Here is a 133,507-nt window from a genome sequence, read left to right as displayed (position 1 = left end):
GCTCCTAAATACATTCCCAAACAAACCCATGTTTTAAAGCTGTCAGGGATTTTTTTGCACAGTCTCAAAATAACAATACAATAAGTCTTGTCAGAGTGTCCCAAACTGGCAGCACTAGACTGCAATCACACTGATCTCATCAGTCATTACACCCTAAACAGCCCTAGAAGATCCAGGTGATCTGGTTTCTGTCCATCCTTCCCAGGAAGTCAACAGCACATTTCTTTGTGTAGGGATCAATGCAGCACAGAGTCATCAGCATGCACCAAGCGTTGCTTTGGGGCAAAGCCACTTAAAATAAGATTTTACGCTGTTACTGACTGCAATCAAGTATAGCTGAGCTTTACTGCATCAGCTTATCTCAGGGGAGGGTTTTTTGGGATATTTAGTTCTGGAAAAATACAGTATTCAGCACAAAAGTAACATCTGGGGTATTTTTACTCTTCTTGTTTCTCTGCATCTTTGTGCCATAAGAACACCTTCACCTTTATTACACCAGGAGGTGACATCCTAATGCACAAGAATATCCTCAAAACACAGAGCTATGAAAAAGGTCTTCAATCCCCACATCTTCTCCAAACATCAAATTACCTCAAAGACAGTTGTCATAAAAGGAGGGCATCAAGATTGCACCAGGAAAAACTCTTTCCCATTTTTTAAAACATGACCTTCAAGGCTGAATATTTGCAGAAAAAATGACATCTACATTTACAGATTTCTAAAGATAGCATATAAGTATCTATCTTCTCTTTAAAAAGAAGAGTGATTGGTACATAAATACTACATTAAAAAAAAAAACAAACTCTGTGAAATAAACAGTCAGAGCACTTCTTTACAATAATTCTTAATCACAAATAACATTATTTATAGACATGTTAATCTTCCCAATGTAATTTTCAAGACTAAAGTTTCTGCAAAGATCCACAAAACAAATTATTTTGAACATTTTCAGTCAATCCTATGATAATTCTTTAAAAAGGGTTTGCTTGGGTCTGTGTAAGCTGCAGTAGCAATGCAGTAATCAGTCATACAAGGCTGAGTGTACACGGAATTCAGTCAGACTTTTAAGGGAGAAAATTTTATTTCTTACAGACTAGTAGATTTTTTTTAAAAATCTTATTTTATTTTATTTATATTTATTATTACACATACATTAGAGCAAGAAACACATCAGCTGTCAAACACTGAAGAGAAAAGCTCTTAGCTTTATTAACAAAAAAATTAGGTAAAGTATCTGACATAAACCTATGTGTTATCTTTGGATACAAATGGATGAGGTTTGTGCTTAAAATATAACTGAAGTAAATGGAATTACAATGCAGTATTTTCCCCAGTCTAAATTTTTTCAAAGCCTGATGGCCAATGGAGACTAAATTTTAAAAAACCTTGTCTGGGAGAGATCCATCAAGCCCTTTAGCCCAGCCAAAATCTCCAGCATCTGATTTGTGCTTAGGTAACTTAAGTTTTCTGATTTTTGGTTTTTTTTTCCCCTAAAAATACTCTGACAGGAAAAAGGGAGCAAATATTCAGAGGGACAGTCACTCTGCTCTAGCGGGACAAGGGTAGAGATGGATGGATACAGTCATGCTGCACATATTGCTGGTGCCACTGGACATGGGCAAAAGGCCTTGTTAAAAACATTTACAAGGTCTTGTCTTAACTCAGGGCTCTGAGAGACGAGAAGACATCAGGAAAATTGCATTTTCCTTATGTTCACCAATAAAATACACCAGCAGCTGAGCACACAAGACCAAGTCCCTCACTGTCCCCACCAGTGACCACATTGGACAGCAGCAAAAGAGCCCTTCCTGGGCAAGGGCCACTGTCGAGAGAGGAAGGCTGTCAAATGGGACAGCAGAGCACAGTCTCCATGGCACTGGGATGGCACAGCACCTCAGCTGTGGCTACCCCAGCCCTGAAAGTGCTCAAGGCCAGGTTGGACAGGGCTTGGAGCAGCCTGGGCTGGTGGGAGGTGTCCCTGCCCATGGCAGGGCATGGACCAGATAAATTTTAAAGGTCCCTCCCAAGCCAAACTATTCTGTGATTTCATGAAAAATATGAAGGAGACTTGGGGGTCATAGCTGGACTTGTCAAGCTTGATCCACTTGGACAGGAGCCATACAGGACATTTCTTACTGGCAGCTGCTGGTGGGGCAACCCCTTTTTCATCTGTGCAGGCACATACCACTCAGCCTCCTGCATGCAGATGGACTGAAAAGGCCTCAACTCAGACGGTTATTTCAGTAGAAATTGTTAGAACTGGTTCCCCAAGAACCAATGATTTGTGTGTATGTAACAGTCTCTTGTGACTGCACAGGGGAAAAAATTTATGCATGTCAGTGGGAAGGCATGACCATGACAAATCAGCAACTCATATCTACTACTGCATAGCTTTTTAAAGGTTTTCATTTCAAATTAGGCAATAATTTCAGCCCAACTTTGACACAGAAGTCCATCTAAGCCATATCCTGAAACGTAAACACTTTCACAAAAGTCTTTGCCCAAATCATATTTAGCAGTCTAAATATTATATCCAGGAAAATTGACTTAGATTTATGAATGAGAACTCTGAGATCAAGTATCTGAATAGCACTGCAGAATATTTCCATCATGGTAGGGACTAAAAGTCCACATTTGTAAATCCACCACATTTCCCAAATGCAAAGTAATGGTTTATTAATTGGAACTCTTTAGTAAAAACCTGCTGCAATGATTTGTCTTAAAGTTGTAACATTTCTTCTGGTATTTAAAGATTCCCTAACCATTTGGTAAATGCTTATTTATAAGCATTAAAAAAGCAAAGCAGTGTGTATATTTAATTGTTTCTTTCTCTGAAGTTTACCTGACTTACTGAGGGAAAGAAAACAAACTCAAGGACAAGGACTCTGAGGTATCCTTGCCGTGACAAACTGTATTCCTGCACAAATCACCCACACTTTCAGCACTGGTGCAATCAAGGAATTGGCCACCCTGACTGGAAAAAGTCAGCAAATGGACCTGAGAGAGACAGTGAGAGCCACATTTCACAGTCCAGTTGCTCAGCAATAGCCCCACAGTCACACTTTTCTCCCCAGTCCCTCCTACCAGAAGCTCCTTCTGGATGGATCATTGAATTCCTCAGCCAGAAGATGAAGTCTTGAAGGTGTAAGTACTCAAAAAGCAATTTTAATGAGCTAAACTGACCCAAATGTTGCCTCCTTGTAGCCTTCCAAGGCTGGCACTGCACTCCAGTGTGTTTCCAGGAGCCATCCATGGTGAGGGATGTTGTTCCAGTGGCAGAGCATCCCCACAGCCTGTGCAGGCAGCTGAGTAGAAACCTCCAGCTAAAAAAAAGGTGCTGCCTCCTTTCTGGATAACATTATGAACGTCACAGTATTGTAGCTTACTGAGAGCACAGACAGGGAGAGATGCTTTAGGGCTCACTGACAGCCACTAATTTGCTAATTACACAGAGCAATTAGGGGCTGACTGGTGGTAGATAACGCTGAAATGCGGTTTCCAAATAGGAAAAGCAAACAAGGTGACTGCAAAGTGGTGCTTCCCTACAGATTAAGACAAACAGGGAATTTGGAGAGGGACTAGTGCTGCCCAGTTCTCCCCACTCATCTAAAACCAATGGGATAGAGAAGAATTAGGAGAAATGTCCCAGACTGCTGGAAACCAACACCTCTCATCTCATAAAGCTGTGGGCTTTGTTAGACCTTTACTTACATTTTTTCTTTTATTGTATAAAACATTAAAATTCTTGGCATTGTATTAAATCTATAAAATTATATTTATATCCAATTTACCTCTGGCTGGGACTTAAAAAATTTTTGGCCAAATTGTTCAGTGATGTGTGTCCATCTTACAGAACGACCATCACAACAGCGCCCTCAGTTGCAATGGTGATGACAGGGTAAGAAGAGATGCCTTTAGTCCTTAATTTCTCACTTTCTCAGGAGCTTAACCAGGACCAGAGGCCCACTGGTAAGACAGTGTAAGGACAACACAGGTGTTACAAGTTAAATACAAGTTTCCTTGCACAACAAAGACAAATTTCACTGTTTTTAAAGGATGACTCTTTTCACTTTCAGGTTAAAATGCATTAGCTTTGTGTTCTCTGTTTCAAGCTCAGGCAAAATCAATCCAAGTAGTTAGCCAAGCAATCATCTGCCATGGTTTATAAATGAAACTGGAAAGGTCATACAGGACACCTCCACTTTCTTGCAAAAATTGGTCTTTTCTTGACTTTCTGTATTTGTTACAAGGTGAGTGGGGGACCTCAGAAAGGAGAATGAAGGACAGTCTCAAAGGTTTTCTGCAGCAGGAGGGGAGGAAAAACCTGGGTCTGTGATGCTGAGCAGGTACCTGACTCGTGCAAGGAGGGGAATCACCTGTGCTGCTCCCTAAGTGTAAGTAGGATAAATCCAGGGCAGAGAGACCAGCAGAGAGTGTTTCACAGCCTCAGCTCTGTCTTTGCAAAGCTGTGAAGCCTCTAGCTGAGCTACTTGGGGATGGGTCACATGATAATTAGCCTAAACCAGCACAGGGCAAGCCAGGTACAGGTCAAAATCCAGTGCTTAGCTCAGCACTGCTCCCCAAGCACCCAATTTAGACCTGCTCCTGGTTTTTGCCTTCACTGGGTTAGGAGGGCACAGCACTGCCAAGGGCTGGTCCACCCATAGCAAACACAAACCTTTAATCCTCTTACAAAAGACCTCTTTATTTTTGAAACAAGCGCTTGTCCTATGATCCCTTATACATCCCCTTTGTGTCTGTGATGCTACACATTTCCCCCCTGCCTTTCAGAGGGCATCCTTTCACTATTCTTCTGCTTTTCAGTGAGGAGGTAGAAAAGGACAGCAGGCTTATTTAATATGCTCTCCTGAGGCAGGAAAGCATTTCCTCCTCATTTTCCAGTGGTTGGTGAGTAACAGAGACAGTTTGTGAAGATGTAGTCAAAAAACTTCAGGGTTTTCTGTAGGACCGTTTGTTTGACTCAAAACCCACCATGTATGCCAAGCCCACGACATCATTCTCAGAGCCAGCAGTTTAATGGAAATTGTTTAAAGTTTTTATTTCCTGCCACAGACTTTCTGAAGCACTCTCAGAATTTTCCCTTCAGGTTAAGCTAAAGCTGCTTTGTATAAATATTTTTGTAAGGGTGTGAAGGGGGAATCACCTTCCCCACTCCACCCAACAAAAATGTTGGAAAAAATGATGCATTTTTGGTAGTCCATTTCAAACATGTGGACAAGGGCAGTCTTTGACTGTATTTTACTTACTTTCTGGCTGGCATCCACTGCAGTCTTTGCCAAAATGAAAAAATACAGAAAATACTATATTTTTTAGAAGCTAAGGGAGAAAATATTTTCCATGACCCCTTAATTTTTTTCCCTAAGTTTAAATGTACAGCTGTCTGTAAAAGTATGTCTTCTGCTGAGGAAATCAGACATGAGAAGAACACTACCCCAATCAATTGAAAGAAAAATACCTTTCACTGATGTTTCCACACCAGGAAAATAAAATAGGCTGATTCTCTAGCGTGCTACAGGGAATCCTTTTTGCCTGTTTCTCTCAGATTTCTCAGAAGAATATAGGGAGTGAGAACTCATCATTAACGGCCACAGGACCAAGTGGGATCTTTTCTGGTAGGGGAGGAGAAGCCAGAGGCCAGTTTTGCAGTTTTTTAACTTGAGGTCTGAGGAGTTTGGGATCCTAACATTTCTGTCTCCATATTTAACTCTCAACCTGTTTCACCTTTTACTTGCTTTAATTTTAAAGCACCACATTGGGTTGACTTCAGCTGGCACTCGTTCACAGCCCAACCAGAGGAGCAGCAGAGTCCCAGTAGCTGCTCTGGTCTCTCGTACCAGACTTGTCCAACATTTTTCATGCGCAGGGAGAGGGAGAGACAAGTGCACTGAGGCTGATGAACAAAGAATGAATGAAAACTGAGTCAGGATGTGCCATTTAATTCCCACACTTCAGTTATTGGCTTAATTTGTTTTTGAGCTCACACAGCTAAGACTCAATGCCAGTTCATACTCATAATGAGTTTAGATCAGTATTTAAGAACTCTGGAGATATTTGAAACTCTTGTTAGGTTAAGTTTATACTGAATTAGTGACCGACTTCCAATGTAAAAAGTAATTATAATGAAAACCTGGATGTACAAACCCACAGGTTCAAAGCAAGTTGTCACAAAGGAGGCTGTTCATTCTTCCCTAACTTATCCATAGAAACAAATATTATGTCAAAAAAATCTTAAAGTATTGTTTCAATGAAGTTGAGACATCAGTTTGATAGAATTTGTCATTTGTGGAAGTTCTCCATCAGTCTGAATTAATTTCCTAGCCTTTAAATCAAGACCAGATGACTTAGCAAACACCACGTAACAAATAATTGGGACAGAACTGTAAGTCACTGGGTGAAATTTACTGTTTTGAGGAGTCCAAATTCTTCAAGGTAGGTAAAGGAAATTGTCCCTTCTGGATTGAAAAGGGTCCCCTGGCCCTAATGGCCTTTAAGAGACCATTAGGCATTTCTCAGCTGACATTTTTCTGACCAGCTCTGGGACTTCCCAGCCCTGTCAGATATGCACAGGGACAAAGGGAAAAAAGTAGTGGAAATCTGTCAGGATTGGGCAAGAAGAAAGGGTGTTGATGACAAGCAAGGTCTGCAGGGAAAATATGCCCCATTGGAACAGACAATGTAACTTTCTCATAGTCCTAAAAGGTCCAAAATAAAAGCCCAATTCATCCCAGCTGGATCCAGATTGCCATATCTAGCATGGACAATTTGGGAATAGATGTTTCTTTGCAATGACATTATTTTTCCTACCTGCCTCTGGTGTCCTGCTGTACAGAGGAAACATGAGCTGACACAGTCAGAAAGGGGTCATAAAGAGACCAGTTTGGAATGGGGGTGAAGGTTAATGAGTCAGCTTGTTTTACTAAAAAGAAGAAGAAGAAAAAAAAAGAAAGTACAAAAAAAGAAAAAAAAGGAAAAGCTATTCCTGTTTTCAGGAACAATTGAGCTTTTTCAAACTCCAAATTTCTCACTCCCCTCCTTCCCATTTTGGGAATTTGTCATAAGGGGGAGAAAAGACTCCTGTAACTTCTTCAGTCCACTAAGAAGGTATTTATTTACTACAAACTCATCTGTTTGATGGCATCTCCAGATCTCTTATGCTGATTCTTGCATGGTCTTGGCTCGACTGAGAAGTGAGTGCACACGTTTTTATCTCCCCTGGCTGCAGATGATGCTCCTCATCACCCTGCTGGAGTGTGCTCCTGCAGAGGTTTGTGCTCCAGACTGCACAGTGTTGAGCAATGTCCAGGCTTGTTCCAAGGAAAAAAAGGGAGGAGGAAAGGGAAACAAAAGGGTGCATTTCACAGCTTGCATAGCTCACAGTTGCTTTTACAATGGCCATTTGTCACTGACTTGTTCTTATGCCTGATTTAACCATTTTACCTGGAATTAGAAACAAACACAGTCAAAAAATATTTCCATGTGAATATTCAAGGGCATTTTTTTTTCCTGCACAATGGTCATAATTTTTTGTGCAGAAATATGCTCATGGAGCAGCACAACCTTGTGCTAGGTGGGCTGGCCCTGGGGAAAGGCTCATTGGCTGTGGTGGAGCATCCTGCTAATTAAGTAAATCCCAAATGATCTATGCCCTCACGAAGTGCTGTGTCTTTGGCTCTGAGGGTCCACCAGCCCACTCACGCAGAGATCTTGCACAACCTCTTGCTGTACTGCACAGCCAGGCTCTGGCATTGCTGTTGACATGCAATTGCCTGGCTGGACACTCCTTTTTCCAGGGAGAGTGCTGAAAACAAACACAAAAAAACGAACAGAAAATTTAAATTAAACAATCCAGGATAAAGCGTTAGCAGTTTGCACAACAACAATGTCCTTAAAGACAAATTCAACATGGTAAAGCAAAGTTTCCTTGGCCTGAAGCATCCAGCCCACAGGCTTTGGCTCCCTGGTGAATGAATAGAGGTGCTTTGCAGTTTCTGGTCTTGGTTGGCGTTGGGTTTTCTGCCATAGTTTGGGGATGCACCTCCTGCCTCCTACCTCCCCTTCGGAGTGCCTGGACCCGCAAGCCCAGTTGCCTCAGGAGCTCCAGGTCCAGTGCCTGTGCTGCTGGTTGCACCATCCCCATTCTGGTCCCCCAAAACCTCACAGGCAGCACATGCTACTTTTTAGCCTGTCTGTATTTCCAGGGTGGTCTTGTGAAGGCTCCAAGTACACACAGCAGACTTGGGTAAAGAAAACAGCACCAAAACCTGTGTTAGTCTGGATTTACCTTATACAGAGCACTGCAAGTCCTCAAAATACTTTTATTTAGGGTGTGACACACATCACTGTCAGACATGAAGCATGAGGACCCCTGGGTATACATGACATAAAACATGTCATTGTGGGGGACAGTCACATAGGTACCAAGACCTCAGCTGAGCCACAAATGACTCATTGTGTGTGTGACTCAGTTTTCATTGGCATCTGCATTTGGCTGAATAATGTTTTGGCTCAGTGGACTATTTAATGCAAAAAGGACAGTGGCAAATCATCTCAGAGACTGATCATAACAAAGACAATGAGGGGGAAGGCTGAGGAATCTCTCACTTTCCACATCTTTTTATTAAAAAACACAGAGATCTTTATTCTGAAGTAACAGCTCCTGAGGTGGCATCTGCAAAAATGCAGCATCATTTAGGAATTGGGCACCTATCCAAGGAAGGTAACAAAGACCACCCATTTGTGGCAGAGAACTTGCAGCCTCGGAAATTCAGCAGATTTCTTTTACTCATACCATCAAATCAAGTGCCTGCAGGTGTCGCATCTTCCATCAAGTGACTGCAGAACTAAACAAGGTAAAAAAATCAATGTTCTCCTTCTGATCAGCACAGCATCAAGAGTTTGGGAGATAAAGCCAAACCACTGTTCTGTGAAGAACGGAATCTTTTTTTAATTGTTTAAATGCTTCATGCTGTGTTAGCAGCACTGCTGACAGGACCTACAAAGACTCTGTATAAATTTACTTGAGAAACTAAATTCAAGACCTTCAAAGTAGATTGTGGTATTTGTTTTCAACAAATGTCATTTCAGTCACACTTCCAGGTTTCATCTGCTCTTTTTTCATAGTCACAGCACCAAGATGGGTGTGTCTGACTGGTCCAGTCAGTGAGTGATGTGCAGTACAGAGGAAAAGGGACACCAGCTGTCAAGTTCCTGCCACATCTCCTAAGTTTGCCGTAATGGTCAAAAACAAGATGGGTTTTTTTATCTATGTCCTTTAAACTCTTTGGAAGTCACAGCTCACAGTCAGAGTCTCCAACAACACTGCTCCCTTAATTACAAATATCCTCAAGACTTCTGTGTATGGCAAAGACATCCTGAAAGCCACACGGTCCCAGGTTTTCTTGGTGGTTTATGGTCATGGATTTGAAAAGGCTCAGTCCTGTCCTGGTCTCTCACCTCATTTTGTTCCTGGGGCAGACACAGAGATCCAGGAAGGCTTTTCACACATGCCTCGTCATCACATAGATTTCACTGAAAGGATATTTTCCCTGTCCTGACCTGAAACACTGCATTCAAAACACAGGGAAAAGACCTCTTTAGGAAGTTGAGAGATGCCTCCAACATGGCACATACTCAAGTACTGCCACAGCATCCATTTTTCCCCCTGCCAAAAACCATCAGGCTTCATTGCTTAGCTGCTAGATATTTCCAGGTTAGGTCACAGAGTCATGTTTCAATCTGCACAAACATAATGGAAGAAATAACAGGGATCAGTCTATTAAAAAACACAGAGCAAACCCCCCAACACACATCACACAAAATTAAGACTTCCTGCTGCAAAATTCCAAACACCATCAATTCCTCTCAAGCTTTGAACACTCTGAAGAAAGCTGTCAGGAAGATGACAAGCAATAAATTTCATTGGGAGTCACCCAATGAACACTTCACTTTGGATTGATTTTTTTTTTGTGACTGCCTGCCACTCGATCAGCAAATCTTCCCTCTTGGAATGAGATCTCTCCTGGGATGCAGAAGAGTGGTTAGTGCAGGGTGTTTGGATGTTTTTTCCTGGACCCAAGCATTTTATGCAGCACAAAATGCTGACTCTTCCTACACAGCTCATTCCTGTACCTTATATGTGTACCACAGGTAAAATTTATGTAATTTTGCCCTGCTTCATCTGGACTGTTATCAGATGTGTAATAATCCATAGCCTCTCTTCTCTGCTAACATATGTGGGGATAGGAGGGAAGGGTGACAGGCACAAAATATCCACCAGGCAACTTGGAAAGTGATATTTTACACTTGAGTGTGAAAGAGAAGTTTCAGGAGGGCCCTTTGGATCTCAGATTTCAGAAGGAGTATCAAGGGCCTTTTGGAAACCAGAAGGAACTCATAAATCAGACAGAAGAGGACTTTGGGCCCACAGAGGGGAGAAAAGAGAGATCACTAAGCCCTTTATCTTAAATGTTGGCTTAGCCCCATTGTCTGGACACCTCAAGATAAACTGCCTGGCATCTTTTGAAGAGACAGTCCTGCTGCTCACGGTTTCCTGCCAAGAAATCAGTAAGTTTTGTCTGAACCTCAACTGGAGTTCACAGCAGTCACAGGAGTCATGGAGGTGTCTCATCCAAATTCTTGTCTGGTACTTTAGCACCTTGTACAACTTGTGATGGTCCCCTTTGCTTCTGAGCCTCCAGCTCCATTGCCACACAGTATTGCCACACAGTGACAAGGACTGTCTCCCATGGAATTCTCTGATTGTTTAATCCTTTGACCCTCCAGTGCATTTCAAATTGTACTTTCTTTACTGCCAGATGGGACTGGAAGTAGCTTTGGGCCCCCATCACTTTTGCTGTGGTCACAGAATGGTGCTGAGATCTGCTCACTGGGGTCTGGGGAAACACCACTGACCTGCCAGGGCAGCTGGATTTTTCAGGCTGAATCCTAAGAGGTCTTTGGGATGGTCTGGCAGCCTGTGTAGATCTCTCCTAATTGGTGGTAGAGGCTGCTGTTTCCAATAGAGAACAGACACCAGGCCTGTGATGCTCAGGACTTCGCTCAGGGAGAGAAGCCCACAGGAGTAACCCCACATCTTCTTCATTTTTCCATGAGAAACAGCCCATATCCGTCATTAGTTGGGCTTCCTTTCACAAGTACTCGACAATAATGTCCAGTTTTGAACAGTTATAAATTCACTTCTTTACTATTTCAACCCTACTGAATTTTGCCCTTTTTGCCCACCAGCTCCATGACTGGAAAAGAAACTGAGCTTGTATTGATCAAATTAAAAAAAAACAACCCCAAAACCCAACAACACACACACACACACAAAGAATCTAATGAAAATAGCTTCCAGCCATTTCACAATAAATAAAGTTTGGATAAATAAATTTCACACTGGAAGAGATTTTAGCCAACAAAAGTAACCTTTGTCTCTTGAACACTAGGCACACCCAGAAATTTTGATCCTTACTGCTACTCCAGCCCTTCAATCAATGACAAGTGGATGGAAAGCTGTCTTGGATGACATTAAAGACATTCCCCTTGCAGAAGGCAAGCAAATAACTACACATGTCCAACACTTTGTTATTTGGCAAGTTTTGAGTGAAGATTATGAGGATGCTGCATTGTGGAAATGCAGCACAGACTCAGGATTTTATTGCTCTTGCAAATTAATGCATTAAAAAAGGCATTTCTCACAGCAGATCCACTGTTAGGGGAAGTACACTGATTCACTTTTCACAGAAACACTTTGTTCCACACAAGCACTGCCTTTGGTAATGTTTTGGAGACATGTTTTTAGAAGAAATAAGAACCCATGCAAAAGTTGCAAGGTCTATGTCACTGACAGAAGAAACTGCACAGATGCCATTGTTGACAATTTTTGTTCTAAGCTGCCTGCATGCCACTTTGCTTGGGTAAAATGTTGCACTATTTCTAAAATTAGGGTTTGTTTCTGACTTGGCCAGTTTGCTGCCATACAAATAAGAGAGTCAATATTGAAGTTTAAACAAAGGATAGGGGGTGACTGTGCTAAAAAGAAGACATGCAGAGAACAGGGAAGTGAAGATGTGTCTTTCAAGCAAAAAAATATACCATAGAAAAAATATTAATAATTTTAAGTAAAAAAATAATTGCAGCATAATTCTGGAGAAGAAGATAAAATAATGACTTTGTTCCTAATATTGGACAGTTTTTTTCCTACTGATTAATAGTGGGTTGCATCCAAGCTCAAATGGGGTTTCAATCATGTGAACAAACAGCTCACCAAATCAATAAGTGATTTTAGGGTTTTTTTTTTAATTTTTAATATAAGGAATTTTTTTAAATGAATAAATAAATAAGCAGGTTCCTTTCAGTTCTTCAGTGTAAGATGGAAAAAACAAAGCACAACCAAGTCATTAATCACACTGAGAGCCAGATTTGCTGAGTGATAGGTTTCCAAGCTGATCCTCAAGTGATACCATCCCACCTGGGCACAAACATAAACATGCAAAACAGGTCAGAGCTCTGGCCAGCTCTCAACAACTAATGAAAAGGCTGTTTCTCTCCTAACTCAGCAGTGGTCCATCACTCTGTGGCTGTGCTCTTTCCAAGGCTGCATTCTGCCTGGGATCACAGGAGAAAACAACCCTCCCCTGACTGCCCTTTGCCATCGGTACCCACATCTGTGGCTGCCACATCACGGTTCTGCTGTCCACAGAGCTGCAGGAATTTCTGCTCCACAGGACAAGAAACTCATCCCCAGCTCCCCTAGAAGGGGCAACAGTGCAGGTTTAAAGATAAACCAGCAGGAGAAATTAACCCAACATAAAAGATTATAAATCAGAGTTACAATTTAATAACAATATTACCATCAATGCAATGGCACTAAGAGAAATTAGGTTTAACCCCCAAACCCCAGCAGTATAACCCAGCCCCCTGGGGCACAAACACAGTGGGGTTTGGTGGCCCCTGTGCTGAGCCCCACGTGGTTCCTTCGAGTCCAAAGGAAAAGGAAGAGAAAAACCTGTTGGTGCAGATGATGGCACAGTCTGGTGGAGAGTGGTGGGCTCGTCCTGTCCAGGTTCTGCTCCTCCTCTGGATTCAATGAAAAGGTCCCAGCAGTCTCAAAATCCCAAGATTCTGTCCCCTCAGGTTCAGGTGGGAGCCCCCAGTGCCTCCCCCAGGGCAGGGAGTTCCACACTGGGGGATGTGACTCTGGGAGTCAGGGGGGATTTTGGAATGGTTGCTGGCCCATGAGCAGAGCTGAGCCCTCAGGTGGGTGTGGAGGTGCCAAGGAGTCCCTGGAGGGGAGTTCTCCCAGCTCCTCTGCCAGGCTTCTTTCCCAGCCAGCTCCCAGCCTGAGGGCTCAGGTGTGCCCTGGGCAGCTCCTGCCAATGGGCCATTGGGAACAGTTCATGGGAAATGAATAAAGGGTGTAGATTACAAAGCTTTGGTCACACCCACATAGTGATAACCTAGTCCCACCTGCTGAACTAGGACAGCACCACCGGCACCCAACCCTTCTAGGCTGAGTACTAAAACCAGAATTTGGGTGAGGAACTACTAGTAAATTCTGCAGAAAGCCATGAACAGACAGATGGAGTGTTAACTCTGAGGTGATGTTAGAACAACTGGTGAACACTGGTTGTGTATGGGTTGTTTGTCTCATTGTTTTATGACTGTTTGAATCAGTCCTATTTAAAGTGTCACTCAATTAACTAAAATTGGTGAATTAGTTAAAATTAAAAGGATAATTTCCATGTTACTCAAAACACTCCAAATCTTGGCTAACCATGGAAGAAGGCAATCACCAGATGATAGCTCTACAAAATTAGACCTTACAGTAAAGATCTCTTAGTTATAAACCCAATAGAAATGTTCTTCTGCTTCCATTGATCCACCCTGGACTCCAGCACTGCCCTTGCCCACTGACAGCTTTATTCCACTCCATATAGTGCACAATTCCCAGGCGCTTGTATCATCACACACTGGCCATGAATTATTTATTTAATTAAAAGGCTGACATTACTTTGCAGATAAATGCTTCTGCAGGGCACTGATACAAAAAGATATTACTGCCTGGACCTTCCACATGACATCATAACTTAAGGATAACCTTTGTAATGCCTGGTCACAGAGTCCTGTGGTGAAGAAAACAGTGCCCAGCTTCCCACCCAGTGATGCCCACTAACAGGACGAGAGGCAATGGGCACAAACCTATCTGAGCACAAAGAAACACTTTTATTGTAAGGGTGGTCAAACACCAGATGTCCAGAGAGGCTATAAAGTCTCATACATGGACATACTCAAAACCCCATGTCAGTTTACTCTCCCTTTGAGCAGTGAGGTTTGCACTGGGTGGTCTCCAGAGGTGCATTCCCTCCTCAGCTGTTCTGTGAATTCCAAGGAAATGCAAGTGTACCAGTGCCACACTTCCAACCACACATTGCACTTATGTCACATAAATGCAAACCCCTCTGTTTTGCTTTCTTTCATTGCATATTCGTCTTTGATTAATTCAGCCACACTATCTACAAGGCAACACTTCTTCCTTCTCCCAGGAACCAGCTGTAAAAAGTCATGATAGTTTAAGGCTTTAACTATTCTACCCACCATTTTCTACATAATTCACAACCACATGACATTATCTGGGAGATGGCTGTGAAGGCAGCCCTAGTGGAAACTGACATCCTGCTGCCATGGGACATTCAAGCTTCACCAGGTACCTGCTTCTGATAAATACTTCATTTCCAGAGGTGTGTCCAGCCTTGTCTTGATAATAACAAGCCACAGAAAGACCACAGGTTCCCAGTGGTAGTTGAATAGAGAATGAAAAACATGTTTTCCTTATTCTTCTTCTGACTTCAGCATTAGTTGTTGGCCTTTCCTTCTCGCAGTGACCAATCCAGAATACCTGTTTGTTTGGGGTTGTTTTCTCCTTTCTGGGAATTACTGTAAATTTGCATTTTTCATGTGTTCATTCACAGACCTGGGCTGAGACGAGTGTCCGAGAACGATGTACATGGGCTACTGCAGAGGTTTGAGAAAAAAAATGAAGAGGTTTTAACTCACTGGAGGAAACCATAAAGATTTTAAAAGCCTTAAATGGTATTTTTCCTTATACTTTCAAGTTAGCACACTTTTACCAGCTTTGTTTGGGTCAGATTCTTCCATACCACAGAGATACCTCTCTGTTGACGATTTGTGTAGCAAAGTATATGAATTTAAAGTTATGGTTTCTGTGTTCAAGGCATAAATTAATAATCTAAAATGATTACGCCTCAGTAATAAAAGCAACCAAACTGGAAATGAAACTGTAGCAAGCACTGGGCAACTGTAGAGTTCTTAATAGAAATTAGAGACACTGTTGAAAGACATAATAAGGCACACTTTTTCCCCTGCCCCCAAAAACCTTCACAAATTAAGTAATAAAAGAATTGAAAATATGATTTATAGAATTCCACATAATTTGGGGAAAACTTAAGGGTCATTTAAGACCTTAACTAATAAAACTACTGAACTTTACAGCCAGGAAAAAGGAAACTCATCAAAAATAATGTGCAAATGCAAAGTTTCAGTATTCTATCACTACATAATGTGGCATGAGAATTGATGACGTTGATAAAAAGAGAAGGTGGAAGCCAAAACTGAGTCAGGAAGTTGTCTGTGTACAGAGAAAGTGTGATTTATCTGGAGCATCAGGTGCAGTTTGGGTTCACTGGAATTTCCCACATTGCCATTGTAATTGCAGTAAAAACTGGAATTTCTGCAGCAACTTCCATCAGAACTCCCCAATATCTAAAAACACAATTTTAAGTAGTGTTCACCTGCAAATGGCAGTCTGACCTCTTCAAAGGGCACTAAGCGTGACTTAATTAAAGCAGAGTCACTTTGAAGCCTAGAGTTCTGGAAAGAAGGAAATCAGACCTCAGCTGATGGTCCTGTGACAGGAATATAAGATTGTATTCCCCTTTGGATAATGTATGAAGTACACTGGATTTATTTGCTGTAACAGCTGTTTGCAGTACGGTTGGTCTATCATGAGTTAACCCATAAGTGCCACTCAAAGAAGAGAAAATAAAGTAAAACAGGAAAAAAAATCTCTTTTTTCAGGCTGTTTCGCCTTGCAATAACCCTCCTCTGTGTGACATCTAGCGTTGGCTTGCTCAAAGGACAAACCTGTGCGATGGAAAGGAAAGACACTGAAGAACCAGTTTACAGAGGTCATCCATGTCATCCCGGGCACTCACTCATGCCATGGGGAGGGAAGGAAGGGCATTGTTATGATACAATTATTTGATAACAGGTATGAAATTGCTTTGGTTGTTCTAGCAAGACTATTACCAGTAATGGACCTGAAAAAACTTAACCAAGTTTATTTCATTTAAAGGGTGAGTAAAACAGTGTTTTGCAGGTGTTCTCTTGGCAGTGCATGAGGTGAGTTCACAACCAGAAATCAGTTAGGGAAATAAACTTCACTGGGTGAGCTTTAGTGCTCTAATTTCCATACAAATTGCAAGGAATGGCTGGTTTGTATTTTAGATCCTTAATTAGATACGAATGTAATGACCATTGCTATGCAGAGTTATTGACATTTGCAATTCAGTCCTTGTCAGTGGACAGGTCAAATAAATAAAGTTCCAAGAGTCTTTTCAGAGGATCCTAAAAGAATTATAAGGGGAAAAGTCAGACAGTACTTGTGTCCCCCAGTCCTCTTGGTACTATTGTAAATCTACCCACAGCTCTGCAACTTCTTTGGATTTTCACCTTTATCAATTATTGTCAGGGGAAAACAAAATCCTCAGGAGCTTTTCCTGTTGCCTGGCTGAAAGGAAAAAGAAATATGCTTTTTGGTTTGTAGTTTCCATTTGAAACCATATTTCTGGCTTAAGATTAAATTTGCTGTTTTAACCATGTCTGTCTTGGGATGCAATGAAAGGCAAAGGTCATAGGAAGGTGGAGGATTTTTCATTCCTATAACTCGTCTAGTTTAGAAAACAACATTTTTACAGAGAAGATGAAACCCTTTCTGTTACAGAGGAAAACTGAGAAAGAGCTGCTAGGAGTGCAGTGCTTTCTTTTTTTCCCCTCAGACTGCTGAGATCTGACTTGAATCTGTGTATCAACAAATTTTTGCAGCCCATCCATGCACAAAAAGGAAGTTGCACTTCACCACTGCCACAGATCTCTCAAGAAAGCTGTTGTAAAATCCAAGGGTATTCCTATTCCATGCAGCAGAAAACATATGGCACATTTTCCCTATAAAAAAACATAAAACCTCATCAATTCACAGGCCACATGAGGTCACTTTTTCTTATGGATTAGAAACATAAACAGATGGACTGCTTGAGGCTTGGGTTTGGGCTGGTGCTGCCAGAAACTAAAGCAGGTTATGAGACCCCTCATATTGCAGGACTGCAAATAATCACAAAGCTAACAAAAATAACTCTGCCCATACTCAGCTACTAACGAGGAATAAAACTCCAGAGGAGTAGGAGGCAATCAGACTCTTGTGAAACTTATTTAGAAAGTTTTGTCCAGATATTTCAACTCAACCCCCCCCTTCACAGTCTGTAGTTGATTGCATATAATTAAAAAAAGACAACATAATAACCCCAGCATCATTGACACTAATCCTTAGGTAGGATCTGTTAAATTGCAAATCCCTATAAATCTCTCTCAGTTGACACCTTGAAGGAACTAATTTCTCCTCCTTTTGCCTTAAGTCACCTGCAGAAATCCTTAATCATATCTACCATTTTACACCTGGTGGGGAAAGGTTTTGTGTGTGCTTTCTGCCTAGTTAGCTTTGACGAAATAGCCCTTAAATAGACCTTGTGCTACTTCAGTAAAACACATGGGCAGAAGGAAATATAACCTGATATTCAGGACTGTTGTCGAACAAGGACAACTAAGACCTTTATGTGTTGCACAGAAGTTTGTGTGGCTGCTGAACAGGAGGCAAACATTGCACCCTCCCACACAAGGTTAAAACTGAAAATTGGTCCTAATGTGGTCAGAACAGATTTCTCAGGAAATAACCAATTCAAAAAGGAGGATGAAATCCAGAGGTATTTTCTCTGAAAACACATATTTAGGGTTTGCTGCTTTAATAAAAGACACACACCACCACAATGAAGACTCAAATGTTGTAGGACAATGACACTTTTCCTTTCAGTTCAAGAAACACTAACAGGGGTGACAATGAAAAATATATTAAAAAGCACTATATGTTCCAAAGGCAGGTCATCATAAGATCATTAATAAAATGCACATAGCAGTTGTTGGTGCAAACCTTTATGCTTCTGTGTTGATTTTTGAGTATGTCTGTGCCTATTTATCACCTGAGAATCTCTTTTCTTTCCAGTGTCCCATGGAGGCATCAGATTCAACTCTTACACCATAGGCCCTGAAATATTTGGGGGGATTACTGATTTTCCCAGCCATGCAACTATGCAGAATTCATCAAAAAGCAAAAATGTTCAGCCTAGTTCAGCAAAGCCTGGGAAAAAAGTCAATAACATTCCAGCATTTCCAAAGCTAGAAATTAGTTTTTAAAATACAACAAGTAAAAAGCACAAGGCTGAGACAACCATCAGGTCCTGTGAGACAGGTATGGAGCAATGCTGAGGCCTGGGAGAAGGATATTGTCATAATAGGCAAAAAAATATGACTAAAAATTTGGGTTTGAGGGTGTTGGGAAACCCAAGCACTGGAGATTCACGAAGCACTTGTAGAGCTACAAGGGATGCAGGATTTTTCTCCCAAACTCCTCTCCAAGGTGGGTCCAGCAGCTGGGGAGGTTCTTTGTTCTGCAATTAAAGCAGATTTTGCTAACATGGGAGGGGAATTGGGAAAAGGCTGACCCAGAGCAATGGTGTGAGGAAGGATTTGGGGATACACCTGGGGCTGGTAGTGGCTGAAGGACAAGGATGGGTACCAGGTACCCCCAAGGCCTTTTCTACAAACTTGTAAGTCTTAAAAAATAAAAACTGGCCTGTGCTTGTGGCAGAGTTTCTTCATTTTACACTTTCTGTCTGAAAATTTGATGTTGCACATAGTCATGTTTTGCAGCTTCAGCTCTGCCATTCTGAGCTTGCTCCTGAACACACAAAGAAGTAAATTATGAACATTTCATCATTTGTTTTTTTAAGTTGTCTTTACATTGGCAAAATTGTCCCTGGGCCTAATCTGAATCATGCTGCAAAATCAGATACTGTGTGACAGTATCTGTGCTCCAATAATAAATATTGGAGCAAAGTCTCAAATCCCAGGTACTAAACCATTTTGTTTTGAAAATTGGTTTGCATAACCCCAAATATAAATAAAGAGTGAGTGTGTGAAGGGTTAAACTCTTTTAAGACCAAGTTCTTTATGCTTATGCCTTTCCTTGTGGTCCTTGGATACAGGTATTTCCATGCTGTGGAAAATATGGCTGGTTGCCATTGCTCAAACAGTGATGATACACTTACTTTTTAACCTATACCATTTTTTTATTCCTGACTCTGACCCGCGTGTGATCAGATCATGTAAAAGCTGTAATGATATAAAACTGACATTGTAGTTACCCAAAGCAATCCTTTCAAAAGCTGAAGAGCAACATAAATTATCACTGACCAAAAATATACATTGTAGATTTGCAAGGCAGCTTAAAATTTTACCCCTCATTGATTAGCCCCCAGGAATGAAAAGTCTCTGAGTCACAAGGGAAATGCATCATCACAACAATTTTTAAGGTGATGAATTCTCCCTAATGGTATAAAACATTTCCTCTGTTCAGGTAATTTTCCTCCTTTTGAGGTTTTCAGGGAAAAAAATCCTGATTAGTTTTCCCTTTTTTCACGACATTCCAAGGCTTTTTTTCTCCCACTTTTGAACTTAAGGAAAGCAATTTCATTTTTAAATAAGTAGTACAAAGAAAATAAGGATTTTCACCTCCAACTCCCCAAGTGACAATATCTCAGATGTTCAGCAGCTGCAGGAAAAGTATGAAACAGAGTGATACAACCTATTAAAATGCAAAAGTTTTCATTTTGTTACTGTCACCCGTTGCTGGCTGCTTCATCCAGAGATGTTTTGCCCTGGGGCATAACTATATAGGTTTAATTTTTCTGCGTGTGTGAAGCTGAAGAAACCCATAATTGTTAATAAAATTCTTCCTGGAGTTTATCTCATTCCTGAGTGTGGAGAGGCTGATCTTGGAAGGAGACATTCACCAAAACTTAATCCTAGACAATTATTTTTTTTTAATATTTCTCTAGTGTCTTGCTCTTCCTCCCTACCCACTCTTGCAAGAGATGGGTATATTTTTGTAATGTTTGTACTAAAATTGATGCATGTCCACATTGTTAAGGAAGGGTAAAAGAACCAGCTCCTTGTTCTTGAATTATGTGATTTCATACAACAGATAATTTCACAGAATCCCAATATCCCTGGGGTTGGAAAAGCCCTCCCAGTCCATGGAGCCCACCCTGTGCCCGATGCCCATCTTGGCAAAGCCCTTCCAGCCCATGGAGCCCACCCTGTGCCTGATGCCCACCTTGGCAAAGCTCTCCCAGCCCATGGAGCCCACCTGTGCCTGATGCCCACCTTGGCAAAGCCCTCCCAGGCCCTGGAGCCCACCCTGTGCCCGATGCCCACCTTGTCCCCCAGCCCAGAGCTCTGAGTGCCACAGCCAGTCCTGCCTTGGGCACCTCCAGGGCTGGGCACTCCAACCCTCCCTGGGCAGCCCCTGCCAGTGCCTGCCCACCCTTTCCAGGCAGAAATTCCTCCTGATGTCCTACCTGACCCCAGAGCTGCCCCCAGGACTTGAGGGGTGGCCTCAGCCGTGCCCAGCACAGGGTCAATACCTGCCCTGGGGTTGTGACACCCCATGGCTGTGACACCCCATGGCTGCACAGCCCAGGGTCCATTGACCTCCTGCCCACCGAGGCACACCTGGGCACTCCTGGGCACACCTGGGCTCATGTTCAGCCACTGTCACCAGCACCCCCAGGGCTTTCTAGCATTCCAGCCCCTCTTTCCTAAGCTTGGAGTGTTCCCTGGGCGGGTGTGACCCAAGAGCAGGACCTGGCATGTGCCACTGCTGACCCTCATCCCATGGATCCAGACTGTCCAGATCCCTGTGCAGAGCCCTCCTGCCCTCCAGCACAACACCCAGACTGGTGTCATCCATGAAATCAGTGGGGCTGCCCTCAATGTCCTCACCCCGGTCACCCCCAAAGACACTGGAGGGGTCTGGCCCTGGCACTGGCCCCAGGGAACACCAGGAGTGACCACCCAGCCCCTGGATGTGCCACCACTGCCCAACTCTCTCTGGGCTCAGCATCAGCATGTCCCTAACCCAGCAAAGAGGGCTCCTCTCCAAGCCGTTCCAGAGAATCACAGAATCATTTGGGGTGGAAATGATCTCTAAGGCAGCTGGCTCCAAACTTTCTCCCAGCACTGCCAAGCCCAGCACTTACCCATGTCCCCAGTTCCCACACTACACATTTTTTGAACACTTCCAAGGATGGTGGCTTCACCACTGCCCTGGGCAACCTGTGTCAGTGCCCGATAACCCCTTCACTGAAGGAATTTTTCCAAATATCCAAATTAATCCTCCCTAAGCAGCAGAGGGGAGCAGAGAGAAGTGGGTTTCCCTCACCACAGTAGGTCAGCAATGGACTGAGGGAAAAGGGTGCAGAGGGTTGCATTAGACCTTGATGATGCTCTGCTCCAACATTAAAAAACATGGGAATAGCTCCCAAAAGTGACCTCAAAACCTTTGCCAAATACAAGTGCTCACCCAACAAATTGTGCAGGTAGTCCAGGCTCTGACTGTACGTGCCATAAAAGAGCTCAGAGTTGTGAAACTGGGGATTTCCCATCCAAATTCAAGTGAGTATCAGTCCCTCGATTTAGGAAGATCCCTCTTGCTCCTCAGCTGTACAATTAAATCCTTGTTTATTGTTTGCATGTTCTGTCCCAAGTTTCAAAGGTGTTTATTTACCTCTGCAAAACCAGGGTAAAATAAATCTCAGAAAAGGATTCCACCTCTACCTGGGATAGTGGAAGGTGTCTCTGCCCATGGCAGGGTTTGTAACAAGATGGGTTTTAAGGTCCCTTCCAATCCAAGCCCATCTGTGATTCTATCATTGTATGAATATAATTGAGGAAAGGTGAACCTGATTTCTCCATTTTTAAGAATGGAGTATGACTTTTACTCTGGATTGAATCTGTTATTTATCATGTGACATATTTATTTCACACAAAGTTTCACGCTGTAATAAAGTGAGATTAAGGCTACTAAATTTTTGCACTTTGTTCTTACTCCAGGAGAGATTGTTCTTACTATGATGCTGCTGCTCAATTATATTAAAAAAATTCTGTTAACTTGTTAATTTATGAAAGCTGGAGATTACTAATTTGTGAAACACACTTCTTGCTGGGATGGAAGAGTATATGTTGATCTATGTTGAATCCTGGGGTAGTGGGTTTAACTCTTGGCTATGAATAGTCATATCTGGAGACACTTATTTTTCGAAACCATCTATTCTAAAGAAATATATCATAAAAAGCAAAGATGTAGCATTTCACTTCTCCTGAGACTGTTGGTTATGTAAACAGTAGCACAGCAGAGGTGAGAAAGAAAGTAAGTTTTTTCTACATAAAACTCACTTGTTTCCCTTTTGTGATCTGTGTTCAACATCCAGGGAGCACAAGCTGAATATTTACAGCTAGAAAGGATTATTGGTTCTGTGCTGTGAGATCAGCTGGAGACCTGTACACACTGGCAATCACACAAAATATGTGTGGGCCAAGATCCAAAGAGGTGTCTCTGACATGAAAAAGTCACAGAAGACATTGTGCAGTCCTGGATTTGCAGGTACAGACAGCACTGTGCTGCTGTAAGAAGGTAAGAGAAATGAAGAAAAATAAACAGTGTATTAACTGTGGCATCCTTTCGGCCACTTCACAATTGGTTTAGCCCAAAGGGAATGTCCTGACTCCTTCTAGGACCTGAAGGGACCCAATAAGAAAGATGCAAAGGGACTTTGTACAAGAGGATGTAGTGGCAGAACAGGAGTGAATGGTTTCACTTGGACAGAGAGTAGGGTTAGGTTGTATGTTAGGAGGAATTTCTTCCCTGTGAGGGTGGGCAATCCCTGGCACTGGTTGCCCAGAGAAGCTGTGGCTGCACCATCCCTGGAAGCGTCCAAGGCCAGGTTGGATGGTGTTTGGAGCAACGTGGGGTGGTGGAAGGTGTCCCTGCCCATGGCAGGGGTGGCACTGGATGGGTTTTAAGTTCCCTCCAACCCAAACCATTCTGTGGTTCTGTGATACCTACAGCCCAATTCACATTACATCAGGGAAGGTTCAGGGTGTGATAGCTGCTAGCAGAAGGTGAGGGCTCTTATGGGCTCCCCAGCCATTTCTCCATGGAATTGGGCTCATCCAGGCAGGAGTTTGCTCCTGCACTGACTCAGTGGCAGCAACCTTAGCTATCCTGCTTCCTCTGTCCTATGGCATTCCTTGCTATCCCAGTCCGACACTGCCCTCCTGTCCCAGGGGCTTGGAGCACAGAGAGCAGTCCCAGAGCCATCCTCAGCAGCCTGGAGCAACTCACAAAGCTTTATTGGGATCACAGTTGTGCTTGGAGTAAGCTGGGGCAGGGCAAGAGAAAAAGGATTGGATTTCTGTGATTTTATTAATCTCTCCTTTGGCAAATACTTCCTCTCCTCAAGGTCAGTTCTGATGTTGTTACTTGTGCCTTGGACTCACTATATTGAGCCAATCAAAACCCACATCTCTGATGCTTTTTGTTGAAAATGTAGGTTTACTATTTACAACTGTAAAACTATATCTTAAAAAGGAAAAGTAAAGTCATTCTTTGCATTATCTCATGTTAGATAAGATCTAGAATAGGGCCAAGCACAAAAGACTTTTGTAGACTAAAATCCAAGTTTTTTCTTAAATTTCAAATCTGGAATCTCTTTTTCAGGAAGAATCTCCCCCTGTTCTCCCAAGAGCAACATTAAGTGATGCTGGATGTCGAAAGCTCCTATCTCTAGAAATCATTTCACTCAGCAGTATGTTAATGTCACTTCAACCCAAAAAATCCCTGTGTCTACACTGCCTGCCACTTTATACTCAAATTTTTGGCTTTACAAGTGCAAACAGCTGTTCCTAACAATTATCAAGGACCACAGAGCAATGGGAAGTGCAACCCAGTTGTGTAAACACAGGCTAAAAGGCCTGTCTTAAATAAGGTCCTGAAAGATTGAAGTAGCTTTTAAAAAAAAGAAAAAAAACCACACACATTAAAAAAAAAAAAAAAAAAAAAAAAAGAACAAAACAACAAGCACCTGTCACCATAGAGTGCAAACAAAAACTGACACCAAAGTGCACACACCTTTAGACCGGGTTATCAAAAATTAGAATAGCAAATGTTTTATATCATACGTAGCTGCTGTACTGGTGTGCATATGCTGGGGACATCACTGTCTGGTTGGTCAGAATTCAATGGTATAAATTCAAATCCCTCCCTAATTAATACAAATCTAACTTAGACTGATTTTCCATTTTCAAATCAATACGCATTTACTTTTCCTCTCATCATTCTCCCTGCATTTTTATCTCTGACATCATAATTCCCTTTCTTAACAATATTGTTTTCTGATTATTCTCATCCTTTTTACTCTCCCTTTGAAAATGTCTGTGGGGAAATCATGTCCACAGGGAGGGGGCCAGGCTGTGGGTACAGGAAGGATGTTGGGCGAGAAGGTTTAGAACATCACTTTTCCCAGTCAAGTCTTTTCCCTTAAAGCATCATCATCCACTGATCTGTCAGTGATGTTACAGTGCAAGGAGAGACTTCTGCACCGTCAGATCCTCTTACAGGGATAACAGAGATGGGTCCTGCAAGGCTCAGTGTGATGTAACAGCTTTGACATCATCATCATCATCATCATCATCATCATCATCATCATCATCATCATCATCAATCACCTCTGTTCTGAGTTTAGATTCTCTTCTCTGAAAACCTGAGAAAATCAGCACAACCTGTTCAGAGAGGAGAACATCTTTATTTCCCCTAAAAGCCTAGGGGAGGAGCTGACAGTTCAGTCTTGTGCCATCATCTGTTTTCAACCTGCCAAAACCAGCCTGGCTGCACCATGGTTTTGAAATTCACCAAAATCCATAGGTTTTGCTAACAGCATGTGTTCCCATGGAAATGCACTTTTGGGAGACATGGGACCTGGTACCCTGCCATGTACTAAAGAAATCCATGTGTTGTAGATTTCTGGATCCTTGAAAAGGATTTTTTTTATCCATGGTAATCTGGGAATCCTTTTGGTTCCTGAATTTTAGATCCTTGGTAAAGACTTGAGCAAATCTGGAAGCTGCCATGGTCTGAGTAGCAGTGGAAGAGGAACTGTGGCTTCAGGGAATCAAAGGGATCCCTAATTCAGCAAGCAAACAGCACTGTCAGCAACATCTGGAGCCTTTTCTTCCCTTACTAAGCTTATTAAGAGTAGATATTTTGGCAAAGATGAGGTACATGGCTGAGCCCAAGCTTTGCTCTAACGCTGAAGAGAGTAAACTGGGATCCTGCTGCCTTTGGAATTGTTTTCCATCACTTGCTTTAAAAAGTCACTTTTATTATTTCTTTTTTCCCCCCAACATGTGAAGGAACAGGGCCTTTAGGGAGCAGGGACTCCTTGCTCTGGTCTGCTGCAGATCTTTATGTGACCTCTGCCAACCTTCTGCATTATTCTTTTCCCCACAATGTAGGAACATATTGTGTGATTGTCACTTTAAAAACTGTAAGAAACACAGAACCAAAACTCCTGCCATTCTCCTGCTACCAAAGACAACCGCATCATTTATTCCCTTTCCCAAACTGGTTACCCTCCTGTTTTAATAAGGACTTTTACTGCCATGGGAGTGCTCACCACTGCATGATGTCACTTTCAGAGCTTAAACCTTGAAGCCTTGTAGTTGCTCCCCATTCTGCTGCATCCAAGCAAGACCACCAACAGTGTTTGCCTTTCTTTTTGCTTCTCCACTCTTCCAACCACCACAGGGTCAGCTGCAGGACCATCTTCAGCTTGAATTCATCTCTCCCGGCTACTGGCAGATGGAAATCTGGAGGCATTTTGGTAGAGTCATGAGTCCATTTCTGCCTTTGCAATAAAGTCCTGACTAACACACCTCAAGGTTCCATTTCTCTGTTTTATCTGCATGGACACAACAACTGAACCTCTGTAGCAGGTACAGCCAATGGCTTCCCCACTTGAAAATATTCATTTGCTCTGAAAAACAATATGCCATCAAATTTCACTCCACAGGCTCTTAAGTTTCCTTCCAGATCTACAGATGAAATGTTCAAACAATACATCTTTTTCTGGGTGATGTTTCTGTCTTTACTTCTGGGTTCTACTGTGCTTTACATGGCCTTCAAGCTTTTCTCCATGCTTTGTCCAAACAATATTTTCAGGAAAAACAGCATGCTCATGGAGTCCTACACCTGCCCCTGCTTACAATCAGTAATACAAGCTGTATATTTTCTCTGAAAAATAATTCATTTGCCTTTTTTCACCAGTTCTTGCAGTTTCACTTCCCTTTGCCCAGGGACTGTCTCTGCTTGTGCTCAGAGCAGAGATGTTATTTTACAGAAATTAAGACTTTCCTCTTAAAAAAAAGTGTCACAGACATAGACCTTGACCACAGCCATAGGTTGAATAACAGTTTTCCTCCAGCCACTGCCCTGGCAAAGAAATTTCTCACTGCAAACTCTTCTTGTCAGCATATCCTTCCCACAGGCAGCCTTGTGCCCATTCACCTGTGCCCTGATGGCACACCTGCTGCAGTTCCTGGGCCCTGTATCTTCTCCTACATTGTTCTTCCATCCCCAATCTCTGACAAGTTGTGATGTCTCACAAACCAAAATCCACCAAGGAGTTCTGCTATGACACTGTCTCTTTCTATCTAGTCTGAAGAAGTTTGTGCATATTTAGGGCATAGCTGGAATTTAGGTATGTTTCTACTAACCAGCACCTTGCTTGCTATTTTAGAAGTTCTCCCAAAGGAATAAGCCTGTCTTACCTCTGCCCTGGGTGGTGTTAACCTGTGCAGGGTAAACTCATGCCCTGGTTTGCACATCAAGAAGTCAAATACTGTCAATATCCGTAGAGGCAGGAACACACTCAGAACAGAAATAGTTACTCTGCAGAGATTTTCACGAGCTCACAAAATGCAAAATCTGTTTACAAATCATAGAATCATGGCATCGTTGAATGGTTTGGGTTGGAAGGGACATTAAAGCCCAACCAGCTTGATCCCCTGCCATGGGCAGCCACAGTTTCTCTGCCCAACCTGTACCAGGGCCTGCCCACCCTCACAGCCAAGAATTCCTTCCCAATATCCCCTCTCACCTCTGTCAATGTGAAGCCATTCCCCGTTGTCCCGTCCCTCCAGGCCCTTGTGAAATCTCCACTTTTCTGTCTCTGTACTCCAATCCCAACACACAAAATTCTCCAAAGCTGAATAAATTACCATTCTCTGTCTAAATAAACAAGCATGGGTAACAGGGTTTTTTTAGGTTTTTTTTGTTGATTTTTTTCTTTTTAATAAGGAATGTTGTCAGTCCTATTTTATTATGCGTAATAGAAGGAGGTGAAAAAAAAATCAATATAAGCACTGCATCTAACCTAATTTAAGCTACAATCACAATGTTATTTGAATGTCTTACAACATTGTTTAAATCCAACAAGTAGACAAGAAAACAACAAATCTATGCAGGGGTTTTTATACATATGGTGAAGAAAGTTTGCAAAGTGTTAAAATATTTTTTCTGTTCTGTATGTTTCTGGTACAAGGAAGTGAAGTGTAGATACTGTATATTTATGAACAGAGCCTTGACTTTTACAAGCAATAATTGACTTCAAAACATACAATGTATATCTTAAAATATCCCCTAAAGCTGCTCATATAAAGTCAAATCCAGCACCTACTGAAGTTCAGCCAGCTGACACTTTGACTGGGCACTTGACCAGGCCCAGGGCAATTGTGAAGTACCTGACAGTCTAATTGTATTCATATGAAAAAAATCACATTGCATAGATTTAAACAGGAAGACATGCAATAACAAGACAAGTCACAGTATAGCAAAAAACCTTGTTTCTTTGGTGAAACAGAAGCAGATATAAAAGTTACAAAGATTTTAGACTTTCATTCACAAAAAACCCAGACATTCACATTATACACTATACAAGATAATAATATAAATAGAAAAAAGTATTATGTGCATTGTTTGGGGGCGAGGGCTGGGGGATGAACCGGCCAACTGTGTTGAACACTTGAAGGTTGGGTGCGCTCAGTGGAGCAGCCAATGCCTTTTCTTAAGGGATGTTGTCTGGAACTGTGACTCCAGTTCCCAGCAAGCTGTGGGCCCATCACTCCATGGGCAGCTCTGCCACGCTGGCCGGGTTTCAAATCTTTTCCTTTCCCTTCCAACTTTTTCCATCATAACCCCACATTAACACAAAGGTGTCAACTTCACGTTTGCGTGTATTTGTCATGTTGCTTTAAAAGGTACATCATAAGGAACTTACTGCTCTTTATTTTCATTCTTTTTTTCCTTTTTTTTCCCCTTTTCTTTTCCCTTTTTTTTTGTTTTGTTTTGCTTTGTTCTGTTTTTAATCCTGTGCCCAAAGGTGTGCAAGGCACTTGGCAGGAATAACAATCCTTTCTGTGGAGAGGTCGTTTCAAACGTCACTTACTTACTGTACACATCAAGGCCATTGTCACTGTGGACAGGGCAAGAAATCATAACAGAAAACTCCTATGTACACACTGCACCAACTACAACCTATAATCTCTCCGTGCACACACTTCTTTCTAGAAAGCCAAGATCCTGATTCTTCTGTAAGTCACACAGATCTCACCCATTTAAACTGCAAACAAGTGATCCTGTTTAGCAGGAATTTTGCTCTCTGGGGAAACAGCAAGCTGAGCTGAAAGATGGTTCCAAAAGTGGAGCTCAGGGGCTAATACTGCACTGGCGAGCTCTTTCAATCTTCTTTGCATGGGTAAAATAACATCCAATAAATTAAATCAGTATGGCTTACTTCATTTATTTATGTACGCTTCACAGCTGCAGCATTCATACACAAACATTCATTACTTTATAAAAAGATTAAAAAATGGTTATATATACAAAATTATTTACTTTTTTGATTTTTGCTTGTTTTTTACAAAAAAAAAAAAATCCCCCAAACACCAGGTCTACTTCCATTTTAGAATGCAGAGACCTGTAATATAGACCTTGTGGTTAATGTCGTGAAAGTAATTTTTTTTCCTTTTATTTCCCTATTTTTTTCTCTTCTTCTAAGGAAAAAGAAAAAAAAGTGGCCCTGGTTGATAAAGTTAATGTATTAGCACTTGGAATTTTACAGGCTCTCCTTGTCATACACAGCTCCTCCACGCAGTTTTTTCTCATGAGTGGTGAAGCTGGAGTGGAGAGCAGAAAAAATGTTCCATTTTGCAGTCCCTAGTTCATGCTTCATGCCACTTTTATGTGCTCTGTCTAAACTTTGCATCTCATGGACACAAACTGTACCTTGGATGGGAATTGGCACAGTCCCCCTTTAAAAAAAAAAAAAAAAGTCATGTAACTTGTGTGTTTATCTTCACCTGATAATAGCAAATTTCAGTCAGTGAAGTCATTATTTCAACCATTTCCAGCCTAGGTAAACAACAGAAAAGCAATGTCATAAATGACTGAAGACCTCTGAGGCCGTTCTAACCATAAATATGCCTGCAATTAGTGTGATTTTCATTTTATATACAGGATTTCAAAAACAACACACAATCAAACAACATTAAAATCATCTTATTTACATTTTCATTGGTGCTAAAATCGAGCTGTTTAAATATTGCAGAAGGCTGGTACGTATCATAAAATGGTCCACACCGATGGCATATAGAAAACTAATAGTCTTTATAGGCTGGAAATGGTTTCCTTTTATCCCCATAAGCATTTCTCCTCTTTTTTTTTTTTAATTATTTTTATTTATTTATTTCTATTTCTCTGATAAACACCATATTTTCTTTCTTTTCTTTCTTTCTTTTTTTTTCTTTTTTGCAAAAACACATTGTGAATACTGCAGTCCATAGTTTCAAAAACAACTTGGTAATACTCCTACAAGTGATAGAAAAGGCACAGGAAGTTATGACTTTGGCTGAAATGGTGGAGATCCCCGTTCACCATTTAGCTCTCAGCGCCTTGAGTCCTGCCACGTCCTGATCCAGCGATGGTAGTGCTTTGAAGGGTTTAGTGACGTTCCCTTCCCCGACGAGGAGTGTTTGTAGTAGTATTTCTTAGAGTAAGTCCTTTGGTATGTGGATGCTGCAGTGAGAAGGAGGAAGGGGAAAGACAAAAAATAAAAGGGAAATTAATTTAAAATTGTTTAACTGCAAATGCGCTGACTACACTTCACTTACTCTTAGTTAATTAGAAGGTTAGCAGGTGATTAACTGGTGCTATGACTGTGTTACAGGCAGGAGAACCATCTCCTACACACAGCTGCAGAAAAAATCAGTGGTGTAGTTAGGAACCTGTTGATTCCAGCACTTTCTAACAGTGAATTGTTTCCTTTGAAGGAATCTCAGTGCCTTCTGTAAAACCAGAAGGAGAATATTTTCATTAGTTTTGGAGGGTTGGTGTTTTTTCCTATGGATAGAGGGAGCAGTACAGCTGTCATAATCTTTCATACCATATTTGCTCTTCTCTTAAAATATACAGCTACTACTTATAACCCTTAAATTAGCCTGCTGTTTCTGGCCTGGGACTATTTTGCTTTCAAAGAACTCACGATTCATGCAAGTAATTTTGGGCATATCCCATCTTCCGTTCCCTTGACACCGGATGGTTGGAATGTGACGCTGGATGAAACCATCTTTGCAGTGGTATCTGATGAGGGAGTTGATCTCGTAGCGAGGCTTCATCTTCCCAAAGGTCTTTGCATTTTCCACAACAGGAGGCTGACCACAGGCAACTGAAAGGAAGGGAGAGCATCACCTAAAATGTCAGTCTGCACACCCACCTTGAGCTGGGACTGACCTCCAAGCCCTGGCTAAGGGAAGGGGCCAGAGGACTTCAGTGAGACTCCCAAGAGACACGTCCTGGCAAGGGCAGGAGGATCAGCCCTTCCTGTAGTTCTCCAGTCTCACTGACCAAATATAATAGTGATGAAAATTGGGAAATGGCAGATATTGTGGTTGGTATTGCCTTGTTGGTTTAAATTCTGATGTAAATTAGAGCCAAAAGGGTCGGCATATTCACAAAAAGAAGTGATTTTTCAAAAACCCAAAAACTGATGAAGTTTCTGCAGACATTTAAGAAATTTTCAATATTTAGTATTATTTTAAATACTTCTTATGTCTTCCTCAATGACAGACTGTTTCAAAGGACTAAAAACTGAGGGATCCATCAAGAGCTTAACAGAGTTTTAAATGCCAATTTAGAGAATGGTGCCTTTGGCACTGGGAAGTTTGTACCTGTTCCTTTCTTGCAGGTGTAGGTAAGGTGATAATTGCATGGTACATCATTCCACTGCCCATTCTCATGCCAGATTATAACAACACAGTCTTCTCCAGCAGAAAAGAAGCTGTCTGGCTGGTTTGGTCTCCAGTTCTCATATTGCTGCAGAGAAGGGAAGAAAACCATTATCCCCAGTGCTGGAGAATATTTACATTCCATTTAACAGCAGCGCAGCTTTGGTGAAGAGCAATCTCAATTGCTTAATTCAAGCTGTTAAGCATGGACTAAACAAAGCTGGATTTATAAAATGCTCCCACTCTCTTAATAGATTATCTAAAATGGGAAAAAATATTCTGGTCTAACTCCTCATTTACAGTAAACTGATGTCAGATGAACAAAATAAAGTAGCACAATCCAGTGCAAGCAAAACCCAGTCCTTAGTGGGCCCAAATCACTTTTTCCTGCATAGACAGACATGAAGTAGAATGTCAGAAAATGCAGTAAATACCCCATAACCCTTTTTAGTCCATGCCTACCAAGTGGCAAATTACATACTGACTTCTCAGACTGAGATTATTTATTCTGTGTCCTCATTTAATGAAGTCACTCAATGAGATGACATGCAGAATTAGGTGTAACATAAGTGCAAGTGCCAGAATATGCCCCCAGAACACTGCAGATTGGTGTTTCCATTTAAAATGCTAGGTGGCAGGCTGAGCACAGACAGCAGCTTTTCAGCTTTAGAAATGGTATGCAAATTCTGCCCTCTGCAGAAAAAGTAACTCCAGGCATATATGCATAAAAGCAGAAAGTGGCACATTAGTTTTAGAAGTAGAAATCTGATTGTTGGTATGTGTAAAACAAACAAACAAACAAACAAACAAACAAATCCCACAGAAGAACATTGAAACTGCTGTAAAATATCTGCCCACTGTCATTTTTGGATGAAAATTTGGGAGGATTCAGTCTCTTTCTTCAACCAGTCTGTTTCTTCAAACAGCAACAGAGGGAATGTCACAGCAAATGAAACCTGTGCATCAGTCCTTGTCGGGGACATACAGCCCCCTGTCCTGGCAGTTAGCAGAGCTGGGATAATCTTTATCCCATTTCTTCCCTCATCTTGTTCCCAAACAAAGCACAGAAATTTGAGAATTGCACAAGGAAAAGTGAGGGGAGATTTGGAAACTATTCCTAGAGATTTTTGTTGAGATTTCTGTTGTGTCATTCTGAGAAGAATTTAATGAAGGATAAAAATAGGTATCTGTAAGAGCTGGAATTCACATAAATGCCAGACATTAACCAGGCAGTAGCCCCTTGTATGGTCAAAATGACACAGTTTCTACAGTGCTTATATTTTCCTCAGTGCTTACATCTTCCTGTCTAGAGCTGGCCTGTATAAATGTCACAAAAGTTTAGCTTTCTTTTTTCTTAACTTTATTAAATAACCCATATTCACGAACTGGATGAACACGATTCAAAAATAAAGTTAACATACCCCACACAAGCAGTATTTACCTTGCAATTAATCAAAATATGAAAAAATAATACGTTAAGTACTTAACCTTTTCCTGCCACATGTCATCTTACCTATTATGAGTTTTAATTACCCAGGCAGTTTAACCACCACAGTCTAAATAACTATTCTGCACTGAGTTTATTACCTCTAACAAACCCCCCCTTCTTATATGGAACTAATTTAATTCCACCTCAACTTTCCAGTGTTTAGTAGTTCTAAACTACAATACACATTAACTTGTTCACCCAAGTCCAGAACATATTTTGCTTTCAAGAACATGCACAGACACACAAAAATTGAAGAAAGCAGTAAGGACAATGGTAAAAAATTTGGTCAACAGTGTCCTGACAGCAAAGGAAAGGCTGCAACAAGACTTGCAGCTGTCCCTTGTGGAAATGATACCAGAGAGCTGTTTGCTGCCATAGGGATCCGAGTGTGGGAATGGAGGATATTCGATGGCTGTTGGGGGCGTGTGAGCTGGAGGTGCTCCCACCCTCTGCACACAGGCTCCATATGCTCTGACTTGCCTCGCTAAAACAACTCCAGAGTTTGTGTTTGCTTTGCTGGCAGGGCTGCAGCGTAATGGCAAAGGATTATATCTGGGCCCTGAGGCTTGTTGAAGAATGTCTGATATCCTTCAACATGACTTGCTGTTACCTCACATCTGATATCGTCATTGCATGGATTTATTTTGGCTGAGGAACTCTGGTTTCTGCCTGGGTTTAGTGCCAGAATTGCTTAGCAGAGGAAGTTCCAGACTGCTGAATTGCTTTCTTAGGTCTCCACCCAGCTCTTCTGTAGTTTTTCAATTCCTTATTTAGCCACTGATAATGGGACAATGATACAAAGAGATTCTCATAGTTTGAGTGGAATAAGCTGCTAGAAAAATAAATTAGTATTTTGCTCTATTCTTATGAATTTGATCTTTGCATGATCATAGTCATGACTCTGGTTTTCACTTACACTAGTGTGAATCAGGGCTTACTGCACCACCTCCAGCAAACCTGTATCAGCAGAAAATTAATGGGAAGGAACCTGTGACAACACTCTTAGTTGTATCATTTAGAAGACAAAACTAAATAGATTCAAATATTTAGTTAATTTGTGGAAGAAAACCTGATACCACCCTTTTAATCCTCAGCAGAAATACTTACACTGGGTGATTACATAGAGTGACCTGAAAACTATCACTGCACTGGTTCTCAACCAGCTTTACTATAACATACGTAAATTTTTTTCTCTGGATTAAAACACGGAGCACTTCCAGATCATTTATTTTTGGACATGTACTCTTAATTATGTACATGACTCAAAACACACTTCAGAGGAGGTTTGGCCCATGGCACTTTTCTCCTCCAGATGACATGAGGTGGCTGCAGAGAGGCAAAGAAATCAGGGAATCACAGAGTGTTTTGGGTGGAAGGGACCTCAAAGCCCATCCAGTCCCACCCCTTACCACAGGCAACGACACCTTCCACTATTCCAGGTTTCTCCAAGCCCCACCCAAGCCATCCTGATCCTCAGGCTCAGACACTGCTGTACCAACTGCTCTGCAAAGCTCTCAACACCCACAATGGCAGGAAACTTGAGGTTTTTATTAAAAGCCTGAGATTTCTGTGTAATCAGGTAACTGCTGGACCTAGCCCTTGGGACAGGATTTTGGTCCCTGTACCTTCATTTGGTCCTTGGGGAACCACTAGTCTGTTTTGCCATCATTTCAGGCTGAAAACTGAAGCTCCTGTTATGCACTTTATGTATTTAATGATACTGTAATAATTAATTAATCTTCCTTGTAAATTTTTTTTGTAGTTGCTGAAATTAAATCCTGCACTGCCACATTGGATTTATTTGTTCCAGCTCTACAGGGCCCTGAAACTTTCCTGCAAACAGAAGGTGAATGATCCATGACTTAGAACTGGAGTTAGGATACAGCTTTTCAGGCTTCCTACAAGGCACTAGACAATGCACTTGGCTGGCCATTCCCAGTCCAAGAAAACAGGGACAATGTGTGCCCTTCCCTCACAGGGGGAGTTTGGGTAGGATGGTTACAGAAGCCCCTGAGGGCATTTTATTAAGTTCCACATATTGGGGGAGGATTTCCATACATGGCAATCCATTAACTCGCAGCTCTGTTGAGTGACAGGCTGACTTGTCACATAAATCGGGGTAAGGAAGCCAAGATTACAGCAACAGCTGCAGAGCAGAAGACTTTATTAGCCAGTGAACTCCTCAGTCTCACTGAGATGGATGCCAGTTAAACAGAAGGAGCATAATCTTCCCATCATAAACAAGATCCCACCTTGTGGGAGATTTGTTATTTAATTTTCAGATAAGCATCCTTTCTTGATGGACTCATAACAGATAATCCACTCAGCTCTTTCAGGTGTTTGCACTGCCAAAGTGAATCCAGAGTAATCAGTATCTCAGCTTCATGACACTCCTTTGGAAATTTCAGCCACTCCTTTATCTCCAAAGGCACATCAAGTGGCTGAGATCAATCACTTGGATTTTGCACTCCAAAACATTTAACAAGCACTGTGTTTAATGAAGGACAATAAAATACACTACTAATGCACACAAAGCTTTCCTGCTTGACCTCCTTATTGTGTAAAGGCCAATAATCTTCTGTACACAACTAAAACTAGGAAATAATTTACTTAAAATACACCTATTTAGATTTAAGGCATAAGGCTTTTCCTTCTGGGAAAAGGAAGCACTTCGTCAACATGTTTAAATAAGCTTAAAGTACAAATAAAACTATCTTGGTACTTCTTGGCACTTGTTACTGTGATTTTTATTTTCTTTCCTTCTGGCTGCTTCCCTATCTTATTCCTTTTTAATGCAAGACTAATGAGGCAAATTAAATAAAAACAAAAAACAACCAACAATGAGAGATGTAGGGACTGTCTGACTGGATACTTTCTGTGCCATTTCATTTGAAAGTGAAGCAACATTTCCTGCCTGGTATTTATCACTAAGCTGAGACCACCACTGCAAACTCTACTGTCCATCATCCTCTTTTTATTGCCATAACTCCCATAAGAATAGGAATACACTTGTGTTGTTTGGTTTTTTTCACAATAGGAGACAAAGTCTTAGAAATCTTTATCAGGAAAGCTCCTGAACAAGTCCCTCACTGTGGAGGTTCTGCTGTAATTGAACAACTTAACTAAAATTTATATCTCACTTTCAGTAAGTCTTGGCTTACTCAGTGGCTGAACAAGATCAGCACAAGGTTACAATGAGAATGTGGATCAGCCCAGAAAACCCTCATTTGTGGTTCATGCTGTTATACAGCACTGATGCTGTTACATGAGACACTTGGAAGTTTGAACAGGATTGCATTTCCTTTCAGAAAAAAAAAAAGGAAAAAATCAAACAGATTTCTGTGAAGATTTGGCAATGTCTGAAATACTGCCATTAATGTCACCGAGTATTTAAATGCATTTATACATCTGGAAAGGCAGGAAACTACCGTATAGTGTAGGTACTGTTTCACTAAAGTTCACCCCAGTTCTGCAAAGGATTTTTCAGTTTAATTTTATGAATGGGAGCAGTCTAGCAGAACTCACCAAAAGCATTTTTGAGATTAAAAACTCCATTCAGTGAGCGCTTAAGCATACACCTTGATTTAGAGGCATAGGTGGTGCCTTAAACTCTACAGGGAAGATCACAAGCACGATTCAGAGGGATGCTGAAATAACTGCCTGAGGGAGGGACCAAGTTAAATGTGTGTGTAAACTTTTGCTGGGAGAAATTCAAATCAATTTGAAGACAACAGCTATATTTAAACTTATCTACAAGTACATATCATGTCATGATCCCAATTTTTTTTTTTAGGTCATAGTTGAATGGCTTCCCTCTGTCTCTTAATCTGAGTTTTATTTACATGGGATTTTGGAAACTGGCAGGATTTGGACCAGGCAGGAGCCCAACACTCTCCATGACTGAGTCACACTGCAAGACAAACTCCCAGAAGAAGCTTTACTAGGGATTTTTGCAAAAGATTTCACATGAAAGGCTTGGAGTTTTCTGGTTACAGAGCAATGGAATGTATTGAAAAACTCTTTGAGTTCTATTCGGCAGCTTGGCCAAAAAAAAAGGAACTCTGAAAAACATACACTCGTGTATGTCTATGGCTATCCACAAGCAATGATTACAGATTGAACAAGCAGGAAGATATATGCAAAAATAAATTATTTGGGAAAGAAACATAATGAATAATAATGAAGTGAATGAAAAAGGCCAGCTGAGGAAGATGAAATATAAAAACATTGCCAATATTATATTTTGGGAAAAGCTGATTGTGGGGTGGACCAGATAAGTAGCTCTGACTTTTTGTAAAACAGCACTATTGTATGACATTTTTTCCATGAAAAGCAGAAAACAGTAAGCATGGCAATAAATCCCCACTAGGTGACACTGTCTACTCACTGCTGAGTCCAGGTACTCATTGGGGTAGCTCCAAGGTTATAGTTATTCAAGAAAGGCACCTCGTTTATTAACTCTTTCAAAGCTAAGTGAAGCCATGGACTTTTATCTGCTCTGCACCATGGGGTTTCTTTGCAGTAATAACTTTCATTATGGTTCACACACTGTACAGTTCAAATTTTAGGGTATGTTGTGTGTGCTGAGCTTTCAGAAATCTCTTCAGCAAATGAGAATTCACCTTAAAAACGAGTGCTAAAGAGCTGGTGAAGTTCTCTTGCCACTGGCAGGCATTTTATGGTGGGAGAAAAGTCTGGTACGGTGGTAAGCGTTGGCATTGGTGTAACACATGTTCTTTGGGAGCCACATTGTCTTAATTACCAAATTGTGTGTGGGATGACTTACTCTTTTTGTGCACAGCTACCAGGAGAGCTACTGGAGGGGAATAAAAGAAAGAAATAAAATAAAAGGAAAATCCTGCACTTTGTCATTTATGTCAACAATTACTGCAAGTTCGAGGCTGTTCAGGATTTTTAGCCCGTAACTGCTGAGCCCCCTGGCAGAAAGAAGACAAAACCCCACTTTGTCCAAGAGGCCCTTCTTTAGTGGCTACGACATCCTGGACCCAAAATATACCTGTCATTAATAACATTATATAGTTCTCCTCCATTTAATCGCAGGTCAAATGAGCATCTTAAAAAGAGGCTGTAATGACTGACTGCAGCACAGAATCAAAACATTTGGTAGGTTTAAAATCTCCTTCTCCAAGGACCCTGTGGGACATGGGCACAATGAGCTTTTTGTTTGCAGCTGACTACAGCACCTTTTTAGTTTGTTTGCTTTATTCAACCCTCAGAGGCAGGCTCCTTCCCCACAATACTCCATGCCTTTTTGAAAGGTTTTTTGTGTGTGTATGTGTTCAAAGAAGTTACTCTTTCTGAGAGGGGTGCAGTTACAGATTTTTTTTCCCTTCAAGTTAAAACTTTCTGACTCACTGACCAATGAAGGAAGCAAAAGAGATGGCTTTGTTGTTGCCAGAATTAATCTTTTGGTTGCTTTCCTTTCTTTTTTCTTTTTTTTTTTTTAATGTAGCTACCTAACCCTGACAACCTGAGGACCAACTTTACAGAACACAAAGCATAATCCCCTCTGTGCTGAAGGCAGGGAAAGCCAAGGCAGGGTCTCTGGGCAGCTTTGGGAGTGGCAATATGCCCTGGCTGGCAGCATTCTCTGGGTGATAGACAGACTGGCCACAGACACTGGCCAGCCCCATATTGCAGCACTAATCTTATGTAATGGAAGTGAGCTCACTGCCCTGCAAAGCACTAATTATCAGCAGCATTTTCCAGGGGATATGAATAACCCCCCTCGTGAGGCAGAGGGGCCACAGCACCACCCCAAGTAGCTGTGTGTGCTTAATCCATGGAATGAATAACTCCTTCACTGTTGTTCCTGCTCACAAGGGTCCTGAGCACGGCAAACCCTGCCATCTAAAGACAAAGGGGAAGCTGCCAAAACCAACACCAGATTTTTAATTTTTTTTCTCTGTTTGGATGGGTGTGCTGTACATCTGTAAAAGTTGCTATTCACAGAGATAAGTGAATTATTTAAATTCTACTTCGCCCCGGATCTTTTCAAGTGTTATTTTGTGTTCTCTCTCCCTGTGATCAGTTATTAAATTTCTCCACTGATAACATAAGTTTTGGTGTTCTGTAGTTTGTGTTGCGCCACATTTAAAGCACAAAAAGATCCAAGTAGCCATGGACAAATTCCTCTGTTCACACAGCTGTGTGACTGTTTAGGCCTTGCTTCCTTCTCCTGCATCACTGTGTTTTTCCTGAATTTGTTTTTATTGCTTAGTCCTTCTCATAACTGTAGGATGAAAATTGTCCTTGATACATCCTTAAAGAGTTGCTCGCTATTCAAGAAATGCTGGAAGAAAAGTCTGTGGGAAAGTGCAAGAATAATTTTGATTCTGTAATTTTCTAAATGCAAATGAAGACTATATTTAGCCATTTTCATTCCAGTGCAGAATGCAAATCAGAGGAAAGCTAGTGTTTCTCCCACACCAAGTGCCAACAGAACAGCTCTGCAACTGTCCTTCCACAAAAGAAAAGCAGATCTAACAAAACATGCCCTTAAAAATTACTATATTATTTTCTTCTGCCTCTTGAATTTATCAATATAATTGTCTTGACCAGAAATTGCCTTGATTTTCAGGAAGTCATGAGTAACAAAGCTCTAAAAATGCTGTGGTGCTGCGAGTCCTCTGAACATGCTCCAGTACTGCCCTCACTGCCATCACCTCTGAGACAAGTATGTCAAAGTTTTCAGTGTACAAATTCCCTTCCTGTTGCTCCACACAGCCTTGGATGCTGCTCCCAGTTCAAACCCCTGATCTCTAGTTCTCTCTGAACTTGGTCCACATGTGAAGATCTGTGAGATTTCCTGAGAGAACATTCACTTTTCTGTGTTGTACTAACACAGCTGCCATCAACTCCTTTCCCTTCATGTAAAAAGGGAGTGATTGATGCTGCCAATATGCTTTTCATATGGCTCATCAGATCCAGGACATGAATCCACCTCTCCCAAACACCAGAAACACTGAAAAATTCCCTTTCTTAAACAGAACAAAAAAAATTAAGGTAGCAGAGACATGTTGTAGTAGAAAAAAAGATTGTTTCTTGCCATAAGGATACAGTACAGGGAATCAGAATAAATCAGATACATGGGAGTGGTCAGTGGATCCCACATCTTGGTATAATTATAGTTTATTTTATTGTGCTTATTGGATGAGGCAGCCTAAGCTCAGCCAAGGACTTCTTTGAAGATATACTCTGACCTTAGCCAAGAAACTCTTTTTTTTGGTTAAAAAAAAGAAACTGCAAAAAAACAAATATAAACAAATTGGTCTGGCCAATACAATCCAGTATGATGTACCAGTTACTGGAAAGCAATTTCTCTATGGAAAAGTACCACCTGGACTGTCAATTAAATATGAGGGCATGAGAGGTATGACACAACTACATCACTCATGTAATTTTTCCCTTCTCAAGCCCCGTCTGTAGGTACAGGATGTTGAAAAAGTGTGTTTTACCAGCAGATGGTGAGACTTTATCTACACAACTCAGTCCCTTGCACAAGTTTGAAACTGCCAAGCAGTATTAAATTAAAAAAACACTTTACAATTAAGAAATAAACTTGCCAAACCCCCTAGAAGTACATACATAATGATGAATCAGACACTTCAGTGAGATAGATCAAAGAGCCTCTTCAAGTTCTCTGCAGGAGCAGAGCTGCATTGCCATGATTTAGAAGTGGATCCATTTCTACTTTGTTAGGATAATTTTCCTTGTTTTAAACCTTTTTTTTAATGAATAACAGATAGACTCAATACAGATATGGACTAAAGTCATGTGGGCCAAGAAGTTTTAAATACTATTTCTTGCTTTCTGACTGAATCTGATTGGACTTCTTTCATTATTAAAGACCCCATCATTTCCCTTGAAGAATTCTGAGAATCAGAGCATGTATTTCCATAATCGCTCTTCATTTATTCCAAGGCTTGCTTACTGACATTATTTTGGCTCAATATAATTCCAGATGATGCACAAAAACCATGCACAGGAATGGAGGGGATTTTTTGACTGCTACTGGTTTTGGTGAAGTGCTAACAGCCAGGATTTTCTATAGGGGTTAAAAAGAAGGAATTCCAAGATATCAAGTGTCTGATTATATTTCTTCCATTACTAGGTACTAAAGAATAATTTTCAATAGGTCTGTGAACCTGTCAATGGTACTCTAGATGCAGTGTAGGTATCCCAGTAAGAACCTTAATGCTATATTCTCATGGTCATGCTTTGTCCAACTGTCATATTAAATGATGGCTGGCACTTGGTCTCTATTAAAAAAAAAAAGTGGAAAAAATCACAACTTAGTATGAGCTGAAAATGACAAAAAAATGACTGATTTCCTTCCATTGAACTCGTTCATTGAAATAACATTTAGGGGCAAAGCAAAAAAAAAAAAAGAAAAGAAAAGAAAAAAGAAAAGAAAAGAAAAGAAAAGAAAAGAAAAGAAAAGAAAAGAAAAGAAAAGAAAAGAAAAGAAAAGAAAAGAAAAGAAAAGAAAAGAAAAGAAAAGAAAAGAAAAGAAAAGAAAAGAAAAGAGAAAAAAAAAAGAAAAAAAGAAAAGAAAAGCTCCAAAGTTATGTGATCCTTTTTCCAGAAATTGCTAAAAAAATACATGCCACCACCTGGCAAAAGAGTTCCTGTCAATGTGCTGTATATTTCAGTTGGTTTCCTTGTGTCTGTGGGAAGTGAGATCCAGAGTGATGCAAACCTTGTCCCATAATCTCCAGCAGTGGAGACTGTGGTTCAAGGATTCCCAGTTCTACGGGCTTTTTTTGAATAAGAAAGAAAAGCTTATGTGAAAAGAGAAATGACTGAAATTTGTCACAGGTAATTCATCTGGAAAGTACTGGGACAACAATTCCATTCACAAAATGTCTTGCTGCTGCTGTTGTTAACTTGTTTTTTCTTTGAAGTCCACCAACCACCAGAACAGCTTGGGTTTGTTTCTTTTTAAATCTGAAGTCCCATAAAATAATGTGAGCATGATTTCCAGATTAGACCAAGCTGTTATTGGAGAAATTCAAAGTAGCATTAAGATAAAGATGAATGTACATCACTTGGAGATGCCCAACCACATTTCTGATAGTATCTCCAAGAAAACTCATATGATGGGGATCCTCAGTAGGCCTGACAAATTCTCCTCTATGCTAGAAGTGGTAAATAGAATTGTAGGTAGCAAATATTATTTTGGAGAGCACATGGAGCTGGGAAACAAAGTTAGAAACAGCTGAATTAAAGATGCACCTTGATATGTTAAACACATGAAGGCTATTTAGACTTTGGCTATAGGCAAAAGGCACTTCTAAGTTCAGAAATTCAACTTAGAACCTGAGTGTTGCTGTAACAAGTCTAATTTTTATGATCACAAATCATACTAAATACTAAAGTATCATGAATATGGCTGATCTGCTAATGCAAAAAAAGACATGAATTTTTTAACCTGCATAGTATTCAAATTCATTGCAATTTTAAATTATCATCAGGGAAATATATTTGATGCATATATTTAATTAGGTTATCATTCCTATTAATCACTAGAGAAGTAATAAATCACTATGATGAGAAGAGTGGTTAGAAAGTATGAAAAATGAGTTAAAAGCCAGGTAACAGGAACATATGAGGCAGCTGCTCAGAACCGTTGGATCCAGAAACCATATGGAATAAATTATGAGGGAAATCTATTGAAGCAGTGAACATAAATGATTTCAAGAGACACCTAAATTGTTTCCGAAGGAAGAGACAGAGGGAAGTTGTTAAAAATGAAAGAAAAATAAAGTGTAAAAAAAGATCAATCAAAACAGAAATCTGTTGGACAGATGGTCTCATTCTGTTCCTTGAATATCTAAATTCCTTAAAATTGGAAATTACAGTAAAAATATAGCACCACATTTGGTCAGTAGCCTTAATTAAAAAGCAGGACCTCAGTTCTAATTTTGACTTTCTTGAATTCATAGAATCCCAGAATGGTTTGGATTAGAAGGGACTTTAAAGGTCATCTCATTCCAACCCCCTGACAAGAATAGGAAAACCTTGCACTAGACCAGACTGAATCATCACTCAGTGACAGACCCAATTTGTCTTTGGGAAAATATAAGCATACAACTTATTTTACACTGCAAGTTGTGCCTGCAATCCCAAATGGGGGTGTTGGTACCACCCCAGCTGCTCTGAGCAACCACTCAGGCAACAGGAACTCTCACCATCATTTTCCTCCCCTCTGTGCTGTCACCTGCCACGCCTTGGAACTTCCCCATGAAATGCCTTATTTTCATCATTTCTTGGGACTTAAAAGCTCTGGTTATTCACATGAAATGACAAAAATGAAGCCAGCCTTGTTCCAGGTGTCTTTCTACATAAATGGCAGCCACATGGTCTGCAGCAGTAAGACATGTATGTGTGTCTCCAGATGCTTCCTGATTTAAGGGTTCACAACTGGAAAGGAAAATAATAAGCTTAACTAGTTTGGGGGGTTTTCCTTATTGTAATGTTCCCCAATTGGTGCTAAACAGCAATAAATCACTTGTCCTTTCTACAAAAGAGATAGTTTTGAACTGGAATGAGCTTGATCACTTTCTGTGTCCATCAGCTCTTTTATTTCTCCTGATAATTTTCCTCCTTGTTTTAAGGTATCCTAAAATTTTATGGGTGAATTATTGGCTGCAGGCCTCCTGAACCTCTTAAGGATGGCTGTTTCTCCATCCTACCTGCAGAGCTGTCATACAGAACAGGGTCCAACAACACTTGGGAGGCTTCTTTGTGCACTCCACAGACCCACCAAATGCAAGAGCTTGAACACCAGATCCTCATCCAAAAAATGCATTCTGCTCCTTGTACATACATATGGGCAAGGAGAATCGTCACACATATCCTCATATGAGGCAAGAACAGCCCAAACCAGATCCAACAGAGACCCTCAAATTACCACTGTCTCAGATTTTCTCTGAAATCTTCAAGATTTCCCACACATACTAAAATAGGAAATAAGAACAAGACTTTAGAATTAAACCACAAAGTATTAGTTATCCCAAAGTGAATTTACTGGTTGTTTGCTTGGGTCCATATTTGGTGACAGCTTTTTTTTTTCTATTTTCTGCATGCAACTTCTCATTGCTGGTGGGAATTTGATAAGCCACCACAAAAAGAAATGGATGAGTGATTTCATTTCAAAGGCATCTTACCAGTGGGCTACCATCAGTCCAGCGGAAATCACGCTCAAACATCTTGTCATTGAGGCCAATCCACTGGTAGTCATGCCCAATACCTAAGGAACCAGAAGAATATTTTCATTAACCTTCCCATAAATGGAAGAGACTTCACCAAAGAAAATAATTTGCACAGAATGAATCAGACATCCTGTTCTTCAGTTTCATCTACTTATTATGCAAACAACCATTTTACAGGCCCTTTGTCAGTTTTGTGGGGTTTATTTTAATTTGGGATGTCTATAAATATGCAGCTTTAAACAACTCTGTCTCTTCACTCGTAATGGTGTCTACCAAAGAAAAGAGAATTAGTTTTCCACCTGAGCACATAAGAGGTGGAGGGGAAAAAAAAAAGGTAAATGAAGTATTAAAATAATAAAATAATTTATGTTAATCTACATTTTCATATTTTGATTTGGCTGTGACCAGTGTTGTCTATACTGTACAACACAACACAGAGGAACTATTTCTTCATGTCTGACTAATACAATATATGGTGACATGGACATCGATATCACACACACAAAGAATCTTAAGCTCCCAGAAAGAAATGTTTCAGAAATTTCCAGTGCCAAAACAAAAGTTCCTGTCTTCTTCTCACCAAAAAAAGTATTTTCTATGTAACAAATAATAACAGTGACAGAGAACTTGTATCTCACTGCAGAAGTAAATTAAAATGACAGAGTATGCCTTTAAAATATTCTAAAAGTGTATTTTAAGATGGATTTGTAAAAGCTGAGTGCTCAGGAGGGTATTTCACCAGCTCTGAACCCTCAGTGGCTAAAGACATGGAATCTCCTGAGTTGCAAGGGACCCACAAGGATCATTCCAGTGCAACTCCTGGCCCTGCAAACAGACACCCCCAAAATTCCACCATGTTCCTGAGAGGATCATCTAGACACTCCTGGAGCTCTGGCAGCCTTGGGGCCATGCCCACTGCCCTGGGGAGCCTGGTCAGTGCCCACCACCCTCTGGGGGAAGAGCCTTTTCCCGACATCCAACCTAACCTGCCATGACACAACTCCAGGCCATTCACTGGGTGCTGTCCCTGGTCCCCACAGAGCAGAGATGGAGTTGCCCCTTGGGAGGACCTGCAGCCTGTCACAAGGTGTTTGTACTCTTCTTAAGCTGCAGAAGAGGAGCCCTGGGGTACGTACGGTTAACAAAGATCTGCTCCTCGTGGGACAGGATGCTGGTGAGATGAGCCCCCTGCAGTCGACACTCCCTCTCAGCCGTGTCCCACGTGCGCCGGTGGGCAAAGTACTTGTAGCACTGTCCCTGGAACTTGTGCCAGCCGTAGTCACAGGTCTCTGTGTCTGGGACAAACAGACCAACCACATCTCTGTCAGTCAGTGATAAACATGGGCAAGTTTTGTGCAAGCTGGTGGAATTTTAGTAGGGCAAAGCTTGGAGAGAAAAGCCACCCTTTAAGCAGCACGAAAGCAAACAGTCACCCATGAGACCTCATTTTCAGGTAGTTCTGTTTACCCAGACTCAGTGCAAGCTGTAAGAATACCACTTATCTAAGGAGGATAAATAAAAGTGGAGAGTTTGTGAGTTTTCACTGATGGAATTGGGCTCTATATCTGGGCAATCTCAGGAGAACATCTTCATCCATAACTCTGGATGAATGAAATGTCTGGATGTTGGACTGCAGTTATTCTACATTTCATCTGAGTTTTCTGAGCCTGTGTATGCAGATTGGAAATCTTACTTGCAAGTGCAAAGAGTTCTTTGAGTGAATGTACAGAATTACCTTTGGAAGAAACTGATGACAGAAAATAACACGAAGGAAAATCATTGTGATTGTTCAGTCCACAGAAGCAAAGCTGCAGTATTATCTTTCTGAACATACATCCCCAAATCCTCCCCCAAAACCCATCTTCCTTGACAAAGTCTAACTTTGTAAAGTTGAGGTTATCAGCTTCCTAGGAAGGTTGTAAAGCTGAAATACAAAGCAATGAAATTGTACATTATCTGTGCTTCTATGAGGCATGGTGCTGATAAGAATGCACCACAGACAGAAATTCACATTAGCCAGTATGTCCTTTCATCTAAAGAAAATAAACTTGAGCCTTGGAACAGGAGCAACCTGTGGATTTGATGTTAATTATTTTCTCAAGGTTACACAGATGTAAACAGAATAGACAGCAAGAAGCAACATGGTTTTGGTTCCAGGTTTGCTTCAGCTGGAATGAATCACAGAAAAAATTAAATCAGCATTAATAAGATTGAAAAAAATGTGATATCTGAATGTGTTTAAGCTGTGCCTGATGATGAGAACAACTTGACAGTGATATGAGAGAGTTGCAGGGAGGAGTGGGAGAAACAATAAGGAAAACACAGTTTTGAGCTTTGACAAGTGACATGCCATCATAAAGGACAGTTCAGCACAAGATTACAGCCTGTTCCAGCCACAGCCTGTTGCAGCTCTCTCACCCTGAGGGGCCTCAGTAGCAGGATGTTGAAGAACAGAAACACAAAGCCTGACCACCCCCTCACCCACCTCCGCAACAGGAATTTGCCACTTCCCACCAAGTTTTATCATTCCCTGAACAAAACTGTGTCTGAAACCAACTGTCTGGCTTTTCCAGAGGTATAGAGTTGTCCTGAGTATGAAAGTGGGTTTCTTATTTTCAGAAAGTCAATGTAGTCAATGGTCAAAAACAAGTTTTAGCCAAAGGGGCTCTTTCTGGATTAGTACAGAAATAGCCAAATATTGCAGAACATACAGGGACAGATGACTAAAATGCCTCAACTAAGGTATTGTTTGTCTTTGAGCTGCTACCACAATGGTAGAACAGTTTTTCACAACCTAAGGCAGACCTTTAATTCATAGCAGGAAGAGGCCATTCACATAATGAAGCACAAAAGCTTCTGCTTTTTTAAAAAAATTAAATCCCCTATAACAGAAACTAGTCTTTACATGTACATAAGTGGATTTAAAAGTGCAAATGTATCACATCAGAGACTTACCAGAATTTCTCTGATATTTATAACACACCAATATTGTCTTACAAGTTTGGTACCAAAATAATTTCCCAAAAATCATCAGTACTGACATAAATGTACCAAATGCTAAGGCATAATAAAGCTTACACTGATTATCTCCCTTCTATTTTCAGAAAGCTGAACTGTAGAAAACTGTTTGTGCCTTGAATAATCCCAGTTATGAAAAAAAAGGAATGCAATATGTAATACCAGCTTGTTAAGTTGTTTTGTCTTCTCCCTCTTTGTATGCTGTGTGAGGTGTAGGATGCAGACACAGCTTAATCTCTGATATCTAGCTCATTTTAAAGTGTAGTCTACTTTGGCCTTCTAGAACATTTCTTTAGCAGTCCTGTGTCCTATGTGAAAGCACTTAAGATTTTAGTATTTATCTTGTTCAGGGACTCCTTTGTCCCACAGGAAACAAGGCAGATAATAACAAGGACCTTTGCATGTCAAGGAAAATGTGGCCAGACAGGACTTCCAGGCTGTCCTAATCAAGCTCTCCCTGGCCTCTGCTAGGGAAGGAATGAAGATTTGAGAGAAGATCTGCTGAAAGGCAGGTAGAGGAGGCAAAGAGGCTTGAAAACACGAACCTCAGAGGATTGCGTTCACAAAATGAGATATAAATAAATAACATAGTTTCTCTTCTTAAGATAGAAGGTGCCAAACAGTGTCTAAGGTGCTCTTGGTTGAAATACATGCACTGCAGTGCACACCCTACCCCTCTCTTCTATCCAAAATGGCACATTGCCTTCCAAAAGCGAAAAGTTGAGTAACTTCTGCACCTGTTTGTAGCCCAAATCTAGAAAAGCAGAAAAAGGGTAGGCGTGATGGATATGGAATACATAATGTTTTCAGATGAGGGAAAAGAGGATTACTGTGGTTTGGGTTGGGGGTTGTGGTTGGGCATTTGGGGGGGATTTTTGCTTTTTTGATTGGTTGGTTGGCTCTTTTGCTTTGTGGTTTTGGGTGGTTTTGAGGGGTTTTCAAGTTGGTTGTTGTTGTTGTTGTTGCTTGTTTCAGTGTTTTGTTTTTTGAGAGGTGAGGTTGAAGAGAAAGGGGGGAAAAGGAATAGGAAAAGGAAGATTCAGGATGGTAGAGGGTGAAAAATGCAAGACATCCAAGTGAAAATGTGGGGACAGTTTCATCCCTGCAGCTTTTTGTCCTCCATATGGGTAACTTACTAGATGGAGAAAGCTGGAAGGGTGACGCAGAGGTAAGGGTTCCATGTGGGTATAAATTTTTCATGCCTTTATTGAACCAGTGAAGCCTAATTGCAGGTGGCTGTAAATTTTCTGACCCAATCACCTGTGAGCAGAGAAGGTGCAAGCACTTACAAGAGTGCAGCACTCCACATTCATTGTGCACTCGCCAGGGGGGCAATCACAGATTTCTGTAACCTTATCCCAGAACATGATGGAAAGACTGAAACGCTCATATTTATGGTGTTTTGAAACCCCAGCAATAAGATTAATCACAATTCAGTGGGGTTTGGGGTGATGTGGACAAGGAGTTGCTTACACAGGTTCTGCCCTCTGTAACTGCAGTTGTGCATGTGTTACAACATCTCCAAACACTGAATTAAACAAAAGAGCTGTCTGTAGGTCTAATACACAGATAAGTACTGCTTTTTCAATAGCTGCAATAAGCTGCTGACAATAGGTCCCTTGTCTTTAAAGAAATACCATGAGGGGCTTAAAGAAAATAAAGATTGACGCAGGTACTAGAACATAATGAGAGTCTTACTCAGCTGTGAATTTTATCTGTTACTCTGCCTTCAGCTAATGAGCAAATGCCAGAGGCCCATTAGCCCACACATCTTGAGGAGAAACCCATTTTTTCCCTTTTCAGCTGAAAGATATCATTAAGAGACCATCTGTTTTCTGGAAGTATCCTTGCACTGGGCCCTTCTCAACTACTTCAATCCCAAGCTACCAAACCCTGGAGGAAACTGAATTAAACGAGACTGAAGTAATCACAGACACTGGAACAATGAACTTGGGTTATAAAAAAACATTGTTCCTGATTTGATAATTAAAAAAAACCAGTTGTTTTGTCTTTGGAACCTAGAAGAGAGCAGCTGGTTGTACTATTGTGAGGAGCCACGTCCTGTACAAACACACATGTACCATTTTTGCAGACAGGTCCATCCATGCAGCTGTGAGGAAGCCAAACCTTAAGTTTAAAGCACAAACACCCTTCCTTGAGAGCAGGTAGACACCACTTAGAACAGCCAAAGGAGAAAAAGAAAAGGAAACTGTAGCCAGCCAAGGAGAGAAGAGGAAAATCCATAGAGATGCTCATCCAGTTCTCATAAAGAATATTCATTCCAAAAACTGAGGTTCAGATTGCAGGCCTCGACCATTTCCCTGGACATTGAGAGCTGCCATAAGGGCTTTTCACAGGGTTATGACATTGGAAAGACAGATGGCTCTCCCAGAATAAAACTCACACCAAAATCTACTGTAGCCTGCAGTCACCCTTTGAAACAAGTGTTTGAGGGATATTTGTGTTTTAACAAGTGATGTTCAAATGTCAGCAAGTGTCATGCAGAAGGCACTTTGAAAAGACACAGGTGGTGGGCAAAATACAGTATAATCTAAGAGAGGCACTTCCCTCACTCTTAATCTCACCTGAACCAGAAGTGATGCTGCCTTGCTGAGCTAACAATCTAGTTTAAAGTGAACAACCTCAGCTGCTCTATTTCTAACATCGGGCAGCTTTAATTCGCTCCAGGGAGATGTTCCTGGGCTTGGATTGCTGAACTGTCTCCACCTGGCAAGAAAGTGGGCTGTCAGGGAGCCGGTTCCATCTCCCTGAGTCTCGGGGCTGATTTCCCTCACTCAAATTGGATCACCTAGAAGGATTCTCTAACTCTACCACCCAGAGCTGCCTGATGTGCAGCTGTGCTGTCCTCTGGTCACATCCTCCCGAAATGCTGACACAGGCACCACTCCTGAGCTGAACATGCCTCAGCCTTGAGCAGTCTCGTGGGGGTATCTGGGTGAAATTCTGAATTCTGCATTTCTTTCTGCACCAGTGGGAGTGAATGTGATGGAGTTGTCTCCTACTTCTCGAGCCTCACTTTCAGAGGCAATTCATGCTCGCTGCTTCCTTTCCATTCCATGGCATTTTGAAATTGAATGTGCCTAAGAAAACCCTTCAGCTTTGACTTCTTTATTCAAAGCTTTCTAAAATGAATAGCGTATTTGGAGGGGGGGCCGGGGGGGGAAGAAAGGTAATGAAATGCAATCTCGGTGTGCTGAGCTCCACCTTTCCTGTGGCACCGAGGTAACGTGCTCTCTCGTCCTGGCTGGTCTTTAAATCTAGTGAGGTCAGGACTGGTGCCTTGAAATAAAGCCTGCTTGCCAGACAACCATGTCTGAATTGCCAACACAGTTTTATTTTGTCTGGTGGAGTGGAAATTTGGCACTGAAACCTTTTCCCAAGTCTCAAACCACTGCAGGACTCTTAAGTAGAGGAAATTTAAATTCCAAAGCTGAGAGAGCACAGCTCTGGTTCTGATTGACAAACTAGGAAATGTTCCCATAACCACCTAAAATGTACTCTCAGGTTGGTCATAAAAAAGAGCTTAAAGCTACCATGGCACTCAGAGCCACTCACTGCTATGGATTTGCTGGAATGAAGGGGAGAAGGAAGGGGGTGAGAACATTTATTTCTTTTGGTGGGAAAACACTGTTAATTTATAATTTGGGACAGAAGATACAGAAAGCCCTCTTAAGTCACAAGGTTAGCCAGAATACTGAAAGGTTAAACCTTGACAAGTGCTGGTCAGCTTTGAGGCTTTTCAGCTCTGACAAACAAATCTCTCTAAGTTGAGCTGAAAGGGTTTGCAAACCACCCTTTGCTGAAGCTGAGAAACAAACTTGAAAACACACAATATTAATTAAACAAATCCAAAGGTTTGGTTCATTTACCTCTGACCAAAACCATTCAGATGAAGAAAAAGAAAAAAATATTTTCATAAGCTTTAGCAGGTACACTTTCATACACCATTTCATTTTCCCATGGAAATGCCTTCAGTAATTTTATTGACAGAGCAGATTTTGCTACCCTATCCTTCCTCTGCATATTGAATAAGCAGCTTGCACTGTAAATGTTTCTTGTAAATACAGTGGGATTTTTTTAATACAGGCAATTTTCTAATAATTACAGAGAACTTGGGTATTTAACCTTATTTCAGTTGTCCAGGTTAAAAAGCCTTTTACAACTCATTTGTAATTATAATCCTGCACCTACTTTTGCTAAAATAATCACAGAAAAAGTAATTTTAAAAATTCCAGGATAAAGTTGTCAAAACTATGGCTCCCAGTGGATGAACATATATTCTACCTTATTCAGTAGACTATTCCTATGTGACTGGTGCTTGTTGGAGGTGATGGGTTCTGATATGTTTTTCACAGTGCATATAATTTTTTAAGACAGAAACTCAGTTAGAAAGTGACTCTTCACCCACTCATTGCCCATAAGCATCACTACAATGAGGAGAGGAGCTCACTGTGTATCTTTCCAGCAGTTTGCAAGCCACTATAAGCAAGCAACTGTACAGCTTTTGTTGTTTTGACACAGAAATTGCCCAAAATATCAGTTTATATTTGGCATACTGGACTGTGACTTGCAGTCAGGTTAGCAGTTGGGTAGAGTTTCCTCTCATCCATCTGCAAAATGTAAGGTGTAACTTTAAAGCAAAAATCCTGAGCCACATGCCATGGGATTCTAATCTACTCAAAAATTAAATCTCCTTATCACTGAGGGGTCCCATAGATTTTTCACAGTCTCTTCCACCTCCTCAGTTTTAGGAATCTTTGCCTAGTTACTCCAGAATTGTGCTGAAATGAAAAAGGATGACCTCTGACACCACAGGCTGAGGAACACACCTCACCTTGCTCGCAGAGAGCACCGATGTAACTTGGCAGGCAGAGGCAGGTGAAGGTGTTGAGACCATCAATGCACGTGGCTCCATTTCTGCAGGGGTTGGACTGGCACTCATCAACATCTACAACACAAAGATAAGAGTGGGTTTATAATCCACACAGCTCCCAGAAGGGAAATGCTCTTCAACCTTAGTCACACTGGTGGCTGGGACCAGTTCAGCTCAGAGGAATGAAGCATTGCACGAGATCCAAGTGATCACTGTGTGGATGAGAGAGAAGGAACACATGCAGAGTGCAGCATTCTCCTGTGCTGGCAGAAAATTGGGCTTGTATATGTGACCATGGTACAAAAACTCTCATTAAACACCTCAAATATCTCCACGAAACTCAAATAGTGGAAATCTTATCAGGTAGTATCAGTGCTAATTTCAGCCTGCAAAGCAGCAGGCCTTGGCTGCTTTTTGGTTTGCATTTCTCATCTCTTCCTTGTCTAATCTTATCAAGATAAGGACAAAGCATCATAAAGAAAATCTCACAAAATGATCAGCCAGATAGTAGAACTCATGGTCTTGAACAGTAAACAAGCAACGTTTCTGTCCCCTACTCCTCCAAGGCTAAAATACCTTGTCTTCATCTTTTAAACTGGAGCACTAGTTCATCCCATATAATTATTTTATATGTGTGTTTGCACAGGTTATAAGGTAGCAAGTTTTTTTATAAAGATCATATGATGTTTTCTAATGAGTTCTGTTTCTCTGAGAAAGTCACACATTAAACTTCAATGCAAATTTTTCAAACACCTCAGCTGATAGTGATTCACCTTGAAATACAGGGCAGAAGTCATACATCTACAAACCAACTACAAACGAATTGCTGCATTGTGCAGAAGGCTTTTTAAGAAATATTTCTATTTTAAAATACACTCTGTCCAAATGTTATGCTAGGCCTCACTTGTCCCAGTAATTTGGAAAGCCCTCAAGGTGAGGTTTTAGGCTTTATTTCCAGAATATCCCTGAATAGAGGGGCTAAAAATGCAGAGGTTTCCTTTCTTAGGCACTACAAAACATATTTCTACATGTCAATGTTCCACTCCAACTCTTCAGTAAGCCCTTAAGAGTGCCAGGGGACACAAAATGAACAGATTATTCCCTTATAATAATTACCTCTGACCTCTGGTTTGCAGCCAGGGGATGCCACATTCTTTGACTAAAAGGAAGATTTAGGATGCAGCATCTAAAATATAAGGTCTACCAGCAACATCCCACTACTAAACTAGCAAGGTCATCACTATGAGCTAGGAAGGCAGAGGAAAACATTAAATATTTTTTATTTCACACACAAAATGCAAATTTGTGCTCTGTCTCTCGGAACACAAATAAAACAATTATGTTGCAGTGATTTCTTCAACCCTTGGCTGGAGTTGGGGGTTTTTCTCTAATTAAACTCATTTTAGCATTTTTTTTCTTTCAAATTTGGCAAAGAACTGTATAACAGACAAATCCATGGTATTTATCAGGGAATGAAACATACAGCTTTTCAGCAGCCTAAACCATCTCTGCACTAAACAGCCAACCTACCACTTTTACCCAATTTTGGCCAGAAGTCTGGAAGGAAAATCTGGTTATTCTGAATTGTACAGGTGAGTCTCTTGAAAACCAGAGTCACACCACGTCATGTCACAGGCAGCTTGAAGAGTCCTCAGCTAGAATTGTTACCAAAACACTATCTTACACCTAATATGCATACGATTATCATAATATTTGCAATTTCCTCATGGCATTTATTGCTCAGCTTTCCAGTCACATTTTGGATTAGTTTATTTTAACAGTCTTCCAAATAATTCCCAAAGCTCCTAGAGAACTGTCCCAAATATTAATGCTTATTTTGGGGGTGTTTTTGGTATATTTTTGAATTTAATGCTCTGAATTTTAGTTCCTGTGGTTCACTTAGAGCTCTCTTAACCTTTGTGTGTGCACTTTGTGGGGAGAGAGAAAAGAGTCGACCTCCTCTATTTCATTGTTCTTAAGGCCTCACTGCAGGATTTTTCAAATGTCCTTGTGTTCTTCAACTTCAAAACTCACCACTTGTGTCTGTAGGAAAAGTTTATACTTGACTTAATCAGTCCCTGAATGGCTTGAGCTTACCTAGTTCACACTGCTCTCCACTGAAACCTGGCAGGCAAGTGCAGATGTAGAAGGAGCCTCGAGGGTAGCAGGTGCCCCCGTTGAGGCAGGGGTTGCTCTTGCAGGGATCTTGGCCTGTTAAACAAGTGGAAAAATGGACTTGACTCTAAAATTTCAAGGAAATAGTGTTTTTTTCAATTTTTGGAAGAACAAAATCTTCATTGCTGCACTGAGGGTGCAGCTTTACTGTAGTTACAGAAACTATTGGCACTGGAAAATAAGATAGTTTTGTAAAACAGTAAAGCTTGTCTTCAGGCATCACTGCTTTTCAACTTGAACAACAATATGGCATTTACTAAGAACCAATACAAATTATTTTTAGAATTATGCTTTTTTCATGGCAATTTGCACTATATTTGGCAGTCATGATACTCTAATGATTTAGTTTGCATGACATGACAATTAATTATAGCTGAACACAGTTAAACATATGCAAAATGAATGGAAAATGCTTTTCTTTTGAACAGGGTTAGTTTATGCAGAATGACAGGGTACACAGAACATACTGACTGGCTGCTGTTGTTTCACTTTCTTATATTTAATCCATCAATGCCTACATTGTCTTTCTTAAAAATACTTTTAAAGAATACAAATGAAGATACTTAATACATTTGTAACTGAACTTAACATTAAGATAAAAGCTTACCTGATGTGAAATCCTCAGTTGTTATGGGATTTATGGTTTAAATGGCTTTTCCTTGAAGAGCTTTATGCCTTGTAGTGGTGTGTATTTCCACTGAGTTTGGATACCTAGGTATTTGCACTTGATTTCATGCATAGGAACAGTCACTCACACAAACAAGAGAACACTAAACCATTTCTGAGAGTTGTCTTCTCACACTTAGAGTAAAAACATGAGGCCAGGCCCTCTGAGATACAAAAACAAAGCTCCAGCTTAGAAAACTTACAAAATGGGTAAGAGAGTTCTGTAAACCAGAGAAATGACAAAAAAAAAAAGATTTTTGACTGTGATTTTTCCAAAAGAAAGTCTGACTCTGGTTAATTTAAAGGGGAAAAAAGTAAATAAATCTCTTTTACCCTTTCAAACTGGACATTTACAGTCTTCCTAAAGAACCAAGTTCTCTATCTGGTCATGGGAATGCAAGAGGTACAGCTGAAGGCCTCCAGAAGAAACTCCCATGTACAGAAATTTAGGATTGCAATTAAGCAATTAGGGATTTCACTTTGGAGGTTTTAGAAAGGATGTGGTGGCATCCATAGGGCAGGGTTCTTGTTTTAGGGCTGCTTCACTGAAAGTCACAAATGCAGGGCCGTGATCAGCACCTTAATGGTGTTTATTGTGTGTTTGCTTTCTGTATGTTTCCTACAGACTGTGTATTTTCCAAGTAAGCATTTTCAAATTGACAGCTACCTGGACTGTTTGGAGGAAAAAAATAGCAAATAAATCCTATAACATTAATCCAGTTCTTTCCTTGGCTGTATCTGGATAAAATATGAATTGAATTGACACTATTCATGGAGACCTTGCCTGCATCATCCCTGTGTTTGGTGAAATAGCACCTGATAACCATCATGGAAAACAAAATTCCGTGGCAAATGATGTCTAATAAAAAGACCTGTAATTTTTAAGAGCCAGACACTTTATCAACCACTTAAAGCTTCAGACAGGCTGTAAACAAAGTCTTGGTTCTCTCTTGTATGGAAAGTTATGTTGTTGGATAAGAGAAGCTCATTTTTATTGAAAATTCTGATCCTAAAGTGTGTGCTAGAGTTGCTTTTTAAGTCAGCTGCAAGATGTTAACAACCCTTTCTATAAACCAATTGAGTGAGCACTGTCATCATGCCAACACAGAAAATGTGTCAGACAAAATCATCCATTGGAAGTTGGAAAATTGAATAATTACAGCTGTTTCCTTACCACAACCAGTGCTACCTTCCTGTCTTTTACAACTGGCAGGTTACCTCAAGTCCAATCCAGAGCTCCACGATGCAAATGCTCATGAAGGGTCACTGGGCTTGAGTTGGGTACCCCCATCCTCCTCCACTCTGCAGGGGTCACACCCACGCAGATGTACAGCTGGAGGGTCCTGAGGGCTGCTGTTATTTCACACCATGCTCTGGTGGCCACACCTCTCATCAGAGCTAAAAGCACTTTTACAAGTACCACAACACACATAACACAGTGATCAATCTGGAAGTTACCTGGGATTTGCACTGCTGTGCCTTCAACTGAACCCACACTGGTGCCAATCACGAAATCCGATCCATTAGTGACGTCCGGAAGGGAAAAGGATGAGGTTACAACTTCAACAGTGTTTGGCTCCTCAGAGCTTATTGTTGACTGCTCATTTTGGTAGGGACTGTTTCCAGGTGCAGTGCTGCGTGTTGCAATGTTAGAAGAAATTGTTGTGACCTTCCCTTGACCAAACAAAGCTGATGGTGTTTCTGTGCTTCCCTCCAGAACTTGGGAAGGGGAAGTCAGCCTTGTAACTGCTTCCTGGCCAGGGTTAAATCCTTCATTTTCAATGCTGTTGGGTGAATCTGGTGTGGAAATGGGCCAGGGGTTCTGTCTCTCAGTGCTGTTGTCTTCTTCATGATGGGGGTTATTCACTCTCCCTGAGGAAGCTTCAACTTTTGCTGTGCTAACTTTTGGAACTCCTGTGCTCTCTCTTTCTCCAAAATTCAGAAAAGCAGTAGGCAAGATGTGTACTGATGGAGAATCTCCAGAAACTGTAGAATCTTCCTCAACAGGTAAATCAGTTACGGGGATTTCTGCCTCCTTTGTCCTGCCTGTTACAAGCCCACCAAAGTGAGGAGTACTTTCCATGGTTGTGCTCTCTGGAACAGACTCGGGAGAAAGCTCCAGCAGAGAAGACTCTGTTGCGTCGAGAAAGTCTGTAGTGGGGGGTTTATATGTTGCTGCAATATCAGAACTAACCTCTTTGAAGGCTCCTTCTGATGAGTGATTGGGCTGCTGTGAACCCTTTGATGATGAAGACGTACTTGAAATTATTTCCTCAGGATACTCAGAGACTCCATTAACTAAATGAACAGTTACTGAGGATGTAGGAGTTTGAGGAACGGAATGAAAACTCTCATAGTCTGTTTCCTCATAATCTGCTGATGCTGATTTTGTGTTTGTGTATACCATGGTATGATTTTTTGCATTTTTGCTAGGTGATACAGTTGTCAGCTGGGATGAATGCTGTGTAGTGACACTACTCAGCTCAAACATGTCAGTTGTCACAGCCTTTTCTGGCTCAGTAGCCAAAACCAGGATAAGAGAAGGCACCGTGGGCTGATTATCTGCCAGTTCTTCTTGTCCCATTCCAGAAAACCCAGAGATGGTTCCACTTTGATCTGCAGTTACTCGACTGTTTGCTGAAGTATTTGGCTCATAGGTGTCTTCTATGGTGGTGGTTACAACATGTTTAGACCCATGAGGCACCTCAGGGCTTGCCAGAGATGATACTGTAGGAAGGAAAATGCCCAGTTTGGAGAGTTCAGCAGTGGTGAGTGTTTCTGTTGCAAAATTCATGGCATTCCCTGAACCCAAATCCATGTCATCTGATTTTGGTCTGTGCCCAGCTGTTACTGATTCTCTACTTGGTGGGCTGGAAGTAGTCAAAGAATCACTGCCACCAGATCCAATTGTCTTCTCTCTGGTGATGAAAAATTTAGGTGTTGAATCGTATGTCTCCCCTTCAGCTGTCATGCTATCATCATCATTGCCATATGTTGACTGTGTCACAGGATTTGGCATTGTCTGCACACTTATTATATCTTCAGACATTGATTTTGAGTGATCCACGTCTATAATAGTTGTTTTTTCTAATGGGATTTGAAGTCTTTCTTCAATTAGAGTAATATCACCATAAACAGAAACATTCAATATAACACTTCTTTTATCATCAATCATAGGAATAATTTTCTCATATAACCCAGGATCACTTGCTAGTTCTTCTGATGTAGCTGTGTTTGAATGAACAGAAGATGGATTTGCCACAATCTCTGTTTCTTCTGTAAAAAGGGATGTTAGTCCTGTGATCACAGTCTGTGACCCACCTAGTGGTGCCTCTGTGGTCATAACTTTGGAATAAACATGCCCAGGAGCACTGGAAGAAGCATGCAGTTCTACTTTTGATACAGGGGGTATTGACAAACGAGTAAACATATCAGGAGAAGAAGAATCCGAAACACCAACCCAGCCAGATCCTTCCCCAGAGCCTTCAGGTAGTACTCTGCTTGGCATTTTTCTTGTTGATGTTACAAAAGATTCCTCTGTTTGAGGACCGGGAGTTCCATTCAGTATAACAGATACAGGAGTTACACCACCTTTAATCAGAAAATGTGAAGTTTCCTCTCGAGAAACAGCTTTAGAAGTAGTTGGTGTCTTATCAGTTTCATTTTCTTCTCTCCCATAGTTACTTTCCCTATTGTGAGGTTCTTCATTTGCAACAAAATCGTGAGTTGTTTCTTCCATCTCTTTAGAGATGAAGCTTTTGGAATTGACTTCTACTAAAGCTGGGGAACTGGGAAACACAGAGGTGGGGAATTGGTCTCCAGTTTCAGAGAGCAACTCGGTCATAGCACTTGTAACTTCTTCATTAACTTCAGCATTTCCTTGAGTGCTTCCTCTTTCAAAGTCTTGTGTCTTGACACTGGAAAGTTCAGGTCCTGTGTTTGCAGGATGAGAAGTTGGAGGACTTGAGGTACTCTTGATTTCTTTGACAACAAATGGCACTACAGAAGGAATTACATCATGGTCATCTCCTGATCCATGTCCTGAAAATAATGGATCACCAATGAACGCATTATTTGGCAGTTTTTCTTCCTTAGGTGTCAGGAATGTTCTGGGAACATCTTTTGTAGGGAAAACGTTTTGTGCCAATTCCTGCCCTTGCTCTGTATCTGTGACTGGAGAGCTTATGTATTTCCTTTCAATCCTTACAGGCTCAGTTACTCTGTCATCATTAAATGGTAAAAGTAGTTTTGAAACAAGTTTGGTTTCTGATTCCTTTTCTTCTGAATAAGGACTGACAGTCAGAATATTTGAAAATCTCACATGTTCATGGGTACCCTGTGTACTTTTAAAGAATGGAACTGTTGTTATTTCTTCTTCAGAAGATTCCGTAGCTTTTGGTGGAATTTCCCTTGGCCTGTCTTCCCCAGAATATATATCTTCCATCAAAGGAATCTTCGTAGAAAAGGCTCTCACTATCAGTTCATCAGTGGTTTTGTCTTCCACTCTTATGTCAGTTGCAGCTCCCATGGTGGTTACCTCATGTCCAGGACTTGTGACTGTCTCCTCAGGGTCAGCAGTGAAGGCAAGATCCACAGATGATGTGCTGACAACATCCCTCTCATGCTTCTCCCATGGCTCTGGACTCCCAGTAGGGGAAACTTCTGTTTTTGCCAATGATCCAATGGGTGTGTCTGGCTCTCCAGACCCCTGATCAGTAAGTGAGAAATCACCTCCAAGCACTTCTTCAGTTGGTCCATTAGACATAAGTTTCATGGTGCTGCTGTCACCTTTGAATTCTTCTCCAGAGCCATGCTCAATCAGGAGAATCTTGCCCAGTGAGACAGTTGAAGAACCAGCTTTGGCATTTTTGCTTTCTGTAGATTCAGCTACTGCTTTTGCACTGCCAGTACCACGTGTCACCACATCATCATGAGGGTTGTTGCTGACCACTGATTCTGGAGATGATGTGGCCTCACCTCTTTCTGAACCTTCAGTTTTAATTCCTGGTGCAATATGAGGTATTACCTCTTTTATAGAACTAGATTTTATGTCAGAAGGAGCTGCGTAGGTTGTTTCTGTTTCCGTTTTCATGTTTTGTTCTCCAGGGTTTCTGGTACTAAACACATCCAGCGACATCTCACTTGCTACTCCAGACCCCTCTGTGAAACCATATGACCCAGTGCTTGGAATTGTTACTGCAGATTCACCTGTTCTGGCATGTTTTTCATCCTCTGTGGTTGCATAGTTCAGCAAAGCATCATCTATGCTGTAAATTTTTCCTTCATGCTTTTCAGTGTGTGTTTCAGTGACAGGCCTTAATGGAACTGAAGTCAAAGTAGCAGACTCAGTGATAAGGTCTATGTCTCCAGAACCTGGATCAAAAAATGGGGAGTCAGTACTTACCACTTTTCTCGTGGGACCCCCTGAAAATATGTCTGCTGGTTCTTCTGCTGATCCTTCACTTATATAAAACTTCTTCTCTCTCAAGAGAGGAATGGTGGTGACCTTTTTGATTTCAGAATTTATGGTACCTGGTACTGATTTTCTGACAGAGGTGGGCTCCTGGCTTACAGTTCTGACTTCACTTGTAGTGCTCACAAATTCAGTCAACTCCAAATTTCCCTTTGCAACAGTAGCTGAATTTTGGTGACCTGAGTAAACAATGGTCTGTGTTTCTTTTTCATCAATATTCTTTTCAGTTACAAGAGAGCTGGTTACTACTTCTTCCGTGATAAACTCAGACACAGAGTTGGTGGCAACAGGTAGTTCAGAACTTTGATCAAAAGCAGAATAATGAGTAGTTATAACCCTGGGCAGAGCAGAAGTGATTCCTGAAGCAGTTACAGAATCTTCTGTTGGCAGTGCTGTGCCCAAAGAAGTATCTTGCATTGAAAGTGTTTCTGCTATTGCTATTTCCCCTGTTTTTACAGTGGAGCTTTCTTTTTCCTCTCCAGAGCCTTCCAGAACCATAAAAGAAGCAGCACTCATTTCAGGCTTTGCTGTACTTCTTGTTTCCAGAATATTTTCAACAGGGGAATTTGCATTAAGCTTAGCAGTTGGTTTATAATGATCTCCTGCAACAGAGGTTGCCTCTTTTAAAACAAAGTCAGTCACACCTTTGTCTGCTGTAGCAGGAACAAAAACTGCATTCAGAGAAGCAGATACAGCAGAAATTTCCACAGTAAAGCCATCAGGAGCAGAAGTTACACCAGAATTTTTTTCATTATCTTCCTTTGTTGACATTGTCACAACTTCTAAGACAGAAGTGGATAGATCAGATTCCATGGAGCCATCTCCAGAAGACTCACTAGTAACCAAAAGTAAGTTTTTGGCACCTTCAGTAGAGTTCTCCGTTTTTCTGTACCATGTTATGGTCTCTTTATTGTTTTGCAAAGACTGCTCATATGAAGAAGTAATGGCTATTGATTTATCTGTTGTGACAACTTCAGACTCACCACTATAGACAGGCTCTAACATTGCAACATCTGCTGTTGGCTGAGTAACTTCAAACACCCCTACCACTTCTCCAGCTTTGCTTGGTTGCATAGTACCAGAAGCTTCAGATTCACTAATTATAAATGTGTTTGTTTCATTGATTTGAGCAAAAGTTACATTTTTGGAATGTGCAACACTTTCAATTTGGTCACTTCTGGCTTCCTCAGCTTTTGTGCTCTTAGGGGCACTAGTAACCTGTTGCTTCCCATTGATGAACTGCAAAGCTGGAGGAGTTGTAACATCAGTAGTATTTTCACAGTCTTCCTCTTCTTCAAACTCTATATAGTTTGGAAAGAAAGGATCCAATATTAGAAATTCAGATGAATCCTGCACAGAGTCTGAAGTACAGGGTTCAGTCTGAGCTGACTCTGCATCAGTGTGGGTTTCATCTATTGCATTGGGAAGGAAGTGGCGATTGAACAGATCCAAAAATTCATTCACCGGATGATCTGCAAAAAAAAGAGAGCTTTTCATAATCCCTGAGTGACAGCAGTGGTTGTGCATTACAGCAGACACATGAAGTACAAGCAACACACTGAAGAAAACAAAACAAAAAAAACAACAAAAAATTTTCAGAATTAAATAATTCATTGTAAATTCAGTGTGTTCTTCTGTTTACTCAAAGTTAAACTCTGCCATGGTATGTGACTTTCTAGTTGAAGCCTTTCTACATATTGAACACATTGATTATTTAGTGCTGCTGATTGCCATGTGTGTTTGGTCCCAAGCACATACCTGAGTTATTTTGTCCTAATTCAGCAGAGATGAGAAATGAACAAGACAAAAACCATTCTTTCAGACCAACCTGTTGCAACTGCTTCCATAGATTTAGACATGAGCTGACCTTGACCAAAAACTGAACTTAGACAAAGCTAAGCAAGACAAAGCCTACAATGAAATAAGACATAGAGGAAAATCCCTCTTCATCTCCATTGTTCCTTACTACAGAGCAACTCAGATTACTAAGGACACCATAAAAACTGTATCAATTCCACTATTCATTAAACTTGGACCCTAGATCAGAGAATAAAGTCTCACTTTACAAAGCTGTTGCTACTTGGAAAGCACTGTCAAGCAAATACAAAAAAAAAGCTATCACAGATTCAAGTCAATCACCACTCAGAGAGTAACATGTGTAAAGTCCTGTACTTTTCTTCTGGTTACCACTCACTCTGAATTATTTAATCCCTCCCATAGGTCACAGACATCTCGATTTTTTTTTCTAGGTGGCCAAGCAAAAAAGGAGGAGGAAAGAAGATCTAAGAAAGCAAGATTTTAGCTGCTGAAAGCTTCATGATTTCCTCTAAGATTTATGATCCCAAACTCCACAGACACTTTTTAAACTTGTCCTTTCAGCAAAATCGTTACTGCAACCTATTCCAGACAATAGATGCTATCCCCATTAAAACAAAACAAAACAAACAAACAAATAAATAAAAATGGTGCAACAGACTCAGCAAAAAGAAAGCCATATTTTAAGCTTAGCCAGCTGACTTGAAACTGGAAATCTTGTTCTGAAATCTTGATACATGAGTGTGTTCTTTCTTCTCAATCTATGTAACAATTTTGCCCAAAGAAGTATTGCTTTTTGCTGGTACAAACTGGTGCAGCCAAGAGAGCTTTGTTCACATCTGCCAGGAGAGGATCTGAACCAGTTAATGGGACTCCTGCCCTGCCCTACTGTCAGCAATGATAGATCCCTAAAATGTATTTGCAAAATATGACTGAGCTCATTTTATTAAGCAAATCTTCCCCATTAAAACTATTTACAAGATGTAAAACAATGAGAACCTGAGGCAAAGTACTTCACTGTCTTGAAGCAATTTCCCTACCTATGAAGATCACTTAACCTCTATGACTACTGAGTCCTCAGAGACAGTCATCAGGTGATCATTCTGGAAAAGAATGTATTAAATCACATTAAACTGACACAGAGCACTGTGAAAGGCTTGTGGCTCCTTGGCTTAGGCTGCTTTGTGTGTGCAAATTGACAGCAACTTGGTTTTGAAAAGGTCATTGAAACTCCATTGAGACTTAATGTTCTAATATCTTACACTGTGTTTACAGCGACACTCATGAAGTATTACTGAGTCTCAGCTATGCTGAACCTCCAGCTGAAGAATACAGAGAATAAATCACCTTCAGCGTTGTTTATTTCAAGTACAATGTTTCATTTGTGCAGCACTAAGTTCATCACTCCCAGTGCTACAAAATAAAGACTGTTTTTAACCTCATTTCTGCCTGGCTATTCCACCTTGCCCTAGAGAAACCTGGTGTGTACTTTGTGCTATGACAGCTTTGTTAGATGACCACAGAATTGAGATGTCTTCTCTCTCCCTCACCTGTACTTGTTGGGAGTTATTTTATGCAATGCTTGCAAAGAGAGAATTTCTTCCTCCAGTAAATTAGAAATATTGACAAAGGCTGCCTGATGCCACAGAAAAATAAAATTTCTGCAGTCATTTATTTGAGCTTTCCCAGATCTCTGTGAAAAGTAAGAATTTAGTATTCTCTCCAAGACTGGCAATATGACTTTGAGAAACACATCTAATAACATTGCTTTCAGAATCCACGAATTTTAGCAAACAGTGACACCAGTCATACTGAGAAAAGAGGTTTTCATAGAAGCTCAAAACAACACAGAATAGAACACCTTCCTTTGGAAACTGTGGGGGAAAAGTATGGGAATTCAGTAAGTAAAAGAAGGTGGAGTGGCAAGGCAAAGCTCCCATGGAGCTCTGAGGGTTTTCTGATTCTCAGTGAATTTACTAATAAATAATTGCACCTAAATACAGAGCCAGAAAACTACACTCAGAATTGTGCATGGGCAAGAAAGATGTGCTGTGTGCACCGTTTTAGGAGGGATGCGTACAAATAACCTGGTATATGGACTAGTGTGCCATAAAGATTAATTATGATTTAATACACAGCAGTTAAGTTTGTGTGACAATGCCTGCGACATAGTTTTGCACAGAAACGTACATTTAAAAAAAAAAAGTAAATTATGAAGCCTGGATGGGGCTGGATAGGCCATAATTTGTAGGAGGTTACCCTGGCTAACAAGTTCTGACCAGCAGTGCAGTATTTTTGCAGCAGCGCACACCTGGGAGTCCCTCAAATTACTGACTCACTTGAAGTCATTTATGGTAGGTAATAAATTTAGTGAGCAACATCTGTTCCAAATTCACCTAGAAGACATACACGAATTCTTACATACACAGAGATCTCTATCAGACCTTACTTTGACTATGTTAGCTTTTTCAAGATCTCACATGCCACAAAGATCCACATGAAAGAACTTTAGTTAAAGGTATGATATTCTGATAATATACTTTCAGGAGGCTCTTTCATTAAATAATAAATGTCTTTGGGTTTTTGTAAGTTTCTTTCCCAGCTCTGAGGAAGATAGGAAAGAATGAAATTGATTTTTTTTTTTTTTTGTAATAGTATTTCTCTTCCTTCCTAGACGTTTGATTATTCCGTCCTAGCATTCAAGTTCCCAATGCTTAGGGTTAAGAGGTAGGAAAAATGATCTTAAACGCCAGAGATGGCAAACAATCTACATAATTATGTGGTTCATACAATATACATTCATGTCACCTGAGTATAGATAAGGCACTGGGATGAAAATCTACCATAAAATATGAATAGTGGAGGGGAAAGTCTGTATTTGTTTGTTAGACCCTGAGGGTAGGAATACAAACATTTAAATTAGTTTTAAAATGTCTGGTTGTAGCTGGCATAAGTTGCCCCTACTTATTTTATGCCCATTCCAGCTGCAGGTAAAGACACATAGACCAAAGATTATTGAAAGGAGATGAAATTAAGACTTTCAAGGAAAGGAGTTTGGTAACTAAATATGTTTATCAATAGCTCACCCATTATCATGGCAAAAAAGCCTAAAGAGGCACTTGTTCAACTTGTTCCAGTTGCAATTCTGACTCCAAGAAAAGGAAAGTAAAACAAAGAAGCTGAAAAGGAGTAAAGCCTGTGGTTGTCAGCTCAGTCTGCCAATCCAAACAAGCCCTAAGGGAGATTTATCAGTAAAACTTCTTCTTAGAGAAAAGTGATGAGGTAGACACTGAAATAGAGGTGGAATGCATAGGTGGATGAGTGTATATGCAGCATAAATTGTTTCTTAATCCATTTAATACGCCTAGAAGTTTTAAATCACCTGGATGGGATAGGCATCTATCTCAGTGAGTAGCTATGAGTAGGAAGTGGAAATCCCTATGGCTACAAGGTACTTCTTAACCTGCTGCTACAAATAACCACAGAGCAACTGCTGAGGTGGCACCAATTTTCACCACAACCCTTCTCTTAATCAGTCACAACTGGCTCCAAAGCCACACCAGTTTCTCAGTGGATGAAACAGAGAAATTGCCTCTCTGCTGCTGATGCAGAAACTGACTTCTGCACGTGTCCAAGAACATGTAACACGCAGTGATATTTTCTCCCAAGAAGACCTTTTCCAAGAGGGGTCAGGCAGCAAAAACGATTTTTTCTCTCAAATCCATCAGATAAGTGGTTAAAGAAGAATTTGTAGGGAAGTACATAAAAAATATACTCTGACGTTTTCCAAACTTTCAAAATCCAAAATATTTCATTTCATTCAGGATTAAGTGTGGTTTTGTGAAGTTCTCATTCAAAACATGGCTGTTAACATCTAACCTGGCATCCTGCAGATAACAGCATTTCACCTGCAGATTTTTGCAGGTTGTTTATTGCTTCAGAGCAACAACATTCTGAGTTGTTTGTGAGCAGTAGTAGATTTCGGTTTTTTATAGAAGGTCCAGAGGGCTGATAAACCCATGAAATTCACAGAAATGGTCACAAAGTGCTTTATGGTCTACAAATCAGGCTCTATATTTTGATGAGAATAGAACTAAATAGAAGGGAAAAAAAGATCAAGACCACTTTGGACTTTCTTTTTGAAAGTATTTCATTGCATAATATAACACTATCACAAAATCCATAATATTCACTACCAAGAGCCCATAACTACAAGACAGGTTTGTACGAAAAATCAAAATAGTTTCCATTAAATCAAATTATTTTCTGCACTTGATAAACAGATTTTTTTACTTTGGCTTCAGTAGAATTATATCAGGGTGAATTAAGACTAAAATGTAATTAATATTATTGTTGGAGAGAGTCCACAGAGGACTCTGGGTTGATCAAAGTTTTGGAGCTGGAGTAAATGGGAGAGCTGGGATTGTCCAGCCTGGAGAAGAGAAGCTTTAGGGAGAACTAATTGTGGCCTTCCAGGACCTGAAGGGGCTACAAGAAACACGGAGAGAGACCATTTACAAGTGATGGAGGGACAGGACACAGGGAATAGCTTCCCACTGACAGAGGGCAGGGTGAGGTGGGATACTGGGAGGATTTAATCCCTTTGAGGATGGTCAGGCCCTGGCACAGGTTACCCAGAGAAGCTGGAAGTGTCCAAGGCCAGGCTGTCCCATCCCTGGAAGTATCCATGGCCAGGCTGGACGGGGCTTGGAGCAACCTGGGACAGTGGGAGATGTCCCTGCCCATGGCAGGGGTGGGACTGGATGGGCTTTAAGGTTCCTCCCAGCCGATGTCATGAATCTGTGATTCTATGAAATTATCAGTTGAACACATGTGCACATGTGAATGGTTTTAATGTGCTGTTTCAAAATCCCTGCATGTCTGTGGGATGCTCTTGGTGGGTTTGCAAAGGTGACCCACCCAAAGGGCTCACAGACACCTGAAATCACCCAACAGGTGAATCCATTACACCTGGAAAACCCTGAGGAGTCCTCAAAGAAGAAGAGGGTCAAAATTTTTTGTTTAAACCCTCTGAAAGCCCAATGAACCCTCTTATCTGGGCTTGGGGATGGATCTAGCACAAGGAAAGACTTAAACAGATTTATGTCATACACTCACTCCCCGGAACTCAGCTCTGCCAGGGACCAAATTTGGAGTCTGGGTGGATTTGAGCAGTTTTATGACTATGATTTGCTGAAACTCTTCCAGTAAAAAAAAAAAATTCAACCAATTCCACTGGAATGTGTCAGTCTTGTTGAATACATTTTGTTTTAAAGGCATGCTGAGGAGGTAAAAAAGTGATCTGACTTGCTGACCCCCACACCAACAAAAAAACCCCTAATTTTAAACCTTTCATATTTAGTGGGGGTTTTCCTCCTTAAAACATCACATTAAATTGGAATAGAAAAATTCAATTTTACAGAAATAAAACAATCTGATAACATCTCCTGGGCTGCTTTGTTTCACTGAAAAAGGATTTTTTTAAATATTTTTCTTTTCATCTCATTTCAAAAGAAATAAGATCTTGAAATATAGGCATTTCCTACTGAAGCAAAATTCCAAGTGTCAGCCTCTGTTACTTGTAATTCCTGTAACCTGTGCCATCTTGTAGTATCATTAAGCTACCTAGGCACGGTCAAAGTGCACCAGTGTTCCAGGCATATCCCACCTCCCCTTTAGGAAAAGGTGGGAATACTGCCAAGGAACTGGTCTAAGGCGTTAAAGAAACATGGCTACTATTACATACACCTAAGCTTAAAAAACCAACAAAGAAAGGTCCAGAAATAATTAAATTTTTTGATACTTTTAATCCTTCTACCTCATGTTAACATGACTAGTGTATATGATGAGGTCTAGTAAAATCCAGTTCTTGATTACTGCTCAGTCTAAATAAACAAAAGGTTTTATTTAGTTCACTTTAAAATGTTTCCCAGCTGGGTATGTATTTCTAAAACTTCTGTTAACTTTGGCTCCCTTTACAATTGCTTAAGGACGTAGGGCAGGTTTCAATAGTTTGGGGGTTAGGTTGGGGTTTTTATAACCTCCTAAATTTTGTTGAAATGTATGTTTTGTTGTTCCTCTGAGAGTCAAAAGAGATTGCATTTTAGAGATAGATAGATAGATAGATAGATAGATAGATAGATAGATAGATAGATAGAAATTATTTACCCTGCACAAAAACCTCCATGACTCAGGTAGAATTCTGGAATAAAGACATTGTAAAGAGTGATTTTTGCGCAGCTGACCGGGTAGGAGTTAAGAGTAATTCCAGGTGGGTGGTCAGCCTTGCCTACTGAAATTCAACTTACTCAGTCATCTGCTTCACCATATTTGGGTGTTTCCATGCAAAATACAGCCCTTTTGGAAACTTGATCATCAATTTCTGGCACGTCCCTAAACTTCAGCCTTTTTAAAGCCACACAAGTTCCCCAAGCTCCATCCTGATGGAGGTTTTGGCTATGACCAGAAGCACCTGTGGAAAGTGGATGTTGCTGGGGTGGAAATCTGTTCTTCACAGGGCTGCTCACACATCCCTGCCAAACATTCAAGTAATAGACATGATGATGCAGAAACCATGTCAGAAACAAGGGAACTGTTCTATTATAAGAGCATATGTTGTAGTTTGGGATTATTATGTAAATTCTCTCCCCTGCCACTTAACTGCCCAGGCCAGCGGTTAACAAAAGAAGCAGTTAACTGTGATCGCTGGGGTGGGGGCAGGTTTGTCTCTTTTGGTTTTTTTTTTGGATATTCTCCGGAGTCTTGGCTCGGCGGAACGGGGGAGTGGGGGCTCCAAGGAGGCAGGCTGCCCTGCTGGTTACTGCTGGGGTTTTTCCCTGGCTGTCTTGCCGCTGCCTACTTCGGACCACTTTTTTTTTTCCTGCCGTGCTGCTGCCTGCCTTGGATTTGCTGCTGGTTGCTCGTACCTTTCTGCTTCTTGGACGGGGAACACAGGGGAAGAGACTGAGTCCATCTGAAAAGCCCACTGCTCGTCTGTCTCGCTGGAGAGGGACTGAAACTCACTCTGCAGCCAGCTGGGCTGTGACAAGGACACTTAAGTATAACCTTTTCTCCCGGAGGAAAACCTGCTGGGTTTTGTTGTTGTTTTTTTTTTTCTCTTATGGTGTTGGGGAAGTGGGTTGCACTAGTCTGTTTACATATATATATATATATATATATAGCAGTTATCCTTCTTGTATTAAAATTCCTTTTCTTAAATTTGATAAAGAGTGGTGTGATTATTGTGGAGGAGGCCCCTCCCCTGCTTGTGGGTAAAACATTTTGGTTTTTCCCCTCAAACCGAGACAGCATATCATGAAGCCTTCTGGCAATCTCTGTTGTTTCCCTCAGCCTCGTTGCTTCCTTCATTCCTCTCTGTTCCTGCCTGACACAACATTGAAGTCATTAAGAAAAAATCAGGCTGAGTAAAATGTCAAGTTGTTAAAAATTGCAGTGTCAAGGCTGAGCCCCAGCAAGGGCAGGATGCAGTTCCCTGGGCAGTGTCTGAATATTTGTCATACAGTATTCTAAGGACAGTTATTCCCACTTCCTTTCTGCTGCAATATGTCACTAACAAAGCGACACTCCAGCCTCCTCCTGAGCAGTCCTGGACACGAGCATCCTTCCAAGGGCAACATTTCACTTACTGCCCGTGGAGAAGGCAATTCTAAAACTCTGCAGGGCTAAACAACCCAAACCCAAATAACTGGCAGGCAACAAATCATTTTCCTCCAGATGAAATCCCAAACACAGCAAGGAGTCAGATCGTGCAGTCGCACAGTATCTGAATTAGCTGCTGTGTCTGGGGGTGTGCAGAGGGAAGTCCAACTCTATGGGAAGAGATGTTGGGATTGCCAAAATTTCCTCAGCCTTGATTTCATGGGACGGAAGGGGAAGGGGAAAGGGAAGGGGAAGGGAAAAGGGAAAAGGGAAGGGGAAGAAGAAAAGAGGAAGGGGGGAAGGGGAAGGGGAAAGGGGAAAAGGGAAACAGGAAAGGGAAAAGGGGAAGGGGAAAAGGGGAAGAGGAAAGAAGAAAAGAGGAACGGGGGAAGGGGAAGGGGAAAAAGAAGGGGAAGGGGAAGGGGAAAAAGAAGGGGAAGGGGAAGGGGAAGGGAAAGGGAAAGGGAAAGGGAAAGGGAAAGGGAAAGGGAAAGGGAAAGGGAAAGGGAAAGGGAAAGGGAAAGGGAAAGGGAAAGGGAAAGGGAAAGGGAAAGGGAAAGGGAAGGGGAAGCTTTTGGAGAGTTATTTAGAGTTATCAATCCTGTGGCAACATACAATCATTTTCTCATTGCAAATCTATTTTTTAAGCTTCATTTTTCTTCATTGAAATGCAAATAAAACTGTGTTGAAATAGTCCATTGTAAGTCAATTCACCCTTGTCCCAGACCCTTCCACTTTTGCAAAATGACTTGAGTTGCTACAGCAGTGGCAACTCAAGTTACAACTGAATCTTCATAACATCTTAACTGCAAATATATGTTCTAGAATATATAATTACAATGAGTACATACATAAATATTGGCATATATAGTACATGGATTTTTACACATGGATCTGAGCCTTCTGCTTTGCAAATATCATCCAGAAGACACAAAGTGAATTCAGTAATTGCAATTTTAATGAAATATTATTAGCATCATCCCCTGACTTCTAGGAAAAAAAAAAGGTTGAAATTTTTTAAAGTTTACCTATAGAGGTTAGGAAAAGAGATTGCTTTGGGTATTAAACAACCAAAGCAGCCTAGAGATAAACCAGATTATCAGTTAAACCATCATATGGCTGTAAAAACCCCACTGCTGCAGATGGACTGACACAAGTGTGACTCTCAGACACAATTTCATACAATGCACACACAACATGGGTTCTTTTTAACCATATAACATGATTTAAAAAAACCCCAATCTTTTTTTCATCTAGGTGTGGGGCAGTTGGTGTTGTCGGGGGTTTGTTTTGTTTTTCTTTTTTTTGTTGTTGTTGGTTTGGGTTTTTCTGTGGGTTTCTTTTTTGTTTTGTGGGCTTTTTGCAGGGTTTTTTTCCCTCTTTGGCAAAACTGGAATATTTATTCTTGAAAAATATTCATTTGTTTTTAGAAACACTTGTGATTTTTTTTAAAAAAAGACATATTTGTTGGGCAATACTTGAGAGCAAAGGTTTTCAATTAATTACAACTGCAAATAGATGCCTCGCTGTGCTAAGCTCAGTGCACCACTAAAAAACAGCAGAGAGGGACATATTTTCAAATATAAACTCTTTATCACAAAGCTCATCCTGTACTAACACAGTGGTATGACTGCAGCATTAGGGCACACCTGACAGGCTCTGTATGTGGGCAGAATAAACTGAGAAAATATATGTAGGCCAAGAAGTAAAACAATTCAATTAAAACGTGAGCAAATACATGTTTGAGTAACATTTTGGGTTAATCCTTGCCTGTCAGTTGGACCAAGTGTGAACAGCAATTCCGAAAGATTCATGAATTTTGCTTTTAATGCTTAATGTTTAACTAAACATGTCAATGGAACTCAGTAAAAGCTGGAGTAGTAAATATAAAAGTAACCAACCCCAGAATTGTTTTCATTTCCAAGAAAGAAAAAAAATTATTTAGACAAAAGACCACAATGAAATATGGTCAAAAATACCTATACTACTCTTTGTACATATTGGCATATTGGTTTTTGCTATTTTGGGAAAAAAAAAAACCAACACAAAACAAAAAAACAAACAAACAAAAAACCCCCCAAAAAACCAAAAAAACCCCACCACCAACAAAAAACCCCACAACCCCCCCCAAAAAAAAACATCAAATATATGGAAATTCTAATCCTGATGCCAAAAAACCTCCCACTGAAACTGTGGAACTCTTGTTTGATGAGGTATTGCATGAAAAATCCAAGATTATGGTTTAAAGTAAAAAATTAATGTTTCTTATGTAGTCTTTTAACTAATGCTGGGTATCAAAAAGTTAATAAAGTGTAGCAGAGGCATGGACTACTGGAAGGTAAGATCCCTCCTGACCAGGAATAAAATTCCAACTTGCTCCTCAGGAAGCGGAGAGTTTTCATACAGAATTCTCATTTAAGCAAAAATAGTAATACAAGGTTTGTAAGAAAAGTCCTAATTCACTGAGAAGTTTAAAAGAGATAGGAATTACTCCATAGAAAAAGATCAATAAGTTCAGTGACACATTCCCCGAGGCAACACAAAACGTGCAGCAGCCACTTTGCACACACCCTCACTTGTACCAGGAAAAAAACCTCAAAAGTACCCTGAAAGACAGTGTTGGGTATTTTGAATACCATAGATCAAATTTATCACCTAAGCACTTCCAAAAAGAGGGAGATAGAGTAAAGACTAGCAGGTTACCTAGGATTAATTCAGTTGCTAAATCTAAAATGTGCAAATAACAACTGCAAAAAAAAAAAAAAAAAAGGCCACTGAAAACTACATACTCAGAAAGTTACACGCTGGATACATTCAGAAAACTTTGGTGCAGGAAACCACTTTCCTCAATAAAAAGTTAATTCATATTTCATGCCCATGTAAAAGACAGCTCCTCTTTTCTGTGTTAGAATTTCTTAAGGCTTTCTCAACGTGCAAATAAAACTTCTAAAAGGATTCCTGTTCTTCACAACAGAAGTATGAAAAACTACATTGTACCTATGAATAAAATTCCTCTACTTCTCTCATGAATAGACAAAGAGCTATAAGAAAGCTAGAAATGTGTAATCCCTATGTCTAGATCTGAGACGTTTCCTTGGATACAATGCAAAAACAGCAGGGAATGTGTAGGCATCCTCTGAACAGTATTTAATGGGAGGACACTGGTCCTTGTATCTATGGAGGTCTATAAAGGAATGTGGAAAAAGAAATTATTGTTCTAAATAAGACTTCAGGAAGAGCCAGCAATAGTGGCCTGAAGATCACTTATTAATTCAGTCTCAGCTCCCTGTGAAACTTAAGTATCAAGTTTCAGCCCTGTTGGATATGGGACTGGGTTTTTTCTCCTCTTCCTTTGTTTTGGAAAAAGGAGTAGTGTACAAAAAGCTTGAATTTATCCAAATTGCTTGCTTATTAAGTCTTACTTTCATACAGAGGAACATTGCTGTTACATTGTAAATAAGATTTATATGAGACGGTGTATAACCTATTTTAAAAAGCCCTCCACAACAGCAGTGGAAAAACATATATCCTAATATAGAAAAAGTCCAGCTGGTTGAATTAAACAACAGGTCTACCAGTTTAGGTTGAACACATGATTCAAATGTGTTCTAAAGAAAAATAATCACCTACTTATACAGTGGTCCAGAAGCTCTATGTGTTATGAAGATATTCTAATACCTACTATCCTCACAACCCCATAACAACTCTGTTCTCAATCACCTCATTGGAATTACTATGGTGTAATTACACTGGGGAAGATGATATCAGAATCTGGCCACGTTATTTGAAGTTTAACACTTCAGTTACTCGAGACACAACAACAAGAACGTGGCTGTCTCTAGGCCAGGTTCTGTGAGTAACACAGAGAGTTTGGTCATTCAGGACATGAATATTACTTCAGTGCCTACTGGATGCTGACAAACCTGTTTCATTTGGAAATGAGCATTGGAATGTCACAGTTCAAGGAGATAAGCCCAGCCCTTCATTAAACAAATAGGAGGGTTTACACTTAATTAGATAGGAAATGGATCAGCCCACAGGAGATGAATTTACTATTGTTCAACATCCCAACAAAAATGAATTCAGGTCAGTCTACAGCATCTTTCTTGCAATAAACCCTGATTTGAAATAGGTCCTGTGAGTAAACAATAGGTTTCAGTAGCATGTCCTCCTCATTTGAGGAAAAAGAAATGGTGATTTCTTCAAATAAAACATGAAGTCTCCTCTCCTTCCTCAGAAGTCTCTTTAACACAGTAACTGATGCATGTACTTTTTGAAAGGCATACCAAAAATTTCACAGTGTTTATACTACAAAGAACAATGTCCAGATAGATTATTTGCCAGTGGGCATAAATAAATAATTTAAAAGAGAACAGTGTGGGTACAGGAGCAGACAGATACATGCTGCAAGCTTTGGAGTTGTCTCTGTTGGAAGTGAGGTGCTGCTTGGATATGGCATTTTGAGTCCTGCTGTCCCTGCCCCTCCCCAGCCTCATCTGCTCTGGCCATCCCAACACCCACAGCCTCCAGCACAGAGCCAGCATCTTTCCTCCCAGCATGGTACCAGTGCGTTCCCACTCTCCCATGAAGCACATCCAACTCTCAGAAATGAGCAAAATGAGGGCTGAAAAAGGGGACATGGTTATTCTCTATGACTGAACAGAGAAATAAAAGTATCAAGGGATAAGTGTCAGGAAGAAAAAAGACCTATTCAAGCTAAAGACAATGCTGGCAAGAATAAACACGGGTATAAACTGGCCAAGAAGCAATTCAGGCTAGATATTAGAATCAGGCTTAAAGAGAGCCATGACGGTCTTTGACAGCCCTCCAGAAGGAACTGTGAAGACAACAGGATTAAAAGAATTTTAAGGCAAGGCCTAAGATGGACCTGAAAAGACTCTATTCTGCCTTCTTTGTTAAGGTTTATGACTATGACTCATTACCATTCTGCATTTCATTCAAATTTCACATGCCCTCTCACACTGCTAAGACAGAAATATGCATGTCAGAGAATTACATGTTGAAACACAAAGGTTTGTAACCTCTTTCCATAAAATTCCACATCTACAAAGCACATGCTCCTGCAATTTCACTCCCTTCAAAGCTGGAGGGGACAAGAAACCAGAAAGAGCTGGTGTGAGTCCCAGGGTCCAATAAGCACTTTGAAACATATTCACTACATAAAGACTTTTAAATGTCTCCAGAAAATGCAGGTGTGCAAATTACTCCTGATACAGACAGGAGTTATGTTTCCAGCATCCCCTTAACCACTGTTAAATAACACCCCCACAAGCATTTTTCAGCTCATAAAAGCTTTATGAGCTGAAAAGTTCCTTCAGGTTTGGGGTTTGGTGTTTTGTTTTCTTTTTTTTTTCCCCAGCTGCTAACCCAATACCTTCCAGCACCAGCTTTATCCCTCACTTCTACAATACATTGGAGCAACAAGGACTCAGCAGGGCACAAGTTTTGCATCCTCACAGCGAAAGACAAACTCCTCTGTACCATGTGATGGCATAGAAAGTTGTTCATGGGGTACCATCTCGCAGTGCAGGGCTCTTTTGCTTTTCCACTCTCACACCAGTCACAATCCCAAGGGAATAGACTCTCATTCCACTCAAGCAGACGCAATTCCCAAGCTGCTTCCATTATGAAAGATGTGCGTGGTCCTTTTAGTGGCATAAAAAAAGGATATTTCCGCATGCATAAATATATTCTCCCCATTAATCGAAACACCTGCCCTAGATCTGCCCATGGGCCATAGGCTGTCAGAAAAAAAATGTCTTATCACCCTCGTTAATTTGTGGACCTGCCTCATGGTTGCCCACATGGAAGTGCATGGATTGTTTGCACAATACATTTTCTCAGTGAAACTGCTGTATTCTTACACAAATGAGCAGCTTAATCTATTCATTTGTGTGTTCCTTCTTATCAGCACTTGAAGGCATTTTCCAGAATTTAAGCTAATGAGCTTGACCTTCCACCAGACTTCCAAATCACTTCTGTTTCCAGAGTATTTTTTTAATCTAAAATAACTGAAACTTCCTTAATGAAAGTTTTGATTGATTGCAAGCATGCATTCTGAAGACTAGAGTGTAGTTATTTACTTCCTGGGTAACGAGAGAACTCCTCTAGGAGAAACTTTTTCTGGTTTAATAAATGTTAAGGGTTTAATGCACTAATGAAATGAAAATATTTAATATTAAGTCTCAGTTCTATATTGAACTAGTTCATATTAAGGGGGATGTGTGTCTGAGACAGTGTCACTATATTTAAATCAATTTAACTCAGTCAACATTCAACATCTTTTGAGTGCAACTTGAGACTACAACAATAATGAAGGATAATATATCCCCAACATTCCATGCATCCATAACACATTCCATACATCGGCAGCACATTCCAGCCAAGGACTTCAAAGTGCTTCACCGAAGTTGGTGCCAGTTTAGGCAGGGCTTGAGAATGAGAAGAAAGGCACAAAAAATCCTTCCTGCCTCTCGCTCAACCTGTGCACGGCCACAGATGAACTCACTCACCTGACCCAGTGCTGCTCCCACCACAGTCCACAGGAGGTGGGACACTCACCAAGGGCAAAGGGACCCCTGTTCTTCACAGGACACACTCTGTGCTGCTTGCTGAAAGCTGCTGAAAATGTCTGCAACTCACACAAATCCACCCATTTACTGCCACTCTGCCATGTGAAATATAAAATACTGCTCCTAACAAAGCCTAATAGCACCTCCATGGAGCATTTGAATGTTGTTGTTCCTGAGCTACAGATGGCAAATGGAGATGCAGAGAGCAATATTCAGCTGTGTTAGCATAAAAGCAAGTTTTTACTGTAATTGAGGGATAGGAAACTAAAGGTGGTGCTGAATTTGTGCTGAGCCCTCTCCACTGTGACACTGTTGCTCCTGGAAAAAGCTGAATAACCAGGAAGTCGAGAGAGAGGAGGAAAAATTAATCTGACAAATATAGTTCCAGCACTTGTGCATATGCAGAAGTGGAAGTATTATAATGGTTTATAGACAATGATTTATATACTGCAAACCTGTTATTATTATTTCTGCTTTTCTTAAGGACTGTAGTAACAAGATGTCTTTCCTTAGGAGGCACTTTTGGTTTCTTGATTCAAGAAGGCCTTTGCATACAACATTCACTGATTAATTTTATTTAAGAATTCTATTGGACCTTGAAAACGTGCCATAGGAGGAGAAACCTTTGTTTTATCAGAGTTGTAATGAAGAAAACTGTATTTCTAGTTCCCATTCAGCTGAGAATAAACAGTCAGAGGTACAGTTTATGTAGTTCCTTATGACTGAGGATCAATTTTCAAATAGAGTGATAGAATAAGAAGATAAACTATGTCCTAGTGAAAGGAATGGTTAGTACTATTTGTCAAATTTACTCCTCTTCATCACCTCCTATACACATTTTTTTCAGCACAAAGGAAAGTTTACGGACCGAGGAACAATAAAGAGAAAATGGGCTTGAGGAGAGTTTTTAGATGGTGTCTTTCATTTCTGTAAAATTAAACACCAACCCAAATACTCAGACAGGATAAATCTTTGGCCTCTCTAACTGAAGTTGTAGTAAGTAGGAAGAGGGTGCCTTTTCACTGTGGATATACAAGTGGTGGAATTCTCACTGTCAAGGTCTGAAAACAGAAAAATCAAGAAAACTCGTTTTTAACATTGCACTAATACTTGATGAAGTTCTCTATGTTTAAAGAGCATACAGATACTGCCATATTGAGAATTTAATAATATTTCAAGAACTTATTTTTTTTCTATGCTCACAGAGTAATTCTTAAAGTGAGATTTCTTAAGGATGTATAACTTTAACTCTGCTTATAAAGACCCTCACATATAAGCACATATATAGCTGGGAAATGCATGCACAGCTTTGAAAGTTTGTGAAGATGAATTAAGGCATATCCTGATGAAAGTTTGTCCCAAAGACCTGGTCAGCCAAGGGAAAGCAAGAGTAGCTATGAAGAGCATCTACACATTGAACCTCTGTCCTTTAGATATCCAGTTTCGACTAAATCCTATTTTCATGATTCATAGTACACACATCACTCTGAGGGGGAAAAAAACCAAACCAAGCCAAATGAAAAAACAAAAACCAAAAACCAAAAAAAAAAAAAAAGAAAAAAAGAAAAAAGAGGTTTAAAATAAGACTCTCCTTAATGTAGATACAGAGAAATCCTACATGCACACCCTTCCAAACCATCCTACTTCCTTCCATCCACCTGGGATATGCAGCTGCCCAGCACAACCCACTCTCCCTTTTGCAATAAACTGTATTGTATCTCAAAAATCTAACAGGAAAAAGTAGTTCACTACTACACTGTCCAACTAATCATTTTTAAGTCAAATTAATCAAGTTTCCACAGGTACAAAAGTATTTAATATGTGGATTAAGTCTAGTCTTCAGAAGTTTCCCTTCTGATCTGACTAACTGGACTTGTCTCATTTAATGGAGACTCCCAAGGCACTGGCAACACATAAAGCTTCAAACAAATTAACCATAATATACCACAGAAACAAAGGACTGTTTAAATGCTAAGACAACAGAACCCTCATTTTCTGAAACAGAAGGCTAAGCTACTCTTGATATAACTTGCGCAGATTCACAGCTTGTAAATATAAAGTGGGATAAAAAGCATAAAGAGAATAAAGATATAAAACCACTGTATGAAAAGTCCAACAAGGATATGAAACATCCCAACAGAACCACTACTGACTTTTGATTTTTGAATGTAACTCTACCAAGCACAAACCTGACAAAACCATCCAAAAGACTCCCATAAATTATGGATTCTGCTGGATGAGTTCTTCAGAGATACAGATGTTTTGGCCAAGAATCAATGAGAAAACAGTTTCTTACACAACCATTCAAAAGCAATGCATGTAGTTAAGGTATATAAGACACAAAATACATTTTTACTGTGTTCCTTCAAAAAATAAAAAAATGATTTTGCAACTATAAAATAATTAAACAGAATAAAACAGTGAATCTAACAGTATTCTGTGCTTTGTCCTGCTTGTCTACTCCTTTACATCTCACTTTAAAAAATAAAATTTTACCAAGACATCTTTAAATAATAGTCAGTTGACAGGCTTCTTTAATGTAAAATTGCATAGCCTTCAGCTATTGTATTATGAAACCATATTCATCATAAAACCCAACAGTTCATTGCTACTTTAGAAGTTTCTGTTCTGGATACCCATGGAATTGAAGCTACATACACATGTACAGAACCATCAGCTGAAAAATGTGTCAGAATTAAAAATTTTGTCAATTTGCCTCACATATTCTCAAAACTGGGGTTTAAAAATATTATTATATGCTACAAAAACACAAAATAAACCATTTCTCCAAACCACAGGAGGCAGTAGAGTGCTTTAACCATTTTTTAGCTGAGTCCACTGTACATGGCACTGTTAATTGCTACAGACTAATGGAATGTTAAAATAATCTAGTGCTTCATTTAGGACTAGTAATGCATGGAATGGAAGCTGTGAAATTAAAATGCTTGTTTCACAGATAGCTGAAGTTAAATCAGTGACTTAGCAACATTAAAAAAGATAACTGGACTGTAGCCATGATGACTTTTAAGAGGAAATACAACAGTTTCATGATCATTCTTACATAGAAATTAATCTTACCGCAGAGTATATATAAAATACATTTCTGAGGGTTTTTTATTGGACAGGAAAATAGACCTACCAATATTCAGTGAGTTGCTGTCTAGATAACACTGGTACTTTGCATCCTTCAGTGATCCAAGAAACACCTCCAGTATATCCTAAAGGACACCTGTTTGTTATGATAAACTGTCCATTCTGGTGGACTGCGGGTCTAAAAGGCAAAATCTTACCTGTGTCATTGCCTGTGATTTGAATAACATACATTCTTATGTCATTATCAGGGTGTGAAGGAGAAGGAGATGCCTCCTGAGGCTGCAAAGCCTCTGTGGCCTCCTCCACTTTGGGTGGTGCAGTTGGCCTTGCCACTGCCGTGGCAGTGGATGCTGTGAAATATTCCTTATCGATCTCTGGCTCCGACGTCTTCCCTGTCAGATCCTCATCAGCACAGGCTTTACTGGGAGAAACAGATTCATCAATTACGATGATGTCCTGGCTTGTTACCTCCCCTTCTTCCCCAGGAATGAGAGGAGGAGACTTTTGAGTCACGAAAGGTTTGGCTGCCAATGTAGGCTGAGTTTTGTCTGCAGCACTGATGGAAGGTGTTACACCAATGAGGATTGTCGCTTTGTCTGTTGCATTAGCTGCAAATACAGTTGGCTGAATTTCTTCAGGTTCCTCAGTCATTCCTGAACCTTCCATGGTTTGGCTTGGAGAAGCCCCCAAGGTCAGATGAGTGATACTTTCCACAGTGGAAAGGCCTGTTGGCACCTTATGGGGGGGCAACACAGGTTCCCAGCTCACTGCATCCCTATCCTCTTCCCTGGCGGGAGTTTCTCGGCTTTCCTGGGTACCAGCTGTCTTGGGCATCACCTCGGTGACCTTCTGGTCTTGACCAGTAGCAGTTCCAGCTCTTGGAGTCACTGTGATGTGCAAGGTCCTGGTGATGGTTTCATCAGGTCCCAAAACGCCTGCATGGTCAGTGAACTTCACAGGAGGCACCAGTACTTCTGTTGCTGGATATGTCTCAGCATAAGCTGAACCTGTCTCATCCTGCTTCTCCTGCACAGGTGTTTGAGATGCTTCAGATCCTGATGCTGTCATTTGTTCATGTACTTGGACAATTGTCACTGGTAAGGTCGACTCTGTGGCAGTTCGTGGTTCCATATCTTGATCTTTCATGGAGAGTTCCTCTGGGAACACCTCCCTGTGTTTTGCAGTTGTTTCTGTTGCTTCTGTATGAAAGACATCATCAAAAGGAGTCTGATCAGTAACTGGCATATCTCTAGTGACCTCACTCTCTACAGTAACTGGAACTAGGGAAGCATCATGTTCTTTCTGTGGGACTGAAGTATCTACCTTTGTTACATCTGTAAATATAATAGTTCCCTTTGTCCCTGATGTTTCATCTCCTTCACGTTCAGTTACCTCCACAACTGTGGGTATAGCACTTGGCAATACAGTAACACTCGAGGAGCTAAAGGACCCTATTATTCCACTACTTTCTTCCACTGGTATTCTGGACACTGTGGTCTTTTCCAAATCCAAAGAGCTGCTTGTGTGGGAGACACCTGTAGTATCTCTACTCTTATCAAAATCAGTTGATGCCACATCTTCATCACTTGTGGTCTCCTCTGGCTCCATGCTTGTCTCAGTTTCATTTGTGACTGCTGAAATTGGAGCCACTGGGTGCATTGTATATTCTGCAATTTGCCCTGGAGAGGATGTAGGCTCCATTCCAGAGATATTCTCCTCTGTAGATGACTCAGGTGTTCCCTCAGTGTGGGATGACTTCTCTGTCAGGTACCCCTGATAGTCATCTGTTGGCAGCCACATTTCAGGAGCTGGAGAAGTCTGTGTGAACTTCTCCCTTGCAGAACATCCCTCGGACTCTGCTGCAGCGCAGGGAGGGACGGTGGCTGTGGAATGAGGTATCTTAACATCCGTTGTTCTCATTTCTGGCTCCTTTGTTTTTTCCTGCTTCTCTGAAAGAGCTGATGCTTCTGTCTGCTGAGATGAAGGGAGAACAGATGTGGTGGATCCTCTAAAGCTTGGTGGGGAATCAGTGCTTCCTGAGACAGTGATGGCCTCAGATTCTGTTAGGTCAACAGTTGACACAGAAAAGGATACAGGTATTCCAGATAGGATGGTAGGCTGCACATCTCTCAGGTCCTCTCTGCTTCCTTGGGCTGACGACTCCCCATCAAACACAGTTGCAGAACTAAATTTAACAACTGTTGTTGACTCATTTGCTGTAGAAGATTGTCCAGTGGTTACTGAATGCTTATCTAAGAGTGTCTCTGATGCAGCAGGCTCTTCTGATTCTGGGACACTACCAGTAGCCATGCCAGAAACAATGCCAGGCATAATGGTGTATGTGCTGTCACTGCCCTCCCCCTCTGCAGTAAGATCATACTGATCAGTGAGCAAAGCTTTAGGGATTACAACAGTTGTAAGTTTCTTGTCAGATTTTGCCTCCATTGACTTTTTTGTGGGTTCTTGTGTTGAGTGGGAACCATGATACACATTCTCTTTTGTTAGTGAAGTCCCTGTCTTAGGAGACTCTCTCCGGGAAGTCAGTAACAAGCTATCTGTAGCTGTCATCACAGGACCCACTTCTATTTGCTCAGTCTGATTATCAGCATCATGTTTTTGTGCATCTCCCATGTCAGTGTCTTCCCAAAAACCAGTGGAACTCTTATCTACAGCTGTGCTATCCTGAAAACCTATAGAGGTCAAGAAAGCGTCCTCAATGCTTTCAGACCTACCTTGTTCCTCGGGCAGTTCTGCTTCAGAGTAAGAGTGGTCCAGCTCCGAAACTGCAGATGTGCTGTCTGTTAGCCTGGAGGTAACATCATATTCAGTCCTTCCCAGTGTATGGTAAGTGCTTATTTCGCCATCTGTGACAGTCTGAGGTAGAAGGGTGGTTAACTGAACGTTCTCCATAAGCACCTCCATCTCCCTTTTCTCCTCAGCCAATTCAGTAGTCATTACTGTATCCTCCTCAGTTTCTAGAGTCGTTTCCTCCCAGGCAGGGGTCTCTGTTTGGGTGACAGGCACTTCAGTAATCGAAGTCTCAAAGACAGAAGGTTTAAGGGTAACTTTAGCAGGTGACGATTTCACACTGTCAGTTCTCGGAGATGTCACAGGCTCAAAAGTTGTAGGCTGTGTTGTGACTTTTTTACCTTAAAAAGGAAAAGAAAAAAAAAGGAGTTAAGGAATCATTCAGTCAGAACATAAATGAATGGTACTTTATTCAGCCTGAATGTTCCCAACAAAAACTAAATGCCACACTGAGAAATAAGTGTAAGGTCAAAGGCTTTATATAGTTCAAAGCTTTGAATGACATACAACAACACAACATAAAGCTGCAGAACATCTAACTTTATGTCAGAAGAAGTGAGAAGAGTAGCAGTATTCTTTTCTTTTTCTTTTAATATAATTACCCTTAGAAGTCCTTATGTTATACGAGTACCCATCAGAGAGCTCAGTGCTGATCTGGGAACATAAAAGTTTATTCCATGATGTCACGAATGAGTGGAGCTGCAAACCTGTGGGTTTTCTTCAAGGCTTGCTGCAGTATCCAACTCAAACGCATAAAGGGAGTCAAATACCACTTTGGTTTATTTTCATCACATAATTACAAATTGCAAAAAGGATCTCTCACTGGAGTGAGAGTGTACTTAAGCAGCAGGATCAAGTATGCCACTAGTTGCTGTCCTGAATTTAAGTTGTGCTGGGAGAAATTTATTATGGGGAAAGGTGAGAACAGTAAACCATCCATAGGACCATAAACTTAACACTATAATAATGTTGATCTCTGTAAAGCACTTCAAAGATCTGAAGTGTTCTGAAACTCCACCACGCACAGAAATGCTTCCCTGGTAATGCAGAAAATGAAACCCTCTGAATGGTGGGCAGAGTAGCTATCCTAGATTCACAGGAGATGCTAAGAAAGGTCCTTCAGTGAACCAAATCAGGATGTTTTAAAGAATCTGATTGCCTTTCCTTCTCCACTCCTTCTACCCCAGATTTCTTTCACTGTTTGAGGAGGAAATGTGTGATTTTAAATTCCTGGAGAAGGTGAGTTTGTGCTCTGAAAACAACTTTTACTTGAGAAAAGCCCAGAGTGGAAACACCTTCCATTCTGCCAGTCTTCCAGGTCAGGAATCTTCAGAGGAGCAATAGGAGCATTCACGTGGAAGATGTGAATGCCAGTTCTGCGCATGCTGTGCCTCACCTAAAAATCCATTGTGCAGGCTTGAAGGGCACACCCACGTGAGGAGAGCCCTTCCCAAATCTTTGTTCTCAAAGTCTGGCCATACATACATACCTACATACATATATACATACATACATGCATACATACATACATACTTCAGTGCTGGTAATTGCCAAGTAAATGAGAGTAAAAGGCCTCAGAAGAATGCAAATAAAGAGCAAAATACAGTCTTTAAATCACACTTAGCACACAAAGAATGCATTAAACAAGCCAGGTATATGAGTGCTCACTGCTTAACAGACAGACATGACTACGTCTATACCTTCTTGCAAATTAAAATATTGTTTGGCTTCTAAGAGAGCAAAGAGTTGCAGAAATAAATCTTGCACAGAAATTAAAGTAGTTACACTATTTTGCAGTTTATGCTCAAGAATAAGCAGTATGTATGCACATATCAGTTCTTTTCACACACCCATGACTAATTAGGTGCCCCTTTGGTAGTTGTAGATATGAATTCCGCACGTGTAAGTCAGAGTCACACAAATATTTGTTTAGTTTCACACACCGAGCTTTGGAAATGTCACCTTCACAAGAGATCTGTTTGATTTACCCTGGAGTAAAAAGGCTTGCCAGAGGGTGACTGCTAACAGCTTCTAGAACTGGGTAGAATTACAGAGTAGAGAAATGAGGGAAAAGAGTTGACATTTCAGCTTCCTTGAATGAGAAGTGAAAGTGAAAAGGAAATTGTGAGGGTAAGAAAATATGGCATCGCTGTGTTTAGAAGTGGTGGCTTTCTTTGCCAGCAGAAAAGGGAATGGATTCTTATCCCTTCCTTATGTTAAGTCTTGTTGTGGTTTTACAAAAAAGATTTAGCTATTTTATATCTATCTATATTTATCTATATCTATATCATCTATATCTATATCATCTATCTATATCTAGCTATATCTATCTATCTATCTCTATATCTCTATATCTTTATCTATATATCATCTATCTATAGTTATCTATATCTATATAATCTATATCTATATCTATCTCTATATACATACCTAATTTTTTTAGTAAGTTAAAACATTCAGTTGAGTGAAAGGGAGTAAAGTTGTTGAAATCCCACCAAGCAAAAGCACACCCTTAACACAAGAGATTGTTGTGTTTTGTGGTTCTACAATCTTAAATAGACCTTTTTTTGCTCTTTTCAATGCCTATGTGATTCAAGTATGAGGTGGCACTCACACAATCAAGAACCAAAAATTCTGGCCCTTTCCCCCCTCTCTCTGCCTGGTTGAGGCTGGTTTAAATCACAAAAGTTTTACTTCACAACTGGGGAGTGAAGAGTGCACTCAAGTGCTCTGTGCTACTGTAGCTGTTAAATTTCTACCAGAGAATTCACCATTTTTTTTCCTTAACAGCCCTTTATTTATGGTAAAATGGAAAGGAAACAGCACAGTCTCAAGCTCTCCCTTCTAATCATAGGATCAGTTTCCTTAATGCAGATGGAATTGGTTTTGCAGCCAACACAAACACTCATTCAGACCCCAGTTGCCATACTTTAAGTGACTATCAAGTTCACTGTTTGAACGAATATGAAAACGTAATACCCTCTCACAGAGCTAGACAGAAAATGAGGGCATGGGAATAGACTTTAAAACCTGTGGAAAAAAAAGGTAACTTGATTTCATCACTGCTGGGAAATCATGTACACTTACTCACAACCACTTAGGTAGCTTCCAAATTTCCAAGAAATGCTTGGAAGTCCCAAAAGTTCACCTATTTATGCCTGAGATGCAGTTATTTATTGTTCATGATTTATTACATGCCAATTACTTGACAAAATAAGTAAATGTTTATTATGCAAACCTGAAAAAACATCGACTGTATTTGATTTGCTTATATTAGTAAAGGCATCAATAAATATTAAATTTATATAGTGGTATAATAAAAGCACCTATTTTCTAAGAGTTTATCAATGAACAGCCAAATTTTCTCCTGTGGAAAGCGTGTGCAGTTCAGCTCTGGTTAAAATCAACTGCAGGGCCTCTAAAACTGCTTTGTCATAAATATGATATGTAAGATTTTTTTCATTTATTCAGGTTTGCAAACTTATTTGAGTGGGTTCAAAAGAAATCATGCTTCTTCAATGAGAAATCTATCAATGATATTTTTTTTTCTGTGGGAAAAGAGAAACAAAACAAAGGGAAGTTGCTTTTTTAATAGGCAACACCAGTTTGAACTGTCATCCACTCCACCCAGATGTTTTGCATTACTGTACTCTTTGCATCATGCATGCAATATGTTATCTCCTTTGTCCTCCTTCAACTCAAGACATGAGGCAGATTTTCCTAATAAAATGCATGAACATATTAGCAGCAAGAAAGCAAATTATCTCACCAACAGCTGCTCATATCAAAGACTATCTTTTCTTTTTTATTATTATTATTTTTTAATCAATTCCTGCTATATTGAACAACCTGCATGAAGTTGATTTTGGAAGGACTATATGACTTTGCAGAGATGCTTTATTTTTTCACTCCCTGTTTATTTATTTTATGCTTTTACTGTACAGTGTTTCCTCCCTCTTCTCTTCCACTGTTGTTTAAATAAGGATTCAAAATAATGGAGCAATATTAAAACTTAGTATTTTTTCAAGGAAATAAAACTGCACAACTTTAGTCAGGGTTTTACCTTGCAGTTACCAAATAAGGATTTTAATATGTCCTTTGCTGTTTAATAATTATTTCGGGATATATAGGTATACTTTCTGGAGGAGTAATGCTTATTTTAAAGAATATGCATATTATAATTTATATATATATTTTTTCAACATTACCAGTTCCAAAAAAATTTTAACCGTGTACCTAATTCGAACCACTTCAGTAGTTTTTCTGCACTCAGAAATATAGTTTGTGTGTCTATATCTAGGTGTGCTCCCAAGAATCTGGAAGGACATAGACCTTATAGACAAAGATTGTTTTGAGTCATCAACAACACCCAAAACAACAAAAATTGTTTTAAGGAGAAACAAAACATGGGAATAGTGAATTACAGTGCATTACAGCCAAAATAAATTATTGTAAAATATCAGCCAAAATTAATGGTTTAACATCTTCCAGCCCAATCTGAGCTCAATGTCTATGCAGAAATCTGCTTTGCTTAGTTTTTATGTATTTTTCTATGCTATTTTTTTAAGTTTGTTCTGTGTGTCTGTCTCTTCCTTGCTACCAACCTTGGCAGAGAAGACAGTCTTGAATGTTCCCCTGACTCCAAGAGTTTTGCCAGCTGGAGTTTAAATTACTGGCAGAACCTTCCAAGCAGGACAAGTCTAAGATTAAGAACAGATTTTAAAAAATATATAATAAAATTGCTGCTCTGAGTTACAGACTGAGCAAGAAACCTCTGGTTATGGCACTCACCCAGTACCTGCTCATTCATGCCTTTCCAGATGCAGGTTGGTGCACAAAGGATGTGGAATTTTGTTCATAAGTAATGAAATCCTTGGTAGAATAATGAGAATCCAAAATCTGACATTGCAGCTGTAAGAATTTCTCTAACTCCAGGTGTATAGTCCCACTTACCTACGCAGTGTTTTGATGTCAAAATCAAAAGCCAAATGTAATGAGAAAAATATGAAAATCTAAGTGCAGTATCAATCCCTGCTCACAAAATATGTGCAATATCAGAGAAAACCAGTGGGATTCTTATAAAAACAAAAATTTGGAAGCAATGTCTGTCTGATTTGTAAGAAAAAAAGCTTTTAATGAACAGTCATGCAGCCTCTTCACACCATTGCCCAAGGTCTTTTCTTCCAGCTAACAAAACAGCAGAGGCAGCAGCTCAAAATTTTAGCTCTGTGAACACAAACACTCTTAAGTAAAACCACTTGACATTTCATAACATCTGAAGTCAGATGGTTAAAGGGGGAAAGATATGTTGTCTTCTGGTTTCCCCACACGCAAGAGTAGTTCTGTGAACAAATGATAACCTGCCAATCTTTCCACAAAAACCAATAGCAAAAAACATTTCTCTTTCCTCATTATTTACAATAAAACGGCCAAAAAGGACAAAAAACCCTCAGCAAACATTTTTAGTCAGCTCTTCCTAATTAAATATGTATGCCAGCACCAAATAAAAGCAATAATCTTTGCTTCATGACCACAAAAGAACAATTGAAGGACAAAAAGAGCCAAGACTGTCACTTAGGCAAGAAAACTGACAGCAAAATTCTTGGTACTTTATTTTCTCCACCTGGTGTAAGAGGAGAAAAATCACCCACATGTCCCATAAGTGATGTCCAATCCCTCCAACTGTGAGCAAAGAGCAACACCAGTTTATCTTTCCTGCACATGAACACATTTAAAGGGATAGATCTTTTACTTCTTCACCTTGTTGCTCATAATCCTGCCCTTGTTATGTGACCCATTCAATGACCTGAGGAAATGAAATGAAAATGCTTCCACCAACTGTGTCTTCCTCTCTTTCTTCTCTCCCTCTGGCCACAGGGTTTGCACTTAGAGGTTATTCTAAAAGCACCCAGTTCTGAATCACTCAGACAAATGCAAGTTCTCTTACTCTGGCAAAAGGAGCATCTCCTCCTCAAGCTTCACCTCCCAAGGCTCTCAGTAGCTCCACACACACATCAGTTACATTGATAAATTGGGTTTACTGTGTTCCTACATTACACAGCATTTAGAAGCTGCACCCAACCACCTCCTTCTTGGGGTGAGGAACTAGTTAGATGTTTTAGCACAGTTATTTGAAGTGCATGGAGATCTTGCAGTTTTCAGCACAGCCTGGCTGACTTCCTAAAATCCTGAGGCAGAGTGGGGTAAGAAACCTGCAGTGAGCCATCAGTGTGTGCAGCCTCTGCCTTGTTTGCCTGTTGCTATAAACCCAGCAGGGACCTTCAGGGATTTATTTTAAAACTACCACACTCCCACACCTGGTTCAAGATATTACTGTGGATCTCTGCAGCTAAGCAGGACTTGATAAACTGCATATCTTAGAGAAGCACAGAGATCTACCTTCTTAGGAAAATAATAAAAGTCTGGGCTATTGTTATCTGGCAGTAGCTGCCTCAGTAAAGCAGCTTAATCCCTTTGCATAGCTTCACCTTCACAGAGGAGAAAGGCAGCCAGAGCAGAGCCAAAGCCTTGTACACACTGTGGCAATGCCATGGCCTTAAGGGGCTTGGCTGCTCCAAGGCATCTGCTCATTCTGATACTGAGCTGTAAAGTGGAGCACACGGGCTTTATTGTGTCCAGCACAGCACTGCCTTTCACCCAAGATAAATCTTCCTCTTTTGGTTTTCCTTCTCTCCTCAGATTGGCAGTTTTGCTCCCTGGGTGTCACCACGCCCTATGTCTTCATTGTTTTGTGGTTGCTTCCAAGCTGATCAAAAATGCACAGATCTCCCATAAGGCAGTCCCTGACATCAGCCTGGAAATAATTCCCTCATCCAGGAAATAGCTGGGACACGCAGCTACCGACGGTTGCTCTGGAGAAGGACAGAACTGCCCAGTTATTCAAAGTTTTCCAAGCTGTCACATGCAGTAAAGGGGAAGGCAAGGTTTCTTTTGCCAGTTTTTGAGCTGTGCCTAAAAGTCTTGTCCTTCCTGCTTCTGGACAGGCAGAGCACTGTGGATATTTCCCGAGGCTTTACCTGCAGTTGTGGTGGCTCCTGCTGTAGGACCTTCAAAACAGGGGCTCCATATTATGGAGATCATAATTTCCTATATTTCTTCTGTAAAATCAGGACAACATGGACTCATTCCCAAGGAAAACACACAGGCAACACCACCCCAGAACTGGAATTTTCCAATCTCCAGCTAAAATTAAACTGTAGTGCCAAACCAAAGTGGTATAACCAAAGAGAAACAATAAAGGTGTGTGAAACTGAGTCAAAATGAAAGAGTAAAATGTGAGACAAAATGGGACAAATCCAGAGCAAAATGGTCAACACGTGTTTTGAGTCGAGCAAAAAATGTTTTGCTGAAAGATTTGCCAAGATCAATACAGGTCTGTGAAAGAATTCATAAATCAATGTTTCTCAGCAAAATGGGGACTTACGTTTAAAAAATTCAGCCACCTCTGTGTATGAAGCTCATCAAGTTCTGTTTTGCTGCAGGTATGTAAGAAAAAAAACCCTGCACACATTTTTATTAGTACATTTCTGGAGGGCAATTTGTTCTGCAGATGCTGTAGAATAAAATAGCCCATCCAAAGTCAGCTGAAACACAGTCCAGTGAAACAGGTGTGGGGAGGCTGGGAGGCTGAGGGATGGGATTAAATAAATACTTTATGGCTCTATGCAGGAACTAAAAATTCAATAGGCACCTATTTAAAAGGATTCTTTTAATGATAAAATGTTTAAACTCTTACAAACCAGCATAAGTGCTCAGCACAGTTGTTCTACTTTTCCGTAAAAAAAAGATAAATATGTTCATATATTTTAATCCCTTTATGTTAACACTTGAAAAACTTTCTCTCTGATGATGCCTCCAAGAAGCTGCAAGTAATTAATCATGTGTCTAAACTGAAACATTTTCAGGCCTCATCAGATGCATGATTAGGTAACTCTAAGGAAAAAAAATTAAAAAAAAAAAGAAATAGAAGGTCTGGCAAAAGCCTCTGAGGGATGAAATGAAACACACAGATAATGTTTCAGAAACTCAAAGCCATGTGGTTTCTGCAGAGTGAAAAGCACTTGTGATCAAAGGGAAGAATGTTTCAGGTTTTTTTAACAAGACTTTTTGATTTTAAATCATGTATTATTAGTCTGGGCCACTCTTATTTTCATAAAGTCAAGACAGTTCATACAATGCAATTTTGTAACCAAAACACTGATGAAGTTAAAATCCTGAACTTAACTGTACTGTTAAAAATTGTCCAGGTTGGTTGCTTTACTGAAACTGGTGCACATCATTTTTAAATTGAATTTACTTCCTGGATTTTTTATGTATTTTAATAAATATGATTAGTTTTTTAAAATTAAGTGAATCATTCAAAATATGGATTGAAGTTTCTTTCCAAAATTAAAATTAATATTTTGAGATTTCCTGCCAAAGAGACTTTTAATCACACAATAGGTGTGAAGAGTCAAGCAAGGATGAAGAAGGAGATGGTCTATCTGAACTTCAGCAAGGCCTTTGACACTGTCTCCCATAATATACTCCTGGAAAAGCTGGTAGCCCATGGCTTGGACAAGTGTACCCTCTCCTGGATTAGGAGCTGGCTGGAGGGCCCAGAGAGTGCTGGTGAACAGGGCTGTGTCCAGTGGTGTTCCCCAGGGGTCTGTGTTGGGTCCAGTCCTGTTTAACATCTTTATTGATGATTTGGATGAGGGGATTGAGTCCATCATCAGCAAATTTGCTGATGACACCAAGTTGGGAGGGAGTGTCGACCTGCTGGAAGGCAGGAGGGCTCTGCAGAGGGATCTGGATAGACTGGAGAGATGGGCTGATTCCAATGGGATGAGGTTCAATAAGGCCAAGTGCAGGTCCTGCCCTTTGGCCACAACAACCCCCTGCAGTGCTCCAGGCTGGGCACAGAGTGGCTGGAGAGCAGCCAGGCAGAAAGGGACCTTGGGGTACTAATTGACAGGAAGCTCAACAGGAGCCAACAGTGTGCCCAGGTGGCCAAGAAGGCCAAGGGGATCCTGGCCTGGATCCAAACTAGCGTGGCCAGCAGGCCCAGGGCAGTGACCCTTCCCCTGGCCTCTGCCTTGGGGAGGTCACACCTTGAGTGTTGTGTTCAGTTCTGGGCCCCTCAGTTCAGAAAGGATATTGAGGTGCTGGAGCGAGTCCAGAGAAGAGCAACAAGGCTGGTGAAGGGAGTGGAGCACAAGCCCTATGGGGAGAGGCTGAGGGAGCTGGGGGTGTTTAGCCTGGAAAAGAGGAGGCTCAGAGGTGACTTCAGCACTGTCTGGAACTCCCTGAAGGGAAGTTCTGGCCAGGTGGGGGTTGGTCTCTTCTCCCAGGCACTCAGCAATAGGACAAGGGGGCACGATGGGCTCAAGCTCTGCCAGGGGAAATTGAAGTTGGAGAGCTGAAAAAAATTCTTTGCAGAGAGAGTGCTCAGGCATTGGAATGGGCTGCCCAGAGAGGGGGTGGATTCACCATCCCTGAAGATTTTTAAATGCAGACTGGACATGGTGCTGAGTGCCATGATCTGGTAAATGGACTGGAGTTGGACCAAGGGTTGGACTCGATGATCTCAGAGGCCTTTTCCAACCCAATCGATTCTATGATTCTATATCCCCTTTCTTAAGGACATGATTTGTCCTTGTGATGACTAGAAAAGGTGCCTGGTTTGCCAGACTCTGTTGTGGTGTAACTGGGTGTTCAGGTGATGAGGAAAACAAAGCAATGCAATGTGAGGCACATAATTAAGGGCTGTGAGCACTGGGTTGGAGTTACACAGACAGTCAAGGGCTTGAGGAGCATTGTTTTGTTGTCAGGCATGGTGGGAATTGCTGTGTAAAAGCTTCACATCCACCTAAAGCAGCCTAAGCTGGGGGATGGTGGATTTTGGGATGGACTAAAGCACTGAAACTTTGAAACAGAGATAATGGAAAAATTCAGAAGACACTTCCACACAAATGATGGTTTGAAACAAAGACTTTAAATTCAAGCTTCCTGCTTTCACACAGGACCTTTTTTGTTCATCTTCTCCCTTTTTCTGCCCCAAAAGAGGGACTGGCTCCAAGGCTGCAATGGGAGAGAGTGACTCACTCTAAAGCCACTGCATCAGACAGCTGCTGGAGATGTGAAAGAGCAAGATGCTGGGAAGCGAGTCTCATTACTCACCACGTGCATAAATCTTTTAGCAAAAGCAGTGAGGAGTCACAGCTGGTTCCTGTGGGAACCCAAGCACCTTCTGAGAGAGGGAGAGAGCTTTCAGTAACTCCTGAAATATGCAGCAGACAGGCACCCTGGAGGAGGGCACAGAGTTACACTCCTGCATTTCTCTACATAAACCATATCTATGTGGCAAAGCCTGAGTCATCTAGGTAGCAGCATTTAATTAATTGTGATGTAATCTTGCTTGTAATTAAAATTGCTAGAGAGCAGCTCACTCTCTACCAAATTGTGTTGGTCCTTTTCAGTCTTATTTTGTCTTGTAGAAGGGTTGATAGTTCTAGATTGTCTACTTCCTGGGTTGCAAAGTGATGAAATATTTATTTTTCATGTATCAAGGGCAAGAGTTTGCAGAAAAAGCAGTTACACAAAAGGCAACAACCCAATACTTATCAAGGTTGTTTTAAGAACAAATGATGTGATACAAAAACTTGTTAATTAAAACTTCTGGGAAAAAAACATAGTAAAGGCACACGTTGCTTTAAAGGGGTGAAATTCCCAAAAACAAATAGAAAATTGGAATTTGTCCTAACAAAAGACTAGGTTACAGACAAAGTGTCTAGTTCTTACTCGAGTCTTTTACAGGACTGATGAAATTCACCCCCATTAAGGTCTGCTTTATCCACAACACTTTAAACAGATCATAAACAATTTGGAGGAGGAACAGAAGGAGTGATATGACAAAACTCTGCTCTGCAGAATCAAGCACAGACTGCTGAACTTAACTAAGTCCTTTTTCCTGTGGGCAGTTCCCTTGAAATCCATTAGGACTACTTCCACATGCAGTTTTGGAACACCATACCCACAAACTATAAAGGAAAATTAAAACAACAAACCAACAGTGTCTGAGAAGAGCCAGACTGTAACAGATGTTGGGATTTGTTCTCAGGCAGTAAGATTTGTTCATAAATGGGTCTTCAATGCCTGAGCTGGAAAGATCTGCAGCTGCAGTTGGTTCATGATCCACAAGAATGGAGATGGTACAAGCTGCACATTTCAAGCAGTTCTGAGTTAAGAGTCACAGGACGGAGTCCAAAAAAACCTAGATATTCATAGTTACAACAAAGTTTTGCACTTTTAACTCAACCCAACATTAATGTCAGTTGTGCTTTTTGCAACCACAGGAACTTCCTGGAACAGAGAGGACTGCAGGAGAAGTGCTGAGCCGTCCAACCTCCTGTGCTGCTGAGGGAAGCAGGATATTCAGCTGGGAATCTGGTGAACCTCTTGGAACAACAGGAACCTGTGCGAGGATAGGCTGCACCATAATAGCAGAGCCAGGCAGTTGGCAGTGAGGATAGATAAGGTTAAAGGAATACTGAACCCCAAAGGAAAGCTGGCAGGTGAGGAGGACATCTGGCTTAGATTGACGCAAATTAGATTCTACCATGTGAATGTGGCAAGTGCTTGATGGGCCTCTGAAAACACCAGCAGGGAAACAAGCAACAGTAAGTGTAGACAATCTACTGGGATGTGAAACACAGATCAAGAGAAAGAAAATGATGAGAGAAAGTGTCTGGGATCCAGAGACAGCCCCAAAATTGGAGGCATCTCAGAGACCTGAAAGTGACCAGGCTTGTACACAGCCTGCAAAAAGCCATCACTGGAGAGAAAGCATGAGTTAGATGACAATCATCCACCTGGTGAAAATGAACAATTCTTCAGTTCTTATCACAGAACCACAGAGCAGCTGGGGTAAGAAGGGACCTCTGGAGATCACCCAGTCCAAGGCCCTGACAAGGCAGGGTCACCTGGAGCAGGTGACACAGGAACACATCCAGGTGGGGCTTTGAATGTCTGATATGTCTCATGTTCATTGATACAACACAAAGATACCAAGCTGCACAAAATATGGAGCATCCACAGGCTCAGGGTGACTGTCAGTGTGTAAAAATGCTGCTAAGGCTGAAATCTTACCTTAAAACTTAGCCTATCTTCATGTGCCAATGTTACTTTAAGACATTTGTTTTAGCCTAGCTTTTTTTTTCTTTTTTTTGGCAAAGCCATGGTGATAAACCAATTTAAAAAAAAAAAAAAACAAAAACCTGCACGGTAAGAACCAAAACAGAACACACGTATTAAAGGAAACAAGCACACCGAAAATGATGATGGAAAAAAAACCTGCTTACGTTCATAGCAGTAGGCATCAAACTTGCTATGTGGGTAGGGGAAGCCTGTCTGGTTCTCATAGCGATACAGGGTTCTCACCCCGAGCAGCCCTCCTCCGCACTGCGGCCGTGCCACCGAGGCCGGGTATCGCACGCTGCCGTCTGCCAGCCACCCGTAGTCACACTGGTCAAAGCCGTTCCTCCAGGCCACGTACAGGTTCCCCACAGAGGCCAGGACACCCCCTCTGTCCCGGCACAGCTCCTGAGCTTCCTCAAAGGTGAACTTCTCGGGTGCTGAGACGTGAACCACTTCGTCTGGGGAAAGAAAAGTAGCAAACACTGAGTGGCACATTCCATCAATGAAGATTATAGAATCATAGAATGGATTGCATTGGAAAAGACTGCCGAGATCACTCAGTGCCATGTCCAAGCTCAGTTTAAAAACCTCCAGGGATGGGGAATCCACCTCCTCTCTGGGCAGCTCATTCCAATGCCTGAGCACTCTCTCTGCAAAGAATTTTTTTCTGCTCTCCAACTTCAATTTCCCCTGGCAAAGCTTGAGCCCATCGTGCCCCCTTGTCCTATTGCTGAGTGCCTGGGAGAAGAGACCAACCCCCACCTGGCCAGAACTTCCCTTCACCTCTAAGCCTCCTCTTCTCCAGGCTAAACAACCCCTTCCTCCATGTAGCATCCTGCAAGGTTGGGGTTTTTATCCCAAATATCTCTTTCCTTAAAAGAAAAAAAACAGTCAGATAGTCGAAAACCAAATGTCTCACATATGAGTTTGAAAATTAACCTGAACATTTCCAAGCAACCTGTACATCATTAAGTGTACAGTGGTTGGACTCTGAGTCTCTCCCTTGGTCCCTAAAGCTCCCCTGTGCCCTCTGTTAGACTTTGCAGCTCAACAAGCTAATGAAACCCAGCTCAACAGAATTTACTTTCTCTGTAAAACAAATCTTTTACATCTGCAAGCCTCTTACCTGACCTTTTTAGTCACCAATAGAATCTCACTTGAGACACCAAAACAGAAAAATAACAAATGTTCTGGACTGGCTGCCCCAGAACAGCTTCTAATGTCTGATTTCCACCAGCCTTCACCTTGCAATGGAAGGGAAACAAAGGTGGGGAAAAGAAACAGATGTGTTTCATGCACAAAGCCCTTTCTGTGTGAAGAAAAGCTGAATTAGTCTAGAATGTTGTTGGTATGGTTCAGCTTCCATGGAATAACAGTTTGTAAGTAATAGCTGTCTCAGCTGGAAACTGAAACAAATCAAAAAGCACATGTAATATTTTACTTCTAAGCTAAATCACCATTGTGCAGTTGTCTTGGGTTGCCTCATTAGCCCAAACACTGCAAGAGAAAACAAAAATCAAGGCTTTAATGTTCATGTCCTGGGAATGGAGCAGTAAACTGACTCTTTCCTAGTTTCTGCTCAGACTTCAGACAATGAGACCTAAAATCAGTATTTTAAAATCAACAGCGCAAAATTTGAAATATTTGCTACAAGACAGCAGTTCCCTTCCTCAGCTGGACCAGGCCCAAACACAGCAGCCACTGTTGCAGGAGGGCACTGCTTTTTCATACTGGTCATGCAATCTGTCTTGCCCTGCGCTAGTCTGAAGGGAACCCAGAAAAATTCAGACAGAAACTACATCACCCCAAGCAGCTGCATTCACATCAATATTATGCTTGTTTGGGGACTGAAAGGAATGCAAGTGTGAAAGGAGGCAATATGCCAACTTTCATTTTCCTCCCAGGTAGAAACTCTGATTTGTTATTACAGCTGTGATACCAATTCCATAGTATAAGTTTCTTTACACATGTTGTGTGGAGCTCCCAACTTGGAGGTAAAGGGACAGAGCACATCTATTGGAGAGGGCCAGGGAGGGAAAGCAAAGAACCATTCATCCTCAGGAGCACGAGAATGCTTCATTCAGCTCTTTAGACCACACAGATAAGGATTTTTTTTTTTATTAAACCCTTCGCCAAAGGCAGCTTTTTCTGCATGTGCATACCAGCTCTGGTGTCATGGCCAGCACAGAGTGATAGATGCTGTTATCCCACAATCCTGTCCCAATAGCAGTATCAGGAAGCAATGGGGCAAATAAAGGCCTCTCTGAATACTATTCACTGATCCTCTCTCACAGCAACCATGTTGTGTATGAAAATCAGCAGTTAAAATGCAATTAAACTGCGATTATATAGCAGATATTGGTTCAAGTATATAAGAAAATAAGACAGGTAAAGAAAAGTAATGAATTGTCATAAGTTCTACACAAAAATGGATCAAGAACTAAATGATGTCAGAAAACCCCACAACATTCCTTCTGGGCGAATCTTATTGAATAGACAGGAAAATGGGCAAACATGAAGGATTACTAGAAAAGCAATTTGTCCATCAGCTGATCTGGATCACTGGCTCCAAATGAAGCTAGTGCATAGCACCACTAATGTTAGTGTCATTTATTCCTCTGGGCTGTTATCTGCACTCAGTTACTGAATGGTTGTGTCTTACTATAAGATTTCAGAAGGCAAGGTTCTTTCAGAGAGGTCACTTTGCAAAGAAATTACTTCTCCAAGTTGTACAACAGCATTTTCATATGGAAATCTGCCTCAGATTTGCCTTGGAGTTTGCCTGTATATTCAATATTGATAATCCTGTAAATGTAAAAGATGGGTGGCATATCTTTCCTTGTATTGAATCTATTCTACTGACCCCACACATATTTATTTTGTTCATCTCTTAGAAGTCAGCAGCAGTTATACAGATACTATCTTTGTCAAGGTTCTTTTACAAAAAAGAACAAAATAATAAAAACCCCATGTGTCTAAGGAAAAATGCATCCTAACCAGAACAATCCAACAGGTGAAATCCAAACTATTTGCCACCTAATTGATATATTAAAGAATTGGTGTCAATAAACTCACAAAGAAGGCAAAAAGGTAGCAGAGAAATCAGCAAAATTCAATCACATACCAGGTAAATACTCATTTATTTCAGGAATGCTGGGGATAAGATAAAGGGTAAAGGTGTTAAAACATGGCACCTTGTAATTGCCATAGTTAAAGAGTGTTTTTCTGTGATTCCACCTTTATTGTTTTTTTAAAAAACAAGTAAAGTGCAAAAGTCAGATTCCAAATACCGGTCATTTGCTCTAGAACTCTACAATTTGTCTGTCCAGTTCGAAAATAAATTAAATTTCTGTCTGATTGAGTGCACCTAATGTGCATAATTGCTGGAATGAAATTTGATAAACAAAGCAAGACTTTAATAAGGGTCGTCCTTGCACTATAAATCCAGAAACACTTAGAAGTGGTCCTGCAATCTTTTGAAACCACTTTACCAAAAGGAAAAAAAATATGTTTTTTAACTCGAGTGTATTCACTTTCACCACACGGCTGAAACATCCTCACTCCCCTAAACTACCACAGAGAACAAGCTTGACCCTTGTACAGAAACTTCCTCTCAAAAGCAAGAAAAACAATGCTAGAGCTAATAAAATGTATTTAATCCTTGCAATCTCTAAAATTTGCTCCCATTTTTGAGAGCAGAGCAGGTTCCACATTTAGCAGAAGGACTGATCCTGTCATACTCTATGAAGTGTTTTCATTATGATGACTGAAAGCACCTCAATTTCCCAGCCAAAACACTGAAAACAAGGAAATTAAGAGAGAAAATTTGTCTGGTCAATCAACAAATGACATAGCCACCAGCACCAAGCAGGGCAGATTCAATTCTGTGCATGCTAAAAGCAAATGTTTTTATAGCTGGAGTACACTCCAAGCAACTCAAAAAAATTATGCAGGCAAACCCCAGGGCTTAGACCAGCATATGAGGAAAAACCAGTCCTGCAGTACCAGGGGGTGAGATGGAGAACCTGGCAGTGTTTAGGCTGCAGACAATAATGTAATGTGTATTATTGCTGGCTCCTACCTAAAACCAAAATTCAGCCTCATGGACCAGCCTCAGCCGCCAGAGCACTGGAAAAATCCCCAGGATTTTCCTGTTACATGTGCTTCTTGTGCTTGGTTAAAACAGATCCTGATGAAAGCCACCCTTTTTCCATCCCTTTCCAATATATCAAGGCAGATGAGAAACCAAGTTTTTCTCTGGAAGGCAAGAGCTGATTCACTACAATCTCCAAAGAAGAAGTTTAACATCTGCTGACTTCTCAGCCGGCTCCAAAATAAGTTTCATTCCTTACTCTCTCCCATCAGGAGGTGCCTCACTGAGATGGGCATGTTTCTAGATGTGAATTTCATGAATCACACATCTTAAAAGCAAGATGGAAAAAAGGGCAGGCTCAAACCTTGGCCAGGGTCAACTCACATGTATTGGTGGGGTAGAGATGATGCATCTGGAGGCATGACCTCAGCACAAACCTCAGCAGTACTTTTTTTCACAGAAATCTCCTACTGAATGCTTTTGACACATCTGGTTTTGACCAACTGATGTAGATGCTGACTGGTCAACCAACTGTGCAGTGTCCTTGCTATTACCCACTTCATGTGAGGGAATGGCAAACAAGATTTGAAGTATTTTAGTCTTTTCTCCCATTTTGTTCTCTAAGAGCATCATGAGCCTTCAGCAGGACATGGTTTAATGGTGAACATAGTGGTGGTGCTGGGTTGATAGTTGGACTTGATGATCTTAAAGGTCTTTTCCAGCCTTAATTATTCTGTGATTATTACTGTCCCATCTGCGATTTGGTGTTCATGAGCTTTACCTTGGATTAAGGTGCTCAGATTCCACAGCCTCCACTACCTTCAGTGTCAGTTAAAGACAGACATTAACATACCAAGAGGGGTATTAAAGACAGAAAAAGATAATTATTCCCATAGATAAAAATGCTTAACTCTTGCATTTTTAAATAAAGACAATGAAACAAAGTTCTAGTGCCTTTTCATCTTTGCTCCTTGGTGGCATTCTTGTTTGAGGAGAAGAAACATTATTTCCCACTAAGAATTTGACAGCTCTCTCTTTTTTTTTTTTTTTTTTTTTAGGAGTGTAATGTATCTGTGTTGAAACCCAGACCTGTTCCTTAGTGGTTTCTGAGAGGAACCCACCAGGTTCATCAAGCAGTGATGCCCTTTTGGAGTTGTCAGAGCTCCAGGGTTCTGTGATTACAGCTGCGGATCAGGATGCCCTGGGTCAGGTATGAAAGATGGCTTAAAGTGGCAAAATACACTCTTTCTTGGTGTTATATAGAGCATTCTAAGGACATTTTCCCAACTGCAGCTGTAACCTGTTGTTACTGCTCCTCATAAACCTTTGGCCACAGCCACATGGTTGACAGATCAAAGCTCAAGCAGCCATGAGGCATTGCCATCATGACTTTTTTCCTCAGAAATGTGGAATTTGTACAAAATTTCATTCCTAGGACACAATCAAGGGTGTGAAGAAGCACGAGAACCATGGACACGTCAGGAACTAAAGCATTTATCCTTGCACCTTCAGGACCACCTGTTCCAAGAATTTCCATTTCCTCCTCCTCCCTTTCTTTAGTGTAAAGGTTTGGTTCTCTGACACAAGAGGGTAATAAAGACATGTCCTTAACAAAGTCACTAATTACTATAAAACACCTTCTAGCACTGGAAAACCACAAAACCTAACCAGCTTGGTTCAACCTTACAGCATCAACCTTACAGGCTAGACAAGGTGATGAAGTCTTTCTCTTCCATGTCAGAACAAGTGAGTTGATTCATTTTGATACACATCAACAACAATTTAATTAAACTCTCCTGAGTGTGTTGAGTCTATTCTGTGGAAACCCATAGGTTGAATAGGAATCCTCTTGAGAACTCTTGGATCCATGACCCTGAATGATGCCACACAATCCTAGGCTGGATAAGTGTGCAGAATAAGCCAATGCAAAGATTGTGATTCTACCATAGGCCCTCAACTAGGAAAAAAAATAATAAAGATCCTTTTCTCTGTATCACATTTTTAAAATCTAATCTCAGTTGTAGCTCCAGAATCAGAATGGACTCTGGAGAAGACCTTTAGCTGCCCAAAAGACTGAAGCAACTTCTCACCTGAAGCCATATTTTAGAATATGACTTATTTAATTGCCATTATCTGTCCCACAGAAATTTCCACGACAATGGCAAAACCGCATGAGAGGAGATGGAAAGTATTCAAAGGACATCTGGTTTAGTGTTTTGGTTTTTATTCTCTGTATTCTCCATAGGGGGGAAATGGTGCAATGGAAGGGAAGCTGTATAATCTTCTCCACAGACACCCCAAAATAACTTTCTTAGCATGAGTCCCCATCTGCACATGTCATAGGCTTGTTAGGCAGATATGGGATCTGTCTGGCTTTGGCCAGAAGACAGTCCTGACAGAGTAGTTTGTGCCTTGGCTCAGCACCCACCCCCAGGCCTTCACTTGGCATTTTGTCTCTGTCTCTGACACCACAGCACTGTCAAATCACCCACTCACACCTTCATCTGAGGACAGAATCGAATACCTTCCTTCCCACAACCCACCTCCCTCCAAGGGATTATTCCACAGACACTGGTGCTGATGCTGCTTCAGCTGGAGGTGTTAAGAGAACCTCTGAGTTACATCCAAACCTTTGCAGCTCAATCACTTTAAACTCTTTAATAGCAAATCATTTCCTGCAGTAAAAAAAGCATCCTAAATATTTCTGTTAATGCTTCATACACTGAAATATGTGACAAACCAAGAAGAATGCAGAACAGTTTGTAATCAGAGACCATGCCCAACATGCTTTTGATGATATTTTGACTCCCAGATTCTCATTTTTTATCACTAGGAGCACAGAAATTTTAAATCCTTCCCATAATTATTCTTCTGAGTTTTAGCAAGCTTAATATTTAAATTAGAATTGTGCAGCCTTTAATCTCTCTGGCTTTCCTCAGGACTAGGAAATGGTAGGAGTTAGCCTAGGTAACTGGTTTTACTTTAAGCTAATCATTTGTGTTTCAAGCAGAAATCCGTGTCTCTGGCTAACTTCATGATTTCATATGGTCAGAAATGAATAAAACTGAAATGGAGTTGCTCCTACAAATCCTCAGTGCAAATACCCAAACTAGTACTGTAAATTCAATGCACATTTATTTTTAAATGTATTGCAAGAATTCCTATCACCATTTATGGCCTTCTGTGTAACACACTAAGAGCAGCCAACAGACCAATAACTGCTCAATGACTTCCATGATGACATTCTCATTATGGTCCAGATTTTGATATTAATCAAGCATCATCTTACTCCATGAATAGTCATTCCACTGACACAGACTCTCCAAATAAGGACCTATTTCATGCAAGTAGGACTAATCGATTTGGCATTGAATGAGAACAGGCTGTATGAATACAAGCTTTCAAATTCACATAGGAAAAGCCATGTTTAAGCCAAGCTCTACACTATCCTAAGTGCCGTGGATGTCCTTTGTTATGAACCAAGTATTGGGAGTGATCATTACAAGAGAAAGGTCATACCTTGCAGAGTCAGCCTTTGGTGGACAGGGCAATCAGGAATTTGGCATAATCTTAAATCTGCAAGTTTTCTGCTAGCACAGCAATCTAGTTTAGTGCAACCTTTACCTTCCAGTGACTTCACTAACATTGTGTCTAAATATCTGTCTTCTGTGGCTGAGTGGCTCTGAATTATAAATTCCCTGATGCATTGTGACTTCTGACAAGCTTTTCATTCGAAATTAGACTTTGTTCTCACAGAGGCTGATTCTGTTGTACAGACCAAGCCACCCTGGCTCCTTCAACCCACCTTAAAAAGGGAGTCTGGCTCAGAGGCTCAGGTTTCTGTGAAGGCACTGAGGAATAATTTATCCTGCACTATTTCATGCACCTGTTTCCCCTCATCCAAGCAGAGCAATTTCACTTCTCTGAAAGTCACTATAACATGCCTATATCATTCCTACACCCCATATCCATAAACATCATTCCTTCTGGAAATCATAGAAGTTCTTTCCACATTCCAGATCACCTCAAAGCTTCTGAGAAAATGGGAAAAAAACTACGATCACACCAAAAAAGGAAAACAAACAAACAAACCAACCAGGGGAGAAAAATGGGAGGAGTATCTTTGGCTAACTATTATAATAATCTGGCATTAAAACTGATCAGTATAATGAAGGGGCTTATTGCCACCTGGGTTGATAGATCAAATCTCCTCAATACTCTATCCTACATTATATTTCTTAAATACTGAATATTTCATATCCAACCAGATGCCTTTGTCACAGTACAGCTGATGGGCCACAACAACAGATATTTGTTTAAACAAACCATCACTCACAACAACAGGACAGAAATTTATGCATATCCAGAGAGGAAAGACAGCTCTAAAGTGTTGGCAAATAAAATTTTATAACAAGAAACAAGCAATTATTGCCCATGAGAAACTGAGAACCTGTGCATGTGCATCTTCATCCAAGAAGACCACACATTCACTGCAACCTCTTTGGGCCTCACAGTCTGGTCCCAGGTTTTTCCAAGCACAGATTACAAGCATCAGTGAAAAACATTTCAGTTTGGGATTATGCTAATTTTCATTTTTGAAAGCTTAGTGAGAATATTTGACCCTGAGAAATTGCTGGCTCACAAGCATCCAGGAAAAGCTTCTCTGTGTTAACTTACACTGCTCTTAAAGAGGGAAAGGAACAAGGGATTGTTCTTCATGCAGGAGTGAAACAAATAGTCAAAATGTCTTTTTGTAAGATAGGAAAGACCCAAATTGAATTTAACAGCCTTGATTCAGAGGTGATTCAGAATTCAACCCCATTAAGGACTGATGGAGGATCAGGTGTTATGAACTGTAGATGCCCAGGGGTGCTGCTCACTGACAGATATAAATGGGATATAACTAAAATTAAGAAAATGAAGAAAACTAACAAAATTCTGTCACCATATTTTCAGAGTCCTCAAGCTTATATGTTTTTGAGGCTTTGTAAGACTTGTGTTGCTTGTGGTTTATAACTCTCCAACCTGGGCCAGAACTTCAGCTACTAAAACATTTATTGATTTCAGTGACTCTTAAGTCATCAACAGGAGAAAACTTTGCATGATCCAATAGATTTCTCCTCTAAGAGAGATAAGAAACACCTTAATTTTGCCATTCAGTGTCTCAAATAATGTACATATACAGAGACAGGCTTGCTCAGAGCCATGGTTGATTTATGGTTCTGCTGACTGCAAGAGCATCAGATTAAGTGTATAACAGCCAAGGATCATCCCCAAAGATATTTAATCAGAAGCTATCAAGGTCTCTTTGGAAGAGAACAGTGAAACTGGTATGGAATAAGAGCCTGTGAAGACATAGGTGGTGTGACACACTCAGACCACTGCAGTAAATGGAAAATGTACTTTGGTCCGGGTTGCAAAGTATTTCTGCACCAGAAAAAAATATGGGCTACAGGACATAAAAGGTTATTTCAACATTTACATTCTAAATCTACGTATTTAACTAGTCACAGTAATGTCTAAGCATAAGGATATTTGATGCCTGTAGTGTATCTACAGGTTCACCGAAAGGATATAGTTAAATTCACTTCCAGAAGGGAGATTATGAGAAATTATTACAACATCACACCTGTAATATGGAGATAAGCTAAACTGCCTTATTAGGGGAAAATTTATCATATTTTTATCTTTACCATCAAACGCTTTGTTGCATAGAGCCTGATCACAGATCCGAAAAATGGATCACCAGACAACACGGGGTTCACAACATGATCCATTGTTCATAGTCACCATGTGACAGAACCATGATCACTCTCAGGAGCAACTTAAACAGGAGATTTTCCAGAGGCTATAGTTGTACTGTGAAATTACAGAAAATCTTACTAAAGGAGGTCCAGATTCCTCACTAGAAAGTTTCTTTTTTTTGCTTTTTTTCTTTTTGATGCTGAAATATCCCCTTTATAAAAGATATTATTAAACCTAGATGGAAATTCAATATCTGCCTAACTTTATGCCATGAACACATTTATATGTAGCATATATATTTACTCAGACATTAAATGCCCTTCTTTGAAAATACTTTTATAACATTCAAAAAAAAAAAAAGATGTTTCAGCAGCAACTTTTGTGAGATCTGCTGCACTAACTATAGTAGTTTTAAACATGACTGCCTCTTTGCAGGCTCCACACTCCCCTGTAATTAAGACCTCCTGGACCACAAACTGTAGGTTCGCTCCATTTGGCGATTCCCTGCAGATCCAAAGGAGACAGAACTTATTTTAAATGGAATTTCCTATTTCTCTGCTCTTCCACATGAGGACCTGCAGCATTTTTGGGGTTTTCATCCTACCTTCCATGCGCTCCACGTAGCAATACACATCGTAAGTCTCATTGGGGAAGCGCCGCCCGTATGTTCTGACTCCTTTCTTTCCCATTTTATCTCCAAAGCAGCCAACTCTTGGATGCCTAATTGGATACCTGGAATGCAAAATGGTCAAATTTATCATCAGGGCAAGAGAGCAGTTTAAGCCTGCGCAGGCAAAGCATATAAATTTTGTGAAATTGTGCCAAGGGGTCTTTGAGGCACCTCACCTCACAGTCTGGTCAGACACCCAGCCAGCATCACACTGCTCAAATCCATCTTCATAGGCTGCTTTCAGCTGCTCTGGGCTTGCCATGACAGCACCATTGTCCCGACAGGTCTGGTGGGCTTGTGTGAAGTTCAGGGTGTACCTGCTGGTCGCAGCACGGTAGTGAAATACAACACCTGGGAACAATCAGAGTTTTGTGTTACTGACAAATTCTGTGCTGTTCCTGCAGCCATCCCTGTCCTGTGACTCTGCCTGGATGTTGCTACAATGCCAAAACAGGTGGGTGGAATAAAAATAGCTGAAGGCTAAAAGATTTATTTGATATAAAGGATGTTCCCCCTCTAGTGGCTGATGCCAGTAATGATAAAATACCTCCCTCACCCCCCCAAAAAATAAAAAGGAGCTTTTGGATCAAATCGATTAGCCCTGGTGTCTTCCTGTGCTTACCACAAATACAAAAAATTATCAATACATGGTTTTCAGTCATTTTTCACAACAAATACAAAAATTTATAAATCCATGGCTTTCAGTCATTTTTTCACAACCATGTTTTTCTGCACTCACTATAAATAATACAGGCAAAACAAAATTTGCTTTGATTTGGAGTCTTTCTGGCTCTGGAAAGAGCCTTGACAACTTCAGCATTTGCTGGATGTTTGGAGGTGAGGCCGAGAGTTAAGATGGTTTTGGTTAAGGCAGGATCTATCTAGAAGCCACATTCGGTTTTCTACACACATACAATTCCCACTGAATTTGACAACATCTAAAACAAACCAGAAAGGGCTCTGAAGTGGCAGGAATCTTCTATTCCACCTTGCAAAATCACTCCCCCCTATTGCCGTTGCCTTTTACAATGTACCATCAAGGGGATGTCCCCTGATGGTCTCTGAAAAATAACATCCAGCATCACTTACTGCACTCTCAGTTCTCCAGAAGCCTTGCAACACCATAAGACATTCACAGAATTGCCAAAAAGCAAGCAAACAAAGAAAAAACCCCTAAACCATAAAATGTTCCTTTTCTCTGATAAATTTACTGGCGTACTTCATGATGAGGAAATAACACACTGTAATACAGTTTGAGAAAATTGTGACATTGTAGCAATAATGAATTTTACAAGTATTTGTTATTAGAGAATTGTTGAAAGATGGAAAAAGTCTTCAAATTTACAAGTAACTGGAAATACGGGTCACTTAGTAAAACGTTGATGCAAGAGGTCCCAATATATTTAGAAATACTTTTTCTCACGCAGAAAAATTCAGTAAAATTTTGTCACTTATCAAAGACCAACATATGGCCAATAAAAAGAAAATATACATTTTTCTTCTTGTTATGATGGACTAAAAAATTAAAATATGACATTTTACCTGAGAATTACTCATAAGTATCTTAAACCTCAGTTATCAGACATCAATTTTATCAAAGCTACTTGCAGAGGAACAGGAAATAAAAGAGGAAACGGTGGGAATCCCATATTTCATCATTTAATACGGAGTCACACGCCAGCTGCAGCCACTAACTGGTAGCTTGCAGACCACGAGCATCCCTATAAAATGCCTTTTCAGAACCACTGACAAAACCCACCACAGCTTGTTCCAAGCAACGATGCAATTTCACCTTCAAATGGTCCCATGTGCTTTTTGGCACCAGTGACAAGTGAGGAACACACCCTTAAAAATTATGTCTATGTTTGTATCACTGAATTAAACATCCCAGGTGCCTGAAATTCAGTCATTAAGGGTGTTAAATAGTCAGATTAGTTCACTGCATTATTTGGCCCAGGCCCCATGACACCATTCCAAAGAGTTTCTGGGAGGATTTCAGGGACTAGCAGAGAACAGGGACAGCTTCCAAAGAGCATCTTCACCCCTAGTTGGGAGCCAAAGGAGCATGACAGGGTGAATGGGGGCCACACTGCCCCAGACAGCCTCAGTGCTAAACTCCCTCACAGCATAATGAGTAAGGCAACAGCAAAGAGTCACACTTGGCATTTCAAAGCTTAAAATAACAAAAAATGTTCTTTGGAGGTTATTTCTTTTTAAAGATACTGCATGCACTAAAACAGTTATTTTAACATTTCAGAATTAATTAAATGGGCTGACACTGAGAGCAAAATACTTGCTGGTGTACACGAGCATTGCTGTATCAGCAGTACAGGAGTAAAAACAAGAGTTCAGGTGACATGAGTGGTGTTCTGGTTCTAGAGTTTAGAAATGGGCAACTACGACAGAGTTCACAACTGAAGCAGATAAAACATTTATGTTGAATCACGACTATAACACCATAATAATATTCACAAGCTGGGTATCTGCCTTTACTCCATGTTATTGTTGAATACACACAAACCTTTTGAAACTTTCAGTTTTTGGGGGACACTAATGGACAGTGTTTGATACCAACTCTGTAACTCACAGTCAAACCTGAAATACTCAACTATGTGAAGCAACTTTTCAATTTGATTAATTAACATTGTTATGTTAATTAAAATGTATTTTATATTAGTGTAGATTAATTGGCTTTTTTTTGGTTTTGCTTTTCCCAAGATTCCTTAACTGATGCTTCATGACTCCACCTGGGCACAAAAGCCCTTCTCCTCAGTACAACTGCAAAAGGTTCATTACCTTAGCAGAGGATGGCAATGTATTTCTCTGAAGTTGTGGTTTGGTTTTTTGGTTGGGTTTTGGTTTTTGGTTTTTTTTTGGTTGGTTGGTTTTTTTAGGCTTCCTGTTGCTTAAATATATGAGTGCTTTCTCCACATCCAGCTATCTCACATCTCATTTCTTCCATACTGGAAGTAGCCACTGCCCTTCCAAGCTGGCTTATGCTTGCGATATCCCTGTGATACCTGAATAAGTCAGGAATAAAGAGTTAATATCCCTGCCAATTTAAAGTGGATTTTGCAGTTTGAAGAAGAGCCTTTGGTCATTTGTAAATCCTGGAAAGGAACTTGGGGAATGCTTTGTTCTCCTCACCCTGATCCTAAAGGTAAACTTCACCTATTCTTGGAGCTGAAGACTCTTCCATTTCCAGCAGGAGCTGATGGACATGAAAGAGCCTCCAAGATGAATGGGAAGGAGGACGTCACTAAGCATAAGCCTGTGCAACAGCTGCAATAATTAGAAGACCCCCTGGGGCTAAGAAGATTAAAGTGCAGGACTTTCATTGTTTCAGTCAGACAGAGAGAGGGGCAAAATCCATTGTCCCAGTCTTTGCACATTAAAACATTTGTAAAGGGTTTTGGGGTTTTATTCCCACCCCCCCACCTCCCCCACCCCCCTTTTTGTCTATTTCCTCTCTGAAAGAAAAAGGCAAGAAAGGAGTTGTCCTAGGGACAAATAAAGCAACTGGAAAACAGGCTACAGCAGGATAATGTTGTCACTGAACATCTGGCAGACAAAGTCAGCGTAATTACAGGAAGGAGTAGCAGCAAGAAAGAGCACTCACAGGGAAGTAATTTGTAGCATCCAAAACTCACTTATGTCAGAGCAAGAGTGAATGGCTTTGAATCATTCATCTGACATCTTAGGCCAGAAAATGAAATTGTAAAGTGTTTAACTTCTAACAACAAAGGGCTTCCGTGGGTAAAAGCCTGGTTTTGTGGTTCCACACCTTTGGGTTGCAACTTTGCTCTATTACTTGCCAGGGTATGGTGTAACCAAATGTGGAACTGCAGGGGAAGTTAGTTTATTAGCTTCTGGTATGGCTAATAAATTACAGTTCACTTTCACTAGTGAGCTCAGGCTTCTGCCACATGCAGTGTTGGATGTGGCAACATAAAACCTGAATTTCTAAAGTTGTCTCACACAGCAAAAAGTATCTAAGGAGAAAGAATTATGATAGCTGTGGTTATTATTCTGTTAACTTTTGTCTTGAAACATTGGACACTCTGGTGCAGAGTCCTGAAATAACCCCCAGCCCACTGCTAAAACTACCATGCAGTTTGGTGATCCTCCTTGCCTTCAATGCAGAAGAAAACTTGATTAAAGATACACCCCAAATTAGAGGTTACAGTATGGGAGGAAGGAATAGGACAGCGTTTTCTTCCTTCATGAATAATTCATTTATGTCCCTCAATTGAGGCTTTGCACCCCTCTTCTGACCCTTGCCTTGGTCTTTGGCAACCTGAGAGGGACAGCCTTGCCCAGCAGCAGGAGGAGCTGCCTTGCCAAAGCCTCGAGGAACAACCTATGGGGAGAGAAATTGCTTTTTCCAATCCCTCTGCTCTGCACCTCCTGCTCTCCAGGGGCAGACACTCCTGGCACAAATTCTCACCTTGTTTTTCCATGCAAAGTGTGTGTGTCCATCCTCACAGAGCAGCACAGCCCTGTGAAGGTGTCATGGGAACATCTCTGCCCAGACTGGCCCAGAGAAGGAAAGGGATTGATGCTGAGCTGTGTCTGTACTTCCCTCAGGGTGGCAGGACTCCTTTACTACTCTCCCACCATAAGTTTTCCATCCAGTCTGAGGCAGAACCCCCCACAGAGCGTTTCCTCACATGCCTTGCATGTAGACCCTGGGATTTTATCACCTAGAAATAAATTTCCCTTTCCCATCCTTTGATGGCCACTACCTGTTGTGCCCTTCCCTTCCCAGGGATGGGATCCATGGCATAAAATGGATCCCATTTTATCTTAAAGATGCAGCACCCCATAGTAATTTAGTTGGAAAGGAAGCACAGAAGTTCAGCATCAAGAGGCAGTGAGGTTTCAAGACAGGTAAGTGTGAATAATGAAATAAAAGCATCTCTTCAAATGCCTGCTTAAGAGATAAAGAAGGGGAGTTCTGGCTGTAGACGGAATGGATCAATTAGGTTGTCAACACACAGTTTCTCAGGGCTAATAGTGCCATTGAATGGCAGCATTTCCACAAGGAAACAACTTTCATTTATTATCATTACAATGCTTGCAAGAAAGACAAGTCTGCATAAAACAGAAATGTGAATTACCATCTACTCTACTTCCCTAACTACTGTTTCTTCTCATTAATAAGACTAGTATTTTAAGCCTAATATTTTCCTAACTGGCTATAAGAAGAAAACAACAACAAAAAAATAGAGAAGGGGGGAAAGTCCCCCAGATTTGCAGCAGAATCAAAGAGAAACTACCAAAATAAGGCTCTTGAAAACAGTGGGATGCCAAAACATCAATAACAAAAGAATAAAGTCCTCTCACTTTTGGGAACAAAAATATTCACTGAGAAGCTATGACAAAAGAGTAAGAAAACTGGAAGTATCCCATTTGCCACTTTGATCCCCTTAAATCCAATTATCTCCAAGGAGGAAAACAAACAATCAGCTCAAATTAGTGCTTTGCTCAGATTTTTGTTTTAATTACACTTAGTCATACATGTTACCTTTTATTGTCCAATATAATAACCCCATACAAAACAAGAATCTTCTTAAATATTCAATTATGTTCCACAATGAAGAGTACTGCCTCATTTTACTTCTAGGTCAGCTTTTTACAAGGGAGGTCAAAAAAATTTTATACAAGTGGAATTCATAATGACTAGAGAGGAGGAGTAAATGTGAACATAGAAAGGTACACCCATATTTTTTATGAAATCTTTTCTGATGTTCAACTCACCCAGGCTGGCTTTGCCTAAAGGTTAGAAGTCAAGGCTAAAATAGTCATCTATAAATCACTCTAATTAATGGCCAGAGATATGGAATGCCAAAGAGCTCACCTCACCCAAGAACTTTCAAAAACTGTGAGGCCAAGGACTCCCAATGAGAGATAGCTTGACTCGTGGGACTGATAACATCAAGAAAGTTTGGAAGAAAAGCTCAAAGCACTGTAGAGACAAGAAATTACAAAATCTGACAAAGGAAGATTCGCTCCTGAGATAAAGGGAACATTTTGGAAGGACATGCACAGAAGGCAGAGAAGAAAACATGTGGAAGGAAATATGAGTATGAATGACTTGTTCTGTATATTCAAGACTGGACTGATAGTGGGTCCCTTCCTATTCACTATTTTCTGTGATTCAACATTTCTCTTCTTGCAAGAAGCTGAAGAATCTTAGCACTGTAATGCAGTTAGATCCATCTGAACACAAAATGTCCCTGTGTGAGAGGCTGATGTAATTACAGCAACAACCAGGGTGGAAGCAAAGCACTTCCCACAATTAGTAACAGGAAAGGGGGTATCCAGTGGGATGAAACTGCTCCTCCACAGGCATTGTCCCCTGCCTCAAGGACAGCTCTGCAGATGCAATTAATGAGCACGGCTGGCATCTGCCTGCCTCCAAACTTCCTGTGTGGGCTAAAATTAAGTGTTTCCCTCCTCTCTCTTACACTCTCACCAACTGCAAAATGGGAAATAGTAACACTGATCTCACAGGTGGAATGTGGAAAGCACCTGACCCATGTGAATGGGTGTTCTCACCTGATTTTGGGATTATTAAAGGCAGGCAGCACAGCAGGTAGTGTGGTGACTCGTAATACCAAAGGAATGAGATTAAGTGACCCAATATGCCCTTCCACTCCTACTTTGCTATGACTTTCCCAGATCCCCAGGACAGTACACACAACTGGATCATGATCAGGAACATGAACTGGATCAGCCAGGAACTTGAACACAACCTCTCATTATCCCTCAGAAAAAGAAGGCAAAAAAGGCAATTGAGGCTTAGCTTTATGATGAACCATTTAAACAGTGTTTAAATCAAATTATCTGACCTCTTTCACAAGCTGGTGATGCACATACAGCCAAGCACTGCTCAACAGACATAAGATAGCATCATCAGTCTCAGTGTCTTGGTGGTGCCTCTGAGACAGAATCATAGAATCATAGGATGGTTTGGGTTGGAAGGCACCTTAAAGATCATCCAGTTCCAAATATAAGCAGCTATTGATACCCAAGTAGTTGGCATAGGTTGTGCCTACAGCTAAAGCAGAGAAAAATCACAGAATTGTGCCAGTTTTCAAAATCCTGTCACTCTTTAGAAAGCTTTTGCTTGTCAAGGAATGATGTAGCAGAAATATGCCATACAGAGAAAAAGGCCAACTGGGTGATGAAAAATGAATCTTCTTTGTGAATAACAACTAAGATAACCAACTGTGGTTAACTGGTGGTTTAACAAGAGTCCAGCCACGGACATTAAAAATCCACAGATATTAAAAAAACAGATGGGAAAAAAAAATCTGTTCAGGACTGAATAACATGAAATCCCTGCATGAGTAATTCCCTGGGTGACAAGTGTCTGACAGTAATAGGGTAAATATTTAAGCTTGCCCTTTGCTATCAGCCATTTCTGCTTTCATTGGTACAGGACACTGGGACAGCCAGACCTTTTGTCTGAAATGGTACGGACACAAGTTTGTTGTTAGCAACATATGATTCTGTCTTTTCTGGACTTCAGAAGTTCATTTGGAATCTAAAAGAGTAAATTAACTAAATATTTGCACGTAAATTATCAAATCTGTCAGGATAGCTAAGCAGGAAAAAAAATTGATGCACAATTACACACAAGTTTTGTAGATGGTCTTGAGCTTGAGACTCACGCAAAAAAAAAAATTAGATATTAAAAGTTTTACTTTCAATGACTAACACCAACTATTCAGCTTGCACAGCTTAACTTGGGAAAATTTATATGCAACAGAGAAAATTACTCTTCCTCAGAAATCTCACTTTTCATTCACAGTGCCTTCCATCACTGGTAAAATGCATTTGGTTGATGCACAGAGTATTCAATAGTGGTTTTATATTCCCAGCATAACTAAAGGATAGAAAGAGCATTTACAGTAATTTTATTCAAGTTAGCTCTCACACCTACCTATTATGTTACTAACAAATGTTAATTTGAAAAACAAGCAGGCCAGCTACCTAAGCTTATCTCCCTGGCTTCATTGACCCTGGATTGTGCTTTTTGTTTGAAAGTTTAAAATTAGGGAGTGTCCATAAAACTAATGGAGATCCTGAAAATAACTAGGACACAAGTCCTGAATTGGCCTAAAAATATCCAAACATGCATATAAACCTAATACATTTATTATCACGGCAAAAGAAGAATTACATCTACTTCAGAACAAAGCTGATAATTTTTGGTTTACTTCATTTGAGCATAAAAGGTACAGAATAACAAAACTGGTGATAATTTTGCCAGGACTTCGTGGGTCACCCTGCAAGCAGCAGCCCGAGCTCCGCCCAGGAGAGCTGACCAAAGCACAGTGCTGAACCAGCCCCCAGGTCTGGAATGACCTCAATTAACATGGAAATACCCCACTAATTAACATGGAAATGCCCCTCTAACAACAGGTCGCGCAGAGTTCATGAGGGGAGTGTACAGGAGATCGAGTCTCTTGAACTGGTATCACCTCAGGGTGCATATTCAAAAAGGCAACACAATGGAGACAATTTACTTTTGGGACTAATGTGTTTTGGTTTTATAAATAAAAGCAGAAATTGTAATAAACCATAAAACCTCAGTGAAAAGAAGGCAGAAGATTTGAGCAGTAACATTCACATGAGATTCTGATGAGTCTGATAAATGCCATTTCTTTACACAATGTAGAATATTGAGAATGGAGTGCACAAATGACAGTGTAACAATGTTATTTTTCATTTGGGTCATGACTTTTTTTTTTCCTCTCCTAAAATTTTAATATTAAAGCTATCATGGAAAAGAACAGTTGCAGAAAGAAAATACAGCATGTGAAATTTTCTTTGAATTCAAATATAAATGTTATCAGTTCATCACTTTGCAGTGTTTCTGCAGGAGCACTAACTACAAAAGTTAACGTATAGCCATAAATCATCAGATATTTTATTGTAATAAACATCTGCTGCTCTTGGATATAGATATGTAGTCAAGGGAGCACTTGAAAAGGAGTAAGGAATGCCAGGTAGACTTGTTACTGAAAAGTAATGTTCAAACCAGGAATCCCTTTTGCTTTTGTCATTAGGACCAAACAGCTCATGAAGTTATGCAGACATTAATGGCAACACTGATTTATTGTATTTCCAAATTAAGACCATACCTTCAAATCCTTTCATCGAACCCATGTCAATAGACTGTTCACATTAGGTCAGGCATATTGGAAGAACAATGTAGTATTAAGTTCACCAAAAAAAAAAAAAATCTGATCCAAAGCCACAATTTCCAGCAGCAGATATTAATGTTTGTTTTGGGATTCAGTCATCTGAGTAAATACTGAACTCTCAAAAAGCACCAAACTGCAAAGGACTGCAAGGTAAGGTCCAAACCCAGGCTCCTGTGAGGAGGTACCTCCACTCACCACAATGTTGTTCTAAGCACATACAGTAACTTGGGTCCAGAACTGGCCTGCACATGGCACAGAGCCTGGGCTAATATGTCCTGCCTTTCAGCACAATATGTTAGCTCAGGCTTAGTGCCAAACTTATAGGGCTGTACAGCACCAGGCGCTGGAGCAGCCCCTGTGCTGTACTTACCCTGCTGTGTAAGTGGCACTTAGGAGAAAAACCACCTGTAGAGCAGATGCTCCTTTTGCCTTTTTTTTTTTTTTTTTTTAGCTCCCTGCAACTCCAGGCTGGAAAGGTGAAAAAGGCCCTGTGGGTGCTGGTGACGGTGGCTGGACATAAGCCCAGGTGCACCCGGGTTTGCCCAGGGGTGCCCAGCTGTGCTCAGGGGTGCCCAGGGGTGCCCAGAGGGGTGTCCAGTATGCCCAGGAGTGCCCGGGGTACCCAGGTGGGCAGGAGGCCAATGGTCCCTGTGCTGTGCCAGCCATGGGGTGTCACAGCCCCAGGGCAGGCATTGACCCTGTGCTGGGCACAGCTGAGGCCACCCCTCGAGTCCTGGGGGCAGCTCTGGGGTCACCAGGGACAGGGGCTGAGGCCGAGCAGGGCAGGGAGCAGGGCTGGGAAGGGGCTGGAGCAGCAGCTGAGGGAGCTGGGGGGGTTCAGCTGAGAAAAGGAGGCTCAGGGGGGACCTTCTCACTCTCTGCAACTCCCTGACAGGAAGAGCGAGTCAGATGAGGATTTCTTTTCCCAGGGAACAAGAAACAGGATGAGAAGAGGCTTCAGATTGTGCCATGTGAGGCTTAGGTTAGATATCAGGAAATACAGTTTCACTGAAAGGATGGTCAGATATTGGAATAGGCTTCCCAGAAAAGGGTGGGAGTCACCATTCCCAGAAGTGTTCAAAAAGAATGTGTGGATGTGGATGTGGCACTTGGGGACATGACTTGGTGATGACCCTGGTGCTGGTTTAATGGGTGGATTTCATAACCTTACGAGGTCTTCTCAAATCTCAACAATTCTATGATTTTGTAAGTCCTGTCTCTTCTGTCTCTCTACATGACTTCTCCCTCTCAAAATTTTGGAGGCTATTTCCTAATAGTGATGGTAAGAAAACTGTTATCACTGAATACTCCACATTCAGCAAACTTCTCCCCTAATCGTTTTCCTGCAGCTTTCTCAGGTGAGTTTCCTTCTGCCTACACAAGCTTTATTACTGGGTGCAAAGAAATACTTCCTTTGTGCTTGGCACTCTTGTCACAGAAAGAGTGGTTCTGGTGGCAACATGGTTTGGTACATCAAGGTAGACCAACCACAGCTTCATCTGCAAGGTAGTTGCTTCTTCCCATCTCATGCTAAATTGCTAAAGATGCTCCCTTAAATACTCCCTGGTTCTGTGTAAATTACCAAGTTGTGAGGATAAAAAGGGGTTTTTGAGTTAGGAAAGGTTTTGGAGCAGTAGGCAGATTCTGAGGCCTACCAGCTAGTAATGAGTTCTGTGAGAAAAACCAGCAAGCTAGCAAAACCAAAATGAGATAAGAAGGTTTGGGGAGAAGTTACCCATGAGAAAAGAATGTTAAAGAAATAAATTTCTCACGGCAGAGAGAACATCTGTGCAGAAAGTGGCATCCAATTAAAAGCTGTAATAAAGTTTATAGACACTGTGATACAACCTATGGAACTTGGCTATGGGTGGGACTTGACAATACATATTGTGTAATTTGGAGTTAGAGGATATCTCTTTTTACTCTCTTTTTCTATTATTTTTCTTTATTCATGGAGTGATTTATTAAACTACCTCGTGTGTGACACCTGTGAGTTGTGCCCTCTTGTTTTTGCCTGGCACGACCTTACTGCATACTACTACACCAAGTTTCACTGATTTAACAGGAATCAGTGATGGCTACAAATGAAACAGAGAAATCCTTACCCTCCACAGCCAGGGAGACAATGCCCTGTGTGTCCTCCACGCCGTACATGACGTCACAGCGGTACACCCCAGCATCACTTGCGCGCAGCTTCGAGAAGGTCAGGGAGGCGTCTCCAGTCTCCTCTGAGTGGGTTGGGACAGACACCCTGTCCTTGTAGCTCTGCCCTATCTTGATGTTGCCATTCTGGGCCACCAGCACTGTGGTTTCTTTTGCATCCTTCCCACTTTTATCCAGTTCAACCTTTGACCACTTGATTCGGAGGTACTCGGCCGCGTAGCTGGAGGCGATGGTGGGGGTGGTCGAGAAGAAGCATGGCAGGACTGAGGTTCCAGAGAGAGACCCTTTCACCAGGGTTTTTTTTTCTGCTTTAACTGGAAAAAAGGGGAGAGAGGTGGGTAGAAAGGAAAAATCACATCAGTGAAACAGCAAAATCAGAAACAGATATAGAATCACAGAATCCCAGACTATTCTGAGTTGGAAGAGACCCACAGGGATCATCGAGTCCAACTCTTAAGTCAATGGCCCACATAGGGGATTGAACCCATGACCTTGGCATTATTACAACCAAGTTTTATATATTTCATTATTATTTAATGATTTGCTTGTGCAAGGCTGAAAACCCATGAACCTTAGTTAATTTAACTGGTTAAGATAAGCTAAAAAAGAGTTTTTACCAATCTTAGGCTGCTGATGGAGCCCTTTTCAGGCAAATTTAATTGTGACTTATTTTATCCATCCGTTACAGTCACCAAGTTACTGACCTTCAGAAACTAGCCTGAAATTTTAGATGACAGATGAACTGCAAGAGCTGTGTCTCCAGTTGACAGGAGAAAGACCACTCTGAGTGAGAGATGATGAGTTCCCTCATTGCTATTGCCTATTGTTGGCCAAAAGCATACATACAGGGGAGCTACTGGTGTCTACACCTTGCCTCATCTCACAGCAGCTTGTCTATCTATCCTGTCCTCAGAGGAAAGCAGAGGCCATTGTTTTACAGGCAATGACATCCCTGACTCCACTATTTATTCTTTCAGGGGTTAACTCTTTGCATCGCAAATGTGCTGATACAAAAGCCTTCCCAGTGAGATTCTCTCTAATAGTCACTCTTTCAGAGGGGTTTCCTGGTAGCCTCAGGAGCTTGAAGACATTGCAGAAATGAAGAATTTAGGATGCTAAAGCAAAGAAGGAAGTAAAGAGCAGAGAAAGTCCCTTCCTGGGTTAGACATGACGTGATAGAACCTTTATCATTTTTATGACATCTCCAGCTGCAAACATTTTGCAGTGAAATGCTTCCATCTGACAATATCCTAAGGGGGAAGTTGACTACTGTTCATCCAACCTGCACACAGCAACAGAAGAGAGGATTTCTGACAGATTTACTTTTTTTAGGTACTGATATTTCACCCAAATAGTGGCTTAATGAAGGTTAAAAGCTGATGCACAACAGTATCTATTGTACCTCTTTCACTACCTTGCACTCCAACATTTTTTGAAAGGTGAAACATGGTAATCCTTAATTTGAGATGAACTAGGATTCATGAAGTTTAGAAATATAATAAATTAATAAACTAGCCATCAACAGAGAGATACATGAAATATGAGATACCATCACATGAAAATTATCTAGCTACTTAGGTATAATAAAAAATATAATCTCTCCATAAAGAGTAGAGGATTGGTGGAAGCAGGGAAAATTAAAGAACCGGAAAAAAGAAAGATTAAAAAAAAAGAACAAAAAGGATAATAAGGGAAAATTGTTCATTACGTTGATTATTTTAAACAGAGGTGGATTACTTTATACAGGATAAAGTATTAATAGTGTTATCTAAAATGTTCAATGAAAGAATCATCAGCTTGATGCCCAAGCATTTCAATAATAAAGTACTAACTAGAAAAAGAGAAAAATAGACTGACCAGGGAAGACCCAGAATCCTGAATGGAAGTTCTCAGGTCTTTTCCATCTATGCCTAACTAACTGGAATTCCTTGGGAACAAATTCAGACAGAGTCAAGATGATGGAATCAAAACTGATTAGATCAGAGACCTTTTATATCACCTTAAATTTGTTGAAACTTTTCTGAGTTACAGTGGGTTAGAGATAAAGATATAGAATGAATTCTCATTTCCATCAGTTGTGATGGAATTACTGCCAAATTGCACAGGTGGGAGATTAAAATCAGTCTCAAAATACTTAGTATTTATTATGATCTCTTGTCATCTATACACATTACAGAAACTTTCTTCTTAAATGAAGAATGACCTAGTTATAATTATTCTGACTGACAGAATTTTAATAAACTTTTGAGAACATTGTTTCTGGTTATGAGTAATCTGGAATATCAGCACTGAACCCTGAGGAAATTTCCTCTCTTTAAAATCCTCACATCAGCCAACTGGAACCCTTGGCAAATAGCACATATCATAATAACATGCAAACTAGAACTAGCTTAAAACGTGTTATGTCCCAGAATAGGAGACTGTAGCTACAGACAGGTCTGTCTAGCTCCAGAAGGCATTATAAAACACTATAGAAAAAAAATATTTGTTTTGATGAGTAGAAGAAAGAAAGACCAGAAGGAAGAGAAGAAAGAGAAGGAAAAAGAGAAGGAGAAACCAGAAGCTTTTCCCTACTGGAAAATGAAACAATATTTGTCTGAAATGATATCTGAAATAGGACTGAATGATGTTTCTGCACAATTTCAAAAAGCTTGAATTCTTGCAGCAATCCAGATTAGTCAGTCTAGCAGAATTTACTGACCAATGCAGAAAGCATCCATGACTTATATTAATCCGCATAGCTCTTATTCTCCCTTCAGCACTTTCCTCATGGTTATACTCCATATCAGCTACTATCAATGGTATGGGATAGACTCTCTTAAAAGGGACAAGGCAGGCAAAAATATCAACAAAGCATTAACTAACTCTTTGTAAATTAGAGGATAAGCTCAGAAAAGCAAGAATTTGCCAACACTGTGATAATACTAACTCTCCACTTCACCATGCAGGATCTAGAATACTTCTAACATCATGTACTCTTAACAAGGGAATGGTTTTGAAATTACTTTGCTGCTTGGCAATTTATACAGGCATTTCCCTCAGTTACTGACTAGTATGATCACTCTTACATAACTAATTCATTAGGGAAAATGCATAAAGAAATAAAATACACAGATAAAAAACACAAGTTGTGTGGGAAGGAAAAAGTCACCTGGCCACAAACACATATCCTGACAGAACTCCCTGCAAAGTCAGTGAGGGGTTTGTACATGATGGTGGGACCAGAGTTGGTGCAGTTGGACTTTAGGCAGATTCTGGAGGTGATGTGCCATTGGGGATTTTTGCTGTCATGGTTTTTTTCACCAGCAAAACTTCCTTAGTTCCTCCCAGTCCACTATTCCAGCTGCAAAGTCAACTCATCCTACCAATGACACATTTCTTGTTAATTCCTTTGCAGATAGGATCAAAAAAATCTTGCTTGATGACAAAGCCTCTTTATCTAGAATTTGTACTTTTTTTTTTCCTGTGGTAAATGCTACAAAATTCCTCAATTTTGAATCCAAAGAGATGGAAAATGACAGAACTTTCCCCTTTTGTTTCACATTAACAATAATGATCAGACTAATAGGTCTGCAATAGACAGGGACTCTGAAGGAAGGACCACCCTACATGAAGTGACACTGCTTAGGGGAGTGATTTTGCTATATAATTAAGCTTAATTGAACAGAATGTTGCTTCTGACTCTGCAGACAAATTCCACATGCTTAAAGCATGAAAGACTTTATTTATTTTTAGATAAATTTCTGAGAAAATAAATTGCATTTCATTTTTCAGTTCATCAACAACCTGCCTAGACATATGGTATATTGCCCTGCCTAGAAGCAGAGATAAAAAGGATCAAGAAACTTATGTGTTTTGTTAATCCAACTGCTAGCACTGAGTCTGAGAAGTCTTTTCATTAACTACAAATCTCTTAATGAAGATAATGATGAATTAAATTGAGTGCACCACTTACACACTACCCTTACACTGAGATAAGAGACTGAGACCCAACAAAACCCCTGAGTCCTTTACTAGGTGGTTTGTGGTCTGAGCAAGAAGAATAAGAGAAAGAGGCATAGAGTGATTAAGAACTACTTTGTAGTCTGCAGGAAGCTCACAGGAAGCCAGGCAAGTGTAAATTTCAGCTGCAGAGCTCAACATGCAGACAGCATAGGCACACACACGTGTTTTATAGCACAGAAAACATAAACTTGATCACACAAACTGATGTTTAAACTGTCATGTTGTTCATATACCTTTGAAAGAATAGTTCACACACTACAATCCAGGGGATTTCTCATGTCTTCTGGATTACAAAGCTTTCATAAAAGGGTGCAGGACAAATAGACACTTACAACAGGTAAGAAAAACTCCAGCATTGATCATAATCACAAGGGCCAGCTCGTAAACTACAATACCCTAACACCAGATAGTTCAAAGTGAGCAAATGCCACACTAGCAGCAGTCATAAACCTTGATGTCGAACTTCTGTCACTAATCCTTCACCTATACCTGAGCAAACAGCCAAAGTCTCACAGAGGGACAGTCGTGTGACCCAGAAGCTTAAAGCCCGTTTCCTGCTGCCTTCCTGACACACATCTGAGAATTCAAAGTCTGAAAGAAGCCATGCAAGGACATTCTCAATCTGCCCCCAAAGGAAAAACACTTCTGTTGCTACATAAAATCTAATGAGAGTGCTGTGCAAACACTACAGGTGTTTATGAATGTGACCATTCACAAAGACTACAGTGGGAAACAAAGACAGGAAGCAAAGTAGTGAGTGGTGGGGATTTGGGTATTTTAAGGCTTTGATTTTATATTCAAATTAAGGATTCAAAAAGAAGGGGTTGAAACTTATGAAATCTAACCATTCAAAACAGAATCATAGAATCATGCAATCACAAAATCATAGAATCAAATGCTGATGTATGTTTTAGTTTTAGAGTATTTTTAAACAAAAGAAACAGCTGCACCTGTAAAGATTGTGAATTTTCTAACGCTCATCTTTAAAAAATATTATTACACATGACTGACATTTCTGCAAAAGAGAGGGATATGAGAGGATGCCACAAACTCTTTGGGATCATGACTTGGATCAATTCAAGAAAAAGGAAATTTTTTTCTCTTTGTCTTCCTGACCATGGCCATACTTTGAACATGTTTAAGTCTCTCAATGGCAAAACAATGGCCCTCAACTTCAAAAGTAAACCCCACAAAGTTAATGGTGTGTTCTAGGAACATCAGTGTCAAAAATTCTTACAAAAATTTTCAGCAAATAAGGGTGGATTACAACGTGATCTACATTTTGAAGAAGTCCTTACTGGGACATCCACACAAAACTTTCTTAAGTACAAAAAAATCTGCTCTGGAAATAACAGGAGCCATTTAAGAGGTAAGAAAAAGTGGAATAAGTCTGGGGACATGGAAACATGCCATCCCATGCTCTAGCACTATAAGGATCTATCCCACTCCTCCACACTTCCAGGGATACCCTCTGGATCCCTGAATTCTGCCAGTACCAGCATTTGCAAGGTAGTGAGTCAGGTCTGTGGTCTGATCCAGGGGGGACAAAAAACCCAAAATCAAAACTTAAAGAAATGCCATTTGTTCTTTCAAGCCTTTTACCTGCTTCATATACCCACATAAACACTTGTGTCAGCACAAAGGAATGCACAAAAACTAGCACCAGGGATGAAAAAAGAGCAGGACTATCCTATCTAATACTAAAATGCACATGTGATTAGACTGACCATGGAATTGTGCTTCAAGTAAATATGAAGAAACCCACAATAAGTCATAAAATAAATGTTAGGTGTAAATTTCTTGTCAGATTTCTTTGATTATTTTACTTTCTCCTTATATGTTCTCCATTGAGAGGCTGATTCTTAGAGAAAATCTTACATTTAGACCTCTCCTTATGTGTGTGATGTACTGCAATTTAATCCACTTTGAACCACAGACTCACAGAATTGAGTTGGAAGGGACATTAAAGCTCATTCTGTTCCACTCCCTACCTTGGTCAGAGACACCTTTCACCAGACCAAGTTGCTCCAAACCCCATCCAACAAGGCCTGGAACAATTCCAGAGATGAAGAATCCACAACTTCTCTGGGTGACTGACCTATGCCAGTGTCTCACCAGCCTTACTGTAAAAAATTTTTTTGTCATATCCAATCTAAACCTATTCTCTTTCAGTTTGAAACTGTGGTCCCTTGTGCTACTCTGGTAAAAAACTTGCTTGAGGTAAAATTGAACTTTTTTTCCAGTTGGCTCCACTAAGCAAACAATCTTTTCTGCCAGGACTACTTTACTAGCAACAGTGTTCAAGTTGTGTGGGAAGGAAAAAAAAAAGGTGTAGATTTGATTTTCCCAAAGGCTAAAATCATTTTGAAAAGTTCCTGGAAAGAAGGGGAAAAGAAAACAGAGAAAAATCTTGCTTGGGAAAGCTGTTATCCCGATTTTGTGAGTCTGCAGCAGCTGTCGAGACATCGTCCTTACTGACTCAAACTTTCAAATAACCATGGCAACCACACATGAACACATGCTTCAGTTTCACCATGTAATTGCCAAGAGAAGTAGTAAGGGCTCCTTCCTTTCCACCCAAACTGAGGACATGCAGCTGCCCTGACATATCTTTGCTCCAGATCCCAGCAGACAAGGGACCTGCCCCCAGGTTAGCTCCTGGCAGCCCCAGCCCAAGATGTAAACCAGCAAAGCCATGAGGGGAACACAGAAACACTTAGTGTCACAGAGTTTGGGTTGTTTCCTGAGTCCTCAGAAACACCCCACCAACTGGACCACTAAATTAATTTTACAACATGGTTCTAATATACAGCAGACTTACCTTTAGGCAGCATATATATTATAACTAACGTAGAGTACATCCATAAGATACTTTTTATACTTAACAACATCTTGACCTAGAAATGAAGAACAAAGAAATAAGTGGTTAGTGTTGCAGTGTGTTCTTCAAAATGTTGTAACTCAGTACATCAGTATTTGTCACTGATATCAGAAGCAGTCCTTCCTGCTTCCAGGCTGTCTCCATTCAGTAATTTATGGTGGAAACTTGTTATAATGTCGACACGTCCCTGTGGAATGCAGATTATTCCTAACGAGTTTCAGGTGATTGAGTCCAGAGTGATACTTGGACACATCAGTTCCCTTTGGGTTTGCTTCTAACTTCCTTTAAAGGCTCCACCTTCTAACAGCTGAAAAGGTCTCCATGTGTATCATATGTACACAACAATAAATTGCATGCTCATAATAGTATTTCTCCGGTTCTATTTCAGTTCATAGTTATGCACATCAAATCTGTAAACCTCCCAAAAATTATAAAAGCATGCTGATGAAAACATTACAAGACCCATAAACATCAACAACTATTAAGGGTTTATAAAGAGTCCCTCATCCATATAGTTACACACACATACCATCTAGACAACATAAAAAATAACTTTCAGCAGCATTTTTCCAAACCCTGCCATTGAAAATTTTTGATCACAAACCCTTGAGTTTGTTGTCAAAATATGCTACTTGGATTCCTTACTTGTGCAAGTAACATAACTGATGGTTTTCTCCTGCCCAAGAGAGATTTCTTTCTTAAAGTTGAACTGCTTTAAGGATCAGTCTAGCAGAGATTTAACAGATATATGTATATTTTGTAACTGTGGACCCTGCATTGGACATATTTATAATGTAAAACATTAAGTAATACATGTAAAAAAAACCACACAAGCTATACTGAACTTGATAGCAAGACACACAGACAGACATGTTCAGAAAACTGATGGTGACGTGTCCAGTCTCAGGACAGTTCTCTCCACAGCTCACAGCTGCAGCCCAAAGTTCACACAAGCCTGTGCGAACTGATGTATATCCTGTAACATTTGAGCAGCCCAGAAAAGATGCAAAACATCACAAACCAAGCCTTTCCAATGAAGCAATTTAAAAATTCCCACCCAGCAGGGCTGAGAGCCTCAGAGCCTTTCATTCCCTATGCATGGATGGCCAGAGCCAGCTGGTTGCACTGGGAAACATGTGCTGCAACCTATTCCCAGGGCGTGGAGGAAGGAATGCAGCTGCTTTCCACAGAGCTGGCTGTGCACTGCCAAGGACACCCCAACTCTGCCTCGGCCATTCAGGAGAGCTGAGTGTACAGTGTGATATCACTTATTTTGCAACATGAACTTCATGGAATTTGCGCTTTTCATGTCCCAAACAAGAACCAGGACATCTTTGACTTCATTCAGTTTAAGTCCTATATGCCATAACACCTTCTGTGAAGACCCTTATACACACCCCCAACACCACCAAGCTAAAGCTTTATCTCTTCCTACACTTACACAAGCCAAACACCACATGAAGAAAACAAAACAGTTATTTAATATCTAATTTTAAATTTCTATACTCTGCCCTGATATAAATTCCCTGTAAAATATTGTAATGAGTGAGGAGGTTGAAACTGCAGAAATCAATGGACCAGCTATGAAACACACAGTCACATGGTTTGCTTAGATAAACACTTAAATGATTCTCATTATTACACAACAAATAAAAAAAAAAAAAAAAGAGAGAGGTTAATCTGAGCCTACACAGACTAGAATGTCCTTCAAGCAATGCTTGTACCCCGAAACTGCTGGAAGCCCCAAGCACCAAACCCACTCAGACCAGCACTCTGAAGAGAGCACTGAAAGAAGACTGACAGAATTCTCCACCTTCCAAGGTCGTAAGTGATGGACCTGCCTGCAAGAAACTGTGAAAGTTCTGGCTCCTGTGAAAGCTGAGTGGCTCCAGACCTTCCTTTGAGATGATCTGTCCCCATGTGCTCCCATGTGTCACACACTGGCTACATCAACAGCGAAACAAAAAATCCAGAACAGAATGTTTACAAGTTTAGCTTTCCACATTTACCCACATGCTTTGTCTCCCTCCTTCCCCTGAAGGCAACCTTGGCTCTTGGGAGCAAAAATCAGGGAATCAAAGACATTGGCCAAGGAAAAGAATAAAGTATTTTCTCTTTCCTGGACATGGGTGTGCTGCACCTGAACAGGGCTTGTTGCATGTTGCAGACACCACCTGCTCCACAGGCTCTGACCTGGAGTTCTGGGTGCCTGGCACATGCCCTCAGAAGCTCATGGCAATACTGCCATGACACAACTGCTTCCATGTTTGGCAGGAAAACAAACCCTGCTGCTGCGCTTCCAGCCACCAAACACAACGCACACACCCACAGTGACATGTGAAAACAGAAAGAAAACTGTGGAAGGACAATTTTCAAGGTATCCATGGGAACAGAAGAGAGCACTCATGGCTGTAATGGCTCTAAGCCTTTTACTGAGTAGAACAGGAATTACACCTGCTGCACCTAATGCTCAGACGGCTCCAAAAAATTGCACACTTTGAGCACAGAGATTCATGTGAGCCACCTGCCAAAAATCCCCATCTGCCTATTGGAAACCACCTTCTGACTTCTTATAAATCTTCCTTGTCCTGAAGTGCTTACTTGAGCAATGAAAAACCCTGGAGGAATGGTCTGATTTCCAGCCCTTGGGCTCAGGAGTGTGATTCCCACACAAGGTTCCACGCCTGAGGGTTGGTTTTCACGCTCTGGTCCTTGGTGGGCTCCCATAAACACTCCTGGGTTACTGAGTGCTGTTCCACTACAGCTGCCAGAATTAAATATGCAATTACCCCTGCCAGCCTCTCCAAACATGCACACCTTAACAGCAGCACCTCACTCAGCCCCCCAGGGCTTAGGAGAAAGCAGAGCTCTGCAAACATGGTGCCAAAAATCCTCCTCAGGAGCCACAGGCAAAGCAGAGGCTGCTGCTTATGCCTCACACCCCAATTCCCCTTCAGTGCTGCCCACATTTCCGGGCCACTGCCCTGGGATGTGGCTGCTCCTGCCTCCTCCTCTTTTGCTGGTAGAGGATGCAGCTGACTCTATTCCCTTGTAGCCTCCTGAGCAAAATCCCTGCTCTAAATCTGGTTTGTATTCCCCATTCCTGCACTCTACAGTTCACAAGAGTCTGCTGTCTGGCTGCCATACTCCCCCTAAGTCCACTGCAATTAGCCAAAATCCTTCTAAACATACCTTTTTCCACAGGCTTTTTCCTTTTTTTTCCCCTTGGTGTCACTACACCCAGAGTAAGAGAAATCCATAACACTGTGAGAAAATCCTGCCAACTCAAGCTGCAAGACTTGAGTAAGTGTTTAATTTCCACCTTATGTTAAAAAAAGTATCTCACTTAACGTCACCAAACTTGGGTTGCCTGCTGACTAGTTTCCAAGCGGACCAATCCATTTTATTAGGAGCTATCACAGGCAGATGAATCTACAGTAGGAATTTACAGTGCCTTTTGAACTGGGATGCAACCCTAAGTGCAGTGTCTTTTCACCAAAAGTCCTTGACAAACTTCACAACTTTAAAAACCTGCAGCAGGGTTTGTCTCTGTGGGGAAAATTGTGGCTCCTGGTTTTGCAGGCGCTGCTACCTTTCCTTACTACAGTAAAAACTCGTAGGAGCAGTAAGTTCTGACCAAATTCCAGCTTGTGTTTAGTTTACAATGTAAGCTTGATCTCACACCAATGCTATTTTAATTTAACCAGATGGGAGAACATCATGTCTCTCTTTCTGTTTAAAACTCCAGGTTCAGAAAGACAGAAAATTGTCCTGGTGTGGAACAGACTAAAGTTCACCATCAGAAAACTACTCCCTGTTTCTCTGAGGCTGGGACAATGAGAAATTAGCTACTTTGACAGAGGTAACACTGTCTCTAAAGCCTGCATCTTCTCAGGTCACACTGAAGTTGATTCGGCACATGCTCTACAGCTGCATTGTGAAAGCTGGACAAGTTCCTTAAACATGTAAAAAGCAGCCTCTGCCCATTGACCCTCATAGTAAAAGTCAGAAGGACATAAAAAACTGAAAGAAAAAAAAATAGGAGGGAGGAACCCAACAGAACCTGGCGCTGGAGGAGTGAAGGAAGGTTGCTCACACTAATGGGTAAAAGTAAATTACACACCTTCCCAGTGGAACCCCAGCAAGCTGGAAACAACCAACCCACGCCAGACACAGCACATCTCTTGCTACCTCCACAGCTCTGAAACCTTCACAGCTGCCATCCTTTCTGAAACACACACTTTCTGCATTCTTTTGCTCCTGCAGCCCTCTGATCCTTTTGCACCATCTGACTGTTAATTGCTGACATGTATCCACCTCCCCATCAGCGCTGCCTAATTAACTTTGCCAGTTTCACCACGTCTCTGCCATGTGATTAATTAGCCCACTGTGCTGCCACATGGTGCATCAGCCTGCATCTGATTCATCAGCGGCCTCTGCTTGGCCCTGTTATCACTTGGAAAGGTCCTCCTAAGGCCTTGCAAAAGGTCCTTGGGGCAGCTGCGTCATCCTTTCCTCATCGACTCCTGCAGCTGTGGGGAGAACTCTTCCTCACTGGAGCCTCCCCATCCACAGTGGTGCCTCCAGCCTGGAGCACAGGCAGGAAAGATGACCAGTGCGCAGCCTGTGCTGGTGCTCCTTGCTGTGGTAGCTGCTGCCTCCGGACATCCCTCCCAGACCCTAATTTATGACAGAAGCAGCTCCAGGCTCTGGCACAATCACGCAGAGGCTCGGTGGAAAGCTGCCAGAGATAGCGCGTGGAGTGATGTCCCAGAGTCCAGGAGCCTGTGGAGGAGCAACGAGCACACCCTGCTCCTTCCAGCATCGCCCGGCGCCAGCTCCGCCTTCCCGCTCCTGCTTTCCAGAGTCACTGAATACACCGAGCTGGATGCACAGGGATCATCCAGCCCAACTCCTGGCCCTGCACAGAACACCAAAGGATCCCACTATGTGCGTTGTACAAACACACCTGGAGCTCTGGCAGCCCTGGGGCTGTGACCGTTCCCTGGAGAGCCTGTTCCAGGATTGCTACAGTCATCCCTTCCCGCATCTCCTGAGCACCCACAGTGGTGAAGGGAGCATCTTTGTATCCATGGAATCAGAGAATCCCAGAGTGGTTTGAGCTGGAAGGGTCCTTAAAGCCCATCCAGTGCCACCCCCTGCCATGGGCAGGGACACCTTCCACTGTCCCAGGTTGTTCCAACCTGAACTTGGACAATTCCAGGGATGGGGCAGCCACAGCTTCTCTGCCCAAGCTGTGTCAAGGCCTGACTATCCTCACAGGGAATAAATTCCTCCCAGTATCCCACCTCACCCTGCCCTTTGTCAGTGGGAAGCCATTCCCTGTGTCCTGTCCCTCCATCCCTTGTAAATGGTGTCTCTCCATGTTCCTTGTAGCCCCTTCAGGCCCTGGAAGGCCACAATTAGTTCTCCCCAAAGCTTCTCTTCTCCAGGCTACACAATCCCAGCTCTCCCAGCCTTTACTCCTAGCAGAGCTACTCCATCCCTGTGACCATCCTGGTGCCTCCTCTGGACTCTCCAGCACCTCCTTGTGCTTCCTGTGCCGGGGACACCAGTGCAGGGTGTGTGGAGTGCGAGGAACACAAAGACGGGGCCGGGGGAATTGTTCTCATTGGAATCCTTGTGTTTGTTTTTCATTAATTATTTTATTCCGGCTGTGATTTCGGTTCGGTGTGGGGTTTTTTTTGGGGGGAGGGATGTGGAGTGGGATTTTTCTTCCCCTCTCCCGGTTCGCTCTGGCGAGAAAGGGCCGCGCGCCGCCAGGGGGCGCCGCAGAGCCGCCCGCGCGCCACCCGTTCCTCGACAGCGGCCGCGCCCTCGGCCGAAACCGGGACCCAAAACCCGGGAATTCCAAAGCCAGAAACATCAAAAAACGGGAGTACCAAAGCCAGGAACACCAAAAACGGGAGTACTAGAGCCAGCAGTGCCAAAGGTGCCACAGGGACGCCCCCCAAAGCCCAGCCCTGCCACAGCCTCCCGCCGGACCCGCCCCGCTCCCCTTAAGGCGGAGGGAAAACTTCCCCTTTCGGTTCGGGTTTTTTACACATAAAACAACAAAAAAAAAAAGGCATGGAAATAAGGCCAGCCCCACTAAAGCCACGCTGTGGTTATGGTCTGCCGTCCTGGGATGGGTTTTCTGAGGGTTTTGGTGTTCGTGGCTCTATTGAGAAAGGAGGGGGAAAGGGAAAGGAAAGAGGGGGGAAAGGGGAGAGAAAGGAGGGAAAGGGAGAAAAGGAGGGGCAGGAGAAAAAAGGGGGGAACGGGGGAAATAAGGGGAGAAGAAAAAAGGGAAAGGGGAAAATAATGGGGAAATAAGGGGAAAATAATGGGGAAAAAAGGGGAAAATAATGGGGAAATAAGGGGAAAATAATGGGGAAATAAGGGGAAAATAAGAAGAAAAGAGGAAAACAAGGGGGAAGGGGAAAATAAGGGGGAAAGGGGGAAGTAAGGACGGACAAGGGGGAAATAAGGAGGAACAAGGGGGAAATAAGGGGAGACAAGGGGGAAATAAAATAAGGGGAGACAAGGGGGAAATAAAATAAGGGGAGACAAGGGGGAAATAAAATAAGGGGAGACAAGGGGGAAATAAGGGGAGACAAGGGGAAAATAAGGGGAGACAAGGGGAAAAAAGGGCGGGGAAAGGGGAAAATAAAGGGGGGAAATAAGGAGGGAAAAGGGGAAAATAAGGGTGAAAAGAGGAAAATAAGGGGGAAAAAGGGAAGATACGAGGGGGAATGGGGGAATAAGGGGGGAAGAGGGAAAGGGGGAAATGGGTGGGGAAAGGGGGAACACGGGAGGGAGAAGGGGAAAAAAAAGAAAAAAGCGGAAAAGGGGGAAGAAAGGGGGAAACGGAAAGGGGAGAAAATGAAAAAAGGGGGAAAGGGGAGAAAGAGGAAAAAAGAAGAAGAAAGAGGGGAAAGGGAGAGAGGGGAGAAAAGGGGGAGAAAGAGGAGAAGAGGGTGAAAAAAGAGAGAAGGGGGAAGAAAAAGAAGAGAGGAAAAGGAAAGAAAGAAAAGCCATCGGGGCTTAATCCCGAGCGGCGGTGCCGGCAGGGAGGGATGGGGGTGGCCGGAGGACGTGACCGGGGGGACAATGAGCGTCTTTCCCCTTTGTTGGGGACCCGCGGGTGCCCGTCCCTCCGCCCCGCGCGCACACACACACACACACACACACAGAGTCCCGCTCCTCCCGCCGTCCGGACTCCCGGAGTTCCCTCCACGATGCTCTCACTTTTCCTTTGTAACACAAAGGCGCAATCCCGCGGAGCGGAGGGGGAAGGCAGTGCCCGTGCCCCAGAAGCTGGACGCGGGTTTAAGAGGGGGCGTTTTGCTCCACTGACCTGGCGATCCTCCTCCTCCTCCTCACCCACCGCCCCCCTCTCCGCAGTGAAAATGTGGCTCAGGGAACGCTGCTCTCCGGCTCCTCGGGAGAGATGCTGAGCACCTCAGCCCCGCTCTGCCCTGCGCGCAGCTTTCCAGGAACATCAGGGGAAGGGATTAAAAGGGAGAGAAAAAAAAGGAGGGAGGGTAGGGAGGGAGAAGGGGGAAGCACACAGGAGCGGAGGAGACCGAGCACACGCTTTTCCCAGTGCTAGGAAACCTGGTGGCCGGAGGAAAGGTCCACTTTGGTCGCTCCTGCCGCTTTGTGTCCTTATCACCCGTACGGAACAGCTTCCTCCCATCTCCCTCCCGAGCCCCATCGCACGCCAAGGTGCGGCTCTACGTTTCCAGCCATCCAAACCCAGCAGCACCAAACACTTCTGCCAGGGCTCCCAACCCACAAAGTCTTCTATCCCCTAGTTTTCTTTGTTCTCTTTGCACCGGTTGTTTTTGGTTGGGTGGGTTTTTTTCTCTTGTGGGTCCCCGAGCATCCCTCCTTCTCTCCCCACGCGTGTCGCTGAACTTACCCCAGGTTGTTTAAATTCACCAATCATCAAGCTACTCCCTCCCGCTTAAGATTTGCAGCTCAAACTCTTTGTTGGTACAGCAGTAAAAGAATTGTTTTAAATCTTATGCTAGGTGTTTGCTGGAAATCGTATGTAAAGAAAAAAAAACCCAAAACCACAAAAACCCAACCGGAATAAGAGTTATAGTTACCTTAAAAGGTAGCGTATTGCAGAGATCGCAAAAAATCACAGCGTGGTGGCTGGGCTAGTCCAGAGATCCCAGTGGCCGCATGAAAGAGTAAATCCCCTCGTTAGTGCTGGAAGGAGCCGGTGGTTCCGGGGTCTCCCCTTCTCCCAGAGCTCGGTCTCCCCTCCTTCCCTTCCCCTCCCGCCGGCGAGCACCTGACTCCGAGCTGCGGAGCCGGGACCGAGCTGTGGGCACAGGGAGCTCGCCTGCAAGTTCAAATGCGAGTCTCAGCCACCCATCATTATTATATCGTTGTACCGTCAGCGCTGCAGAGGAGGGGCGCTGGCTCGAGGAGAGGAGGGTTCACAAGCTCTGCGAGAGCCTCCTTGCAATTTCCCAAAGCTCCCGCAGCAGCTGGGCGCAGGAGAGCCCCCAGAGCCTGCCTCACCAAGCGGGGCCCCCCTCTCAGCCCGGCCGCCCCCTCGGGGAGCCCCCCGGACCCCAGACCCTCACTGGACCTGCAGCCCAGCGCGGCGGGACCGGCCCCTGCGCTCGCCCGGCACCAGCCCTCCAGAGAGGGGCAGGCGGGTGCACAAGGCGCATTGTTCCCCAATTACACAATTAACGGGGAAGAGAATGGAGAGACCTCCTCCACCCTGGCTCCCGAAGCCGGTTGAAATGGGGAAAGTGACTGGGACCGAAATCCCTTTTTTCCACTTTTGCCTCCACAGTCTCAGCGGAGGTTGCAATGAAAGAATATATTGGTGCTTGTTCCAAACTTCCCCTGCCGCTGCTAATTCACAGACAGTCTTGCATCGGCAGCCTCCCGAGCCAAGCTTCTCCACCCTAGCTTTACGCATCTCCAGCCACTTCTTTCTTTTCCTTTTTTTTTTTTAAGATTAGACTATGCACTTGCTGTCCAAACCTCTCCGAGATGAAGTCATAAGCAGAACTCTAAACCACCCTTTTACAAGGGACATTCACCAGCTAATAAAGGGTCTGCTGTGCTCTCCAGGCAGTTCCTGCCCATCGTGTACCTATCGCAGCCTGTGGGAGACGTTTAAGGCACCCTTCACCAAGCACTTTGTGCTGGCAGGAGCAGTGCCTCTGGCGTGCTCCTTCTCAGACAGGCGGATGCCACAAGCCCCCCTCCTCCAGGAAGGTGTAAAGCCAGAGCCAGAAAAGAAAAGCCTGTAGGAATAGGTGTGTCTGATCACGCTGCTCTGGGCACGTTTTTGGCAGCCCCAGGTATGACTGGAAGAGGCAGGAGGAGTTTTCCCTCAGCGCCTCTCACTGTTACTGTTCCAGCTGGTCTGTCCCCAGAGTTACTCTGACAGCAGGTTTCAGACAAGCCCAGAGCCCTCATTTCGAAAGACAGACCTCCGTGCCAAGTTGGAGGAGCGGGAGGTGGAAGAGAAGATGACAGCCAAGCAGGGGGAAACGGAGACCTGGAGGCTTAAACCAGACCAGGTTTGTGTGAGTTGTGTCCTGGGGCTGGGGCTCTGGGCGAAATCCTCTCCTCATCTTGCAGAGCTTGTTGATCTTTGCTTCCTTAGATAGGGCGAATCCACAATTGCTTACTAGGGGCATTAAAGGGAGGCTGCTCCCCTTCTCCCATGCAAGCACGGACAGTGTGCAGCTGCCCTCCCACCACTGCCACCCCGCCCAGCACCAGTCCCTCATGCACAGATGAGTCCCTGCAAGGCACGTGTGCCTCCTGGGCACTGCCCTGCCTCAACACACTCGACCTGCCCTGTGTTGGGATGCAGGTTTCTCAACCCTTGAATCTTGTGTGATGGAAGAGCTGACAGAAATACAACTGTGCTTTCAAACAAGCACTATAAAGAGTTGTGGGCACGTTTTTGAGGGGGTTTGATGCCAATTCACACAAAGGATTTGCAGTTCCTGTTTTT

At 41.4% G+C, this 133,507-nt stretch overlaps 1 protein-coding gene across 2 annotated transcripts; it reads right to left on the bottom strand.

The window, feature by feature from the left end:
• Positions 1-27,591: 27,591 nt before the first annotated feature.
• Positions 27,592-131,826, bottom strand: VCAN (versican). Of its 2 annotated transcripts, none has more exons than XM_071580710.1 (15): positions 131,619-131,826; positions 123,442-123,517; positions 116,558-116,929; positions 105,411-105,585; positions 105,169-105,296; positions 94,891-95,184; positions 79,918-82,869; positions 56,546-62,032; positions 54,344-54,457; positions 52,208-52,321; positions 45,471-45,629; positions 44,290-44,372; positions 31,552-31,696; positions 30,867-31,049; positions 27,592-30,400 (listed from the first exon to the last, which is right to left on the bottom strand). In XM_071580710.1, exons 2-15 carry the CDS (start codon positions 123,509-123,511, stop codon positions 30,270-30,272), a joined length of 10,407 nt encoding a protein of 3,468 aa, XP_071436811.1. In that variant the 5' UTR covers positions 123,512-123,517; positions 131,619-131,826; the 3' UTR covers positions 27,592-30,269. The 2 variants fall into 2 exon arrangements, with proteins under 2 accessions (XP_071436811.1, XP_071436812.1); XM_071580711.1 differs by having other exon boundaries at positions 82,453-82,869.
• Between the last annotated feature and the right edge of the window lie 1,681 nt (positions 131,827-133,507).

The sequence above is a fragment of the Pithys albifrons genome, chromosome Z, assembly GCF_047495875.1.
Source record: "Pithys albifrons albifrons isolate INPA30051 chromosome Z, PitAlb_v1, whole genome shotgun sequence".
NCBI lineage: Eukaryota > Metazoa > Chordata > Aves > Passeriformes > Thamnophilidae > Pithys > Pithys albifrons.
The sequence above is the reverse complement of the archived record's forward strand: the minus strand, read 5'-3'. Positions and strand labels throughout refer to the sequence as shown.

Coding starts and splice junctions, on each gene's coding strand:
- VCAN (XM_071580710.1), bottom strand. CDS start 123,511: ATGTTGTTAAGTATAAAAAGTATCTTATGGATGTACTCTACGTTAGTT. Junction 82,870..94,890: donor TGATGCCTACTGCTATGAAC/GTAAGCAGGTTT, acceptor TTCCTTTTTAAG/GTAAAAAAGTCACAACACAG. Junction 52,322..54,343: donor TGGAGAGCAGTGTGAACTAG/GTAAGCTCAAGC, acceptor TTTGTGTTGTAG/ATGTTGATGAGTGCCAGTCC.